Source organism: Apteryx mantelli, chromosome 5 (genome assembly GCF_036417845.1).
Source record: "Apteryx mantelli isolate bAptMan1 chromosome 5, bAptMan1.hap1, whole genome shotgun sequence".
NCBI lineage: Eukaryota > Metazoa > Chordata > Aves > Apterygiformes > Apterygidae > Apteryx > Apteryx mantelli.
The window spans coordinates 36,677,366-36,821,544 of NC_089982.1; the positions used below are offsets into that span (position 1 = coordinate 36,677,366).

General features: G+C 37.5%; 2 protein-coding genes across 7 annotated transcripts in view; one reads left to right on the forward strand and one right to left on the reverse strand.

The window, feature by feature from the left end:
- The first annotated feature begins 15,425 nt into the window (after positions 1-15,425).
- Positions 15,426-105,255, forward strand: DCLK2 (doublecortin like kinase 2). Of its 6 annotated transcripts, XR_010884379.1 has the most exons (19): positions 15,426-16,471; positions 26,254-26,588; positions 56,887-56,958; positions 60,104-60,206; positions 62,321-62,422; positions 63,759-63,809; positions 66,947-67,041; positions 77,154-77,226; positions 78,495-78,603; positions 81,795-81,852; positions 85,591-85,710; positions 87,862-88,008; positions 92,875-93,008; positions 94,200-94,277; positions 95,628-95,724; positions 97,585-97,665; positions 99,026-99,142; positions 100,094-100,176; positions 103,829-103,913. XR_010884379.1 is itself a non-coding variant. In XM_067297805.1 (18 exons), the coding sequence occupies exons 1-18, from the start codon at positions 16,054-16,056 to the stop codon at positions 104,048-104,050; spliced, it is 2,412 nt and encodes an 803-aa protein (XP_067153906.1). In that variant the 5' UTR covers positions 15,426-16,053; the 3' UTR covers positions 104,051-105,255. The 6 variants fall into 6 exon arrangements, 4 of the variants coding, with proteins under 4 accessions (XP_067153906.1, XP_067153907.1, XP_013807015.2 ...); XM_067297805.1 differs by lacking the exon at positions 100,094-100,176 and having other exon boundaries at positions 103,829-105,255; XR_010884380.1 differs by lacking the exons at positions 56,887-56,958; positions 63,759-63,809.
- A 9,064-nt stretch (positions 105,256-114,319) lies between these two features.
- LRBA (LPS responsive beige-like anchor protein) overlaps positions 114,320-144,179 on the reverse strand; it is a 376,211-nt gene continuing 346,351 nt past the window's right edge. Inside the window, exons 50-53 of the mRNA XM_013951635.2 lie at positions 127,557-127,658; positions 126,069-126,265; positions 116,133-116,284; positions 114,320-115,850 (exon numbers count right to left, since the gene is read on the reverse strand). Of these exons, the coding sequence (XP_013807089.2) occupies positions 115,760-115,850; positions 116,133-116,284; positions 126,069-126,265; positions 127,557-127,658 (542 nt within the window). The 3' untranslated portion in view covers positions 114,320-115,759. The remainder of the gene's footprint in view (positions 115,851-116,132; positions 116,285-126,068; positions 126,266-127,556; positions 127,659-144,179) is intronic.

The window sequence follows — 144,179 nt, forward strand, 5'->3', positions numbered from 1 at the left end:
GATACAGCTTATTACTAGGCTCCCCCCAAAGTCAATGGTTAATCAGGAATCTAATAGAACACAGCATTTTAAATGGCAGAATCTGCACCTTAATACTTAAGCATCATAATATCTGTGAAATGGCAACTGAACATCATTATTTTTTTAAAAAATAAATACTAGTATACCACCTTCCTCCACAGCAGAAAACACTTGGCTGTTCTCAATTAGAAGAAAACACTCTGACTTCACTAAATGTAAACAGAGGAATCTTATTTCTAAAGAACAATATTGGTTTAACAAGTTTTAAAATATTAATTTCATGTAAGAAATCTAGACTTCCCCACTAGGACTGAAAGGTGGTGATCCCTGCTGTGATGCAGTTTTGTTTGGATGCCTGTCAGCATTCTGTCATTAAGTGGTTTGTTTTCCGTCCTCTGGGAAAACAATTTGAAAGCATAGAAAATATTAGTTGAGAAGCAGCATGGAATGGATATATTTTAAAGCAAAGACACAGATGACCTTGCACTAGGTAGCTTGACTAAGACAGCTGAATACCTTGTTAGGCAACTGTCTGTGTTATAAAAATTCAAGAATTAAATTACTTTTGATTCAACCAATACTTTGCAAATCCATACACAGGATGGCTGACACTAGTGTCTTTATGATATCATATTGCTACGACTAAGTGGTTTTCACTCCAGCTCCACAAAATTATGACCTTTTTTGTATCAGCTCTGACCAATTACCTTGCAAGTCTTCTGATTTTTGTTGATGTAGCTGTGTTTTCATAATTATCTCATTTGCCTTTTAGCAAGGACAACATGCCTTATGATTTTTCTAATGTCAGGGGTTTTGCTGACCATTTTGTAACATCAGCATTTTTGTTTTGTTGCTGCTTTCTCTGTAACATTCTCAGATCCTTGCAATTATAGCAATTTTTTATTTTAGTTGTTCCACCTCCATCCAAAGGCATTTTTATAAAAGTTAAGGTAAATTGTCATTTCTGGCTGCTAACCACAGCACCATTACCAAATAGACAGGCATTTCTGTAATTGTTTTGGGTCTCTGTTTCTGTACCTTCTATTTCAGTAGTGCTTGTTTCTTCCAGACATATTTTCTATTAGAAGTTCAACAAATTATTTAACTACAAAGCTAAACCATAAAACCCACTTTTGATGAGATGAAAAAGAAATTTGGGATGTGTGGAGCACTTCCCCATTTACAGCTAAAATCAGTTACAGGTTATCATGACTTTTAGTGTATGATCTCTTGAACTTGGCTGCACCTGTTTAAATAGTTACCATCACCTACAATCTTCCCATCTACCAGAAGCTATTGCCCCTGTAACAGCCAAGAGGAGCAAACCTGTAAAGCTGCTCATACCTATGTCACAGCTCAGTGTTTCCTGTTAACTGATTAATCCACCAGTGAAGACAGTACCTCAGCTAATACCTTGGGCCGGGAACAGAGGCAGCTGAAGAGTTGACAGGGGAGGTAACCTTCTGCACAGAGACAGAGAAGACAGATGGAGAGCGGTAGTTTAAAACACCAAAGCTAAAACTGACAGAACCTGTCTGTCAGAGCCTTCATATGTTTTTACAAAACATACGCAAGTTGTGTTTCCTTTGAGAAGAGGAACAAGGTACACAAGATATCTTTCTCAGGCAACATACCTATGGCTTCTTTGCAGAAGCAGCTACCTTGTACCACTGTCTCTAGGGCCTCATTCAGGACAAACTTTTTTTTTGGAATATTTATTTTCCTCTCTGCTTTACATCAGATTAAAATAGCCCAAGGAGCAACAGCCTATGGGGTGAGCCTGCATGTTTGCTAGCTTTAGTTGTCAGAGAAAGTCTTTTTTTTAACTGGACTTCAGAACTGTTCCTTCACCCTTCCAAGGAATAGCTTTCAATTCTTTCATTCTCAGAGGTTATCTGCATGGAGAAATTAACAGGAAAAAAATATTATGAAAACAAGTAGTAACTGTTATGAAATCTCTCTCTCTTTCTGGATACTCACAGACAAATGAAGGTCCCTTTTTCTGAACTAGTTTCTTTCTGGACATAGGATGCACCTAGAACACCAACTAATGTTGTTCAGTACTGGGCTGACTGGACTAAAGTTTTCCCATCAAGAACTGTGACCAAAACTGAATACAGTGATCCATGCTATTCTTTTCAAGAGAGGGTCATGTTCAATCAGAAAAAGCAGAGCTGTCAACCAAAACAAAACTGGTTTTAATTCAATGAAAGATTTACATTCACCTGTTTTACTCACAGGCTTATTTCATCCCAGATACTCCAACTTCTGGGGTTAGGATGTAGTCTACTCCCCATTTCTACCTTATTCTTTCCTGCTCTTCAGGACTGTCCTTTAATTCACCCCAAGTTTTTTGTTCTATTTTCCTAAATAAAACAGTTTGGATTGTAACTAAACAATTTGGTATGTTCAACAGTAACACATCAAGGTATTTGCCACCTACAGTAAAGTATTAGTACTTGAGATATCTAAAGTTTATGGTCCCCATTCTTTACACCGTACCATTCAGTCTTGAGATATTTGTTATTATTATCTAGTTATGCACACAGTACTCACATAATATTGCAAACACATTACACATTCTTCACAATTTGAACCCATGGAGTATCTTTAGTCTAATGACTGTATAACACTTTTCAATCATCTTATGGAGAGCTTCATCTGGAGACATATCCCTTTCCTCAACAGTGCAAATCATTAACATTATTTTTTATAATGATGCTTAACCACCATTTCCATGCAGTTGTTCACTTAACTTACTGTATGAGATATGGTTTCTAAATAAGCACCAGCTCACTTGTTTTATTTTCCTGTTGTTCTGATGCCATTGTAAATAGTTCACAATATGCAAAAACTGGGAAGATGAGAGGGGACTAGGAAACAGGAGTTATGAGTTCTAGCTCCAGGAGTCTTACCATAAGATATTGCTGTACCTTATTCCCATCTCTAGAAGGGAGATGGGATGCCCCTTCTTCCTCCCTTCTTCTGTCTAGCCTGCTTTAGATATAAACTCTTTGGGTACTGCATGTTATTATATGTTTGGAGAGCACCTATTACAGCTCATTACTCTCAGCTAGGGTCATTATACTTGCAAAATGAAACAACTAGTAATAGTAACAAAGCAATAAGAAGTCTCCTGCCATCTTCCAAGCATTATTTTTCCAAGTTGCACAACGAAATAGAACTAGATTTATCAGGTTTAGCAAGTTGTGTTGATGTCTACATCCCCAAAAATCCTTTCCCTATCCTTTTTTTGACCAGAGACATAGACAATACAAAAACATTTACTTTCAGTACAGAAGAGCATGCAGCCTAAGATGTGAATTGCTAGATCCATATAGCTGCTTTGCAGAAATCTGGGGGGTAGAGATTCCTAGAGCAGTGCATAACCTCCTCTTGCAAGACTTCCTAGCTCTCAGTAAAGGAATGTCCAATAAGGCATTATGAACCAGCCTAGTTCTCAACAGGACTGAAGAAGAGCATGACAGCAATAGGTCACACAATATTCCTAAGTGATACAGATATAATAATACAACAGTTGAGCAACCTATTCTAAAAAGAATCTTAAAAGCACTGGTTTGGGGGTTGGGTTTTTTGGTTTTTTGGGTTTTGGGGGTTTTTTTGCTATTAGGCAAAGAACTGTACTCCAGCAAATGAGAGATTTAAGCCCCCCTCCCTTTTTTTTAAACTGTTAAATGCCATAGGTAGTGAATACATTCCTCAACTTAAGAAAAGCAACATAAAAGGACAAAACAATTAAAGCTGTGTAAGAACATGATATGAGCACATGAATAGCTAAAGAATCAAGATGCATTTCATTTTGCATTGCTGGATATTATGTTCTTTTCACATCTGTTCCTTGTCTATAACAATACTAAAACATGCTTCCTGTAAATATTAACATATATAAACATAAAACTTACATTTCTAAAATAAATAAAAATTCTCCACATCCTCTAATTATCCACAAGATGGCAGTGCTTGCATCATACAGCATAATCTGAACTAAATGATTACCAGTACAACCTGTCTTTCCCTGACCACAAATTTGTCTGTCAGAAGATGTTACTTTCCTTATATCCAGACAAATCTCTCATCATTCAGCAACTGGTGGATCAGTATTTAGCAAGTTGTGGCAAAAACAAATAATGAATTTTACAGACTGAGAGTCATCTGACAGCCAGCTTGGAAAAGGCAGTTGGGGGTTGTCTTCTGTCAATGTACTGCACATCTCCATGCCCCCCAAAAGAACAAAAACAAAAGAACAAAAAACACTTCATCTCTGGTGTGAGCTCTGGAGGTCTGCTAAAAGGTCTGCTAAACTCGTCAGTTTATCTCTTCCAGCCAGCTGGCTAGCTATCCCAGACCAGCTCAACAGCTTAGTTCAGACTGGGGATGAACCGTAATAATCAGTAATCATCCTGTGTCTGCCTACACAGTAAAATGAAGGCATGATTGTGCATGTGTTACAATGCCTGTACTAGTTTAATTTAGCTATTGCAGTGAACAATAATAGTGAATACACAACAGCATATGCTGTCAACTAAATAATAGATTTCTCACACACCCTTAGTATCACTCACTTTGCTGTTGTCACTCATGCTAACAAGATTAAACTTAAACATCAGCATGGACTACAGTCGTATCTTCATTTAGTTGTGCAGATTTTCATTGTCCAGATTAAAGCATGTTTCACTTGAAAAGCAAGGAACTATCATTGTTTTAGACAAAGGACCGAAAGAATGGAGAATATTTCTGCTATTGTGAAACTATCATCAGTCTGTTTCTTTTCCATCTGATGCAAGGCTGGCACCACCTTTTTTTTCGCAATTAAAAAAGAAAAAATCTTAAAAAAAAATCAAGTCTCAGTCAAGTAAGAACGAAATTATGACCTTTAACCCACAAAAGTTTTCACAAAAGACATACTTTACAAACTAAATATTAAGCCTCTATTCTCTTTTTTCATCCACAGCATATTCTTGCAATGGATGTTCTAAGGCTGAGCAATATTAACCTACAATTTTAAAGAATTAGTAAGTCTCCAAGAGTTTTCCCACTCTACGGTAAACAAGCAGCAGAGTGGAAAAATTTCTAGCATGTTCACAGCACAATTGCTTTCCTACTATTCAAGAGCAAAACAAAAAGAAATGTCAGTATGCAACACAAGTGGTCACTTTTTTAAAAACTAAGAAAAAAACTCACATGAAGTATTTTCATATGATAACAGCAGAGTCTCTTGCTCTGACAGGAGTCAGACAACAGTGCAGAACAGCTAAAATATCAGTTTAAGCATGCAGGTTTGCACACCATTCAAGTATACACCATTCCAGATGGTATAACCCAGCTCACATTTGTCCTTAAGCCTGTATATAAATGACTACGCAACTGAAACAGGACATTTACTGCATTTGGCTTCAGACTTTGAAAGAACTTGCATATTTATATATTTTTTTCATCTCTGTATGTCATGCTGAATTGAATTCCTCTTATATAAGAACAGAATTACAAACTAGCACTATTTAAAACTACTTTGCCATATGTCCTTGTTAAGCAGATTAATAGCCTAATGCTTTGTTATCAGTTCTGGCTAACTACTAGTTTCCAGGTGTTATGGTTTCTGTTCTACAAACCGGTACACATGCTAAAACTATATCCACAAGAACTGTTTTCCGAACAGTTCTCTACTGGAAAAGAGCAGGAGTTCCAAGCAAGGTTTTTTCTCACACTTAAAATTCATCCATAACTTGTTCAATATAGCCTAGATATAGTGACTTTTAGAGCACTGAGGGAAAGAGGAGTCATGGAACACCTGGGTGAGATGGTGGGGCGAGGAGAAGAGTAGCAGTGAACATTTTCCATTTTTCCTGTACACCAGTCATTTGGCGGTGGGGATGGCAGGAGAGGAATGTAGGAAAGACTGACTAAAGAACTTTCCTCTTCCAGTACTGGAAAAAATCAGACATCTAATGATAAGGAAAAATACCTCTGGAGGACACTTCTGTGTTGCCAGTTGTATTTGGTTCCTGTTCTGCAAATACATGAAGCTGCTTTGGAGTCAATGACTATTTGCATGCACACAGTTTCAAGATAAGAACTTTGGTCTGTAACCTCTCTGATTTTAGGATTAAGTCCGTTTGATGTTCATGTGGCACTTAGCCCATTGTGGTTACTAGAAGAACAAATAACGAAGGGATAAAACTGAATACTTTAAGCAGAGTTTCCTCATCCTTATTTCTACAGAAGCAAAGACAAATACTGCATTCAGAATTTCCCACCTCTGACCTTTGAGGAAATTCATCACCAAAGTAGGATTCAGACTTTGTGAGTTTTGCATTCACTTGGAAGGCTTGACTTGGAATTAAACCCTAGCGTTGTGTGCTTGCTCATCTGTCCTTTTTACAAGAACCAGAATTATTACTTTCTTTCTGAACTCAAGCATCAGTAAATATATTGAAGACTCTGAAACAGCCAGAAGTTACTTCATGCCTACAGTCATACTTCTTCTTCTGATAGCTTCTCGTGATCTCCTAAACCCTTCAGCTAGAGGTACGACTGCAAGTTATTCCAGGTTGATTCACCCTAGCCAAACTTGAAATTATTTAGCTTAACATTTTGGCTTCTCAAGAACAAGAGTTGGGCTGTGCTTGAGAATCTCTATGGAAATGCCTTAATTCCATATTATTTATAGCTCTTTGCAAAGCAGCATGGTAGACCACTACCACTGTTTTTGCAGTGAATTTTTCACCTTCTAGCGCATTCACACTACCAGACCCCAGAAATTCACCAGATTTCCATTTACCTCTCATCATTACTTTATTTATTGATAAATCAGATTCTTTTCCTCCCTTCAGATCTGTCAGGATGAGTGATCCTAAAGGAAACAGTAAAATGAAAAGCCATGAGGTAGCAACAGTCTCAGTCTAAGTCATCTGTAAAGAAGAAATGTGATACAACAATGTTACTGCCAGCAATTAAGCCCCAAAGCAGCACTTTATTATTTTACTAAGGCCAAAAGTTCAATTTGGCAAAACTCCAGCATGAGTTTTGACTATGCCAGCTGCAGTAGTTGAGAGACATCATTCTCCTACTAATGTAAGTGCTTTTGCTGGCAGCAAGCAGTCAAACTATGGATTTCTTGTCAAAGATACAAAGAGTATTCAAACATGCAAGCTAAAATATCACTGATACAGAAGGAGAATGTGAAGATTAAAGGAATATGTCACTGAATGGTATCTGATTTCCTTTTAAAAATTAAAACAAGATTCATATGAAATGAAAGCCAAATGCCTTTCTCTTTTCTCTACAGGAACTTACCCCACTGACTGAAGTTCATTTGCATCATACCTATGAATAGACAAAATAATCTTGCTAATTTAAAGTTAACTAAAACTTTCACTCATACTTAGGAGAAAAATAGCAGCATACTGTTCTCCAGTAAATCTGACACCACGATTACTAGAGAAGTCATACCAACGTAAAAGGTCAGGATTGGGTTTGCTCCCTCAGCTCCAAAATAATACTTCTATTCTGATGTTAGACTTCTCTAACAAAAACAACCAAATCTCTAAGCTGAAATCAGTCTCCATTGAGGTATATATAGTGTATATTACCACAACAAAGGGTAAAATCACTTTCCTAAGGAGATATAACTCAAGTTTCCTTAGTAGCTGACTGAATGACAGGCCTTTAAATGATGCTGTACAATTATCATCAGCCATTTCTGCAACCCCTCTAGACCGTGTCCATCACTGTATTGGCAGAGTACAAACGGAAAGAAGGCTCAGACACTTTACAGTCTGTTACTGGCAATAGCACCACAATCCAGGACTTTCACTACCAAGTAGGGACAATGCTAAGGCCCACACACAGGCTTCCAAACTGGAATATGCACCCATATACAGTGACCACACTCACCCTAAACATAGCAACATACACCAGCAATAAGAGCTTGCTTCCTCTCTGTACAGAATTAAAACATAATTCTTCTTCATAAGAATGGATGTTATTTTCACCCACTGCACATTCAGAAAGAGGATCCCTGAACCCTTTTCTATAATAAAAAATATTTCACCTGATATTCTTCAGATTACATTTACTTTTCTCACAGCTGTATCATGTTGACAGCTCAGAGAAAACTTTCGATCAATAGTTCATTCCACTCTTTCTTCCCTTCTGTTGTTTGTAAGTGGCAAGTCCAGAATTTATAGCAGAAAATAACCCCTAAACACATGACTCTACATTTTTACTCTTACATTGCAACCCACCTCTCCAGTCTTCAAGGTTTTTCTGTAAAGCATCATCACTCTCTATTGTATTACTTATGCCTTTCAAAAACTTCAAGGGAGTTACAAAATTCCTCCAGAAAGTAAACCTGCAATGTAAAATTCCTAATTCTACTAGATATTAAAAATCACAGATTCAATAAAGGCACATTATGTTTGTCCTATACTCAGTTCCTGGTTACACTGCTAGGACCCACAGGCAATAATCAGCCATTTTACTCTGCATCACAGAGCTAAACAAACTTACTGCATTTTCTCTTGCTAATATTCCACTATGATCTCCAGTTTGATTAACATAATTAAGTTTAGAGCAAAATTGTTTCCAAAAGGTACTAACTATATTGCTTCTCTTCTGGATGTGAAAGAGACTTGTGTGCTTAAAAGCTTGTTCTTTTTCTAATAGCTGTATTAATTGGTCTGGTGCACAAAGTTACCTTTCCTTTTCTTGCAGCTTGGTGACATCAAAAGATGTAATATTTTTCCTAACACTAAGGAATGAAAACACCCCTGAAGCCAGTGTAGTCAACTGTGGGACTCAGAGAAAGCCATTGGGAGAAATGATTACTTATTTCATTCTCTGGAATTGTTCTGTTGCCTGTTTATAACAGTCTGAAAAGGTTAATGCTCTTGGCATACAGCTATGTCATAGAATGGCTTTATCCTCAAAGCTAGCTAAAGGTTATGCTGTCCTACTTTACGTTCCTGCCCTATCCCCTTTTTGGAGGTGAGGAATGATCCACCAAGATCATTCTCTGCATCCGTTCTTTAGCAGAACCTCACAGATGGTCGTATCAGCACAAATAAGGGCAGCAAATCCCAGCTGGGTGGGAACACACATCGGGGAACAAGGGTGTACATGAGAGAACTTCACGTAGTTGGCTTTCTTTCACTAACCACTGTATTGTAAAATTACACTTTTCAAAAAATCATTGAGCAGCTCATTTGTTTCAAAATGCATACTGTTTCATTGTTGTTCTCATCTCCAGTTTCCATTCCTTATCAGGTCATCAGTGAGCTATGGTCCTCTTTGCTTAAGTAGCTGTATCAGAAGTCACATTTAATTTTTCATTTTAATGTATATTGTTAATTCACTGTAACAACCAATTGTTGACACTGATCTTTGAAAGACTTATTTGCAGCTTTTTTTATTCTTTATTTATCCCATGAAATAACATCTAATTCTTCAGTTTTGTTTGCAAGATCTTAGATTTTTCCCTATATTTTAAGACTGTGTGAATCATATTTTTAAGTAAGACAACGTATGAAATAACTGTTCATATCTCACCTTCAGATGGTATCTGCAACTGTTTTTGATTTTACTGGCATTACAGAACTCAGAAGACCATAAGGCTTCAAAGGTGAACATCCAGATCACTTCAGAACTATTTTAGCACTAGCCTGGATCATGGATTGTTTAACCGGAGTTTTACCCAGGCAATTAGTAACATTGCTGTTTCTACTGAATATAGAGAATTGTGATGTCTTATATTGAAACAGCAACAGGTGGAATTAAAAATTATTAATAATTATACAAAAATGATGATAGGGTTGAATAGCAAAGCAGTAATAAACTTGTTTTTAAAAATACAACAAGTTCATTCTAGATTGGCTAGAAGAAAAAAAGGCTGGGAAAAGCAGTGTTCCTTCATCTGTAGATCATGCCTTTTTCCTTTGAAACTATCATTTAGTTGATTTTTACAGATAAAATTATGCTGAGATCCTAATCTTAGACATATAATACATAGTTAATTCATGTAAAACATACTGAGCAATCCTGTTGACTCCCATATGCAAAATGTCTTTAACATTTTGTTCAATTATAGAAGTTGAATGCATAAGTGAAATACAGTAATTTGCTGGTAGAAATTAAATTTCTCAGGTGGTACAGAATATACAACCTGATAACAGACAAATGCTCTTTTTATAAGAATAATAATTTATTTCTATTTTCATTCGGTTACAGTGGTATTAGGTAGGCAAGATTCCTCTGATACACTTTGTTGATCTGTCATATGCAAAGCCTGAAAGAGTCATGTGCATTAATACAGCAGTCTAAACAGTTGGCAAAAGAAACTTCACAAATATTTTGCAATCTGTATTCACTGAGTAAGAAGTATGATTTATAGCTCTTCTAATGCCTCCTCCTTTTTAGCATTTCAGCACCATGTCCTTTAAGCTTAGATTTCAAAACTTCCCCTTTTAAAGCAATGATGAATCACACCTGGAGGACTTGATAAGAGAGGGAACCTTTATATAACATTATAGTATTATATAATCCACCAGTAAAGGCACTGGGAGTCAGGCATTTACATCTGTCATAGATACACACACATAATCTATTTAATGTGGCAGTCTCTGTTCTAATTTGAACACCCATTCAACAGAACATGGATAAGAATCATGACCCCATTACATTGAACAAATAATGACAACTGGGAACTGATTTTTACTGGAGTGCAAAAAGATCCCAGGTGACTTAAGTTTGAGCCTGTTAGGAGGATATCCTAGCTCTTTCAAAGATGCTCACCATATCACAAAAATTAGATTTACATAAAGTTTTTACATCTTCTGAGAGCAATTTACAACTTCATTAATATTGCTCTGGAGGTAGTAGCCTATTCTTCATACCTTATCTCATATCAAGGACAGCAAAACGGGGCAAATGCGATTCTGTTGGATAAAAAGCAAGTAACAGAAATTCTACAGGAAGATGCTAATCTGAAAGAAAGATTATAACTGAATATTAAGAGAATCATTCCTTGGAGCAAACTTCTGGCTGCTAAAAAATCTCACACTCGAAGAGGCTTTAAGACCAGGACAGACAAACCCTTGCTAGGAATGACTGAGGTATATCTGAGTCTGCCTTAGTACAGCCAATTGAAATAGAACGTACTGTGAGAACCTTCCCAGCTCTACGTTTCTGTGTTTCAGATTTGATGCTGGTCTAATAAGGCCTTCATTCATATGGTTTGACTACCTTCAGGATTTTTAAATGGATGTTCAGAGATAACACTCTTTTAGATAATTTTAAGGACAAAAGAATCCTATGCGCAATGTGCAAAGTCCTTTAACAAGTAACTGAAGACCTGTGTCACTGCCATTTTATAAACACATGGGCACTACAGCCTTTTCATCTAGTCTATTGAAACGTGAATAATTCTGAGGTCTCTTGAATACACATTTATACTGGTTCATCAAAGTTACTGGATTCAGACATTTCTCTAATTATGATGCACTGAAATGTACTAAGATAATTCAATATTTAATGAGCCTCAGACTCACATTTCCACTAATCAGCAAGTGTCAATGTGACAAGAACATGCAACATAAGGAAATTAGGCCTGACTAAGGTCTAAAGTTTCTTTTCTTATGCCATCTATGCTTACATATTTGTTTATATGTTTTAGTTCTGCAGAGCTCTCTGTGCACCTCAGCCATTTTAAAAGCAGTACTATATTCTGTGTGGGATTCACAGAGAAAACAGTTGAGTGGATGAAAAGAATAGGATTGAAGAGCAAGTTGTTAGTTCTAGTCTGACTTCTGTGTTGCATGGGCAAGTCCATTAAACTTCTGATTTCCCATTTTATAGATCTATGAAGTAAGGCATAGCATCTCACAGGGATGCTGTTAGGTTTATTGTAGGAATATATATTAAAAGCATTTTGACATTCTTGGTTGAAAATAAATCATTACAAGTAATCATTTTGTTGTTTAAACACTCATATTTGACATCCTTGGTGCTACAAGATAACAAGATAACAGTTCAGCTAACAGAATATGAAGAGACATTATGTCTGATGGTAGGGTTTTTTTGTTTTTCATTTAGATTTTTTTCCTTAGGGGGTCAATTGTTACAAACAGGTAGGAGGTCTTTCGGATACAGGAGGAGATTTAAACCAAGAACTGGTTATGGATATCATAACAAAGCAGAAAAAAACAAAGCAAAGATAGGAAGGAGAACTGATTAACTAGATGGACATGAAAACTGGAAGCTCCTTTCATCACAAATAGGAAATGAATATTCATTCTGAGACCCTTAGTACACCCAAGAATAAATGATAATCACCTTTGTATGGTGTCAGGAGATCTAGGTTCACAAACAAAATAACATTTATATATGTAACATTGCTTGCTGTTAATTGAATTGCTAATTTATCAACCCTGTTTGAAAAGATAATGTGGGAAGAAGACAATGGAATTGCATAGTTCAGTAATATACAAAACTGCCTACCATATGCACTAACTTTCTCACATGTAACAGCAAATGTAATTCAGCTGTATCTGGGGTTGCGTTTGGGCTTCTATTGCTCATGTCTGAAAGGCTTTTAAGACATCTCTATTAGACTTGAGATGACTCCTTAGGGGAATAAGAAGGCAAGGAAAAGGCAAAGCATATATATGAATAGAAGTATTGTGAACCATTCCCAATGGGGGTTTATAGAGCTTATAGAAAATAAAAGTAGAATCTGAAGTGAACCAAAAAAGAAGAGCACAGATTGCAGGAAAGATATAATTGAGGTGTCACCAGGAATTTGCTAGGCAATTATGCATCTAAAATGGCAGGTCTAATTGCAACCTCTCAGTAAATAGCCTCTTAATATAGAAGTAGTTTAGTTTTTACAGGCCAGAAGTGAATTTTATGTTTATATACCCTATAAAAACACTGCTTGTGGCTGTACAGACTATAAAAAGCTCTGCAGTGGGGATTCCATCTGGGGAGAAGGAGGAGAGAGAAGCTTCCTGGTGAGACAAGGTTGTAGGTACTTCTTAGTTTTACTTACTGTAGATACTGTATAAAAATCCTTTCTTCCCTGTCCCACATCCACCTACAGAGTTCAAAACAAGTCCTGCCCATGACATACCCTACCACCCAGCAAAACGACTTGAAACCAAGAAAATGTCTCTCCCAAGACCGAATTCTCCAACCTAAATTCAGTCACAGCATATTTGTTAATATATTAAATTCATATCTATGTTTTAGATGGTAGCCTGCATTAATTCTCTATATGCAGTCATTCACTGTACATACCATGGATTTTAGCCAATAGCTAAAAGCCGAGAAGAGGCAAAAGAAAGGGGTGGGGGGAGGATAGTTAAGTATTTGTGAGCTTTTGTGGTGCTCTCCATGGCAAATTGAAAGAGGTTAGTCTGAATTACCTTCAGCTGAGGTTTAAACAAAGTAATTTGACTTGTGCTGAAAACTAGACATACAATGTGGTACCATTAAAAGATGTTTGAAAAAATGTAGCTTCACAGCTGGGACCAATTCATTTTGGAGCAAAGCATCACAGGTGAGTTTGAACTTCAGTGGTATTTCAAACTCACCTGTGTAACTCTGCTTGGAAACAGGACTAGAAACTACACATGAAAATCAGTCTAAAAGTTGTTCCTTACTGCTTTGCAGCTTCTAGGTTCTGGTTCCTAGGGAAGACATACATGTACACTCTTAGTTGGTGTACACATGCACCAACTGTAACAAAACTCCCTTCTTGTGCAGTTCTTTCTGCTGTTTTTACCACCGGGGGGGGGGGGGGGGGGCAATCCAGCTCTATGAATCCAGCTCAATTCCTTTAGTTTGCTGAGCTTTCCAGACATCACAGAATTCAATACTTCAGGAAGGAGTGAAATTCACTGATGTTTTCACATATTGTCTTTGGGATTATTGTAGCTAGATGTTTAATCTTTTCTGTAATACATCCAGCATGGTGAGACAGTGCTTGACTTTATTGGTATTTCAAAATACAAATAGTGAAAAGTAACATATCCATGGAAAGTGTGGCAATTAATATTTTTAAAAACTGCTGAAACGTGAGAACAAACACAGATAAATGTTCTTAACCAAATCGCTTCCATTTCCCACTATATGCAGAGAGATGCAAACATCACCTCCTAAACTTTGCAGAATATGTCTCTCTACTGAACAGAGTTACAGTTGTAAGTGTGAAGAGGACTTTCACAAACCTGTCCTCTCTTGTATGCATCCTTTAGTCACCAGTTTAATTTCCATATAGAAAAGCTCCACCTGCAGAAGTTACACTGGCAATACAGAAAATCAAACTGAGTGCTTCCCTCTCACACCTAGCAAGTAAGTGATGTGGAAAAGGATGGACAAAGGTTTTTATGGACCCAGGAAAAAAACAAAACAAAACAGAAATTGTACCATCTACAGCCATAATAATGTAACAAACCTTGGAATCTCTCAGAACAAGAGACACGAAACAAAGAGAAAGACTATATCTAGTTAAGTGCCTCTTACATTTTTAAAAGACTTACTATGTCAAGACAATACATTCTGTATTAATAATAAAAAGTTGAAATTGCATTGATTTCAATGCACCAGTTGGCCATTTCTATCAAAAGGGAATTTGACTTGAGCAACCTAGGGAGTATTTTAAAACTGTTTAGGCAAATTGTGAACTGTAGGCTAAAGCAAATTTAGAAAGTTAAGGCTGTGAGAATTGGAGCTGGGCCACCATTATTTGGTACCTGTGAGAGGGTGGGAAGCATGGCGGCTAGTTAAACAGCAGTGGTGGTATTCACAAGCAAAAAGAGGGAAATTACAGAGATGTATAGTTCTCTATCCTCGGTGATGTACATTGGGGGAGGCCTAAACCTATAGTCAATGAACTGAGCGTTTCAACCTAGTAAGAGCAAACTAAGACCAGGGAAGGGCTAACAGACAGCTTCACTCCTATAGGGATACTGGGGAAGAGCCTCAACCAGTGATTTAGATGGACTAATCCAGTCAGAACCACCATGTGAGGCACAGAGCTGTCCCCATGAAGCAAGCCGCTCTCTTAAAACCATTTTTATTTTCTACAAGAACCCGTTTCCCCTTTTCGCTTCATCACCTGAGCCTTGTGGAGACGCCAGCCATGCCACCATCGCCGCCACTCGTCCCGCCCAGCTCCTGTCCTCGCCGCTGTTGGGGACAGCCGGGTCACCCGGCCGCCTCGGGCGGAGACGGCGCCAACATCCCCTCCCCCCGCAGCGGCCCGCCCGCAACGGCCGCGCCGCCCGCCCGGCTCTAGGGCCCGGCGGCCGCGCCGCCCGCCTCCCGCTGCATCGCCAGCACCGCGGGCGGGCGGCCGGGCCGCGGCTCGCTCCTCCCGCCGCATCCGCCGCGCCGGGGCCGCCGGCGGGCTGTTTTCTTTCCGAGGCGGGAGCTGGCAGCGTCCTTGCTCTCCTGGCGGCGGAGGAGCCGGGAGGCTGCGCCGCCCCCCCGACCTCGCTGAGGGACTAGCGGCCGTTGGCGCCGCAGGGCCGGCGGTGCCCCCACACCCGCACCGGGGCCGAGCGGCACCGGCTGCCCGCAGCCGGCCGAGAGGGGGCGGCGGGGCCGGGGCCGGGCCGGGCCGGAGCGGAGCAGGCATGCCGTCCCCACCCCCTCTCCCCGGCGGAGTCAGCAGAGAATAGGCTGAGGAGGGACCTGCGCGCACGGCATCCTCCGCATTGTGCGAGCCTGCACGGGCACGGCGCGGCAGCGGGGCTCCCCCGCGCCTCCCCCCGGTATTATTTTAGCTGCTGCATTTAGCCGGGAGGCATGAGGGACGCTTTTGTGTGCCGCCGCGGGCCGAGCAGCGGGTAACGGGCAGGGCTAGCGGCTCCCGGGGCTGCGACTGCGGGGCAGGTTGGGCGCCGCGGTCTCCCGCGATGCCCCACTAGGCGCTCGGCGCCCTCGGGATCGCGGCGGCAGGCGCAGCAGCCCGCAGCGGAGCTGGGAGGAGGGCGGGCGGGCGGGCAGCACCCCATGGCGAGCAACCGGAGCATCGAGCTGGAGCACTTCGAGGAGCGGGACAAGAGGCAGCAGCGCGCCGGGCCGCGCCGCGGCGGCCCGGGCTCCGGCGGCGGCGCCGGGGGGCCGCGGGGCAACGGGCTGATCCCGAGCCCGGCGCACAGCGCCCACTGCAGCCTCTACCGGACGCGCACCCTGCAGGCGCTCAGCTCGGAGAAGAAAGCCCGGAAAGCCCGCTTCTACCGCAACGGCGACAGGTACTTCAAGGGCTTGGTGTACGCCATCTCCACCGACCGCTTCCGCTCCTTCGACGCCCTCCTCGTCGAGCTCACCCGCTCCCTGTCGGACAATGTAAACCTGCCCCAGGGCGTCCGCACCATCTACACCATCGATGGCAGCAAGAAGCTCACCAGCCTGGACGAGCTGGTGGAAGGTGAGGGGGCAGCGGCGGGAGGCTGCGGCGGGGGGCTGCGGGGCCCTCGGCTCTCCCCGGGGTGCGTTTTTCTCCGAGAGAGCTCGTCGTGCTGCAAATGGGCTGCCATGGAGCCCCTGAGGGCAAGCGGGCCGTGGTCACCCACTGGAGCAGGCCTCGTTTCCTCAGCCTTAGTCCCTGGCCGCTTCCCCCAGCACCCTGAATGTGCAGGGGCTGGCTTTGTGGCGAGGGTTAAACAGCAGGTCCTCTTGTCATCCAGCAGAGCAATAGTAAAGTTTTTGGCTGGATTCCAGCTCTTGCCATTGGTTAGAGAGGGAAATGTTTTACCTTAGGTCCCTAACCATTTTCATGCTGTCATTGATGCCTCACAGCCGCTCAAGCTTTCCCAGAGACAGCCCCTGCACTGCGAAAGAAGTTTATATCCTAACACTTATTAAAACTAACTGGTATAAAGTCCCATTTTCACATGTGAGTAGTAGGGTCCAGATTCTTAAAGGAAATTAGGTACCCAGTCTGATTTCCAAAAGCACTTTATAGAGTTAAATACTTTCCAAAATTGTCCGTAAGTTGCTTTTGATAGTGGGACTTAGCTGCCCAGGTTACTCAGGGCTTACGAGTCCAAGCATTACTTGACTGCTTCTCAAAATAGGGTCAAAGTACTTTTTTTCAATGAAACGTACACCTCTTGTTTGTATGGAAATGATAATTGCCTGGACAAGCAGCAGATAAGTCTTTGAGTGCTTTTTGTGGCTTAATTGACTGTGTTTGCAAGCCTGTTCTGTGGCTCCCATTTTCATCCACAATTTCTTTTAAATCTAATTCAGGTATAATATTTTCAGGTATATCATGTTTTGACCTCATATTTTGGAATGGGACAAGGCACATCAGAAAGTAGGCATACAAGTGTGTTTGCTTGTTGAGTGTCTGTATACGTGCTTGCATAGGCTTTGTTTTCAGTAGCTAGATATATATTCTAGTTAAAACTTCCCCCATGTGCTCCAATGATGTCTTAAAACAAAATTTAAACTCACCATTATATAAATCAGTCTTTCCAGCCTTGTGTCTTGCACACTCTGAGGTTCTTATCAGTTTCCACTTGATGCTTCTCCTCAGACGTCCACTGTATCTATTGCTGTAGTCTTCCACCTGGTGAGTTCACAGGCCAGGTGCCAGATTTGCAGTCTTTTAATCTGTTGACCAACCACTGCAGTTCGTGCAAGAGGAAGGGAAATGCTGCGGTATTTGCTGCAGGAAGGGGTCTCACTCATAAAGATATGCAAGAAAATGTACTTCATAATTGTAACATGGTGCCTCAGGAATTTCCCCATCCCCTGATCTAACAAAAGGCTGTCCTACTGTCAAAACAGAGGAAACGTGAGAGGATTGCCTAGTGAAATGTTGACTCTGTGGCAATAAAACAAATGTAAAATCAACCAAAATCTTTTCTGGGATCCAGTTATTCAGAGATAGCTAGGAAAGTGAGATGCTGAGTTAGTGGGGGAAGGAGATTTAGCAAAACTTGAATAAACTAATGATAAAAACTTGAGGTGACTTTTGAAATGTTGCAGAAGAAGTGATTCTCAAAGTTGCTTAAAAAATGCAAAGGCAAAATGACTTGCTGGACAACAGTATAAATGCAGCTTATACTCTCAGAACTCCATTAAAGTTAAATAACTGGAAGCAAAAACTGACTTACTTTCTATTCAAGTACACACTGAAAGGGTGACCTCTGTTATTGCTCTTCATTGGAAGAACAAAGCAAAACGAATGTCACAATTTAAATTCCACTTCCATGCTTTCTCAGTAAAATAAAAGGGAAAAAAAGAGACCTGATTACTTAGTCGTCTATCCATGACCAATACAACTCTCAGGAAATCTTAAGAAAATCCTGTAGCATCATAAATGGATTAGTATGTGCTCCGATTAGCATGCCAAAAACCTTAACAGTGTAAGTCTAATCACCATACAGAGAAAGGAAAGGAGAATAAATGTACAGGGATGGGAGAAAGCAAACAAGTAGTGGATCCATCATTCCTGTAGCCAAGGAAGACCCCTCTTTGCCAGCAGTTTTGTTATCGAAATGCTGGATGAGGATTTGATTTGTTTTGTTTTGTTCTGTTTGTTTTTTTCCACTTGTGCTTAACTTTTTTTAAGCACAGCAGGTTTGAATTTCTTCTCTAGAATGAGTACTTGAAGGTTGATAAATATGCTAAAGCTTGAAAAGCAGTAACACCCGCAGTAGTTTTGAATGGTGTTTTGTTGTGTTGCTTTTTAATTTTCGGAAAGGAAAATGAAAGTATGCTATTCTTATGCATGTTCTTATGCATCTTTAGCTAAAGGCTAAACACCAAACCCAATATAGCTACTTGATGCAATACCTAATTATTTGTCTAGACTGTCTGCACATCCTCAGTGCTCTTGGAACTGGTACATGGAATCACAACAGTTCAGGTTCGCTAGTGGAAGCTCCGTAAAGTGAGCCAAAGGTGAGTCCTCAGCCACCTTCACCAAGCCAAGATCTGCATCGGCCTCCCTCAACTCAGCGCCTGTGTGTGCAGCTCTTTGACATTGACAACCCCAGTGCAGACAGGCTCTCTGAGGCCTGTTTACTGTTTGTCAGGTTAATATATGTCTGGGGTATAAGAGTTGGCAGTATCAAATTCTATATCTTAATAGTCCAAGTTAGCTGACTTGAGTCACTGATGCATGCTTTGGGATTTGGGTGTATTTGGCAGTCTGTTTTACTGTTAACTGTTTTAAAAGGAAAATAGGTAATATGTAGGCATACTACTGTTTCAAATATTATTGTCATAGATTGGGTCACAATAATAAACATGAGCTAATGACAATTTTAACAAAAATCGACAAGCTCCATTTTAAACATATTGCTTTTCTTAATAAGATCTGTCTGCTGGACCAGCCTTAGACAAACAGCATTTATATTCCTATCCCCTGTAGATTACGGAACATTATGGATTGTCCTTTTGACAGCTTTAGTTGCTTTCTTTGAAATTTCTCATTCCTCCCATTCTAAGTCTGCTGCTCTTAAATATATGTTAAGGATCCAAATACAGTTTAGAAATTCAAAGTCAACAGAGTTTTTTGGTATAACCCTGTAGAGTGGTTGGAAATAAGCATGTAGCATTTGAGATATGGTTGTTTTAGGGTTCCCTCTCGCACCTTGGTATGTGATTTCTCCGCTCTTTGATCTTGTTCAAGCAGAGAGATCCAGGCAGGGGGATGGGGATTGGGGATATTGTGACTTTCTTCTTCTGCCTTATGCAACTTTACTATCACACATTACTCTAGTTTCATATCATAGATTCCATGTGCGTTTTTGAATTTCACTTCAATAGCAATAATGGAATAATAGTTTTGTTTCTGTTCTCCACAAAAGGTTTTTTTTATATATATATAATTTAGTATTTGTCTAAATCCTTCAAATTTCTTTAAAAATTTAAGCTCCCTAATACATGATGCGGTGGTAATAATAGGAACTGTGCAGTTTTTTTAGGGCTTATGATTTTGTTTTACATTAGTATCAGTAACGCAGTATTCAGCTATCCTGTGCTTTGATTGTCTTAGTGGTGAAAAACATGGAGGATCCTGGCTGTTAATATCTGCCACAAACTCAGGAGCTTATGTTGGATTTTGGGAGAGGAAACAAACTGATGACTCCATTCCTGGCAAGAAAAATGTTGATTTGGCATGTGATAGGGGCTTTTTCTAGTTCCCTAGGTAGGGAATTACTAAGAATATTTGTGTTTTCAGTTACTATGTTTAATTGCTACAGTTCTTCTAAAGTGTCAGTAGTTTTGTCTGCACAGTTGGAATCAATAAGCATGTGTAGGGAAGTCTTTGGGGAGGAGGTGGAAAGGTTCTGGGCAGAGCACTTGTTATCCTTGGCAAGGACATGTACTGCAGGACACCATCTGTTTTAAGGAAATGGGCTCTGCTATGTTAATAGGGAGAGAAGGAGTGTTTTGAAATCACATACTGAAAAATTGAAATATTTTCCAACATAGATTATTATTGTTCCTGCGTATTACGTTTTAATCCTATTTAAGTACTTACATATTTGCACACTTACCAACTCATAGGTCAAGAACATCTTTTCTCTTGTCAGGACAAGCAGATGGTAACACCAAGTAGGCATTTGTATTTTTGCTTCTTGCAGAAGGTATGATCACCTTCCTGTGCTAAAGCCCAAAAGCTGCAATGCTTCAAATATTATTTAAAAAGAGGCAAAAAGCAATGCAGTGGGTATAACAGAGAAGGGTAGTAAAAAAAAAATCCACACCACTTTTGCTTCCAAATGTATATGCAAATCCCTGGAGTTGCACTGTCCTGGAGCAATGGTGTATGGGTATGAAATACTGATGTAATTGTTTTGTTTGTGTGGAAAGGTAACTAACAAACAAAGAAAAACCCTGCCACTATGCATCTTTTAGTTTCAGGGATAGGAGAGAAGAATCATCTACTTATTGTGGAGGAGGCATATGGAATTAGGCAAGGTGGATACCACATGCCCCTACCTGTCTTCTGACAGCTTGTAGAGAGCAGTGTTCTGAATCTCCTGAGTAAATAAAATCAAAAGAGATCTAGCTAAAATCCTGATTGTTATCCCAGGTTTTGGAAAATATATGGGGAACTTAAAATGCTGCTGGTGAGGAAATGTGGGGACTTATACAGGGTTATTGGAGGTGACATGAAAGTGAAGGAATCCTTAGAAATTGATGTGGAAGGAAGTCCTAAGAAACAGAGAAAGGAAGGAAAGAAAAATCCAAATAAACTCTAATCCTTCATAAAAGGGATAGTTTTATTTTTAGATCAGCCTTTTTATACATGCCATTTACATACTGTTCTGGAAATCTGTTCAGCTTTGTGCTACAGAACACAAAAAGGATATCTTCCACTGATTCCTTAAGTTAGAAGGTTAGTAGCCCTAATAACCATTGTGCTATACTGAATAAGCAACTTTTGGCACTCAGTGGAACTAATGACTTCCATCAGAATAAGCTTGAGGGGGGTAAGATGGATATATGACATGCAGCTAGAAATATCCCTGGCCTATGTGCTTCAAAGTGGAACACTCATTCAAAAAAATACGTAGATGCATGGTTTCCTTTCCATAGGAATGTTTTTACCTGTTTCAGCTGTATCATTCTGTTCTGTGCAGTGTGTCATTGAAAAATGGGGTGCTTTATGTGAATCTCAAGAGATAATAATTAGTGCTAGTTAACACCTTGCAAAAAGGAAACCAGAAAATCTTGTTCAAAGACTTCTGTTTCAGATATCCTGTCTGAGTCAGGATCTGAGTGTTGTATACTTAATTTCTTCCTTATGTTACCCCCTTCATGGAGTGCCCACAGGTTTTTAACCTAATACTAAATAAAACTGAATACCTACAAGTCTTTCTTTGATAGACTTTGTTTTAAGGGCAACATTTCTGAATGCTTCTAGGCTCTTTCTTAAATGCCTAGCAGTTGACGTTAACTTACAAAACTTGGGCCATGAAAGACCCGAAGCGGTAAGGCAACAGTGTTTCTTCAAAACTCTAGTTTCAGCTAATGTACGCTTGCTCTGTCGTAGGCTGCTACTACAGTGATTCAGGACTTAAGATTTTTTCTTCCTCATTTTAAGTAGTCAGAACACCTATATGCCAATAGTTTTCCAATGCTCCTTCCTAAAATTAAAAAAAAAAATAAAAATCAGTATCTCGAACTTTATGGTTAGTTCAGAAAATTGCTTTGAGAACTACATTGATATTGACAAGATACATCCCTCTCTTTCTATCCATACTTAAAATTTCATGGCTGAGTTTTGGAGAGTTCATCTACACCCTAACTCTCTTTATCCCTGCATGCCTGTCTTGAAAGGTGAGTTGGATACATTTCCTGTGAATGTAGTGTCGAAGAAACAGTTGCCAAAAGAAAACTTGCATAGACAAGTTCTTAAGTAAGCAATACAATATTTAGACAACTGATGCTCTTTGGCTATTTATCAGTCAGATTGACCAGCATAGTCATATTTTCTCTTTTGATCCATTCTCTCTGTTCATAGTCTTTTGTTAGGTGGCAGAATGGTGAATACTATATTTAGGCTGTCTGCTCTCCATGGCTGGAATCCTTTTCTTGCAATGTGCTTAAGCTGTATACACATACACAAACACACAGGTCCTACTTCATGACTAGCTCTCCTGGTTATTAAGGCAGTACAGGTAAATTATTTAGCAGTCGGTAATGTTTCCTTGTTGATAGGCAGCATTCCATGTCTTCTTTTTGTTTTTCTAATGTTACTAAGACACAGAGAATCAGAAGTAAACTTACTCCATTTCTATTGATTGTATTGTGACCCAAAATGTCAGCAGATGTTATTCCTTTTGAGTGAGTATATGCCCAATTTGAGGAATTTTTGGTGACAGCAGGATTGCTTTGTTGAGGAGATGACACTTTTAGATTACTCTGGGTACTGTCTCGAAGCATTGGATGGATGGCACATATACCCTTTTGAAATTATAATGCCAGCCTTAGGAGGAGGTTTCATACCTCTGCCAAAACTGCTCTGCAGCCTAGCTGAACTTCCTGCGGTAGAATAGTTTGGCTGGGGTCAGAGCCCCAGCTGTAACCTACGTCTGTAATTCTTGCATTATTTCTGCATTAAAAAAAAAGTATTGCTTAATATATCTTTCTACTTCACTAGTTTGTAGTTCACATTTCTCTCTGCAACTCCTGTATAATATTAGTGACTGACTTCATGATCTGATCTAAAAACTAGAGAGCTGACTGATTCTTATTAATGCCAACATTGTAGGCTAAAGACATGCTATTTGTATCCAGTAATGCAACTGCTGTGAGTACGTGCTTGTTAAGGCTAGTATTCATTAGCTTTAAAATGTTTAAAGTTGTAAATGGAAAGTGGGCCTTCAAACCGTAAAATTGACTGCATCGAAGTCAGTAATATAAATACTTGGAAGTATTGTTTATGCTTATTTGTGGAGCTGTGACAACTTTTGGGGGCTGGTAGATTGCAAATGACTTAGAAAGCTACAGCTCCATCAAAATACCATTAAAGTCTCAGAAAAGATTTTCATACTAATGGAGATGGTGTATATTTAGTTTAAACCTGTGAAAATCTCATGTAAGACAGTGAAGCAGCCAAGCTTAGTTATGCATGTGTTTTGAACCGCAGAGTTACCTGTTACTTTGCCTTAGTAACGTTTGAAATCAATTTGATTGGTTTAAACCCCCCCCCCCCAAAAAAAAAAAGCTGTGTTTTACATTTTACAACCATTGGTTTTCTCAGAGAGGGTGGAGATTATCAGAAGGGTGTCTTTGTTCAGGAGATCAAAATACTTGCATTAATTCCAAGCAGATTTAAAATCGGGTCATATATTAAAGCTGTGGGTAAATATAATATAGAACATTAAATTCTCAGTTTTTCTGTCTGCAAAGTGTAACATAAAGGAGAGGTAACATCCTTACGAGTGACTCTGACACATCTTCCAAACAGAAACATACGACTATATTTTTTACTTAGAAGAGTGGCTAAGATAACAACTTAAACAACAGCACAGTGTTCTAACGTCACTGCCTGCTCATCAAGGGGTGGTGTTTTTTTAGCCTTGCTTTTTGAACACACCATTCTCAAGGAATGTTTCCTGTAGTAAACTTTGCAGTTATGATTTGACTTACCAATGCCATTTTTTCTTCCTGAAATAGATTATCCAACAGAAAAAAGTATATATCAGCTCTACCTGTTAACCCAAACAGATCAATGGTTAACTTTTTCTAGAAACCATTCTTTATGCAGAAAGCAACAAATGATTTCTTTCTATGTTCTGTGTATAGCAGTTTTCTGGCTACTTTGCATGGTTCTCAGTAGAATTTAGAAACTGTGGGTAAAGTCTTTTTTGCAGTGAAATCATTAGAAGTTGTGGTACTGACTTCAACAGAGCAAAGGTTTCATCCCCTTTATTTTAAGTTATGTACCAGGCAGTCACTCAGTGCACGTCTTTCATCTCTGACTTAAACCCCTTTCTCCAGTCTCGCCTTATGTGCCTGCCTTGCAGGTGTAATAGAAAGATCTGTTTCCCATGTAAAACCTGTATTGCCAAGTGTAGTTTATATGACGGATATAAGAAAGCAGGCATGGGATTTAAAACAGTTGCTAGATAATAGGTAATACACTATGGTTCTCAAGTAATTAGTCTAGTCCTCTCTCTATCCATCTGCCAATTATAGGAAGTTTTGCAATCAGTGTTCCCAGATAGTTTTGTCATTTTGATGGAAAAAATCAGAAGTGCTTTTAATTAAAAATAATATAACAAGTTAAAAGAATGATTTTTAAACAACCTGTTTCAACTGCATTTTACCAAACCTTAATGTCAAGCACCAACTGCTTCAGGTTTTCAAAAAGAAAAAAAAACTAATAAGTCAGTAATAAACAGGATTTGCAACCTGTTCAAATGGTCAAGAAATTTGATTTTTTTTTTTTCCTACTTAAGCAAGGGAACCAGTAGGAACCAGAGAGTTTCACGCTACTGTTATAAATAAAGATCCTTTTGGATTAATACTGACTGAAAATCTTAGGAATATTTCTGCTGTTCTGATGAATGTTGCAATAAAACCCTGGCAGATAGTAGGTCATATTGCATGATAGTATAAAGAAGATGGTCTGTTATGATACATGTCTGTAAAGGACAAAGTTATAATACCATTTTGAGACTCTTCTATGGTAAATCCTCTAGCAAAGGGGTCTCTCATTCTCTACCTGTGTTTCTTTATGTGAAGCAATTAATTTATTTTAAGTTGGAGAGCTCGTTTCTGAATAGCCTTCACTTTTTATTCCAACTTTAATTTAAGCTTCAGCTGTGAGGTTTAACCCTGAATTGTCTTGTGTGTGTTTGTACTTTTAGCCTTGAATATGTGCTCATTGTTGAGTTAGGATGAACATGCACAGTGTCATTTTGAATAAGGGTGTTACAGGCAAAGGCTGTTCCTGCTTTCCTATTGTAATGACATCTGTTTGCTTATTTGTTAGGATTTAAGGATCTTAATCTTTCTAAAAATGCTTTTTTTTTCTTTTTTTGAGTGGTCTAGGAAGTAAATTCTTGTTTAGTTTGAAAGGTCTAACATGCTCAGTGATGATGAGTTTTGAGATATCTCATAGTGCTGATAGCTAGAATTTATTTAACTCTTTTTCACACTTCTTGGCAGGCTGTACTTCAGAAGTTACTCTGAAGTAATAGGTGGCTTTATGTATGGAAGCTTATAAACAGTCTTTGAGGGCCTAGGTGCATTCAGTATGTTAAAAGGTGTCCTCATGCACAGGGCATTGACTGGTGTATTTATGCCTAAAATTATCAGGGGAAGGGCTGGTAATCAATTCTTCCTGGATATTTACTATAGGAGAATGCTCTTAATGGTGTCTATTGTGAATTGAATTTTCACTTGCAAAGTGAATCAGCAGTCAGTAGAGAAAAGTTTGGATCCACAAGAGATGGGAAATATCTTCACTCCCCTCCATTACCCCTTTAATCCATCACAAGACTTTACTGTGTTTTATTTCTTTAACCTTCTTGAAGTCTTTTGAATTCTTTTGAAATCGTAACATATGAGAGAATTGTTTGGTTAGAAAGTTCTGATAATTTAGTACTTCATTTAAAAAGGTCTGCAATACAGAAGAATCACTGCTTCTGACAGAGAATCTGTCATTTTTTTAAACTGACAAAAAATCGTAGCAAAACCTCTTAAATTATGGAAATGTCTTCTTCTTTTCAGGTGAAAGCTATGTATGTGCATCCAATGAACCATATCGCAAAGTTGACTATACCAAGAATGTCAATCCAAACTGGTGTGTGAACATAAGGACTGGGTCCACTCGATCCTTAACATCCTTGACATCCACAAAGAGTGAAGTGAAGGAGAGTAAAGATTTCATTAAGCCCAAATTAGTGACCGTTATTAGGAGTGGCGTGAAACCCCGGAAGGCCGTGAGAATTCTGCTGAATAAGAAGACTGCTCATTCCTTTGAGCAGGTCTTGACTGACATCACAGAAGCCATTAAGTTAGATTCCGGTGTAGTCAAGAGACTTTGTACGCTGGATGGAAAGCAGGTAGGAGAATAAATCACTGTCAATAGCTAATAATTATGAGTTGATCCAGTTAAACTTCTTTGTTTTCATAACTTGAGTGCTTATTACTACATATGCTTTAATCTGCTTTTGAATAAGGACAATTAAATATAGAAACTACAAAATTTCTCATTTTATATTTAAATATGAATACCTACAAAAAATTATAAGAAGTTGTATGTAATGCAAAATAAGCTGACCACTCTACATTCTAAGAAGTTTTTAAAGAAATCAAATACTAACTGTATTATATTGTTAAACAAAATACATGTTGGTTGTGTCCAGTAATACAGTTCATTTGAAACATTTGAAAGTCAACAGTTGTTAAAACATATACTTAAGTGTTTTCAGAAGCACAGTCATGTTTTCAGACAGTGAAATGGTGCTGAGTGATGTCTGAAATAATATTGCTGTCCGCTTCCATTTCATTTCCTTAAATTGCTATTTAAGTAGCAAAATTATTGAATTGTCATACTGGAGATAATAATTGACATAGTCAAAGGTCAAGAATTTTATTTGAAGAAAATATCTCAGGTGCTGGGTCCATATCTTTGCAACATGTTTTTAGTTTTACCACTGCAAAAACGTGTTATCAGGATTAATGATGCTGTAGATCTTTGATTCTGAAAATAACCCAAAAATATAGTTGAGTGACCCACAGAATTTTCTGCTGCAGCAGGTCAAGTGTCAGTAACGCGTCTGCTGTGATCACAGGTTAATGACTCAGCCCTTCACAGAACAGGACTTTGTATTGTCTTTGATATTTTTATTTGACAGTGATCTGGAACTTTGACAGCATTGTGGCTCTAGCAGTACAGAGCAAGGTAGGCTGCAAAGTAGACCACATCTGACATCAGATGTATGGACTAGTGTAATGTTGACTAAATGTTAGGATCCACGCTCTTTCAAAAGGTATTTTTTACGTACCTGCATATCTGTATCCTCCTATGCACTATTTGTAAAATTTTCAATTTTGTTCCTGCAGATCTGGAAATTTTTATTGTCAAGCCTCTTACAATGGTTGTGATCATCACTTGAAAAGCACCTTTTTATGTCAAGAGTTAATAGCAAATGTATCACAGAACAAATGCACTTTTTCAGAGTCTCTTGGTATGTGATATATCTCAGTGTTAGGTTTTCTGTGCTGTGGGTACACTTTAATAATTAAATACTTGGAAAGAACTACTCCTGTTCTCTGGTATTAAATATAGTGAAGCAAATGCATCCTTGAGACTCTTGATTTGCAATAATTGGTGGCATTGTAACATGCTTTCTGGTTCTTCTAATAGTTTTGATTTTTTAATTAGCTTTGTTACTGAGATTTGTTAAGAGAGAATCATTTCTAGGAATGTACTTTTTAAAAAAAAAAGTCCTGAAATGTGATTTAGCCATGCTTAATTTAATTCATTATAAAGCAGCTTTGAGGATATTTATTGTACAGTAATTAGTCTCTCCTACCCATGAAGTCTTCTGTTACTGTCTCAGATAAGGGGAATTTAATCTCCTCAAGCAAGTAGATTGAAATAGATTTGAGAGGAGTCAGGAAAGGAAACTGCTACAAAGAGGAGGCTCAGTTCAGATTCCCCTCTGCTATCAGCTTGCTAATACAATAGAAACTCACTGATCTGCATTGGTGTGGAACATGCAGTGGTGCATCAGGGATCAATAAATTTAATTAATTCTCAATTGTACATTAAATCTCACATATGTTGCTTGCATATTAATGTCACCCATGGTGAATGACGGCTGTCTTCAGTCCACAGTGAGGATGACCGATCATTGCGAATGCTCTGAAATAAGTGCAAGACTTGTAGTTGCTGCAGCAGGTCCTCCTGCACTTGCATGGTAATGGGGTTGATCAGACTTGGATTGCAGGTATTGAGGTGGGTGTTCTCAAGCACAGTGGGGAAATTTCTGGAAAGCTTTCAATGCTAACATCCTGCAGAGAGCTGCCCTTTACTGCTTCATCCATGTGTAAATTGTTTCAGCAGTGGCAGTGCCTAAGTATGGAGGCATCCCTTTCGTTTGGAAGAAAGGTCTCCAGCCGTTTGCTTTTCCAGAAGGACTTTGGGAAAGAGCCTTTGCCTGCACTACTGTAATGTCATCTTGATGGTTTTAGTGGTCCTGGAGACGTAGCTACCCAGATAGAAGAGCTCTGACTTTAGATAACCTCATCATAAAAGCCTCCTTCTGCATATCTAGGAGGAAAGAGGCTTCCGTTTTTTCCCAAAGTAAAGGGCTGACCTCAGCTAGAGGCTATGGGGATTTTTTTTGTTTGTTCTTTGCTGGTATATTTAGGGGTTGGCGCCTAACGGCATTGTGGGGTTTGGTAAATGAAGAGTTGCTTTGCTGCCAATTACCAATTGGTGGAAATTTCTGAGCTGTTTTCCCTAATGTGGTAATTGCTTATTCTTCTAAATCTGCTAGTGAGGCAGATCTTTTATGTTTGTCCTATTGTTGGCACAGCTTGAAAGGCAAGCATTTGGGGGGAAAAAAAGGCATTTTGTAAATGGCTGTTTTCTTATAAATGTAGCTCTTGTTTCCCAGGGTTTTTCCCTCTCCCTCATATTTTATTTCAGAGGAAATATGTGTTTTTGCAATTTTTCAGAGGGAACAAGTTGTGTGTTCTTAAAATATAGCATTGATGCTGAAATTCACGTGTTTAAAACATGCATATATAAAATGTTGTGTTCTTTTATTAGGGAGTATGTGGTTCTCTTGCTAACTTATGGGGTAATTTGTTGTTTTTTGTTGAGGTATTTAATGGTGGGTGGTGGGGAATGATCATGAAACCAGTGATCTCTGAAGAAATCTTCTTTTTAATTTTGAGCAGTGCAATGAAGAGGATGTCCTCAGAACAGTTTTCATCTACTCTTCTTACTTCATTAATCTTGACTATAGCAGCATCTTGATAATTGTAACACAGAGAGTAACATCCCTATCGGTTATTTTCCTTGAATATTGTGTATAAAGAAAAAGAATTATCTAGCTTTAGATTGAAGATAAAAGGAAGCCTTGTACATGTGATAAAATCTTACAGTTTTGAATATGGATGGTGCTACTTGAATATTAGGGATGTGTAGCCTCAAGTACAGATTTTTTTTTTGTTAACATTTTCTTTTACATTGATACAAGGCTGACTTTCTTGCTTTTAAGCAGATGAACAAACGGCTTTTTACCTCCCCAAGACTTCTGTGATGGTTTCTGCATGAGGAAAAATATTCCTGTAAAAGTAACCAGGCTTTAATTTTGCAATACAGGCTTCTGCTGTTCCAGGCTCTGTGCTTCTGACATTGACGTTTGCCTAATACATTTGCCTGACCAAAGTGTTTTCCTTACTTGGCTGCATTTGTTCTCTCTCTTCTTTGCTGGAATCTGTCGCTTTCCTACTGTGAAGCAAGGGCGGTCAAACTGGAGCTTCTCCAGCCAGGAAGTTAACCTTTTGTTCTCTTCAAAGAGAATGCAGGGCTTCTCTGTCTTTCTAAACGAACTTCAAGTAACAGTTATTGTACACTGTAGGATAGTAACTTAATGGAAAATTACCTCCACTATTTGTTCAGAAGAGTGAAGTGTATGGTTGAGGGGGAAAAAAAAAAGTGTTTTCTGGGAGAAACTCACAAAAAAACCTATAGAACTCTGAAGTATATATTATTTGTCAATAAGAGAAAATGAAATCTTCACTTCAGGAAGATAGTAGCTTTCAAACATGCATCATGTTGCGATTTCATGGATGGAAATCCATAACAGGATTGAAAAGATGGATGACTCACCCTTTCTATGCTGAATTCCAAAGTAGTGAGAACATACCACAGATAAATCTTATCTCAAAAGTCTTTTATGATGGGCCATAGTATGTTGGTGGCTATCTCTAAACTTAAACCAAAAGCTCCCTTATTTTCTGTTAGCGAGGTTTTTCATAGGGTACTCATTTCCGTTAAAAGTTAAATGAGTTAACTGAGGAAAGCAGATATTCCATTTGGAAGTATCCATCAGACTTATACTCTATCAGTAATTTTTTTTATTTTCCAATGATGGTTTTGAACGTTCTTAGCAGAGAGAGGATAGCTTATAAAAACTGAATCTTTATATTTGTTCTGTACTGGAAATACTAAGGAGACCAACTGCAACTGTTAAATTACCCATCGTAGATGGCAGTTCTTTCTAGCAACCGAAGCTAGGGATGAGCAGAAGATCTTGTTTATCTGTATGATTGATACTCCCCGACTTCTTGTTTCACTTCTTCTGGGTTATAGGTTTCTGTCATTCAGATCTGAAAATCTCCATTAATATGGCATTTCTACTATAATCTTTGTCTCAGTGAGAGATGACTTTTTAGTACTAAGACAAGTTTTTAGAATGTATGATTTTTTTTTTCCAGTTTTGTATCTGAAGTCATACTTGGGATGTAATGCTTTAAATTTTGTTGCAGTCAACTAAATAGTCTTAAATTTGCCTTTAGTTCAGTTTTCTCTTCCACCTAATGTGCAAAGGCAACTTGTTTTTTTTTTTTTTTACCGTGTCTTATTCATCAGCAGTACACTTTCTTTTTTGAGGAACTAGGCAGTAGGAACTAAGTGTTGTGAATATCTCATTCTTTATTTTTAGTGTAATTTAATCGTGCTGTTACATTGCTGTCTGACACTCATTGCAGGTGTTAGAAATGACTCTAATGGGGATTTGCTTCCATATTAGCAGGCATTGCATGTAGTCAAAAGCTATTGAAATCAAAAGGAGGCTTTGTCTTCTGTCTGAGGCTTTAACCTAGTGTAGCCATTCTCACAAATGTATGGGAAATAGCACTTGAATGTCTGCTGGGGCAATTTTATAAATATGTAGATAGGTCTAGTTTTTGTGCAGTTTTAGTTACACTGAAATTTAAAATGGCCCTTTCAACTTAAATGTTGCATTAACCTGCAGGTATGAGGATCAAAACCTTTAGTCCTTGTGTTCCTCACAACTCTTAAGAAAAACATATATACTGTTATGGAGGAGTGTCAGCAGCAGCTGTGAAGGCAGTGATTCTCTACCTTGCAGATCACACGCCAATTTGGCATTTGTAAGCAAAGAGAAGAATCTTTGGTCACTCGGCTTAAGGATTTTGAACGGTAATGGGCAATGAAAGTACCTGCATTCAGCGAAGAAGAGTATCTGTTCTTCTCCTTGTCAACTTCATGTAACAGCCACAGAGAATTGCACTTTCAGTAGCAAAGCCCAACTACAGCAGATTTAGTTGAGCAACAGCCAACAGTTACAACCAGTGCACCAAAATGAAGCAGCCTTCTGTCAGATTTCTTGCCCAGATTTCTGGATGTGGCCCCAAAGACTTAAGCTAACTCAGAAAATAGCTGAAGCAGCAGCAAAGTATGCTTGAATTTCTGGAGAAGAGCTGGAGAAAATGCGTAAAGGACAATAGGTGCTAGGAAAAAGGAACAGGGGAGAGTTAGATAAAGGCTTAATTTCTGATAATAGTTGCTTCTGAAGCATTTAATGTTGTAGATGTCAGTTAACTTGTGTGGAGTTGGTGAATGCTACACAGTGCATAGATGCAAACAAAGATGTTGGAGCATAAAAAGAAACAAAATGCTCAAGGGTGTGTGATAAATTTGAGGCTGAATTTTCTAATCATACACTTTTAGGTAGGCTAATGCAGATCCTGCAAGGAGACTGAACTAGGATTTGGGACCAAAAACTTAAAGGCTAAGTATCCGAAGAGATAGTCAACCTTCATAAAGCAATGAAAATTTTCCAAAAAACCCAGCAGAGTACTCAGTGATTTGACATTATGGTTATGATTGACAATATAATTACTAAAAGAGTAGAAGTCTTGAGTAGAAAGGCTTTTCAGAATTCATGGTTGATGTCCACAGGGAAAAGCATGTTAATCTTCATATTATGTAGCAAATAACACAAATGAGGACTATGTACACCACATCGAAAAGATTTAATTCAGTGCAATCTTTATGTTGGCTGGAGTGATTTAAGTTTAGCTGGTCCTACTGTAAGGTAGATAAGTGAGGTTTTATAAACTTTGAGGTTCCCGAGAGCTTTATTTTTGGTGGGTGTTTTGGGTAACTAGAGACTATGCGCAACTTTGGAAAGGTTGTTGAGCTAGAGACAAAATAACAAATGTCTGAATGCCAGTTGATAAAATGTGCGTGAAAACACATGAGCATCCCACAGAGAAATTCACATAGCAAGGTTTACAGTTAGGGAGTTTGAGCCTGATACTAACAAGCCTGTCCCAATATTTGAACTGGCACATGATTTTGGGAAACTTGGGCCTCAGTTAGGGGCTAGAATCATTTCAGAGAACAGCTGTTGAGAGATGTCTGTCTATTGGGTGTGGGATACAAATCTTGCAGTTTAAGAAAAACAAAAGAATTAAAGTAGCCCTAGTCTTGAGGAAGTATGACAGGAAATAAATTTATCCATGGACCTACTACACAGTATTTTTTGTTCAGCCTTTTAAATCAGTATGCCTAAAACTGGAAACCGTGATTATTTGTTGCTAGAGGGCAGGAGGAAATAGCGTATTCAAACAAAGGAGATAATTTTGGCCTCTGTCCATGGACACAGAAATTTTCTCATCTGTAGTTATGGAAGGTAGTGGTATTTCAAACTAACCCAAAATTAACTGTGCTCTGTCATTGTTGCAAGGATCTGAAAAATATCTAAAAATAAGCACACAGAGATCTTTTTCTGGCTACTAATTGAGGCAGGGAATGCTTTCTAGAGCATTTGATAAAAATACAATGGTACAGCAATGCTGCAGGAAAAGTCCTTTAAAAAAATTTTTTTGAACATCTAATGAGTCATCTAAGGAGAGTGTCTTAAACTGGCAGTGAACAATAATGCTGGGGAAGCTCTTAAGCTCTGTTGCACATGCAAGAAATAAAGGTCATGCAATGTGAAACAGCCACAGTTCTAGCACTGAAAAGACTACTTTCTAGAGCAAAGGTGTTTTGAATTGGAGGGGCAACCCTGTGTGTTGTTCTTGCTTTCTGAAGATCAATAATCCAAAATACAGTACAGATAGACCAGTGAACATGTATCTTTTTTTCTCCCCTTCCTCTCCTCCCCAGAATACATAAACCTAGGTTACCAATTTTGAGAATGTGGTGTAACATTATGGACAATGTAATGGTTGGTATCTACTGGATGTGAATTTAATCTTTTTCAGCGAGGTTGGGTTTAGATACATAATCAGTAATACTCACTGTCATCAGAGTAATGGGTTGATGGAGTGGGATGGTAAAATAAGTGTATTTATTAAAATGGATGCAGAATCAGACCTCGATTTGAAATTAGCACTTTTAAATTAGAGAATGGCAGCTAAAAAAATATGCTGGCATTTTAACTGAAGGCAAGCACGCCTGTCCTGTTAAAACTGGTACCCAACTTGCTGGAGTCTTTGTGGCTCTATGGAGAAGATGAATCCTACTGGATTTTCAGTTTTTGTCTGTGCGTTCCAAGAGCTGACAGCACTTAATAAAAATGACATGCTGTGCAGAGTGGGAAGCAATCACTGGGAAAATAGTGTCACCAGTGGTAACATTGTATCTCTGTTATGTGTGATTATAATAATTTTAGTACTGGGTTACAAAAATGGCATGTGTAGCTCAGAATAAATGAATGGTATGCAGTCATTGTCTGCCATCTGCCATGCTAAGATCAAATCACATGACTTGGAAGCTAAATCTTGGGAATTTGTTGTGTCCCACTGAGCCTGGCCATTAACAGATAATTAGTCTGGTAAAAATCTTTTGAATTCATTCTGCAGCTGTCATATGCCAGATTAGAATTTGTGTTACAGGTTTTCTATTACGTTGAGATCTTGGATTTTGTTCTTGTAATTACATTACCCTATTTTACTTCAGTACACAGTTTTTGCATTATCACATTTAAATACGTAAACTTTTCTTTAAGAAAGCCTGTTATATTTCAGTGCAAAAGCATTTCAAGATTGAATTTGATCCATTCCTGTTCATAATACAGTCTGTAAAGAAACTTGCTACTTTTAAGATGTCTTTCAGATTGTCAGGTTGATTGATCTGTAATACTAGCTGCTTCTTGGTTGACTCTAATCAGGTTGTCAGTGTTTCTTAAATCTATTGAAGCAATAATACTGTAATCTTGAAATATGAACATTTCATGTTGATTTGTCCCAATTATTAAGAAAAATTGCACTTTTCCATAATAAATTCATGTCAGGAAACATAAAACAATTTGTCAGAGATAGAAGAGGGAATATTCATTCTTAATGTTTAAAATATTACTAGTGGATTAATTGCAATGAACCTTTAAACACAGTAGTCTGAAGACTTTAAAGGAAGGTAATGTTGAAGTAATAGTAATGCAAGCCAACTTTTAAAAGCAAAGAGCTTCTCAACACTTAAATGGAATAACGCCCCTGCTTGCTGCTTGACATTTATAAGCTTTGCATAGAAAAGTGTGATATTCAATGTTCTTGTCGTAGGCAATGAAATTCAGTGTTCTTTTATCACTTCTCTCATTTACAAATTCAATAATCATTTTCTTCTGTTGTGCAAGTATGCTATTCATGCTGTGTTCTTAAATATTTGTTTTGTTTATATTTATTACATTCGGTGTTTTATTTATTGAGATATGACACAGGATATCTCTGCAATCATGGGAGACTTTGAAGACATGAAAATATTTCGGAAGAAAACCAAATGGATGGAACATAACTTGTGAACTAGAGGATGAATTAGAATTTTTTGTTTGTTTTGTTTTTGGACTAAGCCTAGGTAAATTTTTCTTGGCTTTTGCCCTTCTTGTCTCTAACCTCCAATTCAGCTAGTATTTAGTAAGGGAATTCCAGTCTGGACAAAATTATTGGAAAATAAGCTAGTTAGCTAAAGGAAACCAAAGCAGGTTAAGTACCAAACAGACAGAATTGTATTTATAAGAGCCTTATGAAGATGCCATTCGCCTGCATGCTAAGAACTTGCACTTTCTCTTTTTAAAAGATCAAGTGTCTGGTTGGCTTTACTGTGAATAAAATTGGAATAAGAGAGATTCAAGCATACATAAATTACTTAGGGAGTAATTGCTTTTTTCTCTATATATTTTGCAAGGGACCCAGTAATACAGACACACAGAATATGCCTACATGCAGGCAGACATTTCATAACACCAGCTGGCTTTGATGTATAAAACTTATGGACCTGGAAGTAGTTCATATCTAGTCAGGTCGAACTGCAGACTGACTGACATTGCATGTAGTTGCTACCAGCTGGGTAAATGTATTTTCACTCAGTCAAGTATAATCCTTTTTGAGGTAGGAGTGTTAATTCTCTATTTTGTGAAGAAGACTGAAGTATAATAAATGTGCTTGGTGATAATTTTGTCACCAGACTTCTGTGAGGGTGGTAGAGAAGCAATTCATGTTCCCATTCTTCATCTCAAATATCTCTTCACATAAGTCTTCCTTCCTATGTGTTGGACAGTATGGAGAAGCCTGTAAAAATTCTTTTTTTTTTTTTTTTTCCTCCGACATGTTTGCTTTATTACCAGGTTACAGATTTTTGCTTCTCCTTTTCCTGCAGAAATGATGAGTGACTTGAATTCATATTTTGACTGACCAGTTGGGGTATAATTCATATTGAAACTGGAATATCATGTCTATACAACTTCTATGTTTCTGAAGAATTAGCTGTACTAATATATTCCTAATATTCTATTTCTCTATATTTCTAACATACATACAACATGTTTCTAATATATACTGTGCTATAGACACAAGTATACTGACTGTTTGGTTACTGGGTAGTCCTAGAATTTGGGGCTGTTTTGAGATGTGTTTAGATCCAAGTTCTTCTAGCTGCAGTCGTGTTACAATTGGGAATAGCAATCCAGCCAAGGTACATTTAAACCTACCTATTAACTGCCATCCTCTGTATAATCAGTTCAGGAATAACAGAGGTAAACAGTTTTATGAGGATATAGGACTGGAAGGCACAGTCTGGCTGAGAATGTCCAATTGTCTGCATTGGAATTGGCAGTCTAGTATACTTTATGTCCATAATAGTCCGCAACAATGTCCAGTCTGACTGGCTAGATCCTGTTTGTCACAAATCCATCACCAACACCTGTAACAAACTGAAGACTGCTAATCTGAGAAACTTTGGAACTTGGTATTTGTGTATTACAGGGAAAGAGTGGAAGAAATGGAAAGTGTTGATTATAACCTCAGCAGCTACACTGGCAAGTAATTTTAGATGGGCTGTTCCAAAGTAATTGTAGAAAGTGGTCAGTGTTTTGGATTTCTGGGCAAAAAAAGTATTGCAGCATATCTGACATTTGACTCCAAAAAACTTCTCTCCAAACAAAATCCAGTAAATTGCAATTGACTTAATATGAGCATAGGAGGAAACATGGCACCTTGAAGGTACCTGAGACGTTCACTTTTCAGTATTATGACCAATTTCAATTGTGGCTGATTTTTGCCTCAAAGATAGAAGGAATCCCTCCACTTCCCTGGACCTGAGGGGGTATGTAAGGAAATTCAGTCCTCTGTAGGTGCCCATGCAAGCTCTGATACAAGCAGATTAATGCATAAGTACGATTAATGCATATAAGTATGCATTAGAGCATATCCGTTTTATCATATTAATTGATACTAACTTATATTTAATAATAATACTTAATACTTTAATTCATAGAGTATAAATATGGTAAAGCCAGTATTATAAGCTTGTGAAGTGTAGGAAGAAGAAGACAAATAAATGACAAAATCTGATTCACAAAGTGTCAAAGCAGCTGTGTAGCTAGTCCTTCTTTGTTTGCACACAGAAACCATAAAATTCCCTGCGGTTTAGCATCAGAATGGCTGTTGGTATAAACAGTGGATTTATTACCACCTGTGGTCTTTGAAGTCTGATGCCTGCTTAAGAATGTTCTTCTAGTTTAGAGATTAATCTCCATTTACAGTGACATGTGTCCTTACTTTGGGACCAAATTCTCTAATTTGAAGAGTGAAAACCTCATCGTTGTCTTCTGTCACACACTGTTGAGAGAAGCTCATGGGAGGTGGTGCAGTCCAAGATGCAAAGGTGGTGCCGAGAAGTTCTTAGGATTTGAGATGGCTTCAAATGCTACTTCAACTAGTTATGACACAGATTGCTTGGTTTTGACACACAAATATGTTTTGATTGCATTCAGCAGGCTTCATCTGTTGTACATTTTTTTCTTCTTTTCGAATATTTCGCATAAAAAACCCTCTATTTTTGATATTTATGTCTAAGCAACCTCCCTTTTCCCATTTATATGTCACTAAATAAACAAAATTTCCTACAGGACTATAGTAAATGGGTTGGTGAGAGTGTTTGATACTGCTTTTTATGATTCTCAGGCACCAGCTAGAATTTCTGAAGTAACTATCATGGCTTGCTCGTGTATTTTGACAGTATCTGTGTGAGGTGAACGTTTCTGTTCCTTGAACTTGTATTTTAGAACTTTGTTGACCATCACTGAGTATGTGATGCTTTGTAAATAGTATCTCAGTAGGTTGATTCCAATGTGTCTACTTCTTTAAAGAAGAGGAAAATGTAGCCTTAATGTATACATGCATATTTATTATATTGAAGATGCAAAATAAATGCTAATATTTGGAATCTTCACTGATCTTAACATTCTGTAACAACTTTCTTGCCAAAAACTGCATTGAGAAGTGCAGATCAGATGGATTATGCAGATGAGCATTTTGATGTCTGGTTTTTTTGCAAGAGAGTTTGACATCCTCATTTAATACCTATGTCACGAAGTATTGGTATGATTGACGCTACACATATATTAATGGAAATAATAAAGACCTATCCAAATATGAGTTTTAGCTTATTCTAATACAAATCAAAAGGCATGAGTAGAAAATTGGCAGAAGCACAGAGAGTAAGACGTTAAGTGCCAGTAAAAATGATAAGGAATTTAGCACCTTCCTCGGTCTTACCTGAGTCTTTCAAGAAGTCTTTCTCCCAATCCTCAGTAAGAAGTAAGATTTATATAGAGATTTTGGAGGTAAACACTAGTGTAAGTTATCAAGTGCGTGTGTGGCAGGAGAGGGGGTGGACCTGCCTGAAAATTGAGCCTAGTTCCAGACAAGCCCTCTTTAGTTTTAAAGCTAGTAAAATATAATTAGCCAAATAGAATCCGTAAGGCCAGATCACAGATATTTAAACCACATGTTCTCTAATGACCTAATTTAAGGAATGTAGTTTTCTAGTGAGAACAAGTAGAACTGTGAAAGATACCTGGTTTATAAGGTTGCCGTTCAGCTGTATCTATGTGTGAGAGGAAAAATTGTTTTGAAATTATTGTGTTGGACACTTGAACTGTTAGGATGAGGAGTTTTTCATTCTTGTTTATCTTTGCTTTGTGCATTGTTAGTTTTCACTCTCCATCTGGTGGATTATAAACTAGGGGCAGGTTACCTGCCTGCGGAAAAATGGAAGCCTAGGTCAAGAAAGACAGGAGTGGGTGAGTAGGCTGGGGAAGCACAAGCTCTATTGTCAGCTGTCCCAGCTTTACAGGAAGCAGCGAGAATCTGCTCTCATTTAATTTTGTGAGCCTGGGGAAAAAGTTCTAGGAATAGCTGTAAGGTACCCAGTATATTAGGTGAATATCTAGGGAAATAACGCAGGTCTCCTCAGTGAGTAGTGTTGTTTAGGAATAGGAAAAAGTTTCTAAAACATGTTGAAGACTTCAGTGATTTCTTTCTTCAAAACCTATTAGAAACAACGTAGATTTCTTACCCAGGTCCTGCTTTTTCACTCCTGTACTCATTACAGGAATAAGGAATGGACTTAAAGATATTTAAACTTTTACTGAGCTACCTATGGTTTGTGGAAAGGCATGAACAGTCAGAACATGCTGCAGTCCAGCCACACTTCTTTCTTTGCTCCCTTTCTCCACATTAGTCTAATGCATTTCCTGTATAAATATTGCTAAGTCGAGCTGTGCAGAACTGCTCCTTTACTTGTATATTAGTGGCAAAAGCCACTGCAGGGAATTTTACCATCTCAGAACCTTGTCCACATCAAGAATGAAGAGAGATGCCAGGCCTACTAACAGTCGGGCCCTGAGGTTTCTAGTGCTTGTCCACACTGAGAGAAAGTCCTTGTGTGGTGTCCCAGGCCTTCTATCTTCACCTGTTGCGAGGTGGATGCAGGCCCAGTAGTGCCTAAATGCTTATCTGAAATTGAAAATACTAGTTTATCCATCTTGCTCAAATAGGATTCGTGACTGAGTAATAAAAGCAGCATTTGTGGAGTTAGTCCTGTTACCAGTAACTTGATTTGATGGTTGGGGGGAGGAGGACATTGTTTGTTTTTTCAAAAGAATACCTTAGAGAGGAAGCAGGAAGTCCATGGTACTGTCACGTGGAGAATTGTGCTCTCCACACAATGATGTACGCATCGTTTCTCCTTGCTCTTCTAGTTACAAAGGATAAGCGAGAATCAAAAATGTCAAGTGGCAAGCTGAGGAAAATGAGATGCATACCAACTGTGGCTGTTCTCAAGTGGTTGGCATTGATTGTGTGTTTTTTGGCCAAAGGAAAAACTGGGAGAATAGAGCTTTGGATATTTCTGTTAAATGTGACTCCCCAGTGTTTGACTGCTGTCAAATATGCAGCATATATTTGAAACTAATTCCAGATCTTTTCAGGTTCCTCCCCCCTCCCCTTCATCTTTAGCAGAGTTTACTGGTGGTGAAATTCTCTTGAAGTCACCTCTGCCTTAGAGGAAAAACATGTTTATATTCTGACTCGTTTGCACAGTGGAGTTAGAAGAGAATCTGTCTTTAGGATGGGATCTTTTCCTTTTCCTGAAACATTTCCAAAACTGTAGTTTCTGTGTTTCCTTCTTCTTTTCAAAGCCAATGGGGGAGTTGATACAGGTCCTGGTAACAGCAGATATTGCTGAATTTCTTGTTGCTTGTTGCTCATAAAACCTTTATTGCTATAAATATTGGGGAAAGGGGAAAGGAAAGCCAGGGTCCAATATTTTCACATGCAGACCCAGCCTTGAATCCTTGTTAGTATAATAGATAAGAAATGCAACATTTCTTCTTTTGTATGCTGGAGAAAAGGGTTATATGAAGTTCAAATTGACTTGGGACAGAAGTAAAAAAGCTTTATCAAGTGTGGTAGGGGAAATAAATATTAATCCGTCCTGTGTAGATTGATTTTGCTAGGGATGAGACTGAAATTAGAGGCTCTTTGTGACCTTATTTTTTTCTCACTGTTTTAAATATCCATATATAATTAATTTCAAAAGGTTTTAGGTGATTCATCCTCCCCCATACTGTGAGTCATTTTTAGTCTAACTAGCATACTTGAAAATGTTTTATGCAAAGGGTTAGATATTGACTGCATGAAACCTGAATATTTTTGAGAGGACCTTATCTGTCATTGTCCTCAGTTGGCAGGGAACAAATTATAATTTTGTCTCATTTTATAAAAGTTTTCTTTTAATTATCATTTGCCATAATGGAAACTGCAGGATTTCTCTGATAATTAAATTTGATCCGAGATGGAATATTAAGAAGAAAAATCTTACTTTAATCATGTATTGCCAAGTTTCAGTAAGAGAGCAGTGGCTTTTACTCTTATCAGCAACATTGTTTGCTTTATATCATTGAGTCTGTGTATTTTGTTAAATACATAAAGTTGTTTTAGCAAATCTGTATCCTCAAAACAACAGCAAATCTAACTGTAACCTTTTTTTTTTTTTGTATAGAAAGTATAGTTTAAATAGATCGGTCAATTTTAATATCCTAGAGTAGATTCTTTGATGGTTAAAGTTGTCTGCCAGTTCTTAGAATTTGATATATTAATTTATACTTAAAATCTGAAAACTTGTGAACACATTTCTGACTATTTAAAAATTTAAGTTCTCAAATCAAAATCTGAGTTTTGAGAAATTCTTTTTTGAAAATATGTGTATGTTTTCCCTTGTACAGAGATGCACTTGAAGTTTTCAGTATTTATCTGAATTTGTCTGCAGCTGGGTTGTTGCAAGGAACAGCCAGAAGGGATATCTAATGTAATTTTGTAATACTTGACAAACTATTCATTTGTAAAATTGTGACTATAAAATCACTGGTTGCAAATGCACTGGTTTTGCTTCACTTCTGTAGTATGAACTCGACATGTATCTTCCTGTAATTCACTGTGTTGTACCTCCTCCATCATCTCTGTGACGTGCTTTGATTCACTTTTGTTTTACTTCTACTACTGTGTTGTATTGAAATAACTTTAGAAATCTCTCAAGCAATTTCTGCCTAAAGGCTTGCCTTTTTTTTTTTTTTTTTAATAGCATGTTAACATGTGCTAGGGAAGATACCACGTGAATGCATCTTTGGGCAAGTTGTTAGCTGTATGAAGTTGAAGGATAAACTTGCATGCTTTACATACTTACATGCTCACTCTCTTTACCATCTGTCTAACTTAAAACCGTTTTAAAGAGAATGTCTACAACTTTTGAGGCTTCTTTGTGTATTTAGTGCAAATGATTTACTTAAGGAATGTTCTTTGTTTGGTTCTCGCTGATAGTACACCGTTTCTAGTGAAAGACAGGTGTAACATTTCAGTATTTCTAAAATTGAATCAACATAAGTGCTGAAACTCAATATGTAGTAAAATTACTTAAGACACTGAACTGAAAGAATATTACTCATGCAACTTGCTGAAAAATATTTCATGTTTTTTAATTAATGAAATAGTCTATTCTCAGAACACTCCAATTAGGTAAATATAATCTCGCTATACAGGAAGGGAGTTATGTCAAATGAAGACTTTGACTTTTGAACTCAGTTCAGTGGAGTAAAGTTTTACTTCCTTTTGACTAAATTTGTCAGAGGCTTAATGTTAGCAAAGAATGACCAATTCTGTTTCCCAGGAATTGTGAACTGCAGATAGCTTGTAAGATGGGAGATTGGGTAGATCATCACAAAGTAAATAAAATACCCATTTTAGGGATATTTGTTTAAAAGGATGTCACTTGACAGTTTTAGACAAAGCTGAGGCAGCATCCACCACTTCATATTGACAGACAATAAATCTGTGTAGTGGATAAAATGATGGAATCATCTTCTCCATTCTCCTTTGTAGAATGTGAGATGATGAATGCTATTATGCAGGCCTATTATTAAGGTAGCAACATTTCTCTTCCCTATTTTTATAGCAGTTCTTTCTGTATTTATCTTACAAGCATTCACTCCTTTATTGAGTTTGTTAAAGTGAGAGTATTTAAATTAGAATAAATCATAGTAATGGTCACAGTTACACACAGTATTGAGCAGGCAGTTTAATATTTCAAGTACTAAATTTGTCATAAAAGTTATTTAAAACCAGCATTTGGAGCATTTGTTCACTTTTGTATATCAGTTATTGTAAAACCTTTGCTAATAATGACAGTCTTTGTTTTCAGTTAATGGTTTCAATAGTTTTTCCTGTGTTTGCAGATACACCCTTGAAAGAAGTCTGTCTGTAGCTTACTTGTCTCTGACCAAAAAGCTTGACAGGACTGCTTTTAGGCAGTTAAAGCAAACTGTGGTTTTATTTTGATTCTCAGTAGGTATCTTGAGAGGGGAAAGAGGATAATCTATAGTTGGCATAGCATGTATTTGCTAGCATTGCTTTTCCTTGTACCTAATAGAGCCTCTAATTTTCTTTCGCTTTTCTGACTTACAGATGTTACTGAGAATGTAGATAAACACAGAGGCCAGCTGTGGTCAATTTTACTACTCTAGATCCAGTTCAGAAAATCATAATATCACCTTGATCACAAAATCTTGTTGCATTGATCTAGTCTTAGGCTGTCTTCTCTTCCTTTTATCTAAGAAAAAGCTGGAGGAGGGAGAATGATATTGTATATGTAACCATAGTTAAACAGAACCTCAGCACCTCTTGCCTCTGAAATTGTGATGTATTCTGCTTGCTCTACACAAACATATTGATATTTATTTTTAAATGAGGCATCTTTTTTATTAGAATTTGTGTTGGAAATTATAGTCATTATCATTTTAAGAAGAAAATTCTGCCTCAGAATCTACTCTCAAGAAACTAAAAGGTGGTGCGTTTTTTCTGTAAGGACATCCATTAGATAATAAAAGGCTTTACAAGTTTCTGGAATCTAAGCTGAGCCCTTCCTTCTTCAAGAAAATGAAACTGATTGTGCTCCTCTTTTTGTATACTGTGCACTGTTGAACGAAGACGGGTGTATTTAGTACCCTTTAATGCCTTGCTCCACCTCCTTCCTGGCTAGTCTTTTTGCTACAAGGCACATGGAACAGGAGGGGAACACTGGATTAACTTTAGAATGAAGGTCTTTCATGGGACAGTCGAGAGCATTTGGTTGCTGGAATCATCCCTAGATGTTTGAAAATTGCATGAGAGAAAAGCTGCAATTGCTGAGGCTGAGCTGAGGCACCCCACTAAACCATTCATCAGTGTTATGAAAGGAGGCTTCAAAGTGTCTGATCAGAGCATGCTGAAGTGAATAGGAAACCTTGATGAGCTTCAGATCAGAATCACAAAGAACACAGGAATACCAGGCTCAACAAAAATATTTTTGTACTGTAAGAATTATGTAGTCTATAAATTGATTTCTGTTTTCATTTCCCTTGGATGTAAGGAACTTACACTAATTAGACACAGTAAGTACTGCTTTTACTTAAGCTAAGTATATACATTTTTTATTTTAGGAACAAAAGTATCTGTAAAATTTGAAAACTTTGACAGAGAAAAATTCAATATTTACACTGAAATTAGTATGATTTGCTTCTGTAACTTCTCTACTTGTTAAAAGAGCTGTAACATACCTCATCTCTATTAAAAATGTTTTAAAATTTTTCTTCTTCCCATCTCAAGATAAGCTTGGAGGGAGATGAAGTATATGTGAGTTTTAAATCATGCGATTTTTGTAATTATTATATTCCTTTCCTTTCCTTTCTGTACTTGCTGAGTCTCTTACTGCATGTTACTTCCCTGCATATACTTCTTGCAGTACTATTTTGCTATGCACAGGACAGCACTTGAAGTTTTTTGGAGTCTGTGTGCAACTGTAAATTTGAGTGAGAGTACTTAATTATAGGTGGAGCATATTAAGAGAAAAGTGCGTGTGTGTCGGCAGGGAATAGTACTTCTGCTGTGGTGGGTTTTTTAAATTTTATTTATTTGTTTAAGCCTACTGGTTTTATAGTAATCCTAAGTATTACAAGTAAATAAACCAAATTAGAGAAAACAGTCTTTCCAGAAGGACTGGGAGCTTGCTTTGCCCTTGGTTTTTGTACTCTGAAGCTTTGTACTGTATCTTCAGATTATTCTCTAGATAGACCTTCAGGAATATCCGTACAGATAGATATTGAGTTGAGGAAGTTCTGCATAGGTCCAGACATCTGATCATTACTCGTTTGTGGGCTCTGAGCTGTAGTATTTTGTTTGATCTGGGTCTTAAATACAGTAACAAAATTATAAAAATTAGTTTTAGACTTAAAAACAACTTTTTGCAGAAAGCTTCTTTCAATTCTTGCATTTAACCAGATTTCAAGGTGACCAGGTTCCTCTGAGTTATTAATAGCTCTTACTCCTTCAAAGGCATCATTACGTAACTGCCATGTATTGAATGTAAATATTGGTATAACAGTCATAAGAGGTTTTTTTTATACTAATAAAGAGTTTTAGAACAAAAAATATTGCTATAGCCCTCTTTCAACTAAAGAAAAGCCTATCTTTACTTAGCAGATGCAGAGCGAACCATTCCTAAAGATTTGCAGAATTCCTAAAGAGTTGCAGTTAACTTTTCCATATAGTATTCTAAGCAACAGTTTCAACATGGGGTTCATAGAAAATGTTTTAGATGTTTTTAGAAGTTAATTAGGAAAAGTAAAGTAACAGCTGATATTTTAAATTGACTGCTCAGGGATCTGTATCTGCACTAGAAGTATTTCTGGGAGACCTCAAAAAAATTTTTTCACTGATCCAGTAAATGCTTTCTATAAAAACTTTTTAGCATTATGCTCTTATTTTGGGAACAAATGAACCACACTGAATATTGTCCCTGGGCTTTCCACTTGCAACTAAAGGGAAAAATATATATTATTAATAATAAATAGTTTGTATCAATACAGATTATATCTCTAGACTTTCAGACCACTTATAGGAGAGCTTCTTGTTTGGGGAAGGCTTTGGGAGTTGAACAGGTACCTGCCAGCCCATTTTAATGCACTGCATACAAGCAGTACAGAAAATGTCACAGTAAAGACAAGCAAATAATTATGTCTGGATATTCTGAATCCAGATGAGACTTGAGACTCTTGTAGTGAATCTGCCAAAAGTAGCTAGGTTTGGATTCTAATTTTTAATTAGATCGATCAGTTCATCATTACAGGGCCCAATGGAGATCTCTTGGCACATGCAGTGAAACTCTACCCAGAGCTAGTAAAAACAACATATATTCCCAGAAGCTGCTTAGGAAGGTCTTTAAGCACTGGGGAATATCTACAAAAGCCTTAGACACTGAGAGTAGAAATAGGGACACTGGTAACCTCCTAATGAAGGAGGGTGCCAGAACTTATACCCCTGCTTTAGCAATAGCTACTAAAAAGATTAAGGCTAATACTGCTGTAAACAAGTGCAGGAGTGGTCGAAATTCTAACCAGGACTTCAGTAAATAGAGAAATTCCCTCATTGGGAGGAACTGTAAGAGGGAAAGGTTTAAATGAATCTGTTAGTATAACTATAACTTGAGCTTTGGTGATGATATCCTGACACATTTTCATATAAAAGCCTGCTTTACCTTTATGATGGTTTGTATTATATCAAGACAGTGGTGATATTTCCATGTCCGAAGAGAATGTCAGAAATCATTACTGAGGGAGCATTTTCTGCAGTTGGAGAGCATCAGGTAGTTGTGGCCTAAGGAAGAAGAAAATGACAAAATTTACAGTGCTTCTGTGTCTGACACAAGGTACCGGCAAAATACCAGTCAAAGCAGAACATTTTTTTATGTTTATTCAGGATCGGATGTAATGGAAGTTAGTAGAAAGAAGAAAAGACAAATCAGGCAATGTGCCCCTTAAATCAGGATGCCACTCAAGACATACCTTTTGGAGGTGGAACAAATAAAACCTTGACCTGACTGCGAAAAACTAGAGTAATGGGGTGAATACCATGTTGTACTTTTAATCAGAAGTGTCCAACAGTGACAACCTGCCACAGTGTTTCCTTCAAAGCTGTGTATTTTCTCTTCTGAGCAGAACCAGTATCTGCTCCTGATCAGCTTTAGGCACTCACTGCTGTTGCTGCAGCTAGTCGCAAGGTAGGTTTGTGATTCAGAGAGGCTGCCCATACTCCCCTTACTCGAATCTTTTGCAAGCTGAACATGTTTGCCAATGACTTCAGCGTACAGTGGGTGTTTCTGTGCAATTGCATACGTATCGTATCGAAATGCAAGCTGTGAAGCTGTCTCTACTACACAGCTCCCACCTCCATGAAGCAGGGATGGGATTATAAGACATTTCAGTTCCAGGAGGATCACCCCACAGTGAAGAGGTGCAATTGCAGCATGGCTTTAAGTTAGTGGGCTTTGACGCAAACAACAGTGAATTGACAGCAGCCCAGGTTTCAGTCACTATATTAATACCCAGAATGCCGGACTGGTTTATGCAGAATTTTATGCCGGAGCATTGCAACTGTCGGTATTGAATATAGCTACATTAAAGCTGGCCTGGGTTTGTCTACACAAAATGGAAACAGTATTAGCAGAAACAAGTTTAGAACTTGCATGCAGATATACATTTCTGGATAGTAAATACTTGTTTCAAGTTAAATATGGGTCAAACAGATCTTTCTGATCATGAAAACAGAGCTTTCTGGAATTGTTTCATTACTTTCTTCACAATAGTAACTGATCCCACTATGGAACATTTCTTTACTATTTCTGCCTTCTTGCTGAGCTGGAGAATACTCTCGTGGGGAGACAGAAGGGAAAAGAAAGCTGTGAGTGACACTGTTCTGAATCTTCACTAGGGCTAACTAATATACAGAGGAATTATGAACACCTTTGTAAGGATAAAATAGTGTGCCTGGGTGTTTAAAAAACTGACTCTTGAGAGTGAGAAAGAGAGTGTGTGTGTGTTGTGTTAGTGGTATCTAGAATGATGCTGTTTAAAGTGAAATCTGAGGAGGAAGAAAGCCAACTGGTCATCATCAGTCTCATTGATGAAGTAAGCGTGACTTTTGTTTTCTAAACTTTCTTTTGGCTTAGATGATTTAATGATATTATTTTTCAGAGGTTTGAATGGTATATTTACATGGATATTATTTGTGTTTTTCAATACCTTTTCAAACATTGTATGAGCATGGTATTTCAGTCTAATATTTTGGATTGGTATGATTCACTGGAATTACAACAGCTTACCATCATCTCCAACCTTGATATTATTTTTAATGTTATTATAGAACAAACTTAAATCCTATAGTAAATATACTTTTCAACTCCTTATGCCATGATCTTATGTCTGCATAGTCTTAAGTAGGACTTTGTTTCGGTTTTTAGAGGAAGGAGGAAGGTGGAGTTAGAAGTTGTTTTCTATCTTGCAAATTAATCCTTTTAGTGGTAACGAAAATAAATTGTGTGATTCAGGGATTCCCAAATCTTGTTTGCATAGGTATTTCCATCAGTTGCAGCAACAGGTATGGCTGGACTGAGCATCTTGATACCTCCCTCTTTAAACCAGAACAGGGAGTGCAGAGCAAAGGCGTCCAGCCCTGCAGCCAGACTGAACTGGAATTTGATTATTTCCATATGTTGGCAGCTGCAATAGGAACCGCAGGAGAGAGGCCAGAGAGGTGTTGTGGTTATAACAGCTCCCAGTTCTGTGCAAATAAAATAGTCTAAATTCACCTGTTGGGGCAGTATTTGCTGTTCTCACCTGGCCCAGACTAGCTTAGAATCAGGAACTGCCACCATAGCAGGGCTCACACGGAGAGGGTCCCCTGCATCTTTTGAGATGTATGTGTATTGCAGCTGGGAACCCTGGTCTGTTCCCAGTTTTGTTTCTGATTACTTTACCTTAATGATTCTCTCTAACACAGTTTACATTCTTACCTATATTTGCAGTTTAACTAATGCTTTAAAACATCTTCTTTCCTCAAAGTTGAAAACAAGAAAGATAGATAAATACAAATGCCAGAAAAAACTAATTAAGTGAAAACAAGCACAAGATAGTGAAGTAATATTATTTATAGTATGCAGTGGCAGCATTAGGCACAGTATCTCATAACTGCTACTGTCTATATGTGACTATATGTGACTATGTGAATATATATTTGCTCTTCAGTGGGTTATAGGAGTCTGGAAGAAAGAGCTGAATCAAGTGTTGTGAAACATAATTGGAAAAAAGTGAAAAATTCTTTTAAAGTGCCATTGTTGCCTTCTGAGGGTAAAACAGCTAATACGTGACTAACACATGGGCATTACTGTGGTTGATATTATTATTTCAAGAGTGGGTTTGCTCCATTTTACGCTTCATAGTTCAGTATCTTGTAGAAAGAGGCCTGAAATGTATTTTGAAACTTTCTTAAAAAAATTACTGGGCGGTTTGGAAATGGATCATCATTAATGATTTGTGATGTATCACTTGTCCCTGCTCTCTTAACATTTATTTTCAGGTACCAGTAATGAATTCTGAACTAATTAATTCAAAACAGGATGACCTTTCTTATACATTTCAAAAGCACCTACCATATAATTGGTACAGAGGTCAACAAAGCAAGATAATGTTGTCAGGTGCTTCTAAAGTTCAGCAGTCTCTGCATCCTGAAATCTGTTTTGCACCAGACTCTTTTCGGTGGTGCCCAGCAACAGGACAAGAGGCAACGGGCACAAACTGAAACACAGACAGTTCCATCTGAACATGAGGAAAAACTTCTTCACTGTGAGGGTGACAGAGCACTGGAACAGGTTGCCCAGAGAGGTTGTGGAGTCTTCTTCTCTGGAGATATTCAAAACCCACCTGGACGCGATCCTGTGCAATGTGCTCTAGGCGACCCTGCTTGATCAAGGGGGTTGGACTAGATGATCTCCAGAGGTCCCTTCCAACCTCAACCATTCTGTGATTCTGTGATTCTGCCTCCTCAGTAAAGCAATTCAGAAGTAGCAGCACCAGGCTTAGAAACAATGTTGGTCAAAGCAGAAGGGGAGCTGGAAGGAGTCTGGTCCCATCCTCTTGACACCCTCCCTTAAGATACTTGTACATGTTAATAAGATCTCCTCTCAGCCTTCTCTTCTCTAGGCTAAACAGGCCCAGCTCTCAGTCTTTCCAGTCCCCTAATCATCTTTGTAGCCCTTCGCTGGACTCTCTCCAGTAGTGCCACATCCCTCTTGTACTGGGGAGCCCAGAACTGGATGCAGTACTCCAGATGTGGCCTCAGCAGGGCTGAGTAGAGGGGGAGAATCACCTCCCTCGACCTGCTGGCAACACTCTTCCTGATGCACCCCAGGATACCATTGGCCTTCTTGGCCACAAGGGCACATTGCTGCCTCATGCTTATCTTGGTGTCCACCAGCACTCCCAGGTCCTTCTCCACAGAGCTGCTTTCCAGCAGGTCAACCCCCAACCTGTACTGGTGCATGGGGTTACTCCTCCCCAGGTGCAGGACCCTGCACTTGCCTTGGTTGAACTTCATGAGGTTCCTCTCCGCCCACCTCTCCAGCCTGTCCAGGTCTCTCTGAATGGCAGCACAACCCTCTGGTGTATCGGCCACTCCTCCCAGTTTTGTATCGTCGGCAAACTTGCTGAGGGTGCACTCTGTCCCTTCATCCAGGTCATTGATGAAGAAGTTGAACAAGACTGGAGCCAGTACTGACCCCTGGGGGACACCGCTAGCTTCAGGCTTCCAACTAGACTCCGCGCCGCTGATCACAATTCTCTGAGCTCTGCCATTCAGCCAGTTCTCAATCCACCTCACTGTCCACTCATCTAGCCCACACTTCCTGAGCTTGCCTATGAGGATGTTATGGGAGACAGTGTCAAAAGCCTTGCTGAAGTCAAGGTAGACAACATCCACTGCTCTCCCCTCATCTACACAGCCAGTCATTCCATCAGAAAAGGCTATCAGATTGGTTAAGCATGATTCTCCTTGGTGAATCCATGCTGACTACTCCTGATCACCTTCTTGTCCTCCACATGCTTGGAGATGACATCCAGGATGAGCTGCTCCATCACCTTTGCAGGGATGGAGGTGAGGCTGACTGGTCTGTAGTTTCTTGGGTCCTCCTTCTTGTCCTTTTTGAAGACTGGGGTGACACTGACTTTCTTCCAGTCTTCAGGCACCTCTCCTGTTCTCCATGACCTTTCAAAGTTGATGGAGAGTGGCTTAGCAATAACATCCGCCAGCTCCCTCAGCAGTCACGGGTGCATCCCACAAAGTAAGCATGGAAGCCAGTTTGCTAAGCTGTAAATACCTTCACAGTATATGACAGTATTTTCGCATTGAATTTCTGTTGTCTGTGAAATATTGTTTGAGACAGTGAATAAAGAGCATATACCAGCTTAATTTCCTTTCTGTATTACGGCTCACAATTATGAGGAGGATATTTAAGTAATCAAATACCTTTGAAAGGTCCGTATGCCATTTGAATGTATGGCTGACCAATAGCATTGCATAACCAATAAGCTAATACTATAAATATAGAACCGCTAGGTTAGTCAAAAGTGCAGTTGTTGCAAAGAAATAAATAGAATGCTGATTAAATGAATTAACCTAATGTTTAAAAATGTTAAAATATGGAGGCTAGTGACCCAAACTTAAAATACATGCAGAAAGCATTCTTTCACTCTCTAAACAGCTCATTGGATTTTAACAAGATCTTTTTTATGTGAAGCGGTATATATGAAGGGGATAGAACTGAGGGGAAGAGACCTGAATTATTAGAGTACCTACATTTTCTCCCCATCCTATTATAGTGCTTTGAGAAACAGCTTTGAATAGTACAAAATTGAAACATTCTATCAGGAACTCAGAAAACAATACTTTTTTTTTTCTACATAACAACATTAAATCACAGTGAGTCATAGACTTCAACTTATATTTTGAATCTTAGGGTTACTTAATTTGTTGGGGGTTTTTTAATAGAATGTGTGTGCAATTCAAACCATAGGAAGACTTTCATTTAAAACTTAAAGATTCATCAAAATTTGTTTGTCTCTATCAAAGGCCTTTGCATTACAAAGTATATTTATCAAAGGACCTTTCCAGATTTCCACCTTTTCTTATATCTTTTCTGCACTGGCCACACTGAGTTTGAAATTTTTATTTGCTTGTGGAAAGATAGTTCTCATTTAAAGAATTGCTGCATCTGGAATCTCTCCAGGAAACAGTGTCTGCTCGCAAGTACTGGAAACCTTAGATTGCAGCAGATTATAGTTGCATTCACCACCAACTCTTCTGATCTAAAGAATCTGTGAAAGAAATGAAATCAGTTCAGTGCTTGGCCATATGTTTTCATTCTTTTAAGTTCTCCATGGTATGCGAATGCCATGTTTTTCAAGTAAGGTGATTCTAGCTAAGGGCACAAATTTCTATAATAGTGCAAAATGGGTAATAGTGCGCAAAAAATGATATAGTTTATATTTTAATTGCATTTGCATTTTGACCGGGTGTCCCAAAAATTATTCCATGCTATTTTACTGAACTGGATGAGCCAGCTGTCTGTCCTTGCATGTATGCTTTTTCTTTTAATGTTCTTTCTTGATACAAGTAGCTTTTATTTTTAGACTAGCTGCCCTGTGGTAAGAGGGAAGGTTAACTGTGTGAAGTTAGGTGCTATTTTTGATTCTGTGTTAGGCTTCCTAGTTATGATACGTAAGGAAAGAATCTGTTATGCTGACTTGTTTGGGCTGCTGTGATTAATGCTGTGGGCAAGGACATAATCCTTGTCTTGTAACTGAAATATACTGTGTTTTTTCTGTTTGGACAAATTGGATTATAGTCATGAGCTGCATTTGTTAATTCTCTGTTTCTAATTTCCACTTATTTCCATGTTTAGTAGGGCTGTTGTTTCCCTATGTAACACTTGAAATCAAGATGTATGATGTTAGCTTTCACTCTTGTGTGGTATGATTAAAAAAAAAATCAAAATTTACTGAATTTTATTCCTTAAGTGTAATTGTTACCATATCTAAACAGCTGAACATAATCAGTTCAACACTTGTGCATATGTTTTTGCAGAGACCAGTTTTGCCCCTTGGAAGATTGGTGGATGGGCTTTGCCAAAAAAATCCTACAATATTGGAAGGCTTTAAGAAATAAATACGTGTAGGAACACACTTAAAATTGTGCATATTTTTAGAGCTTATTTTTCTTACTGTCATTCACGTTACAGTAAGGATGATGTGTCTATTTGAAATGCACCCAAATGCAGTCTTTCGTTTCCACGTGTGTTCGTTTTCTGAAGTAAGCTTCAAGATTCTGAAAAATATATGCATGAAATCATCTGCTTAAAATTTGAAACAAACACTTTAAAAAGTGCTATGTGCTATACTCTGTCATCTGTTCCAAATGGCTGTGTAGCTGCTGTATGGGTAGTGATGACCTGACCTGTCTGTTTATGCAGCATTTCTGCATTGTCATACTGTATTAGGCGTTTCCTGGGCTTACTGCCAGGCTTTTTCTGTTTAGGAGGCAGCAGGCAAAGATTTAGCATTTCTGTTTGCTTTCTTATTTTTTAGATTCCCTGTGGAACAGGAGGGGTTGTTTCCCTCCCTTCCACTACTGTTCCTCATCACGGGTACCAGTGAAAGGAGGTTCATTTTCCAGTGATGGCTGTAATAATGCGACATTGCCATTGATTAACTAGTCATTTGGGAAGCTGGCCTGGGAGCGTTATTCTCATTATGATCTTTGTTTCAATATTATTTTTTCTGTTTTCCTAAATAGGACAACAAGCTGCCCTTATCCAAGGAAAACTCAACGTTTACAAATTGCTGTACATATATTCAAAAAATATATGGGTCTAAACCCTTGAACTGTAAGCCTGACAGTTACAGACAGCTTCAGAAAATGCTGCAAGAATTTTAAGGGAACTGTTCGTATTGCGGTGAAGAAGTGGAAACACTAACTTTATTTGAAAAGAGGAAGCAAAATGATGATTACAAATATGACTTGTCTGGGAAAATAGACAAATAATTGACTTCTGATTACTCAGAAATTAAGGCTGATGCAAAGGGCAAAGGTAACGACCTTTAGGACAACGTAATTGTAGTCTGGCCCAGTCAGAGAGGAGTAACATTTCCCAGAGAGGATTGCTGAGACACCTCAGATTGAAGGCATTAGCAGGGAGGTCATATCTAAATTTGTCATGCTGACACCAAACAAGCTATTGGCATTTTGTTGCAGCAATACATGGAAAAAAAAACTCTTAAAGAGTTTCTGCCTCGACTGCCTGTTGTAACTCCTGCTGAGCTGAAAACACATATACAATTCCAGCACATGCTCTTATGATTTAATTTTTAAAAACTTTACTTTTTTTACTAAAACTTTGAAGTAGATAAAGTCCTCAGATAACATTTAAAAACACAATACAGTTTACTTCTGTATGTAAATTTGTTTTGATTCCATGAAGCCATGTTAGGGGATAAATTGATATTTTAAGGCTGCCTTCTCTTTATGTTGACTGTTCCACTGTTAGCAAATGAGTCTAAAATAAAAATTACATCTTTGTACTCCGTGGCTCAAGAGGTGAGATATTAATACACTTTACACCTCCAATTTTGCTGTATCAAGAGAATTACAGTTTGCTTGGCTTTGTGTTCTGTTTGCTAGTCATTGCTTCCTGCCTGTTATTTCTCCTTCCTCTGAATCACCAGGTGCCATGTGAAAAGCTACACCGGATGGTCTGACTTGTCTTGAAACAGAAAGATTGGTACAACATAGGGATTCACCTATGGAAATAAATGCTGTTTCTTTATGAAATATCTAGTAGAAAAAAGAAATTGGAGACCATCAGATTAATTATAGTTGGTTACAGAACCCTCTTTAATGTTAAAGATTTGAGAGGAATTGAATTCTTTGGTAATTTTCTAATGTGTTTATAAAACTCTGTGGTTTCAGTTTTTCAAAATTCTGTAGGATTTTTTTTGTGGGAGGTTGAAGGATGAGTATCTTGCAGGTAAAGGTTCATTCAACTTTTCTAATTGTAACTTCATCATGAAGAATAGTTATTCAATTCCTGTTGAATTCTGTCTATAAAAGATGGATTGCTGTTATTGTGTCTTCTGATGGAAATGTGTCTTCTGCCTCTCAGATTCAGAGCCAGCATTAGGTGTTGGTGCAAATTACATTTCTAGGCATATGTGATAGTACTGGGAAAGGGCTGTCTGTAGGATCACAGTTTGTATACTCTAGTCCTGTAGCTTGATCTGACTGAAGCAATATTTCTTTGGGTAGAGCAAACTTCTTAGATTGGTTATAAATATTTGTCAGAAATATAAACTTATTTAAGAGGTAAATTTAATTCGTGAATATGTTATCACTTGAGAGGACTGCGTTAGGCGCCTAACAGGGGATCAGGAAATAGATTTTCAAATGGATGTGTTTCTCTTTATTCCCTGTCAACTCCGCAACTACCGTTTTCACATTCTGACTTGATTTTTTTGCCCAATCCTATAAATTTGTGCTTTTTTTTTCCTATTTTTAAACCACATTTGTGCTTTCAGTTGTGAGATTTCAAAGTACTTTTACCATTAATGGTCTTGCAAACTTCTGTGAACCCTTCTACTTCTGTAGCATAGTGCATATTTACTATTATGTTGCTCTGTTAGAAAGGTTTTTGTGTTTTATAAAAAACTTCTTCCATTAATGTCCCAAGAATTTGTCAATTGAAAAAAAAGTTACATGAAAAGTACCTGCTTTTTTTGTAACAAGCAATTCCAGTTTTGGTTCATCAGATCACTCAGTCTCTTACATTTTTGTTTGGTTTTCTTGCAGTTGAAGCCAATTACAGTTTAATTCTCTTGGTGCTGCCACTTGGATCATGTTGCCTCTGATCTTTAGTCTAATGATGAACACAGCCTTTTTGTGGTCATCAAAAAGCAGCGATACCCAGAGTCATTTGTACGTTCTCACAGAAAACTGATGAGAATCCAAGGGAATAGATTCTTTTGAAACAGATGCACAAAATAGAAAATGCAATGGTTCTAAAAAACAAAAAGTAATGTTGACTTCCAGTTGTGTTTATTCTCAGACTTCTCACACAACATTTTTGCTTCTCCCTATTGCTTTGCATTTCTGCTTGTAATGCTAAGCCATTAGAGGTATTTTTAAAGGACTGGGTAGAAGTCCAAACTGTAGTATCCAAATATGCAGTGCTCAGGTAGGTAGAGTGATGTTTTGAGCAGAAGCAGTGCAGCTGGTTGTGTTTTAGGTAGTCAGAGGAGTACCAATAGGTCTAGTTTTATTCTAAATATAGAGAAGACAGTGAAATTACCAGCAGAACATAGGCAATGTTTGACTAGGAAAGGGTATTATACTTAGAAACATAAATAGGATTTAACACATTTAAAACATGTTAATTAAAACATCCATACTTAACAAGCTAAAATTTTTAAAGCCTTTCTAAAGTAGTTTTTCAAAGTATGTTTCACTTTTGTATTTCTAAAGAGAAAAGAGAAATTAAAGGAAGCATGAAAGTCCTTTGGTGTAAGCCTGTCAAGTGTTGGCTATAATGATAAACCCTAAAGAACTTTCTCATGCAACTGTGTATATCTTCATTAAAAAAAAAAAAGTACTTAAAATAGATTTTTTTTCATTGTTTCTCTATACAAACAAATTGGGTTCATCTTGTTCCTATTAAAAAAGATTATCTGTGATAATTACAGCCACAGACAGGAGAAAGACGTTTTGATACAGCTTTTCTGCAAGGCCACAGATGGAAAGCATATGTTCTAAGTGCTTGTATAGAGCTTTTATGCATATTAACTAGGAAATGACCTGATCTGAATCTCAAAAATGACTTCACGACTGTAACTTTAAAGAAGGTCGCAATGCTGATCTGATTGAAAATCAGATCTCTTCTTGATGCTTAACCTCTTTAAGGTGTCTAAAGCTTTTTACATTTTAGACTTCTTGCATAGAAGCTTACAGATTCAGGACTAGCGAGAGAGTTCTTGCTTGGAAAAATGACCACAGGTTTGACTGTTATTGCTATGATATACTTATGTGCAGCTTAACTAACACCATCTTTGTTCCTCTGAAAAGCATTTTAGGACATATTTTGAAGCACTGAGCAGTTTTTTCAGCAGCATGCACAGAGGAACAAGCACAGAATGGGTAAGATGCAATAAATAGGCATTTAGTGAAGAGTCGCACGCTAGTTTCACAAACCAAATTTTGATACCTAAATTACTGGAAAGGCTGGCATGCTTTTCATATCGGACTACCCACAAAATGATTTTGATCATTTTCCTAGCAAAAGCGCATGTTCTACTGCTAAAGAAACACTTTAAAAAAAAACAATAGATTTTAAAAACTTTTTGTTTATAAAACTGTAGATTGACTGAATCTTGCTCAAAGCAATAAACAATTGCTATATAATCTAAATGTAGATGATCTTTGACTGGAATAGAATTGTGTGGTTTGTGAGTCAGACCACAGTAGACCAGCAACATTCAAAACCCAGTACAAACAATTAATTCAGTTCAGCTTTCCTTTGATACTTTTTTTCCACACAAACCAATTGAGCACTGTTATCATTAGCTCCAACTTATATAATAATTTTAATTCTGTGGGAAATAAAAGACATTTATTTTAGCATTTATTTGCACCTTGGGAGCTGCTCTTTTGACTTTGTTATGATAAAGGCCTACAAAGTTAGCTATTAGGTTGTACTTCCAGGAAAAAACAGATTTCCATGAACTTGGTTTTAAAAATACTACCCTTAAGACATGATTTGGTTATTTGGGCTTGGTAATTTCTAGTAGATGTTCATTGCTTGTTAAATGCACTTTGTTTGTTTGTTTGTTTTATTTTTTTTCCTCCTTGTACTTTTTATGAATAGCCAGTCCAGACTATTTGTAGCAAGATGAAGGATTGCCAGTATTCCCTGTTGGAATATAGTGAGCATCTATGTAAATCTTTCTCGTTCTTGCATTTATCTGGCTTCCAGTTATAAATATAACTGGATACCTTTTACAGTAAGCTAAAGTCTTTCATTGGGCTGTCCCACCCGTGACTGGCAGCTGGCAGTCACACAGGTCAGGTATACAGTGGGTGAGCAAACTGAGAAGCTGGCATTCGACTGCCCTCCAAGATGCAGGTACCATTGCTCCACCTCCAGCAGTTTATCTGATTACTGTTAGTCATGTTGCCGTTGTTGCTGATTGCTCCATTTTTGCTGATTACTCCTCTATATACATGAACACGGGGAGAAAGTATCTGCAGACATTAGTACCTTTTTAAAAGTCTTTACTTCCCCTCCTCATTGTCCATTTACAGAAGATTTTAAGTTGAATTTCCAAGAGTACCTGTGTTGTCTTTTGTGCACAGATTTGATCCTTCCTTTGTAGTTTTCTCTACAAAAGGATGATCCTGCATGCAATTATATCCCTATGTATTTCCCAAAATATTGTGTAACTTGTCATTCTCAGCTCTTTTACTCTCATCTTGGATTTTAGGTTAGGTGAGTTAAAGGGGGGCCTTTAACTCAGAACAGAAAGATTCATGTTAGGCTCTGCTAAGCCACAGCAGTTAACTGTAACCTGCTGGAAACTGCACTGCCAGGGTACCACGGAAATGAGTAGAGTAGTGATGGGTGCATAGAGCTCGTGGAAATGGCACCAAGTTTTGATGTTTTGAGTGTGAACTTATGCTTCATAGAACATTTATCCCTGTTTCCAGCAGTGCAGCTGGGATACATATTTGGAAATCTTTCTCACAACTTTTCATATAACTGTGGGTTTGGACAGCTTATTGGATTCTCTCCCCTCCTCCTCTTCATAGGAGAGAATAGTATTTGATTTTTATTTCTAAAGCTAGTTTTTATATTAACAGTAATGCTCTTGAAAAAACAGGCCTGAAATCTGTGGAAATTGTAACAAGTCCTCCTATTACTAGAGGTGATTATTAAGCAGAGAGGAATAAATCCCACGTTAGCAAAACTTGTCTGAATTTGTCGGGGCTTTGGGGACCAGTTGTTATTGCCTCCTCAGTTAAACTAGAAGCAGCTGGTTGAAGTACGTTTGAAAATGTCTCTAGTCAGTGGTGGTAGATTTTCGTTATAATGATGATGAGCTAAAAGTGAAAGGATTTTGGTGAGGGCTGGGACCCTTTGGCTTCGTAATACAGTAAAACAAATGCTCAGAACTGCACTTGCACTGTAGTGAGGACCTTACTGCAAGGGCAGCTGCTGCTGTTCCTGGGTTAGCTGCCATGACTACTGTCCTGCTGTGAATGCCTGGCCTGAGGGCTCTTGCAGAGAGCTGAACCTCGTTGATATGCTGAGCATCTTTCTGCTGTAGGCAGGAGGGGGCCCTTCCTCGATATCTGCCAGTGTTTACTATTATCATTGTGAGAAAAAATATGCAAATGGTGTTGACAGGTATCTGGAAAGGAAGAAAACCTATTTACCTAGAAGCAGTTGTTTCTTTTACTTCTTCAATTATGTGGTCTTACCTAATGATTCTAATTTTCTTAGTTTCTGCATAGGTTTTATTTCCAGATCTTGTTCAGGGTATGAAATTTTAGAAAGGAATCAGGATAGGGAAAGGGAGGACTTTTAAAATACGTTCTGTGGGAAAACTTTAATCAGTTTACATTAAAAAAAAAATCTTACTACTAGCTACTACACAAAAAAGTGCTTGCAAGAAGGAGTTTCTTTGGATTTCTTGTGAAGTTTTTTAATTTTGTTTCTTTTTAAAGCATATATTTGCTCCAGGACAAGCTGACTTTTTTTTTCTTTTTTTTTTTTTAAGCTTTTGAAGTTTTCTTTATTAGGAAATGCCTTTTAGTAAAAGGGGAAGTAGTTTTGGTAACAGTATATTAAAACATTAATATTAAATGCCTTTGAACATAGAAAAACAAACTTGCAGATGCATTATTTTTAAGTGGAAGAAGGATTTTCCCATAAGCAATTAATACAAGAAGCTTTGCCACTTTGGTACTGTTTGTACCTGTTTCTGTCAAAGCCATCAGCATGCACATGAAGTTATAGGTGAAAATACAAGTATTAAATATAAGAGAAGGTGTTTTTGCAGGTAAGCGGCAGTCATTTTTTCCATTTCTGCAACTGAGGTTTCCTGCCATTATTTATATGGGGAATAACTAAAGTACTTGAGAATTGGAATGTTTCTGTCATTATAAAAGAACATATGGTACCCCTGTGAAAGCACAAACTTAATAAGTGTTGCTGACTAACTACAAATTTAGTGTTTGAAAATACTGCATTTATTTATTTTTCTTTGTATATTTTGCTGTCAAGGTGACATGCTTGCAGGACTTTTTTGGAGATGATGATGTCTTCATTGCATGTGGACCTGAGAAGTACCGGTATGCTCAGGATGACTTCGTGTTGGATCACAGCGGTAAGACTGTACATCCTGAACCCACTGAAAGAGTCAACTTCACTGAGATCTCCCTCCACATTCACTCTTCAACAGCTACATGTTTTAGGAAAATATGCATTGGAATATATTTTCCTGTTCATTAAAATGTTTCTCCAAATCATCATCTAACTCCTGTATATCTAAAAGTGTCCTAATAAACCTGATTTATTTTCTTGGAAAACAGACAATGTTCCTAAAGTAATATGGAGAAGAATTGAATTTTAAAAGATTCAGTCATGTATCTAAATCGATCTAAAATCCATTAAAAACATTTTCTTTTGATATCTGTGGACTCTGAGAGGGTCTCCATATTGCTGTCTTCATGAAAAATTTCAAAAATCACAGAGGCAGCTGCTCTTTTCAGGTCTTGAAGAATTGTTCTGCTTATTTCACACATTCCAGTCTTCTCTGCTATAGACCACATATTGAGCCAGTTTATATCAGAAGATTTTGGGGGGAGGTTTGGGGGCAGGAGGGGAGGAGGTAAGACAAAGGACTTTGCCGATACTGTCTTCCATTGACAGATCACGGATTTAACTGGTTTGAGAAAGCTATTGATCCATAAAGAGAAAATTTGTAGCATAAATTCAAGAAAAAGCTCTGAACTCTACCAGGGAGTTTTAGAATTGGCTTGGAATATCAAATCATGTAAATCATTCTTTTTCTCCTTGTTTTTTCTGTCTATATTGGTTCAGCTGTAGAATCACACTGACTTCATTTTATTAAAAATGAATCTGTGGTAATGAAAACTTGCCCTGGCAAGAATTATCAAATTATTTGAGGAGAGCTTCGGGTTGTGAATAAGATTTTTTTGCCTTGCTCTCAGGTAACTGAAAGCAAAAGCACGTGCTGTTTTTCTAATTTTTACAAAAGTGATAATTTCATTACAAAATCTTTTGTTGCATCAAAAAATATAGGTATATATCTAACCACAGTGATCCATGTACTTGGATGGTTGGGGGATTCAACTAGCTGCCATTCTACTGTTACTGGCAACATGCTGTTTTTCCAAAACTGCCTGACCATGTTGATTCAAATAGTATAATTGTGATAAGGATGGTGTCTTTTTAACATAGTTTTAAACTAGCTAAGACATAATTTTATTCTCATGCAGGCGTGGGAGAAAGTGGTTGTATTAGCTCACACTGCAAATCCCAGTCTGGGCAAAATCATAATTTCCTTTGCAGATCTTAAGGCCATAAGCTTGCTTTTCCCTTTACACTCTGCACAGACTAATTGGGTTCATCTTCTCACTGAGAACCCAGTGACTGAGGGTGTTTTTCTTTCTTTCTCTCTTCACATTCTTTGGTCCCTGCTTCCTGTAACATTTCTGGATGTCTTAATGAAGAAAAGAAGTTTAAAGAAAGATGTGGACATGACTTGACTGGCAGGGGAGGCATCTCTGCTTAACCAGTTCTGATTTTGACTTGGATTACTTTGACATCATAGTGATAAATAACAGGGAAAGTTAGAAGGGAAATTGATACGATTTGATTGGGAGAGATTTCCAGTGGATGCTAACTGTAGGAATTAAAATGTTTCTAAAATGTCAATACATATATGACTATTGATTCCTTTCCCATTTAGGTTGTGCTTTATTTAATGATACATAGCTGATGGTAAATGGCATGTTGTCTCACCTTTTGGAAACTGTAGGCATTTTTCATATCTTTAAAAAATTGATCAGAATGTCAGTTTCTTGCAAAAGAAGATGAGTTGACCTTGCTGTGCCCTATGTGAAGCTCTCATTACAGCATGCAAGACTTACTGAGCTCTCAGAGGAACCTTGGCATCAGCTGACTCCTTTACTCTTTCAGCTGTGCCTAGGTACAAATTTGAACTGTAGTCATAATCCGATTTCAAGGGATGAAGAAATACTACATTCAAAATATTGCAGCATTTGACCAGCACAAAAAGTTTTGTATGGTATGTGGGTTCAAGTTCTGAGATTCTTTTATAAATTTGTTTCATTCAGGTAGGCAAGAATGTTTAGAAAATACTGATTCATTTTCTGGACAATAAACAGCAACAGCAGGGTTTGGAGGAAGCCTGTATACAGAATTGTTTTCTAAACGCCATCTGTCTGCTTGTAGAATGCCGTGTTATGAAGTCATCTTATTCCCGATCATCTGGCATAAAGAATTCTGGATCCAAAAGTCCAGGACCTTCACGTCGAAGCAAATCACCTGCCTCAGGTACAACTTATAGGAAAGAGCTGAGCACATAAAATATATGGAACTTAAAATTTGCTGAATGGGGTGAAGAAACTCTTGTCTCTATGTAAAATACAAGTGCCATGCTTTGTTTCTTGAAGGGAAAAATACTTACAACAGTTTCTCATAGATTTAGTAGTTATTAATTTATAATAGAATATATATTTAGTTTTGAATCCTGAGAAGAAACAGGCTTCCTATTTTTTTTAATTAACACAAAAAGTTTCCTTTTGTGAACACTAGAATAATTTGTGCTAGTTGTACACTTGAAATACATTTTAAGCATGGCACTTGATTTTCTTTATTATACTCTTTATTAACTACAGGATGGCTATGTGGTTAAACTCATATTCTTTGAACTAAAGTATACCCTTAAGTGTTTTGAATTTGAAAGGTTTTTGCTATATAAGCCAAATATTATCAAAATACAGGATTTTGATGTTTCAAATACTTTTAGGAGCTGTTCTGGAATGTTATTGCCCATTAAAAGAGAAATTCTTTCCTGTGTTTCCTATACTTTCACAGAAATATTCACATTGTGTATTCACCTGCAGTTTGACTGAATACCCTGTGTTTCAAACATTGAGGTTTTTGTGCAAATAAATAGAAAGAAGAAACTTGTTTTTCCTTTTTTAGCTCTGCATTTATTTTCTAAATATAATAAAACTTAATTGATTTTTTTTCCTTAGACCTGGAGAAGTAGCCCTGAAATCAAACCATTGAATATGTAAATATACAATGCTCTGTTCTGGTTGTAACTATGCATGTAAGCTCCTGTGCGTGTATTCAAAACTGCAACATGTTCCATATTCTCATATCCATATCAATATTTGTTTTGCTTAATTGATGCTGGTTAAAGTCATTTTATGTCTTTGAGTTCTTTAAAAGTTGAATATTTATCATCTGTTTATAAAGTTTGACTATTTAACTAAAAGGCTTCAAAGAAGGTTTGCAATAACAACAAAAAGAAAAATGTAGCGTGAAGGGCAAGTTTCACAAATGATCTACATTTCATGCAATCCTGTTAACTCCAATGAAATTGCATGGGATATCTATCAACAATGAATTTCATCCAGAGTACTTAGAATCAGCGCTGTCATTTCCTTACTTATTTCTACTTGGACACCTCCATTGGTTAGGTTAATTTGAAAATTTTATACAAAGTGTCTGGTATTTATTCTTCTATTTACTTGGCATTTTTTCTCGTGTAGTCTTTAGTTATCTTTATTTACCCTTCTTCCTATCATGCATGTTCAGAGCTGTTTAATAACCTCTCTCCTTAATGTCTTTTTCCTTTGTGTCAAATATATGAGTACAGTAAAGAGGGGTGGCCACTACTCCAGTGCTTATTCTACATCAAAATCCCCAGGTGAGCCATTATTATTATGGCTGTATATCACCAGTGTGTCTCCTTCCTGTCCATTTACCCTTTTCTCTGTATTTGTCAGTGTTTTTAAAGCCTGAAACATACATTTTGTGCTCTGTAAACCAGAGGCATAATGGGTCTAGCTTGCTTGTTAAAACAGATCATCTGGGTGAGATAAGATAAATGATGCTTTATAGTTGTTGGACATTGGCTAATGGTGTCAGTTAGATTTGCAAAGGTACAATTTGACCACAAGTAGAGGAACATCCTGAGGAGCAGTACATCTGTATTCTAAAACCTATGATAGTAGAAAATTTCAACCAAGGCAGAAAGAGAGGGGTAAGACCTGCTGAAAAAAGCAGTGCAAGAATGTGTACCATAGTTTTGCACTTTAGTTGCAGTTTCTTATATTCCTTTCTTTAATTATGTTATTTCAGCCTAAGTTCTAAAACAACAAAAGGCTCATTTAAACCTTCAGGAAAGTTATCTCTGGCATTGCTCTAAAACACTAAGGCTTTTTTAAGAAACATACTTGCTTTCATTAGCAAAGAAGTTGTGACTTTGGACCATATTTGAATTCAACTTTTTATAAGATACTCACAGGTTTCTCAGTTTTCCATATGCTAAAGAGTTTTAGGCTAATATGTCCTACTTAAGGAACTACAGAGAAGAAAATTATTTTCTATATATTCAACCTGCCCCATACATGTAGAAAGAAACAGGGTCCACATCAAAAGAACTGATACTTAGAAAATAAACTAGAAAGGAAAGTTTTGCCTATAGATTTAGTAAAACAAAAATCAATAGCAATGAACAAGCTTAAGTGCCAAAAATAAATACAGATTGCTTGTATGTTTTCTGAGTAAAAAAAATACTGCTGTCTCAAATAGCAGCTGGCTGACTTCCTATACATGCGAGATTTTTACATATTGGAGGTAGGGCTTTTACTGTTGTTAGAGATGTGTGCCAACTCACATGCAGTCAATCATAGGAAACATTGGACAAACCATATCTACAGACAGCTCTTTTAAATAGGCTTCTCAGCAGAATGTGCCACTTGGCATAAAATCATAGAAGGATACAGGCTGGAAGGGAACTGTGGAGGTCATCGAGTCGAACCCCTGGCTTGGAGCACTGCACTTGTACACCAAGCGCATCTAAGAATCTTAGTAAAGAGTTAAAGTACTGTGAGTGTACGCTGGGAGGCTCTTCCTTGCACAATTAGGATTATGTTAAACACCCAGTTTAGTGGGTCTGTCCATGCTTAAAAAGATGGTAGTGACTTAGAGACAGTAACTAAGGATGCGTCATAGTGTAGGCCTTGATGGTCATGTTCAGGAAAGAATGACCTTTCTATGAGCTGTATAAAGTGAATTTGTGAATAATTTGATTTTTGCTCTTGTAGTAATAGTTGGTCATTTGGAGGCAGATTCTTCTATGGAAACATCTGATTTTTGTTCATGAACTAGCCTCTTTACAGCTCAGAACTGTTTCTGATGCCTAAAGTAAATTGTGTATGACCTTCCAAGAAGCAGAAAACAGTAAGTGAGCATTCAGTAACCCTGTTCATCTTCATACCAGCAAAGTCGTTATAAAATAAGGAAGCATTGTTTTGCTGAGTTTAAAGAAAGGTATCTAAAACAAAGTGATGAGATGCAGTGTTTTTATAGGGCTAGCAGAAGGAACTCATGCTCCTAAAGCCTTTCATCTTCTTAAAAAACTTAAACTGAAGTAAGTTGCCTATTGTTTTGAATGGCAACCCTTGTTAAAGTAAAAAAAAAAAAAATTCCAATAACTTCAGTAGAAAAGAGTAAGCTCTTAGTCCAGAAAAAGATCTGGGAATGTAAATCCAAGCCATCAGATTTCATGATAGATTTACTCTGTAGCTAAATGGTAATTAATTGTATCTTAACATCACACATCAGGGGGAGAAAGATTGTTGTGAACAACAGGGATGTGTGGAAGTTGCAATGCAGTCAGCCTGGCCTACTGACAGATTGACTGTTCAAGTAGTAAAAATAGTAGTTAGAAGGAGTGTTTAGCACTCAGAAAATTTTAGGGTTCTAAGTTAACAGACACTTGTAAAATAAGCTCAAAAGCACTAGTTAAGAAGTGAGACATAACCCATGACAGACTTTTGTATGTGTAAAGGAGATGTGGAGGTGTAATCACTGTTTACTTGGAAGCTAAATTTCCATTTGGCAGATTGCTTCCCCCCCCCCTTTCTTAAAAAAAGGGTTCTTCAGTGTGAATCAGCTATGGAACCTTTTTAGCTCTTAAATTTCTGCCTAGTGTTTTCCTCTACTGGGAAAAATGAGGTTTGGCTAGAGAGAAAATACGTTGCTTCATTTAATATGGACTTTTTTTATCCCATTTGCATAATAAAATTTATCAGTTTGGGTTTTTTTAGGAAAATACAAGGACTGACCTAAGTGCTATTCAAGTCATCAGAGATATAGCAGAAGTTGTATCAGGTCTCTGAAAAACTGGAGTTAAAATGAATGAACTCTTGAAATCAAAGGGGAGAGTATTGTATGTTTTTGCAGACACTCTGACTTCTTGGAAGTTCTGAAATGACCTACTAACTTGTAACTGGGGGGGTTTCCCCTACATCAGTTTTTTTTCTGAACTACTTTTCAAGCTCTGTGTCAACCAACCAGCTCATGTTTCTTGTTTGTTTTTTGTATAAAAATACTTGTGTTTTGGGAAACATTCTACCTAAAAAGTAATGTGTTGATCCAAAAAGGGGAGATGGAGAGACAAATGTTTGTATCTGTGAACACCTTCTTTCTTCATGTTTTATTGGGTGATATTCACATTAAATGATGGAATTAAAACAGACTGTGGTCATTCTTTGTCCCAAGCTCTTGCAATGGAGAAGGAGAAAGTAGGCCTTTTTAAGCCCTCAAATGACAATGAGATATATGTGTGTCATCTTGATCATAATATATCCAGCCATTTGAGCAGTTGTGTGGTATGAGAGCATGTAATTTATTCTTAAATGCTTTGAGTCTGTTTTGATCTTCATATGCAGACTTAAGTGATACTTAATCAGAGAGGCACATTAGGTTTAAAAGCAAGTTAGTTTTTCCTTTTGCTCATCATTTCTTTCCTTTGTTTGCTTTCATTGCCTTGGCCAGTTAATGGAACACCAAGCAGTCAGTTATCCACTCCAAAATCTACCAAGTCCTCGAGTTCTTCACCAACCAGTCCAGGAAGCTTTCGTGGACTCAAGGTGAGTACCAGAACCATCAAAAGAACTGAATTTGTTATTCATTGAATGAAGTGTTACAGTGGTGCTCCAGAATTAATAACTAACTAAATAAATGGGGTTCTAATTCTGTAGGGCAGCCTTGCTAGTATGATTGTTGAGTTGAAGTGGAAAAGAGATCTGAAAAAAGGTGTTTGTTTGTTTTTTGTTTTTTTTTTGGTTTGCAGGGTGGAACCCTCAGCTTAGGGAAGGAGAGTGATGGTAGCTTGAATTTGCCAGTTTGTCCTTCAGATTTTTGTTTCTTGGACCGGAAAAATCCCCCAAGTAATTTATGGTCTTTTAGCCTATATAAATGTAGTATCCTCTTCTGTATGCCTTACACTCTGTAGCATTGCCCCAAATTTCCTCTGAAGCGCCCTTCTTCATTTTGTGGCACACCACTTCATGCAATTTACTGCCTGAAAGCAGTAAGCATGTGAGAGGCTCCTTTGTGAGCAACCTGACATCTGGCTGAGATTTTTCTCTGTGGTGCACCAGGGGAATTCTCTTCCTTTCCCGCTTAAGAAATGGTAGCATTTGCAGTTCTTAGAGGCTGTTCTGTGCCTTTTGCTTGGTAAAACAAAAGGAAAGGTTTGGAGCAGAACAGAGTATCTTACTGCTACATTCTTGCAGTTGTCCTTCAAAGGAGAATTTTCTTATGATATCATCAATTGCAGCCTTTCTGGAAGCACGCTGGAGGATTTTCTCTCCAATTATTCTGATGAAGTAATAGCTCCCCTTGGTGAACAAAACAGTTGTGAAGAGGCTGCATAATTTTATGGAAAACTGTTATCTCAATTAAGAGACCAGCAAAAGGACGTGATTAGAATAGTATTTAGATTTGGGTTTTGACATGCTAATTGTTACTGAGTCTTTGTCCGTTTTGCCTGGAGTATTGCATGTGTTTCTGCAGGCTTCTGTGATAATCCTGAGAAAAAGATTTTGATCTTTGATAAATTCTAATATATTTTTAGTTGTTTGGTACATGGTGTCGATCTCTGCCATATGTCACTGAGTTCTACCATTGTAGACCGTAGATTGGTCTTTCCCTGTATCCTCTGCCTTGACAACAGACTTCTGTAATGCACATTCAAGAGCAATAATAACATTGCTGATGTTGAAAGTTAGAGTTACATATTTTAGAATTTGTCTGGACAGCTCTCCAATAAGATTTACAGTAGAGGACACCAAAATCATTGGACTTGAGGCTCTCTTCTTGGCTGGTCTGAAGCTATATTTAACAGATGCTCTTTTTGTCTTTCTTTAATGAAATTACAATTTTAGAAACCAGAAAATTTGGTTCTTTTTTTCTCATGCTTTCCCATCTGCTTTTAGCAGATTAAAGCTCCATTAAGACAGAGATAATTCTTATAGTAACAAGCCATTTTCAGGGAAGTGAACATGTCATCTTTCCCCTTCACTGTCAGTTTCACTGAAGTAGGCTGTTGTGCTTTTTCATTTTGGAATTTAATTGATGCTGGGTACTAATGGGTTTTCATGTCAAATAAGTCATCCCTATATGACCAAAGGGCTGGAAAACAGCAAAAAGAAATGAATCATCTCATATCTAACGTGTGTTACTGAAGTAGTGACTACCTCTGGCTTTATCCCACTGGCATGCATCTGTTTAGTAGGAGGATCCCAGCTGTGCTCCTGAGACTAAAGATAGATAAAGTAATCTGGTGAATGTCAGGACAGGTTCCAAAAGGAATGAGTGCACTTTGCAATGACCGTTTTTTTCTTGGATATGTTCTAGCAGTCATGACTGTTTGGGAACAGTATCCTGCTAAGTATGAGTGAAATTCAAAGAAATCAACATCAAACCAATAACAGGGAGGCATGGTTTTAAGGGAAACCAGAATCTTAAGAAACCTACTTTTGTTTTTGTAGGATTGATCTTGGCCTGTCTGATGAGGAAAACTGAGGGAAGGCAGAGAGCAGTTTTATTATTTTTAGGTTATTGCTTTTCAAAGTTAAGAGTTCCCTGTTGATAAGACCACATCACTGCACAGACAAGTAGTCTGGACTCCTGGTCTTGTATAAAGAAGGTGCCACGACTGCAGCTGAATAAATATCATGGATATAAACACCATGGCAGACAATGAAAAAATAAAGTATATTTCTGATTTTGCTGGCTTTTGAAATGCAATATTTTGGCTGTGCTGTTGTGTAGAAAGCCTATATGTTTATTTTTGTAGGGTATGAAACAGGAACACCTAGGAAAATGTTAAAATAAAAATATGATTGTATATGAACAAGGGGCAGCTTGATAGTGGTGTCTTTTTTTTTGTTTGGAATACTGAAAATAAACTCTCTTATGGTATTTTTTTTGTTCTTAGAAGTTTTAGGAAAGCTAATAACACAAGTATATTTAATCTGTAAGTCAGAAAAAGAGGTTGTGGTCCTACAAGAATGGCAGATTAAAAGGCAGGCCCCTCTTTCTCTAAGTTTGTTCGTGTTCTATGAAGAAAATAAATTTCCTGTTATTTTATTGATAAAATAGTTAACTTGCCTTGTAGGAGAATCTGATCTTGCATAATTACTGTGTGTTCTTTTTGTTGGGAAAAGGGAACAAATCGGGGTTGATTTTTCTGTTCGCTGTAAAGAGCAGACCATCAGAGCAGCTGCACACAAAACTCCTTAAAAACCTGTGTTCTTCTGATTGCCAGAGCAAAATATGTGCAACCATAGGCTAGAAGCTGGCTAATAGAAGTGAAGATGAATGTAGAGCTTGTGATAATCCTTGTCGTCAAAGCAGTAAACTAGCAAAAAATACCAAATGCAACACCAATCTTTTTCTCAGTCTCAGACATTGAGTCTTGCATCATATTCTCTGCATGCCACTTCTTTTAAAGCGAAACCTTTTCAGTCCCCAAGAATTCCTTCTCCTTCACAACACTAGATCAGTAGAAGTGGTACGCTCAGAAACAGAAAACTCCTTGCAGGAAATAACTCCTGATGAACAGCTTATCTTTTAAGAGAAGGGCTTTTCTTCTGCCCTTTTTAGCTCTTTCATCCAGAATCTCTTTGTGCTACTAATTGTTCAGTACTGTAAGCCAGTGCGCCAGGTTAGGCCTGTCCAAGATCCTTGCCTTGCAGAAACATTTAAAAAAATTGTATTGGAGTCTGAGATGACATTGAAGTCATAGGAATTTAACCTCAGCAATGGCTATAGGATCTTTCTGCAACCCCTTTCATTCCAGTAAGGAACAAGTACAGATGACATGATGTCATGTCTTTTGAGTGTAGTTGAGTAAATAAATAAGGATACACCTTAAAGCAGCACACACAGTTGCATGCTACTAGGTATTTTTATTGAAAGTTGTTTATTTTTAACCTCACAGTTTTAGCCCGTTATTAAGCATTTCACTTCACAGAGGGTTTGTTTCAAGGCAAGTATTTAAATATGAAAGGTAACAAGCACGGACATAAATGACTTCTCTGTACAATATGCTTTTCTGGATGAGTGGGCTGTGTTTTTTTATTTTTCTTTTAGCTTTTCCACAGATATTAGAATTTGCTCATAGATTAGTACATTAGGTGACACAGGACAAATGATTGAGAAGAGACTTTTTGCTGTTCTAGGCAAGTGACAGTTGAAAAGTATAGCCCTTTTTTTTTGGCTCTAAGAGAGCGTTTATAGACCTAGATATATAATGCTGTTAGGGGTACTTTGACTCTAACTCTTCTGGTATATCTGTTACTAAGTATCATTTGTACTATAAAAGTCTAATTCCCAATTTGAAACTGTTAATCAAACCATCCAGGGCATTCTAGGAAGAAACGATTAAAATATGAGACCTTGAAAAGTGGTGTTGTAATTTCCTTGTGCCTATTTGGATGTGTTTTGATGTCCCCTCTTGAAATTAAGTACCATGAAAGTCTAGACATCTTTTCCAAAAAAAAAAAAAAAAATACAAATAAAGAAGCTTTACAGTTGAGGCATTTCTTGGAATCCCAATTATGCTAAATAGCGTTGTGCTTGATTTTGCCTCAGTAAGACTTTTTCAATTGATTGGCCAAATGACCAAAGTGAAAGGGTATTAAAAGCTGATCCAACAAATCACTTAAGCACTTGCTTAACTTTAAGCTATTGAGTAGCCCCTTTTACTTCAATGAGACTGTTAATGTACTTGAAGCTAAACATGTGCTTAAGTGATTTGATGGATTAGAGACTTCATCAAGGCTTTAATGTCTTCAATTTTGCACACATGCACTCCCGTTAGCAAGTTGTATATTAAAAATATTTGCATAGAATTATCCAACCTAGTGACACAGAGGAATTCTTTATTTCCCTTGCCCTTGGTAATTTACAGTTCAGCACCTTTATTGCTCATACAATGGATAGAAAGAGACAGCTAATCTGTGCTGGTGTGGAAACTGAGGTATGGCACTTAGTATTAAGTCCACTCATTATCTGGCTAAAAACTTTACATAATATGATGCAACTAAAAATCTCTTCAGAAAAAGGGTAATCTTTATGTGGTTCTTCAGTGTTTCTAGAGCAGTACACCAAAATGCGTGCCATAGTATCTTTGCAATACCATGAATGTTTTTGGCTATTGTATTGTTACAAGTAACTCTACAGTATCATTAGGTTACTAGCAGAGTTTGGGTATCACTTGAAAACTGTAGAGGTGTTGTATATTGTTTCTGTCATACAGATTATGTTAGTATTGAACATTATAAATGACTGACCATATCTCACTGGAAATACTGAATATTTAAATACCATTTCATTTATTTTTTTCAAATGTCCTTTTGCCCTTCCTGATCACAGCTTTTCAAGATTAATTACACTGAAACTGTGAAGGAGGTCCCAAATTTCAGAGAATACTTCTGCAAACAGTTATTTCAAAATTTCAGTAGAATATTTATGGTCTACAGTTAGATTAATCAGCAATTTTAGTGTTTTCATGAAGACAAAGAAAGATATGATTTGAGAATATCAAGGAATTTTTCTGAAGCTGTAAGAGTTCACACTCTCTTCTAAACTCTCAGGTGAAAGATTATCCCAGCAATGCCAAAACAGAACTGGAGGAAAAGTTAACAATATTAGACAGACTTGTTCTCAGTTTGGCTAGGTGCACTTTGAGGGTATTGCAGGACCTCAAAATAATAACAATAATGTTTGCTTGGCGTCCCATATTTCTGCCTGGAATTTCCCAGAAAGGGTTGAGTGTGCACATGCACACAGATACATGTACTTACGTACCATACAGTTCAGAGCCTGTTTAGCACGTTATGAATGCGCTGGAGCACAAGGACAGCAGACTTAGTGTACCTCAGTCATAGTATGCAGGTGCTGTGCAACCATAACAGGTCTGACTGATGTCCAGTAATTGTTTGAACATGACCGTTTGTACAGGACTTTTATATGCCTGGCAATCTGATGACAAAAGTCATCCTTTTCTATCCAAGCATGCAAAAAGGACAGACACAGGGGAACCTTCAGGTGGGAAGCTATAATGGTACAGAAAAGCAAGTGCCGTAGAAAGCACCATCCCATATAACTGCCAAGAGATCAGTTATTCCCTTCAATACGACAACAACCCAAAACATTTAAACCAATATTTGTGTCATGGGCAATTAACCCAATCCTGGACAGAGTTTTGTCGCATAAGATAGCATTCCACTTAGAGAGAATATGGAATTATATCCATAAATCCTTCCTCACACCCTCATGATGCAAAAAATAAAATTCCACCAGATGTGTAGTTATCTGGAATTACCTTCTTATCTCCTTCCACATTTATATTTTAAATACAAGCACTAGGTTTACTTTTTTTCAGCTATATTGTACCATTTTGACTCAAAAGATTTATTAAAAAATTTTTGCTACTGACCAGTTGATATAACTTAATTAAAATGAAGACTGTCAAGATTCTGCTTTTTCATTCCCAAATCAGAGACTTGGACTCTGAACCAGATTTTAAGTGACACTTGGGCCACTCTCTCCGTACTATTTAAACAACACCTTACATTTGTGTGCCCATTTCAGTTCATGCTCTTGGATTCTGTACTGGTTTAAAGGGTTTTATGGTTTTTGTTTGATCTTTCTGTATGTTTTCAGTTTTTATTATTAACTTAAAAGGAGAAAACCCAAGACACACAGTATCTGTCAGGATGCAGCTGTCTGGCATGATATACATTGGATACTTCAGATTTTAAAAAAAGAATCCCACACTGCAGTGTTGGATATTTTTCTCTTATATGTTAGAAATAGAAGCTTTACAGTGAATGAAGTCGTAATAGTTTAGTGGGTCATTAAACACATTTTGTACAGGGGGATTTTCCTGTGGACAGACTTGATATTAGTCATACAGAATTTAGATTTTCTCTGTAGAGCATAGTTTCTTTGCACTATTTTTGTTTCAAACCTTTTAAAATGCAAGTAGTAACTTGTATGATATGGATGATATAGCTTGATATATCAAATGATACAGCTTGAGAGGATTCTAGAAACCTGTTTTACTATAAAAGAATTTAATTCCTTTAAATAGGTTTGAAGATAGTTTTGCACACTTAGGAACCAGAGCTAGTTAGAATGAGAGTTTTTAATAGGCTTGACTTTAAGTAGGGAGGAAGGGAAGAATGCTAAATACTTTTGGCTAAGTTCATATGTCAAGGTGCAGTTAGAACATTGGGTATTAAAGAATGTTTTAAACTTGTGGGTATGGCATATCTAGTGTGAGTGTTTCTCACAAAACCACGTGTCCCGTTGGTGAACCTAGTGTCTCAAGGCACAGTCACTCTTTATAAAATAATGTCATGTACAAAACAGTGTGTTAAATGTTTCTGTGAACCTGGAAAAATGATTACTCTTCCACAGAAAAATCAGTTCAGCACACATCTGTCTGAAGAAGCTGAAATAGTTAGACAGTTGTTTTTCTATGCAGGACTTGAGACATTTTACATTTGTAATTAGGCCGTAAAACAATTCGCAGCTAGCTTAAGAACTGTGTGTTCACTGCGATATTCTCAGGATCTCTAAGAACTGTGTTGCATTGTGCATTTGGCTCTGGATGTGCTGTCAAAACACAGATTGTCTGTGGGAAACAACCTGAGGGAAATAAAGGCAATGATTGCAATATTCTGCAGTGCATATTGTTTAAATGCAACAGGAGTGACGGTTAGTGTAAGATGTTCTTGGCCAGTAGCATCTATGTTCTAAGGTGATTGGTTTATTCAAACTGCTGAAGAGACATTGCTGCTCTAAATTACTCTGAGCTTCTAAAAACCAAGAATCAAATTCTGCCTCAGGCTTGAGTTTTCTGGCAGTTGCGCATAGAGGCAAGAGGGTAGATTTAAGTCTTCTGCACTTCAAATTTGTCATGTGTAAGGGAAGAACTATTGGAAGAGAGCAGTAGAGCTGTGTGGACTTGAATACATGAGGAGGAATTATTGAAAAATCTGATTTGCAGTGTGATTCACTCCATATTTACTAGAGTAGTATCAAAGCAATATGTATTCTTTTCTCCTTAATACCCACAGAATGACTAGTGAAACACTCAGTCTGCTTGAACATCCAAAATTTTTACTTCAGTTTCAAAATACCTACAGCTATTGGGATACCAACAGTGCTAGATATTCTAATTTATTACATGTCACTGAGTAGATAAATGATGATTAGAAAATGACTTTATTAATAATAATCTCTAATTCTGGGTAGTTTTCTCATGACTATTCTCTTGTGTTCATTGGATTTTTTAAAAAAAAAAGGCAAATGCTGATCACTCTGTAAGTGTTTACCTAGACATTGCTGTGTCACTATCCACTTTTACCTCTTTCCCACTGTTTCTGACTAGTCAAGCACTCATAGACATTAGAGAGTTCACTTCTACTGTGATCTGATGAAGTAAAGAAAGACTAGACTGGTTTTGCTGCTGAGGAACTGAGACAAGGACCCACAGCTCCCACACTGCAGGGAACCTCTGTTATGGAGTGGGTTTGGACTTGCGTCTAGAGTTGTGGTAAATTAGCAGCAGAGCTAAGGTTAAACCTGCAGTCTCAGGCTCTGATCTAGTAACGCAGCCACAACAGCAGTATTAGATCTTTTTCTTGTTCCTATTCCTCTTATTTTTTTTCTCCTGTTCCTGTTTGTTCCTCCTTACAAGTATTATGGTAAGAAGGAATTTATCCAGTCATGCTGTGACCTGATTACAAGGATGAAGGAAATTGGAAGTGCGGGCTAGATATTCCCATGTATTGTCACTCACTCAAAACCCAAAACACATGACTAATATTTCTTGTTGATGACTAATGCTTTGCAGTGATTTATTCTGAGGATTCCCACCCAGTGACACAGCAGGTCAGGACTGTTATCCTCATTTTATGCTTGAAGAAAATGTGACTGACAGATTAAAAATGACTCACAAGTTTACTTCAATGTCTTTTAATCCAGATGTCCTCGTTCCTGGTCCTTGTTAAATAAAGAGATTGCTCAGACAGCAGCATTAGCATAGCCTGGTTTTAAGTGATTAGCAGAAAGTCGTAGCTGCCTGGCTGCTGTTTGATGCCACTTCTATGGCAAATGCTGGTAAACAGCATTGGTTTTGTGGCTCTGCAAAATTAAGTTGTATGGCTTCTAGTTACTGTACCTTTAGCTGATTTGACCACTCAGCTGCCACTAGAAACTTAAGCATTCATTAGCATTTCATGAGCCTTTAGATAATATCCCTATCTGTCAGTTCAGTTCTTTCCTTGACAATAGTGTTAATGATTTAAAATATTCTGCAGTGTAACCAGACAATGTCAGCTAAAATGGAAAATGCTGCATTTGCATTCCTCGTGTCATGCAAAGCCATCTCAGCAGATACTGAGCTTAAGGCAGAAAAGCATTTTAATCCTTTATGTGGTGAGTGGTGAGAACTACTGTAATAGCCCATGAAGAAAACAAGATGTGGAACTTCACAGAACAGCCAGAAGTATTATGTAGAGGAGAGGGAATGATCTAAAATATATTTTAATTTAACAGAGCATCCCTATGCTTAAACTGTAATGGGAGAGCTTATAAAACACAGTACACATCCGCTGTGTTTTACTGTTTGTTGCATTCATTCATGTCTCAACCCCTTTTTAAAATAAAAAAAAATGATTGCTGTGTATGTCCCCTGGGCAGTGTGACAAAAGAACTTTAAGCAGAATTGCGAAGATTCAGACTGATTACCAATGAAGGTGTTAGTGCAGCAAAAGTAGCCTTTTTTGGACTTCATCCTCCAAAATTATTTAAATATTATTTAAATTATTTAAATATTTTTATGCAGTGACACAGTTACTAAAATTGGATCTATGTCTGGATGCATATCAGATATCTGAAGTGCTTGTAGATGTCCTAAATCTTCACATCTGTAATAACCTATAGAGTGCTAAATTATAAAGTGAATTTGACTATCATAGATGTGCCAGGTCGCCTATGCCAACATTCTTTTTTTTAAATGTAAACTAGTAGGGCCATGCAGGCATTTCTATGCTACCTTCTTACCATGCTTCAGTGCTAAACTGAAGAGAGCATATATTGACTGGGTTCAGTTAAGGAAACATGAAACAGCACCAACTGTGAAGCAGATGTTTTAGAATAAAGCACGAGACCACCTGTTTGCTGCATTGGCCCCGAATAGGTGTCTGGTGGTGACTGTCTCTGGGTCTGAATCACTGGCTTGGAGGTGAAAATGTGTATTATCCAGTGTGCAAAGAGTAATGATTTTGTTAAATAGAAGGAGGAGGAAATGTTGCCTTCACATGCACTGGCTCTTTAGTTTTCAGATGGGACTTTGTGCAGCTGGAGGGAATTTTCTTTGCTGTAACAGGCTTGCTGAAATCTGTTAAACTACATATGTAAATAGGAATATCAGGGCTGGATCTTCAGTTGGTGCAAATGACAATGATATACTATAATGATGGTGAACTGTGAGAGAACAAGAATAAGATGGGAGGGGAAAAGCAAACTGACTCTCTGTATGGGTTTTTAGTGTTGGGGGTTTGAGGGTTCTTTTTTTTTTTGGTAATGTTCCTGTTATTTTCTCTAAATTTCTCCCTGGTTCGTTCTTGTGGTTACTTTGTCATCAGAAATAACAAGATCTTATGTACTTCCATAGCTCCCTGCACATGGTGGATCTTCTTCCAATGTGAATGGTGCACCTGAATCATTGCATTGCCAGAGTCCTGAAGGTAGGACACTAACAATTGCTACCAGTCCTTGCAAAAGCTTTGTTTATGCGTAAATGAGAGTTGGTTTAGCAATGTTAGATAATTTCTGACAACTCCAAAACAATTTTTGTTCTGAAATGACTGATGCTTTATTGGCAACCATATCTTGGAAAAACTTATTTTGTTTGCTACATCAAGGCATTAAAGCTAGGAAATTATATATTTTTTTCTTTTTTGTCAAGTATTAGCACATGAGTCGACCTGCTCTTCAGTAATCACCATTGCGAATTTGAGTGATTATGAACATGACCTGCAAAATATAACCAGAAATGTGTTGTGACTGGATTGGAAGTGGAGTCTTCCTCCTAGCAGCACGTCAACTGGTCTTACTTAACCGTAACATTTCATTCCTTAGTTTGTTGAAGCAATGTTAATTTTTTATTGATTTATTTACTTTAAGTGTATTTTTATTTTAAAAATACTAAAATAAGTAGGTGTCAAACTTATTTGTATTTGCTGTTTCAGCAGCAGCTAAGGGAACTTGAAGAAATTCAGCAGATAAAACCTTTGATGCTTTTCAGAAACAATTCTTAAAGACTTGGTGCCTCTGAATCACTCTTAAATTCTCCTTATATCAATTTAAGTTTTTTGGTATCATCTTTCATCTTCCTGACTGTTCATGGAATATGTGATGTAGGAACTATGTTTCTTAATCCCTTGGTGAATGTTTTTATTGCTTCATTAGAAGAAATTAAAAAACATCTAGGAGCTGATTGGACATAGCAGTTGTAGAGCCTGGCATAGGCTAAGTAAAGAGGAAAAAACAGTTGGACTGAATTATGTTCTTTATTAGTTAAAGAAAAGTATATTTTACATGACATTTTGGTTCTTTTACATACATTATAGATGAATCTTATTTGATTTTTGCTTTGTTGCATATGGAAAAAGCATCCAGGAGATATTTCAAAAAAGGTATCTTGAGTTTAGGAATATTTGGACTAAGGACTTGATCTATCTGCATTCATTACTTTTAGAATATGTCAACACAAATAATAGTAATATTTGACCTGTATGTTAAAAGGTTGAACAATTCTGATTAGTCGTATCTTGTTCTTTCTTATGTTTGAGGTAACAAGAAGGGAATAAGCTGTGAGGAAAACAACTTGCATTTAAATTCTGTTTTGTATTTAGGACTGTTTGTTTTGTATCTGTGGAGTCTATGGAGGATACATTACATGCTGCTGACACTTCTCTTCAGCTTGCATTATTGACCTTGCTTTTTTTTGCAGGTGTGAATGGAAACAAGTGCTCAGGGTCATCTACCATTCTCGAGAAATACAAAGTGGGAAAGGTGATTGGTGATGGCAATTTTGCTGTAGTAAAGGAATGCATAGAACGGTGAGCAAGGAAGATGTTCAGTGCTGTTAGCTATTTGTTTTACTGGATAAACCCCTGTGCGTTAGCGTAACTGCATAGAAGGTGTGATTAGATGAAAGCAAAGAACAGTTGCAAAGATATTGCTTACATTCTGAGAGAATGAGGCATGGTGAAACACGCAAATCTTCCTATGTGTTATTCCAGCAAAGGAATATGAGAGCAGCAGAGGAATATGGCTTTTTATCCCAAAAAACAAGGAGGTATCACCTTCTAATGGAAGCTCTTGAAGAAACCCCACAGCTCTTCAGGAAACTGCCTTACACCACAAGGGAGATGCGTATGGTTGGCAAGGAATTTTATATGGTGGCTATGTAATCTCTCAGAGAGACCCTGCCTACCCCAGCAGTTCTGCTGCTATGGTACCCCTAAAGGCCTACTGCTTAGGTGATTTTGCACAGCATCCGATATGCAGTGAGCAAAGCATTCTTAAAGGCATGGAGTCTGTGGCAGTTAGCCCGTGTGATACTGACTCGCTTTTCCTGCCTTGCCCTGTGAGGAAACATGCGGTGAGTAGCCAGAGACTTTTCAAATCAGCCCTTCAGTATTCCAGGCTGTGAAATATTCTTGTGCATGACTTCCCGGGGGTGGGCAGGATAGGCCGGTGCTGTATTACTGCTCTTCTTCCACCAGCTTTGTGTCACACCTCACCGCTAGTGCAAACGTAACAGATGAGTTGACTCTCAGTTTGTCAGTGTATTTCTTAGAACCACCTCGTACTATCTTCATCAAACTAAAAGTTATGTCACTGTCCTAAATATTATGAGGAATCTCTGCCTTGTATACAATGACTGGGGCAAATTCAGCAAATGTCTGTAAAAACTGTAGAGGTTACAGGAACAGTTTCTCTGGTTGATTCTTTTCTTCTAGTTTCCTCTAAAAGAAAGGAAGGATAATTATGAATGGAAACATGTCATTACAATCTTACTAGATCATTTGTCTTTCATAAATACTTTTCCAGAGTCATCCAGACAAATGTCCAAAAGGGCTGGAACTGAGACTGAGCCTGCTGGCCTCTATATTGAACCATACGTGTGTGGATCTTATGCTCTATAACTTTCTGCAGCCATTTTTGGGTTTTCTCAAGAGAATTGTTTCTTGATGTACTTTATTTCTATCCAATTGCCAAGAATTATATTGGCAGGAGGTATATAAAACTTGGGATGTTCTCACCTAATATTCCCTTCTGGCTTGTAACAGGTGATGATAATTCTTGTTAATACCTTTTTGAGAATGTGAAGTATAAGAATCTAAGGTTAATGTAGTAAGGAATAAAGACTGAGGGAGCACCTCCTAAAGTTAATAGATGAGCACAGTACCATTACAGAAAAAAGTGGCTAAATATTCTGAGTATGCTACTATTACTTCCCCAAACAAGTTTCTGTTTCACCTGCAGGTTTAAGCTAGTATTTCTCCTCATGGAGGAAATGCCAGCTATAAATGCTTGTCTTTTATTTCCTCTTAATAATTATACTTCATTTCTATTACTATAGTGCTTAGAAGTCCTAGTGGTAGACCCCGGGTCCCATTATATACCAAAAGAAATAGGGCGGTTTCTGTAGCAAAGGGTGGTCTATATGTCTCTCTATAAAGACATGATTCAACAGATGGATACAAACAGCTAAACAAAATACCAGAAACCATAAGACAATACTGGTCAGTATGATAGGCAGTGATATCAGCACACAAATTGCGTGGCTGCTGTCCAGCTTTCTTGGTAGGTGCTATAGTAAAGGAGATTTGCAGGAGGCATTTGAGGGCGGTTAATGAGTTAGCTTTGTGAATGTTAACTCCTCTTTCTGCATGACATAAATGCTGAAGGTTCCCTAAGTGGGGTTTGCTGATTAGTTATTTGCAGGCTTTCAGATAATGCACTTAATGTGGGTATAACACATAAACTGCAATTCTGAATTTTACGCTGTGTTCATAGTAGATTTTACATCAGGTCTAGAATATAAGAAGATATAGCATTTCACAGATATTGTTTAGATAACATGTCAATCTAAAGACAGGGTTGGGTTGTAACTATGACAACGTAGCAGACACAGCTGCACTTCCAGAGCAGAGATTCTCTACTGCAGGTTTTCAATAATGAATAGTTTTTATGTGAGACATTGATTCAGAACCTTTTTTGTGAGATATTAATTTTGATTAGCTGTATCTAATGCAAAAAAGGATAGTGAAAATTAACCTTTAAGCTTAATAACATACCCTGATTTTTGCTTTTGTAACAGCCTCTGGTGTTTTTATTATACATGTAGTAGTGGTGCTCTTACGCACACTGGAGTCTCTAAGTACTAACGCAATACAAAATAATAGTAGTAATAGCACTTAATGGCATTTTCTTGTTTTTCTTAACTCGTCATTAATATAAGAAACAATGCCTTTTTTTTTTAAGGCAATTCATTTGTGTTATCTTTTTCCCCCTCTCATTTTCTTCCCTTCTGGAAAAATGGAGAACATTTGTATTGCTTAAAGGGACAAAAAGCAAATGAGAGCTCTTTCTGGGAGAGTCTTATAGCATTTACTGAAAACAGTCATCCCTTTCTACCTTTTATAACCACCCCTTTAAATGTCATAGTACTTTAGATACTGCTGTAAGTTCCATAGAACAGTTAAAAAAAAAAAAAAAAAAAAGAAGTGAGCAAAATACAAAGGGATCTCAGCACCTAATAAATTCTGTAGGATTTTAGACTAGTCTCTGATGAACCATTGGGTTTTAGCTCTACTGAATCCTGCTGAATTTTTCCACTAGGGTATCAGTCTTCCTTCTGCTGCTCACTTACATATAATGTATATGATTTTATCTTTAGAGCCTACCAGTTGAACAAAGCTGAGTGGAACACTCAAGACAAATTTTGCATCTTGCATTAAAGAAGTGGCAGAGAGCTGGAGCTTGGTCACAGAAGAATGAATTGCAGCTGGAGCTGGGGATTAATACACAAAGTGCTCTAGCTTGTGGTAGTCAGGGCAACAGCAGGCACAAATGTTGCTGAGAAAAGGAAAAGCAAAATCAAGCCAGATCTGTGAGTTTTCTGTCAGCAATCCCCAGGGGTCAAGGCATTCTATTATGATGACATATATTTTTACAGATAGCGCCACAAATTGTTGATCGGTTTTTGATTAACTAATAATTCTCATATTTTTCTTGTTAGATCCACAGGAAAGGAGTTTGCTCTGAAGATCATAGACAAGGCTAAATGCTGTGGAAAGGTAATGTACGACAATATACTACAACCAGAAAAATAGCAGAAACAGCACTAGTAACTGCTGATTAGTCATAAGTGGTGGGTATGTTTGGGTTTTTGGACTGTTTTGAAAAATCTGTTTTAACGGGGTGATTCCACCCAAAAAGCAGATAATAAAAGTAGTAAGTGTTAGTCTGCTAGATAATAGAATAAAAAACAAAAAAAAATTGTCATCTACTTTATTGGACTAACAAAGAAAATGCTAATACTTGTCCAAAATGAAGAAAAAAGAGAAACTGCCAAAGAATAGCATAATGATTTTCATCTGTAAAATTTGAGAAAGGAAATTTGCAGCTATGGGTGTGTTTATATAACATCCATCCCTTTCTACCTCTAATTTTTATCCTTTTATGAGTGGGCATGATCCTTTGGTACACAGAACACAGATTTGGTTGGAAAGAGATTTTCTCAGCTATTTCTTTCTGTTTGTCTAGTTTCACCATCCTTTAGTACAAAGATTCCATAATGAAAGAATTCCTTAAACTGTATTTTTAATATAAGCTCAACAAATAAAAATTGTCCTACTCCTCTGCAACACAAGAACATGTTAAATAACTGAAGCACATGTCCTAGAGCATCACAGAACTCTTCCCTCTCCTCCCAAGTACAGAGTTTTAAAAAACAAAGAAAAAAAACCAGCCTAAGTGTTCAAAAGCATCTGGAATAGCTAGCAACAAATAAAATACTTCTATTTTCACTGCTTTATAATACCTTGAAAACAAAATGCTCTTGAGGGACTTGGGAAACAATGGATCATGGTTGAGGTTAGCTAAAGGAACACTGAGGGCACAGCAGTCAGTAGCAATCGAACTCTGGATTTGAAGACTTTTCTTTGAAAGTAGGAAATACAGGCTATTCGCTCAAGGATGACAGAAAAGATGCACTCTTTTTGATGCAGACACCCCATATTTTATGCAAATGATTGCACTGAAATGATTTTGGAGGCAGCTTTGAGACCAAGTCAGGGTTTTAATTCAAAGATACTCTATTTCACTGACAAAAAGTGTAACTGCTCTGCAGTGTAATTCAGAGGTCAAGATGCTAAATGTGATCTTGTAGGAAGACATGGGAGGACTGAATGACTTTCTTTGTATGGTAAGGAGCTGTGTATTACAGTATGCCAATGCACTACCTGCTATAATGACTTGCTTTAGGTACAGATCCTGAAACAGAAATATTTTATCTGTGTAGATTTTAAGTTGTGCATTAGTGCTAGGAGATGAGTGTCCCCCTCCCCCCCCCCCCCCCGCCGTTATCTCATATTTTATGGGTTTATTTAAGGGAGAATTTAGAAAGGAATTTTAAAAATGCATCTTAAAAAACACAAGAAAAACAGTGCTATAATTGCCTTTTCGAGATTAAAATGTTGCAGTTTCTTTGTCTGCAGGAAGGATTAGCCAGTATGTTTCCCCCAAAAGAAAACTTTTGGGTAGTGTATACTGCTTTCCACTTTAAATGCTTTTCTATTATTTTTCTGAGCAGCTTCCTTAAATATCATAAATTGTAATGGTTCAGAGATAGACAATCCATTTTAAACAGTAGAGTTTAGACATATTTTCTATGTATCATTCTTGATGCTTTAAAACAAACAAAAAAACCATAAAAACCCATAGATGCATACTTGTCTGATTGAAAGGACCTGTGTCTGTATGGCCACATATGGATGCATGTGTGTGTACAAGCAGAGGACTGTTGCTAGGAAGATGTTTACACCTATTAGGGCAGTGGCAGAACAGTCCAGGAAGAATTCCAGCAAAGAAAATAACTAATATATGACTACTATATTTTCAACAAGCAGCATAAGCATTAATTATACATTAATTTCCATGTAAATAAATCTTATGAACGTACACTAAAAGCTATATTGCACTATCCAGGAGGATGTTATAGTAAGTTTGAAAAAATTAATATTTTTAAATGATAAAATATAGCAAGAATGGTGAGATGACTGAAAAGAACTAACTACACACCAGTCAGCAGTTTGAGGTCGGGTGTCAAAACAGCAGCTCAGCATCATTTTGGAACCTATTTTAAACAAACATTATTATTATTATTTTAAATAAGCATTACTTATGCCTGAGTTTAATGTAAAACAATTAACAATTTAGTTATTTGAGTGAAAAGACAAAAGTACCAATATAGCTGTTGTGTCTTGGTCAGAATTAATGGATGTGTTAAATTGAATATGTTATCTCTTTAAGCAGAAAGAGGTATAATAAGATTCTAGTTTTTGCTTGGGCTCTTAACTCTAGTTTGAATTTACAGGCTTTGTGTCATAAGGCTTAGTATGCTGTGGCTGTTCCCTTTTGTCTGTAGATGATATGCAGCATTGTGCTTAACAAAATTGCTTCGTGTTTGTTTTTCTTTTCTCCAGAGCATGTTTGCTTGGAGCAGACATATGTTTGTTCAGAATGACAATTGATGCACTTTCAGATTGAGTTTCAAAGGTGTGGCTATTTAAACGATATATGGCGCACCATACTCTCATAAAATTAAGTGCACACATGGCATGCGATTTCTGAGTTACATACCACATAAAATCAGCTTTGACCAAAAAAAAAAAAAAAAAAAAAAAGGGCATTCCCTAAATAACCCAGGAAATAGAAGGTGAAGTAGCATAAGATCTTTGGTCGCTTGTCTATATACAGAGAATCACACCTACTTCTAGTGCTCTGCTCACAAATGCATGAAGTGCATGCTACTAATTAGTGTGTTAAACATAAACAAGTTCAAACTCCAGTGAGGTGATTTATTATCTGCCAAAATGTAAGGAAATTTTGCTTTATGCAGGGAATGTTGCTTATTTTGCAGTGAACCTAAATGCAGTATCTCTGTTCAAATATTTTATAAAAGAAAATGCAAATCATTCTTCCAGTGCCTGAAAGGGGCATGTAACTTTCTTCACTCTCCAGTGTTAAGCAAGTGGGAAGATATTCTAGAAAACAAAATATTCTGAAATGAATTTGTTCTTGAAACCCATTTGCCCTCTCAAAAGTATGGAGACGGGGATATTAAACTCAGATCCCTGTAATTAAAGCTGTTAGAGCCAGAATGACTTAATTGGGTTGATAAATATGCAGATTGTAAATCTGAAAAAAATATATATGCATACACACACACACACACAGAGATTTATTATATATTTATATATATATAATATATGTATTATATATATTAAAAAAACAAACAAACAATGAAATTCGTCACTAAAACAGTTACCATACTTTTCCTGCATATAATCCACATCCTTTTTTAAAAGTGTCAGTCATTGGAAATAAATCTTATGTAATCTGTGTCCTTGAGTAACCTAAACTAAATGAGAGGTGAAGGCTGGAGAGGATCAAGAACACGTTAACTTTTGATGGGGGTGGTAGGTTACAGTAATCCCCTTATATTACCCACATAAAAATACAACCTGCACTTCCTGAATTGCTGTTTTGTTTGGGGGTTTCTTTGGAGATAGCCCATGGGTTGTATGTGTGAGAATATGGTATTTTAAATTAAATTTGGTCAGTGATGAAGTACAGTTGGGCTAAAATACAAGTTAAAATGTATCATTTCACAATAGCCCTCTACTGTATAAATAACACAGCAAAAAGGGTGCTCACTGAAAAGCTGGTCAAAGGCAAAATGAATTGGGAATTTCATATCTATTCAAATTTCATGTCTACTCAAATAAGCTTCCTCTCTTTTTATGGGACAGGAACACCTGATTGAAAATGAAGTGTCTATTCTGCGTCGAGTGAAGCATCCAAATATCATTATGCTGATAGAGGAAATGGACACCCCAGCAGAACTCTACCTGGTGATGGAGCTGGTCAAGGTAAGATTAAGGAAGTTCTGTCTGTGTTGGTTTGAAATCTGAGAAGAATCTGGGAACATTAAGGTCTTGGGAGACATAATCAGGTAAGATTCAGTGACAGCCTCCGGTTTTAGTCATGCAAATACTCTCGTCAATTAATGACAATGTTAATGGCATTCATGTGTCTCAGTTGTAATTAGACTATTCGCACACAGATTTTAGATAATTTTGTAGAGTATATGTACAGTCTAGAAAGTGGATAGGGTTTTTTTATATCATATTTACATTGTGAGGGGGACTAATAGTTACGTGAATGTATGGAAAGAACACTTGCATTTATTTCACCAATATCTTTGCTTAATCATTTTCATTTAAAGGCAAAAACTCCTTAATGAATGTATCTTAGTAGACTGTAGGTATATGAATAATTTAAACACAAATGATTAGGTTCTATCAAAACTTAAAAATAAAGAAAAGGTCTCCTCTTTTGCTTAATCAGACCTTCACTCCCCTTATTTCATATTGGCCAAAAAGCAGATGACACTATCATGGATATACAGAGAGAAGAAATCTCAATCTCCCATTTACTGTCCATGACACTGACCCTGCCTGAAAATGATTAAACCGATGACATCGTTAAAATCATCTTTGAAAACCTCTGCTGCAAACCCCTTAAATAAACTATGGTGCTTTTACACATATTACAACAGAAAAGCAGCAGAGATTTGACAGTTAATATTGTAAAGGAAAAACCTGGTAAATGTGATACTGAATAAAATGCACCGTTTTTAAATTCAAAATACACCTGCTATCATGGTGTACAAGGAGATGTATAAGAACTCTAAAACATCCAGAAACTTTTGACTGACAAAAGTCTCAATGACATCTTGATTGTCTAATTACTTGAAATGCAAGTTTTCAGCAGAGCAGGTAAAATCACAAAAATGCAGAGGACACCTTGTGAATCAAAAACCCAAGGGGTATCACGTTTTAGTAGCACCCTCTCTCTTGTCTGTGTTTTATATGTACATATACAGCCATACTGTGCATAGACTTGATCAGCATATCAGATACAAATTACTGTATCACTTTAGTAATCATTTAACTTTGTATCTCTGTCTGAAACATTGTTAGATTCAAGAATCCCCTCTAGAATGGTTGCCAGCTTGGTAAAAAAAAAAAAAAAAAAAAAACAACAACAAAAAAAACCTACAGAAAATCTGTAGTTGTTGAATTAATCATTTCTGTAAAACCATCCATTTTTCTTTCTTTCTAGAAGTTGGTTTTATATAGTAGAGACTTTTCTGTTCCTAAGACACCTTTTGGCACGTATTTCCTGAATTGCTGCCTCTCTTCCATGTATACTGAAATGCTTGGAATGCCACCCACAGCCCAGGCAAATCCTTCCTACAGATGTATCCAGGGTAACCATCATAGGGACACCCATGTTTTAAAATTTGCTGCAATGACTGGAAATGCTGTACCAGTAATTAGTTGATATGTTACTATGTATCCCAGGAGCTATAGGGTGTCCCAAACAGATACCGCATTACTGTCACACTCAGAATATGGGTTCTGCACATTGGAATGTGATGCTATTATGTTGGTCCCACTCAGCTGTATGTATTTGGTATTTTTGCAATATTTGCAGTGTTTCTAATTTACAGTTTGTTACAATTACTGAATATTTGTGTTACATTAGGATTTTCATTATTTAAGCTGATTTATGTTACATTAGGCTTTACTTAAATCAGGGGCTGTTTTATGCTATACCAAGGTATTGTACTGATAAGAAGAGGAAAAGGGAAACTATGTGCATGTACCTCTGCATAACACAAATCAGAGGTGGAGAGATGGAATAACTGAGTGTTTCCAATCAGCAGAATGAAATTAAGGCCAGAGTAGAAGATCTGTGATTTGCCCAAACTCAGGCATAAGAAGCCTGGAATACTGTTGAGAATTTAACATAGATGACCCAATTCCCAATCTAGTATCTTGGTGATGAGGTCATCCTTCCCAAATACAGCTATTGTTTTGAAGTGAATGCTCATTTCTTTCCAGGTGTTTAACAGACTTCTGAGCATGCCTGTTGTTTATGTGGCTTTTTCTAAAACATCTTAAGCATCTTAATTATTTTTCCTGTAGTGATCTATTATCTTCCCATTACTTTAGGGAGGAGATCTATTTGATGCTATCACTTCTTCTACAAAATATACAGAGCGAGATGGGAGTGCAATGGTCTACAATCTAGCCAGTGCACTAAAATACCTTCACAGCCTCAACATTGTGCACAGAGACATCAAGCCAGAAAATCTCCTGGTATGTCCCATTTGCTTTCTAATATTTTTTCCTCTTTCTTTATTCCCATTAATGCAAATGCTTGTATATAAATGTCAAGAACCTGAGCAGGGACCAGCAGGAATATTAATTTAGAATAAGTATGTGCAAAATAAATCTTCTTCCATGAGATAGCAATCACCATAAACCACGTGAGCTGTGCTCAAACCTATCCTTAGACCTACCTTTATTAACATTTTGATTGGTTACCATTTGGATAAGCAGGAATATTGTCTCACAAAACAATGAATTTTAAAGCCATCTCAGTTAATTATGCTAGTTTGCATGTGGGAGAGAACGTAGGCTGCATGCCATTTGTTTTCAAGATCATACAGTTATCTTAAGCAGTGTTGTGGGATGTTTTTTTTTCCCCTTTCCCCCTAATAGCAAGACATCTTTCTGATGGCTGACTTACCAGTATCCTAGCCATGAACTCTATACATACATTTATTCCATTCTGAGGGACTATACTGTGTTCTCAGTAGAGACATAAAATAACTGTGTGTCTGCTGACAAGAATTATCATGAAGTCTGATTTGGGAATTGCTTAGGGTACAGTACACAGAATAGGAACAGGGTACTCATCTTGCTTATACACAGAGGTGATACTTAGGTATTACATATTGAGTATTAGATAGTATGTGCAGTGCAGAGAGCACCTGGGACCATAATCTGCCTCACTAGAGCTACTGTCATCAGCAATGCTAGTAGCTTTCATCAACACTTGATGGGCTTTTCTTAAAGCCCTCTGGTGTTTGTCAATCCTGTTAATGGCTTAATGAGGTTGCATCTAGAGTGGGAGTCATGGCGTATCCTAGATTTTGAACTATTACAAAGATAGGGCTATAAGCTGAAAATATTTTCCAAAGAATGGTCAAATTCTTTCACAACTAATTCCGGTGACAGCCTTTAGCAGTTTAAAAAAGCCCTTAAATAAATAAGATTGTTTTTGAGGAAAAAATTGTTTGTATGAATGCATATATTTTCCATTAAGAGTAGTTATAGGAATTGTTCTGGCTTCTTAATGATCGTTTCACACATTTCTCATATGGTGGCTTCTTACATGGTGGCAGTATTCTAGTTTTGTACTTATGTCGCCAATTTTTAAAGTACATAGAATGTCTAAAATATTATAAATTCTAAATCAAGCAATTCATTAGCAAAAGGAGGTGTGGGGTTATTTTTTCTCTTGGAAAATATAGTCAAAACAACATGGCACCTAAAGAAAATGAAGGTGAAATTTGGCTTCTTATCAGTGCATCTTCAAACACAGCCAGTCTGAAGACATTTTAAGCTCTCACTAGTAACTAAATCAAGTATAAATAGGCACAATTGTTCTTTATTCCTAGAAAGCCTAAAGAAATTACTCAACAGATGCAAGTCTCACTCACTGTGATTGATAGTTGCATGCATGTTAAGATAAAATACTAGTATCGCATGGAAATGTAAATAATTCCCATCAATTGCTACCTATACTTGGACGTAATTAATTCTTTCGAACAGGATCATCCAGCTGTTGGACTTGCATTTTCTTTACCAGTCATGTATTCAAAAACATAACTTATGCCAATAATAGCACATATGGAGGAGCTGTATCAGGGAGGACAAATGTTTCCATTAATGGTAGGAATTTATACCCGGGAAGGAGGGAAGGTATTCTTAGTGGTATTCAATTGCTTGAAGAAGCCAAACAACTCCAGCCAATCTAGAGATGCCAGAGTCCTATGTTCTAGAAACTGGATCCTGTCTAAAACATGATAACTATAAAAAAAAATTACTGTGAGAACAAACCAAGATTATTTGGGATGTTTCCTTATGATTTCCTTTGTTGCTGATTTGGTTCGTTTTATTTTTCCTATCATTGTCCTACAACACTTTTCTTTATATTAGAATCTGCATCATATTAGCCTTTCTTCAACAAAGTGACACAAAACAAGATGGTAGTACAGTGCTCTGCAACTTAACCTGTGCTAGATTCATTATGGGGCTTCTGGGTAGGACGCACTGCGGTCCTTACAGAAATCTAGACACTTCTCAGTCAGCTTTCTCGCTGCTGTATTGAAGCTTTTCTAGTATAACTGCAACTGAGAAACTAAGCTTAGGGAAAGCATTTGCCTATGAAATATCCAGCGCACAAACTGACTAGATTTATGCTGAGTTAATGAGATATTTCAAACAAATCTGCTTGTAACAGCCAGTCACATTTTAAATTCTAGGCTCCAATTGATTGAAATATATTGTATTTTTCTTAATATACTCAAAACTGCTCAGTACTCTAGTATTTTTTTTTCCTCTCTCTGGTTGCTTAAGGCTAAATCATGGTCTGACCTACATAGCCAGCAGACAGTTTCATTGAACACTGGCTCCAGCTGCACTTTGGCAAGCAATTGCCATACCATTTTTCTCTTTCCCTAGAGCAAGCAACCAGAAACTTAACCCCAATCCATAATTTAACAGCCAGCATAGCCATGCTCTCACAGAGGGAATAATCTGTTGCCTTCTCATGGAACAAACTGGAGAGGGGAAGAATCATCTCAACTGTGCTCATCTGACAACACTGCATCTTACTCAGAGCGGGTTACATGGCTACATTCAGTTATTTTAAGGGCATCTACAAGCGTCTTTAGCCTGAGACTATATTTATCAGTTTTTCTTTATTTCGGGGGATTTTTTCAGGAGGGTAGCTACTGGTATTTGACTGACTTTCCTCCTTCAGTGGAAGTGTTCTGTTTAGTTTTGAAATCTAGTGTTACTTTCGTCTCTCCCGTTTGTTTTTGGTGAATGAGTATTCATTCACATTCATTTAGTGAATTAGTATTGTAGAAAGTAGGCAGAAGGAGAGAGTCCCACTGTCAGGTAATAAATAACATTGAATCATGTATGTTGCTTATTAGAACAAGTCGTACCAATGCAAGTATTTCACAGTCAGTTCTTTAGTCCTCAAGGTACAGAAAAAAATGACATACAAGTATAATAATATATTATTTTTATATATTAATTATAATATAATACATTGTCAGCTGGGGCAGAGCAGATGAGCTTGTGAATAGGAGTGTGGTTTTTCATTAGTGTTGGTACTCCTCTTGTTAATTCAGTTGGTGTGAATTTCAGGCTTTGTCCAGATAGCTTGCTGTTCTCAATTGAGCGTGGTCCATCTTTTTATTTATTTATATGACATATGAATAGGAGTAAACATATATTGGGTTCAGGAAGCTATCCACAAGGACTGAACGTTTGCCAGTTGTGAAATCTGAGGATCAGAAAAGGTAAGTCAGTCAAGTGCCAGCTTGATTCCAAATATTATTTCTTCAAATGCATCTTTTCTTGTGGTTTTTCAAACAACTGTGTTTGTAAAATGATGCAGATAAGGTATCTGGACTCCTGCTTCTTTGCCAAAATCAATGATCTAACAAGTGTTATTCCCAGTTTCTTCATTGTACTTAACAGTAGCACAGCAGACGTACTTTTCTCAGGTTTTTATGTGCTTGGCATAATTTTTTCCACTAGTGCAAAAAAGCAGGAAAATGTTGTATCTATAGGTATTGTCCAAAACAAATGCAACCATTTTTAGCCTGTTACAAAGCGTTTCTGTTGGTAGCTCTGACCTTATAAATATCCTTATATTTAATTGCATGACTAAAAACAAGCACATTAGGATTCCTTGGTAAATAGTCACAGAATGTGAATGGAACACAGAATTAAACCTAATTGGGGGGAGGGAAGAAAAGTAGGCTTTCTGTAGCAACTTAAGCAACAGCTCATTCCATTCCTACATAAACACTTTTTTTTTTTTTAAATAGACTACTGAATATTTTATGCTCATCTTAACTCATTAAAAAAAGGTAAAAATTAAGAAGAAACTTCCATAAGCTGTCTACATCAAATGGTGTACAACTATTTCAGCCTTCAAAAATTGGCCTGAGTTTTGGGATGGAGAAACAGTCCATTCAGCAGTTGTACAGACTCTGGAAGCTTGTGCTGTATTTCCCTAGCAGGTAATTTTATTTAGATAGATAGCTAGAGATACAGTGATCACAAAGTACTTAAATACATTAGCATTGTAACTTTATCTAGGCCTCTGAAAAATTACATAGAATTGGAAGGTATATTAGATACAGCAGATATCTCCATGCATAGAATTTATTAGCAAGCATAAGTATCGCTAAATGAAAGAATTTGGTCAGAAGCTGAACAGAGTGTAATTTTTAACATAAGTATTTCAGCCAAAATTCAGTGTAATCTGTGAACATAGCATGCCAACCCCTGTTCCCGTCTAGGTGCCTCTATAGAAACCCAGATTCATTCTGTGTAGGCCAGATTAGACACAATGGTTTTACAGTAGTGCAAAGGCATGGCCTAACTTGAGCCTATTCTCATCCTAAGGAGTAATACGTTTTTTTTGGATATTTATGGCAGTCATGTTGAGCAGTTAGTTAGTTACTCTGAGTTTCTCTGGACAGTGACCTAGCATTTCTCATACAACCATCTCTTTATGTAAGTTGTAAAATATGAACTAAAGAATTTTTAAGTTCTTGGCTTTTCAGGAGCTTTCAAGACTACACTGTCCAGAATCAGAGTTGATTATAGTATGAAAATGTTTTCATGTATTTCCCTTCTCAAATTGAGATTACTCATGTCTGAACTTTCCAAGAGAAAACGGTTCTCTGAAAGTCTGTGTGTAGTTTAAAAGACATTCAAGAATCATGGACCAAACCAATTACAATGCAGGGCTGTGGAAGTTACCTCTTTCTCCTACCTTTTCTGTGTGATGAGTATTTTCCAAACAAATGAAAGAAAAAAAAAAATGCAGTCCTCCTGCCCATTCTGTTTTTCTTTTGCTGACTCTAGGTGTGTGAATATCCAGATGGAACCAAGTCTTTGAAGCTTGGAGACTTTGGACTGGCAACTGTGGTTGAAGGACCTTTATATACTGTTTGTGGTACACCCACGTATGTGGCTCCAGAAATCATCGCAGAGACAGGGTGAGGATGAGTAACTAAGACATAGGTCTTGTAACTGGTTATTTTTAGCAGGTACCTTTTTTTTTTTTTTAATAGTGTAAAAACTAGAATGTTCTAACAGGATAGGATGGTCTTAAATCTTTTTGTAACCTAACTGCCTATGAAAAAATAGGCAGCATTCAATTCCTTGCAGGGGCCAGTTTCCCTACTCGCCCTGATCCCCTGCCCTCACCTCTGCCTTCTTACTATCTCCCAGAGGACCAGCACTGGTGCAGTGGGACTTACTGGTGTGTGGTCTTTGCCTCACCTCACTGTTCAGAGCCCATTGTACCAGCAGTGCCATCTGCTTGGGTAGAAACTCTGACCAGCAAAGCACAGTGTGTTAGAAACAGAAAAATTTAGGTTGGAAGAGACTCTGGAGGTCACCTAGTCTAACCCCTTCCTCCAAGGAGGTCTAATTAGATCATGTTCGTTGAAGCTATCTTGTTTGCGTGAGATTAGCTATTTGTGAACCACTGGTTTAATTCAACAAACCCTTTTTTCTGTATTTATCAGGTGATTGCATAAATACAAAATATTTTATAAAATGGTACAACTTCACAAGTCTCCTTTCCATTTAGAGAGTTAGATCTCCATTCTATCCCAGCTGACTCTTGTCTTCGCTGTGACCGTTCCTAACTTGGTCTTCCCAATAGAGGGAGGTTTTTTGCATTGTTTTGACCATTGTTCACTGCGTTTTTCACACAGAGAAGTATTTCAGAGCTGTAGTGAGCTCAAACATCAAAGGGGACTTCAACTGGGCCTTTTTTGATTTGGATAAAATGTTTGAATTTCTGGGATAGAAAAAAATAGGGAAAAAAGACCACTTTCTGCCATGCGGGGTTTTAATTTCTGTGCTTTCAAAGGAAGGTGCAGTTCTTCATCCCTCTGTTACTCGTGCATGTAAGAGACTGGAGAAGTGGTATCTTTCGTGTTGCCTAGCAACACACAATAGTGTTAGAGATAGTTAACTCCAATATGGAGGAAAAGGAAAGCATGTCCTTGTCTTTTATCATCAGTGACTCTGTATTAGGAACCTTGCTGCTGATTTGAATCTGAGCCTATTCACAGGACTCTGGAGAGCAGATTCTCAATACATATTCATGTCAGTCCAATCAGGCATTTGAGTGGATCATTTTCCAGCACAAGTAACACATTGTCTTGTTTCCTCAGATATGGCTTAAAGGTGGATATTTGGGCTGCAGGTGTGATCACATACATACTGCTGTGTGGATTTCCACCTTTTCGCAGGTGAGTGTCCCTATATGTCAAAGGGAAAAATAGTAAAGAGACGAATTCTTACTAGCTAGATCAAAGTCTTACCTATATCCCTGGAAAAGAGTTTTGGAGGGGAAAAAAGATAACACGCGAAGAGACTGATGTGTTTTTACCTCTACCTTTTCCTGTCCTTTTTTAATTCACTTCAGTTGTGCCTCTTACCAGGTTTGGGTTTTGTTTTTTTTTTCCCTTCTAAGGGAGCAGCTGGCTTGCTGCTGTGTGCAGGGATATGGTGGTGTGAGACAGCATACTTCTTTTTCCTTTTTTCTTCTATGGGGAATTTCTCCATTCAACAAACATATATACTTTGCCCTCTAGTGTTTCTGTTTGGACACAGCAGCCCACCTGTTAGTAGTGTTGAGGGGAAAGGTTAATGGTAAACTGAGGTAATTAATAGAATTTGCTTAATGCGTTTTTAATCATCTTCTTAATCTTTTTGATAATTGTCATGTGATTATTGGGTTAGTAAACATGGTTCTTGCTACTCAGTGTCACATATGCTTTGCCCCTCAGTAATTTTTCTGCTTGGGAATCAGAAGCAATTAGCACACTTTTAATAAGGATGTCTCATCTTAATTTCTATGGTATTCATGCATATGCTGTTTGTCCATTTTTATAAGTGATATTGAATGCAGGTATAATTACACCAAAAGAGTTAGTTTTTACTAAAAATCATGAGACTGAATAAAAATATTCTGGGGAAAATACAATATAAATGATTGCTAATGGAAAGTTATCATTTAATTCTGGTATTTGTTTTCTGGATGTGGTTAGTTCATGATTAATACTAAAAATATGTTTCAAGGGATATATTATACCAATTACAATTGCTTTGAATGGGGGGAGAGGTGATGTCCATACTGTACTAATCAGAATCAGGTCTTTAACCAAGGTTAACTATTGTTTGCTGCAAAACTAAGCCAAGAGGTAAATTTTCATTACATTTCACTAGAGAGTATCATCTCCCTACATTTCCTCCCCCTAGCATTTATTCTCTGTGGCAGATCCTTTACAGCTAGGTAGGCAAGTGACTTACTTTTGAATCTCCTTTCCTATTCTTGTTACTGCACCTTGTTAGCTGTGCAGTCTCTATTTCAGTGGGAGTCCTTTCACCTCAGTATTATTTTTCTGTTCTCGTCACTGCTGACAGCATAACTATAGCAAACACATCTCAAAAGGGCTGCCATTATATAAGCTTACAAATTATGCATTTACAATAGTTGATATGATGGCATCATTTCTGCTCCATCTGAAAACTAAATTTAATACTTGTGTGACAAGCTTCTTTCTCATGTTTTTTTTCTCATTACTTCTGTTCTACAGTGAAAACAACCTTCAGGAAGACCTCTTTGATCAAATACTTGTTGGGAAGCTGGAATTTCCTTCTCCATACTGGGATAACATCACTGATTCAGCAAAGGTACAGATGTTGTCTAGTCTGGAAAAGTGTTTCTGACAAGCCACTGAAAAGACTATGCCCTATTGGAGATGCAGAATAGAAGATACAGAATAGACTATTACCCACTCTTCCAATTTGCCTTTTAAATTAGCTCAACAGTACTTGATGAAAGTACAGGTTTTGCAACCCTACCATCATGTTATTGTCTGAATGAGTAAGTGTAGCAGAATGTCGATTGAATCCGGAGAACATCACATGTTATTCAGTTTACTTAATGATGGACTGTTATAGTAAGCAAGTTCAATGCTTTAGCTGTAAAATAAGTGTCTCTCTGAATTTTCCCTTCTATCTATCTCTTTTAAAAGAAACTTTCCAAGAAGCGCAGCCAACTTGATTGCCATTGCTAATAGTTCTTATATTATCATCAACACCCTTTGTGTTTAAAATTATTGAGTCTGTAAGGATAAAGATTCCAAATGTTAAGCCCCACTTCTCAAGTTAACTCAGTAATGTCCTCTGAATGATTTTTCCAAGGACTCTTTCATTAGCAAGTGGAGGTTAGAACAAACGTTTGTTATCCAGGCAATGAGAAGCTGCATTACTCTGAGTTTCCCAGTGGCTGTTACCTGAAAACAGAGCAAATAAATAGTTACATTTGCCAAGCTTTCCCAGGCATCAGTCGCTCTTCCAGACTTGCGTTCTGAACAACAAGACCAGTGTGTCTCATTCTTGGTACGAGAGGTAACCTTTCCCTTCAGACTTTGCACAGACTATAATTTTGCTGTTCTAGAAATCTCTGTTACCAATGCAATTATCCATTTGAAAAAGCTGTTTTCCGGAACTGAAGAGATGAACAATTGCCATGAAATACCTTTGATAAGAATACGAAAATTGACAATTTGGGGGTGATAAAAGGATTTTCAACTGGAGGAATTCAGCTCTAGTAACAGGAACTTGTTCATTTGGTAGAGGGAAATGTTTGTCTCTATAGGCTTGTAGAACCAGGAGGTACATCAATAAATTAGTTGCCAGTTGCAGGCAGGTTTGCTGCCATAAGGGCAAGAAACTTGAATGAATAAACATGTAAAGAAAGTATAATCCAAACTTTACTGACTGCTTTGCATCAATGACCTTTTAAGGTTTACTGTATCTCTAGGCAACCTAGTCACACCATTTAGAGAAGGGCCAAGGAAGTATTCGGTGAAGCTGAGAACGTCTGCTCCAGTGCTTCCAAAATGTGACAAAAGCCACAATCCAGTAAAACATCTGTTGGGATTTAAACATTTACTTGAAATTAAGCACTTTTTCCTATCTGCTTATTCCTATACCAGTCAATCCTTAGCTAGTGAAATGAGTCTCTCTATTCTTCTAGAGCAACACATAAAGGAAGATAGATAGCTTTCAAATAATTTAAGCAGTTTCTTGAATTTCTAAAACTGCAAGAGCTCCTTTGCCTCTTGTTTTGCGCCCTTAATGCGCTGTGATCATCTGCGTGTACGCTGCCTGGAGAGGATCTTGTCTGTCCCAGGTTTGTTTTAGTCCTGGTCACCTGCATGATTACACAGAGAACAACCTGTGACGTTATAGCGGGTGTTTGGAACGCTTTCGTTTCATAGGGTTTCAGAAGACTTAGTGAAACATGAATACAGTAAGGAACTTGATATGGCATATACTGTCTACCATACCGTAAAACCCAAAGGGCAAATATTTGGTCCTACTGAAGTCGCACTGGAGTTCTGGTATCAGTGCATGTTGATTTTCCACCCAGGTTGTAGGAAAATTCCACAGTGGCTGCTAGAAGAGCTCAGTGAAGGGGAAAAAAAAAATCTCTTTTTCATTTGAATGTCCTTCCCCACTCTCCTCAAACTCTTCTTTTTTTAGGAGTTAATTAGCCTGATGCTACATGTGAATGCTGAAGCCCGATATACAGCAGCACAGATCCTAAGCCATCCTTGGGTGTCAGTGAGTAAATTATGTTTTACTTTTCTCTAATTTGATATTAAATCTGTAAACATTACCATTACAATATAGTTCTCAGAAGCAGTGATACAATTCTGTTACACCCATTTCTGTTTATTGACCCACTAGTTCTATTTCCACAGAAAAGAGAATAGCAGTGGTCTGAAATTCAAGCTTCAGCTGATCCTTTATGGGTATTGAAAGCATTCCTTGAAGCAGTTGAAGCTGAAATGTCAAAACTTTACTTAAATAAGGGAATGGAGAAAATCTATAGCAAAAATATTATCAGGAAAAACACAGCCTAGCATGGCATACTTCTCATCCCATGTACTGCAGGAAGAGATGGTCAGCTGTTCTGTGCTCTGAAATAAGAGTGAAAGGTATTACTGCTGACCAAGATTAGAAGGTGCTGGGAGTGGCTGGAAGCCTGCTTTTTAAACATGACGTGACAGGCAGATATGTAAGTTGGGCACCATTTTTATTATTTCAAATTCAGCCCAGAAAACAGTCATCTCAGAATATGTATGCAGAAGCTATTGTACATGTTGGCATCTTATTTGCTGCAATGCTACTTAAAAGAAATTACAATGCCCTGGTTTTTTGAAGCACTCCAAGCTTCACAAGAACAAAATAACCAAATAAAGTATGTAACTTAACACGGTGGTTTTGCCATGAACATTAAGCTGATGCCTGCCAGGTGCTTCATCTTTTCTGACAGTAGCAATGGGGAAAGCTGAAGTGCATGACTGCTTATCAATTTAAAATCAGTTTATTGTTAATTAATATTAGGTTTACATGTAAATAGTCAATATTTATTTCCATGCTCATTTTAAAAGAGGGAATGAATAAGATCTGTGGAGTTCCCTTCAAATAAGAGAAGACAACTGTACCGAGTGTGTTTCTATGCTCCTCTCAAACATGTTTATGGTGCTGTATATTGTCTCCACACTTCTGGGACATGGTGGGCCATTTAAAATGCTGATGTAAGTAAAGCCAAATAACAATTACGCTTTTTGTTTGCAACATGATAGGTATGCCTGGATCAAACTTGTGGCATTACATTTAATGGGTCAGATTAATGGACTGGAAGTATGCACTGTCGCATGGCATTTTAAGAAATAGAAGGTCATGCAGGAAACAATGGTTGCTATGCTCCTTTCCTCTGTAATTTGTCTTAACCCATCTGAACTGTATCTCACCTAGCAGAGGGCATTCATTTTTGGGCTGCTTATCTGAACATTTAATTCACACTAAAAAGCAGGAAGTACCACAGGATAATTGAAAACTTTTCCTTTGTTTGGTTATTTTCAAGCATAGAGTTTCTTTTTCTCCTAACCTGAATATCATATATATTCTTAAACAGGATGATGCATCCCAGGAGAATAATATGCAAGCTGAAGTAACAGGTAAACTGAAACAGCACTTCAACAATACCCTGCCCAAGCAAAACAACACATCTGCTGGAGTTTCTGTCATCATGGTAAGAGAAATCAGCATTTTTATATATTGATATTATACTTTGCATATTTTTCTAACAGTGCTGTATGAGCGTGTGTGGTGCAAGAATAGCATAAGCAAAGCTAGAATAGTCTCTAATTCTAGTCTTTATCTGTGTATAGTGCTCATTGTGCCATCATTGCTCAAGAGGAACCAAGTCTATCATGGTGTGCTAGCTAAGCTATAAAAACAACCTTTCAGCTACCTATAAACACTAAGTAGTTGTATGTTGAAATGAAGCTTATTAACCATTTGAAATATTTCATTATAAAAACTGTAATTTGAATGGTAATGACCATCTACTTGTAGGATCTTCCCCTCTCCCCCACATTATTTGATCTGGATTATTTGATCTGTTGTCTAACACTATGCTTGTGGGTAAACAGACTTATATTCTGAATTTTTTTTTCATAGTATTGCTTACCATGTTAGTTTTGTCCCAGTCTAACCTCTGCTATGTTTTGTTTCCTGATGGGAAACTTCCTTCAAAATATGTGAAGGAATCCTGATGAACTATAGTTGAACTTACATAAACAATAATTCCAAAAGGCAGATATGTTAACCACAGTACAAGAAATGAATTTGAGTTCACTATTATCAATACTTAGCAATGCACTTTGAATTGATCAGTCACTTCTGCACAGAATATGCAGCAGCTATAGAGATTGAACTACCATGCTCGTCTCATACAGCATTAGGTGCTCTCCAAGTCCAGCCCACTAATGTTAACAAAGAATTGTTGTCGTCATCTAAAAGTAGGTAAATGTAAATAATGTTTCTGCATATGTATATATGCTTTTGCAAATACATTTAGATGAACAGTGCATGTGAATTAAATAGGCACAAGATTTAAAAGTAGAAGGAGAGATAATAAAAAAAGAGAGAAGTCAGAAAATTGATTTCAGGTTGATGCTGTTTACATTTCATTTGACAGTTTGACTTGACAGTTTGAGAGGGACTTCAGAGCTTCATTCTTTATACTGTTGAGGCTATGGATAAGCCTGAAGCTGAAACCTGGTATAAAATACAGTATATGTAATAAGAGCAATTTTAATTCTAACTCTCAGCCCCTCTCCAACTTGCATGCCACTTAAGCTTATCTATCTCAAATCTCTGACATGGTATAGCTTCTGGCTTCCTACTGGTGTGGGTTTTTTTCCTGTTAGCTACTACCATCCCTTCAGCCAGTAAAGTACATCTCATTAAAACTAAGTAAGTTTTATTTTAATTTTTCCTTTTCCTGCCTTACTTCCTTCTAAGAAGTATGGAAGGTTGGAAAATGTATAGTTACTTGGTTCTAAATTTAGCTTCCAGTTATTGCTGAAGAAAAAATTAACTCCTTGTTCAAAACGGTGTAAATTAATGAGAGTTAAGCCCCCAGATTGTTATTCTTGCCCTGGTTTATCTAGGGCATTGAAATTTAGTTATCTTTATGTTAACAAATTCCTCACTTGTAGTAGAACTCATTGCTTTAAAAAAAATCAGATTCAGACAAGCACAGTATTGTAATTCCCATGTATTGGAGAGCATTGCTACATCATTTCACCCGCATTTTTACTCAAGGAGGAATATTTTTAATGTAAATTACTTTTAGCATTAATTCATTCAAATGCTGTGATCTGGCTAATGCAGATAGATAATACCATCATGTGGCAGATAGATAACTAAAACTGCACATACCTCCTTCAGTGTTTTTGCACAGGAAACTACTTCTGCTCCTAAAAGCATGTTGCCGTAAAGTCATTACTGATTTTTTTTTGTGTGTGTGTGAATTTCAAAATGTTCTGTAAATCTAAATTTGTTGCAATGGTGTTGGTTCTGCTTAAAGTAAGTCTAGTTTCTGTCCCTTGCTTCCTTCCTTTTCCTCCTTTCCCAATGCCTGCATTGCTTTCCTCTGAGTAGGTCCAAGGCAATGGTACGTACTAACTGCAATGCTTTGTTCTGCTGCACAAACAAAGAAAAGAGTTCTGTGTGTCACAAGGAGAAAGGAGAAATAGCTCAACCAGTCTGAAATGGAAAGAGCTTTACAGCCACATGAAAACAGAAAACACTTGCAAAAGTTCCCTGTATTAGTGATGCATATTTGAAACTTTCTAAGGTAATGTTAACATACTAGTTATTTTTTGCTTCCCCAAACATATTTCAATCTATTTCCACAAGAATAATTCTGTGTATGTGTGTATCTTACAATCTCTGAAAGGAATTAGAAAAAGTATACATCTGCTACTGTTCATTCCGCAAAGCTAAAACAATAGATACCTTTGTATGTTCAGAGAGCAGTCTGACAACCAGTACACATTCCTCGTGAATGCCACAGAGATAGATAATAGCCCAAACTAACAAAATGTAGAATTGCATGATGAGTGAAAAGAAACCAAAGAGCTTGAACATTGAAACAATAATTGTTTCCATTTAAAATAAAAATTTTAATTGTGGCTTCAGCCTATATGTGTATCACAGAGCTAGTCAAAAGGTAATCAATCCTAAATTAATAAAAAACATTCCTCCTTAGGAACAGTTAAACAGTTGTTTAAACCTCCTAACTGATTCTTTTTAAAAAAAAAAAGGAAAGGAAAGGAAAGAAAAAAATCCTAAATTGCATTACATAGGTTGTCTTGCTGCGTGCAAGGAATGAATATCAGCAGAGGCTGCTGTGAGAGATAGCACAGGAGAAACATCATGTTCAGTGTGAGCTGTGAAAGCATTTTCTTTTCCTTGTGCAGTAACTTAGCCTGCCACAGAAATAGCAGGAATCTGTTTATTCACAATTCTTTCTCCAGCAAGTGAAAGAGGAAACACAAGCCTGACAACATAGCTGCTTCAATAACCCTGAAAATACTGCACACCATAGGTAATCTCAAGAGCCTAGATACAGTTTATTTGCAAAGTATATCCTTAGTAGCACAGAGAATTCAACTGTAAACCATTGAATTTTCTCCTGTACTTGTATGCATGTAGCATACAATTTTTTGTCCTAACTAACTAACTGGATAAAAAATATCCTAAATTCAGAATACTTACCTTAGCTTTTTTGGCCTCTAACCCTCAGTGCTGTGGTCTTAAAAGGCCAGGCAGTAAGGCCCGGGGGGCGGAGGGGCAGGGAATTACCTTGTTGCTTGCTACTTCCCCTCCGCCAGCATACAGCCACATCTGTACTTAACACTAGAGTCCCACGTAGTGGAATCGGTGACCTCCATACAAAACACAAAAACAGAGTTAACAAAGCACAACAGAGTTAAATCTGAAAAACAGAGGGAGGTCATCTTGGCAGTGTTATTTTGATAGGTAGGAAGCAGGTGTAGGAGCCCTGTTGTCCTTGATCCAAGACAGCACTTGCAATCACTGGTCTTTAGGGAAATCTAGAGGGATCAGTGTCTTCCACTGCCTATGTTCAACTTTGTAGCAATTGCTCCATTCCAAAGGGAATTGTCCGTGGGAAAGGGCGTGTTCATCAACAGGGGAGAATGGAGTAACTGGCTCTGTTTCTGCTTAAGTTTAAATCTTATACAAGGTAGAACAGCTTCAACAGGAAAGTTCAAGATTGATTCCAGAACAACCTACCCTTCTTATACCTGTATACTATAGAAGTCTTCTACTTGAGACATTGGAGATACTGAACTCTCTCTCTTTGCCAAGTCAGGTAAAAGAGGAAAGTGAATTTAGGTATCCCAAAATAAAGCAAGTCTTTCTTTACTACCAAGCTGTATGATCAGTTTGGAGAAAAGGGTAGCTATCCTACTTCTGCCTTCTTCTTGCTGACTTCAGTGCTAAAAACTTCGTCTGACAAAAATACATGCTGATTTTAACTTGAATCAGCAAATTGTTTCTGAGACTTTGTACTTTAGTGAATGATGTAGTAGCCAAACTCTCCACTAAGAATACACAGAAATTTTCACATTAGAAAAGTAAGCAAGTCCTTCCGAGCAATCAAAAGATTGAAAGCTGTCTGCTTTGGCAGATAGATAGATACACCATATGCTCTGGAAGAGAAGTTCAGGTAGCGAGCACCTCGGGACTGTACTATGAAGTGAAGTTCTCAATTTCCCTTCTAACCCACTATTCTGTTCTGTTAAACACTTACTTACTTACTTATGTTTTTAGTATAGTATTCAAAAATATGCATTTTTGCCACTGTATTGTCAACTTCAAGAGAGTTCATTTGCCCTCTCTCAACAATAAGCAAAAAAGGACTCTAATTTAAAATAGAAAAATTCCCTAGGCTTTCATCAGTTCTCTTCAAAAGCAGACACACTTCTGCTCCTTGGGTTGTGCATGTTTTGTTTTTTTTAAAACAGAAACATGTACTATTTTTATATAAAAAGGAATCACGACTGTGTTTACGAACACAGAGGTAATAATTAATATGAACAGTTCAGACCACATCATTGTAACTGTGTCATCTCTTTTCCACATCAGACTTGCAAGGCAAAATTTTAAATTTATAACAGCATGGCTAAAGTATATCTGGAAGATAAGTTTTCCTTAGATTTTCCAAAATCAGCACCACAAAAATCTAGTTGTATAAGATTTCTAATGTTATTTCTCCTTTTTTCTGGCTCTAATGCATGCACTCAATGTCTTGTAGATTGTTTTATGCCTGAAGTACCCAGGGCTTTGATTTAACTGTTCTTTTTATGTTTTGCCTTCTTTTTTGTTTGTTTGTTTTTAGAACACAGCTCTAGATAAAGAGAGTCAGATTTTCTGCAGCAAGCACTGTCAGGACTCTGGTAGAGCTGGACTGGAGCAAACTTCTGCAATTGCTGCTGCAGCTGATGATCCCTGTGTGGCTGGGTCCAAGGCCCTCTCCCCTGCCGCTGCTGAGCCAGTCAGCTCCCCCACACTCCCTGCCTCAGCATGTCCCAAGTTTGCTGGGGCTCAGCCTGGCGTGTAGGACTGACAACCAAATCCAACTGAAGCTCCCTGCACTCTCCCCACAGTTTCTCTTATTTCACAACAGTTAGTTTGTTTTCGGTTTGCTTGCACCCTCTTGTGGCGAGGCCAAGGCAGGCTGTCATGAACTTGTAATAGTGGGAGAGTGAACCTGTGTTTTAAGTGCTCTTTGCCCTTGTCTTGAGAACAGCAATAGGGGAAAGATTCTGGTGTTTTTAGATGACTTTTTTTTTTTCCAAAGTTATCTGTGTTAGTTTAATTTCCTGCATTTCACACAGCCTTGGGCTCTAAATAGACTTACTGTGTAGCTAACCATATTTTTATAGAAGTACTTGAGAATGGGGAGCAGTTACCAGGCCTCACTTCTGCAAACAGACCCTAGATTCTCAGAAAAGCGGGAGAGGAAGACAAGGGAAGACAGCTTGCATTCACCTGCTGTTCCAATGCCTCTATTTTTAGTTAAGTAAGTTTCTACTGAACCCAAAGAGGCAAGTTTTCATGAAGAATCTTCTTAGTGGACTAACTGTAAAATATCATGGGACAAGCACTGGAGATGATAGAGGGAGAGATAGTCCTTTTTGTATCAAGTTTGTTATCATCAGGATTGTAGGCTGCAGGGTAGCATAGATAATATGAATTTAAATAAATTGACTTGGGATGTAAACATGAACACTGGAAACTTATTTGTAAAGAGGACTGCAGTCAGGGAAGCCTTTTTTGTTCTAGCCATTTTCTGTCCTTCCCACAAATGTCCCATCCACAGCTTTCTCCAGAGCCAGACTACCTATTAGATAAACTACTCTGGACCTGTGAATGGAAAGCCTGCTGCGTATTATCTAACCTAGGATGGATGGAGCAGTTCCTTAGTTCTAGGGCGAGCTGACAGAGGAGCTACCACAACTAGCCACCATCAACAGCTATCCAAGGTCTGTCAGTGCTATCCCCTATTCACCTGGTGCAGGCACTGGAGACAAGGATTGGGGAACAGTTATCCTTAATCTGTAGTCAAGGATAGGTGAGGATTTTATCTTTATCATATTGCTTAGTTCAATATTGTATGTATTCAGCTTACTCATTTCCTTTACTCATTCTTATGAATTTGTCATAGTTCATTCATTGTCTTTCTTAGCTATACTTTCTACTAGAATTGTAAAAGAAAGACCTGCAATAAACTTTCTTCATTAAAAGAATGTCATTTATTTCTATGAGGACTCAGTTATTTTGTCAGTGAAAGTGTCTCATTATTTTCTCTTGAAAGACTGAACAGATAAGTAGCTAGCAAAAACATTCCATGAAAGAACAATCTGAGGTCCCTGTAACCTTTTAGAGGTCATCATTGACTTCTATAGGAGACATAGATAATACATGACTGAACATAGTAAGTGCTTTACTTTTGAAGATGGGATTAAAGAGCAAGAAGTGTTGATTAATAACCTGAGGTCATGATACAAACAAAAGAGTTACAGGCACATTGACCAAAAAAATAGTAGTAAAGGTATAAAAAGGTATTAGAGGTCTTAAAAAATATATCAGCAAGAGGTGTAGCTAGGTCAGGAACAAAGATCCATGTTACAACTACTCATTGTGAATTAATGTTGATACAGGTTCACTGGACTGAGTTCAAGATGCTTAGAGCATATGGGGATGACCTTTGTATAAGAGATTATGTACATTTATATTTTTGCGCAGTGCAAAAATATGAAGGTAACACTCTAACCTTACTCAAAACAGAAGCTAGTGAGCCTGCACTAGCTAGAAATGTGTCTGCAGTTGGTAAATTCCATAATTTGGGAATTTGGGACCAAGCTAAAGAGAGGGTGCATAATTTAGAGGGGATGGGCTGAGCCACTACCTACAGCATGGAAAGGGAGCCCCTGACAGAGAGGGCTGTGGCAGAAAACTGAATGGGGAGATCAGTAAGGAGGAAGCAGCAGCAAAGCAATGAACACTGGGTTATTTTGGATTCTGTTTGTTTGAAAAGTCTAGATATTCAGCTGTGGAAGGCCTAGATATTTATTTTACAAGCAATTTCCATTGATAAACTGACATGGATTAGCAGAAATGCCTATTAGGTTGTGCGTATATATGTATATTTATATATACACACACAGAGACATACAAATATATATAAATATATAAAAGAAAGGATGAGAATTTGATTGATAAACAGCAGCCTGTAGTTCTAAACTATTATTTTGTTCGTGGAAGAACAGGGTGCAGATGCATATTTATTCTAAAATCATGTTGGTATGTTTATGACTGATCTCATAGAAAAGTATTTTCACTCACGGAGCAGAAGTGGGTGGTAGACAATGCCAAAATGCCTACTTGAAAATATTGACAACAGCTGGCAATATGATCATAGGGACAATACACAAGATAAAAACCTGGGATATCTAGGCAAGCTTTTAACTCTGTTTGTGGCATTAGAAAAGTTGTATCACTTCTCTATGCCTTAATTTAATTCTATAGACATTAATTCTGTAGGTGCACAGGTGCTATGTTTGTTGAGGAACACCTGACAAACTTGTGTTTCTATTAATCTGACCTGAGCCTGGGATGCCATATTTAATCCTTTCCATTCTTAAAAACTAGATTATTATTCTAGGCCCTTCATGTCTCTTGTAGCCAGAAAAAAAAGTGAGAGATGCCTTAAGTTTCGCTCCAATTATTATTAAACAAGGTGCTTTCTGTGGTGTTGCATAGAGAAAGAAGTACCTTACCTTTGTGCTGCTCAGAAATTATTACAGTTTAACAAAAAAAAAGATGTGTTGGTTGAAAATAAAACACTTACTTACTTACTTAATGAAGGCTCATACAGATTGTTTGGTTTGTTGATCTGTTGCACTTTCCTGTAATCCTTCTCTCTTTGTAGAGCCATCATCATTTGGTAGAAGAAGGTGAAAGTATAAAAGTTGCAAAACAAAGATATCTGATATAAAGGGAAAGACAAACAACTATAGAAACTAAACTCCAGTTATACTTTTGTCTGGAAAGGACTGTCACCTTTTACATTATGTAAAAATAACTCAAAAACATTTACTATTTTGATAAGTATTTATGAAATGCTAGTTTTTCAAACACTCAACAGTGACAGCACAACTGCTACCATGCCTAGTTTAAAAAATTTTTTTTTTTTTGAAAAGGAAGCCCCCTGCCTTTTTTAGCTCCTTTGAACTTGACTAGTTGTTAATATATTCAAATAGGTCCAGTTCATGCATTTCTAGATATGAAATCTCTGCTTAGCAGTCAGAGCTGAATCTTCCCCTGCTGTAAATCAGCATAATGCTAAGTTCACTGAGATTCCCAACAAGAATTTTTTCCCCATTCTTGGGCTTACAGAATTAATTATAACAACTGTCAATCTACATTAATATAGGAGATATTTAATGATGTTACTATCATTCAGCATTGGCTCACGCTTACAGCTGGTCAGTAAGAATATTTTAGCAGGTCAGTAAATCCAACTTTGGACTACTTCATTCAGCAGAGCTCTTTTGTTTTTAGATGCAGACATACTTCCCTCCCCATTCTCACTGAATATTTGAGGAACAGAAGCTAGGACAAAGCTTTAGGACTTTAGGACTCTAGAAATTTAGGACTAAAATTAACAGATTCTAAGGTATTTTTTCTTATTGCATAATTATGAGAGAGGGAGGAAAAGTATTTTTCATCTACTTCTCACTCACGATTTTCCCTTTCTTCCCTTCCTGCTTTTCTATAGGCTTTTCTAGCGCACTACAGCATCCCAGGCACCCAGTATCTTGCTCGACTGGATCTTTTCCACGGCTACAGAAGCAAACCTTACCCCTTGCAGAGCACTTCTGTTACCATTCAGATTCTAAGAATTTCATTTTACAGCCAGAGTTTTCTATCACCTCGTGACTACATTTTCCTTGTAAGGATCTCAGAATTATCTCTGTATTGGTTATAAAAGTTCTCCAATTATTCTTACAGTTAACAGTTGAGCATACAAGAGAAACACTTACCCCAGCAATAATAGTATCAAAGAGAAGCTGTGGTTGCAGAGTGAAGAGACTAACATTTACTGCAAAAATAGAAAAAAAACTAACAACGCCAGGACTGTAGAAAACAAGAAAACATATAAAACAGGTATAGTGCCTTTATAATACCAGAAAAGGCAGTATTTCCAGAACAGGAAAGCTGAAGAAACATTGTTATAGATACCATCTAAACTTGCTGAGATTCCTGCAGTAGATAAGTAGATCTTAAATAAATTCATGTATTTAGAACAGGGAAATAATGATAATGGAAGAAAAGATTCTACCTTTCAAGTGGAAACCCCTACTTTAGGCTCCCTTGCAAAGAAAAATAAAGTCTACCTTTTCCAGTATGCCTGCCTTGCAATAGTATCAAAGTGACTTTGCACAGAAATAAAAAGTACTTATGATCCAATATTCTAAAATAATATACCATCAGGTAGCAAAAGAGGAAGAGACACAAGGTGCAAAGCAAACATAAAGAACGGATGACGAACTAAAAGGCAGGTTTGTGCGTGGTTCTGCTGTACTGAGGAGTGAGAGCACACGGAGAAAGATGACACAGTCTGAGAGCTGTAACTCTGGGTGCTACTCCAGAGCTTAACTTGGAAACGAGAAGCATGAGGCGGGGTTTGAGCTGGGGAAGATCACCTCCTTAATTCAAGAAAGCAGGTATACTAGGACATTATTAATTTGTCAAAAAACAGAGGTTTTGGGATTCAGGTATGCAGTGAGAGGACTACAGTAACAACAGTACCTTCCAAAAGTAATGTCCGCAGCCATTTTTCTTGCTTTACGTTTAAAGATCATACCGACTGTATATGAAAGAGACAATCTAGCAAGAAATGCAGGAAAAGTGATCAGGCATCTTTCAACTGGTACAAGACACATCCTACCACCGCTTGGATGGCACAGGTGACAAAGAAGAAACTCCAGCACTCAGGCATATCTCAAGAAGATGAGAACCAGTTGTACTTTTTGATCTCAAGCAGAGATCACAACCTTGGTCTCCATGAGAAGACCTATTTTCCTAACCTATTTGAAATCAAAAAACTATGCCAGCTAGAAAGCATCAACTTGATATTCTGATGTCTGTACACTCAGCAAAAAGGGGTTCAAAGGTCCCATGTGCTGAAAACTTCCTGTTCACAGAAATAGTTTTGATGGTTTCAGTTAGGACGAACCAGTCAGTTTATCAGGTAAGCAGGAGATTTTGATTTAAGAAACCTCATTTAATATTGATTTTCATACCTTTCCTCCCAGTAGTCACTGGTCTAATTATTAGTGCACTGACACCAAGTTTGGTACTTTAGTAACCCAGAGGATACATTATAACTATGTAAATTTACTGAAGTAAATAATTTACTTTTATGTAAACATACATATTTACTGATCATCATCATTTTTAATGGTTTGAAAAGGGGAAATTATATTTCTTGTTTACTCATGCTTTCTTTCAAGCTACATTCAAATGGCAATTGCACAGCAACAGAAATGCATAAAACTAATAATCTAACAAGAATAATTACACATTGCTACTGAAATCACTTTCAAGATCTAATTCCAGTATTAACTCATCAGTAAATTGACAGATTACTTCTATTCATTATGGGAGTGATTTTCAAACGCTGGTTAACATGCATACAAATAGGGCTCTGTTGGGCTTTTTGTTTTGTTTTAAAGCAGAACAATTCAGCTAGAAGGAACCCTTGTCATCAGGAGCTGAACTAACAAAGAGTGAAACCTAGTGCAGACAGCAGAGAAGGTAACAGTGCCCTCTATGAAGCTCTGCAGGCACTAACTCAGTCGGGACTTACAAACCAAACCAAACTTGTTTCTACAATTTTTTTTTTTTTTTTTTGGGGGGGGGAATGCAGGGGGTTTTGGTGTCTTTTGGGGGCTTTTTTTAGCAGGGGGAGGGGCACCCTTTGTGGGACTTACTGTGTGTTTTGTTTTGTTTTGTTTTAAAAAAGAACTAAATCAGCATTGTAAAAATTACCTGGGCAATGACTGAAGAACCAAGCTGCCATGCAAACATCCACTGAGAAGGAAAGCGTTTTTCCAAACTGCTGCTTCTGTTCTTGATTTTTTTCAAAACAGCCTTTCAACCTTGGAGTGCCTGTCTCCCATTTGGAAACAGAGGCCACAGAGCGAGACTGATGCAAAACGCAGCTTTCAGAGAAGCAGAACTTCATCGGGAAGTACCTGCAACTATTCCCTTCTCCTCAGAATATTTCCCAATTAATTTAAAATACTAAAGTTCACAATTTAGTAAACAAACAATTTACTTAAAAGAGACTAGTTCTATTGCTCTACATGCTCTTTGGAAAGTTCAGATTTTGCTTTTGCAGCTACCAGGGCTTGTGTGAAGAAGGATCAACAGCGCACAGGGTACACTAGATAAAAGGCAAAAAACCAGAGCAATCTGCAAACACAGCTATACGTATACTTATTTATATTATTGCTAAACTGTCACATTAGAACCATCATCCCTCCTTGGCTTCGAATGCTCTCCAGGAGATGTTGGCATTCTCCTGAATGTGGCCTTCTCTCATACAGGCCCAAAAATCTCTTCAGCATCACAAGCCTCAAAGTTATGTTTTAGCCTATTTGTGATGTGAAGACTTAAAAAAACAAAAAACCAAAACCCAACTTTCCAACTTTGAATGCACTTGTCCTCACAAGTCTCCATCCTGCAGTAAGGCCGAACTGCCTGGCCTGACTCCACAGAGTATTCCTGTATACAGCACAGTATAAACGCACAGGTAAGACTGGGCTGTACGTCGGTATTTTGCAGTTCAGAGCTTACGAAACAGTGAACAAAGCAACAGCAGGAAGAAGAATTTAGAAGTGGAAGAAAATAGTAAATGGTCATATCTCGAACTTCATCCATTTAGTAAATGGCAAGCACCACATACCAAAAGCCTCCTTGTTTTCCTGCTCCCATGCAATACAGTATTATTTCCAAGACACAGCTAAAAGCCTTTATTATTTGACTATTGATGCAGTTCGAGGTATGGATTTGCATATAATTTCATATTTTACTAAATACACAGCTCTCTTTGCATTTCTGATACTGTGTCTCACATCATTTAACAAGAATCACAAAATACAATGGAACAGCATATAATACTGCATGGAACAGCATAGAATACAGTTGAATTTCCCATAATTTCATTTTATAAAAAGTCATGAAAGGTCTTTGCATAAAAAGTCATAGAGTGTTTTTATAAATGGTCATAAAATGTTTACATTCTCATGTCTTTATAATAACAAAACTCCACTAAAAATAAACTGTTTACAAATACAGGTTAAAATTTGTTCTTTCACATTTTGTTGCATGTTTTCTAATCCTCCCCCTGCCATAAGACTGTCTGCCTTAAAATTGCAGGGCCGTAGGTTACATGCAGTTAGATTTCAGTAAACCTAAACAAAATCAGAAACAATTTCCTACAGTTTTTCATTCAGAGCTTTTACAGAGCAGCCTTAAATTATGATGCATAAACACTGATGTGCATCATTAAATGTATCAGCTTACCAAAGACCTTAGGTTGGTTCTACAAAAATATAAACTATTTTGGATTTTGGATAACTTTGTGTCATGCAGGAAATCTGAGGGGGTGACTCATCTCCGGATTTACACCAGTGTCTTAACCCCATGTTGGAAAGGTCGCACTGGTTTCAATCAGCACCCACAGAATGGCCTGACTCTGGTTTTATTTAGCTAGCATGCAGCCAATTTCTTAGTTATCTTATATTCCTTTTGACCTACTTTAAAGTGAAAGATAAACAAAGAGAAAGCAAAACAGACATACCATATTAGACGCACACTCAACTCAAACCTTTATGATGGTAAAACTTAGCACTCTAAATGGAAAAGCTACAATCTAGGCACCATTGCTGGGTCACTCGCATTCAATCTATCTAACAACAATTACGTCTTAACTAAAGGTATATTAAAATTCATTTCACACAAAAGTCCCCATTTTGAATAACTCAATTTCCTGTCGCTACTAAGAGAAATGAAAGTTGGTTACTGTTCCAAGATACCAGCTCTGTAATGAAAAAAACTGGGGTGTTTTTTGTTGTTCAGGTATGTGGAGCAGCTGAAGAAAGTCCACCATTCCTTCCCAGTCCTCAGCCTGATCCCACACACCACAAACACTGCAGCAGAGCATAATCCCCACAGTGTTTCTAAACAGAAATTCAACCAGCCCATTTTTAGAATCACAGTGAGTACCCCCAAAATCATGCCACCTTTGGACAGTAGTTGCTAGAAGTCCCTTTCATGGTACATAACACGCACAGCAAACAACAGCCTCCTTCAGCAGAGCATATGGAGTTAACCGTTGATGTTACCCTTGTGACATATGAGCCCTTAGGACATTTACTCTGCCAAGCACTACGCAAGTGAAGCTAGAAACTTCAGCAGACACAAAGCACTCCCGAAAGGCGATGCAAGCACATCAGGGGAGCACCAGCAGCAAGCCCCGACCAGAAACAGTGTGATACGTACACTTTGCATCTGGCCAGCTGCCCGCACGCTGCCCCAGGGAGAAGCTTTTTGATCGCCCACTGCGCAGCCGGGCTGAGTGCGCAGGGAGAACCACACTGCATTCATTCGCCTCTGCTTGCTGCGGTGCAACTTCCCACCATGAACTTCCTCTGGAGAAAACAGCACTTTGCACACACTGTAACACCTCTCCAGACCCAACAGTATTTACACCAGATGCTTCTCCAGACCCAACAGTGTTTACAGCCGCAGTTTGCACAAACGTGGAACGGCTTTCAAGCCAACCATGCTAAGCATTGCACCACAACCCTGACTTTGAACGCCACCGCTGGCCGCCCTTGCTCTCAGCAGCAGCAGCACACGCAAATGTTGCTTTCCAGAGCACCTGCCACAAACCCCAGCTAACAAAACGTCAGTTTGAACTTACTAAGGCAGAAGCAAGCCCAAGCAGTCACATGAAAAAATACCATTCATAAACTCTCCCTCTGAGCTGTGAGGAAATGGGGTCCTGGAAAAGAAAGCAGCTGGTGCCCAGGCTGCAGCTGCCACAGCTGCCGCTACTCAAGCCATTCTGCTCCCAGTGCAGGTTAGGCCTTAACAGCTGGCACTCGCGACTAATCCCACCTGGGGACACCCGCCTCAGGGCTGCACTGCCCAGACTAGCAGGTGCCAGCACAGTTGGAAAACTAACCCTTTTTTGCCACTTTATCACAAGCAGCAGGAAGCAGACCGCCAGTTCAACCACAGTTGAGATGCCAAGTGGAAACGGGCCGCCGTCTCCGTGCCCAAGGGTGCTCCGGTAACCACCGGAGGGGGGAGCGTGCTACTCATCCCCCACCAGCCAGGCAGTCCAGTGTCGGGGTGTCTTCACAGATGGGCTCGTGGCAGCAGGCGAAAATTTCATTTTCCACAGGAGGGCTGCTGTGCTCCTAACGTGCAAAACCCCCAGCTGCAAGAGAGGAAATCCTCAGCTCCGTCAGAGCCCCTCTCACCACGGGGCTGCTCGCCAGCAGCCAGCCCCAGCCAGGCGCAGCTTGGACCAGCACCGGAACACACGGAGGCAGTCCTGCTCCGAGTTTGGGCAGCACCCAGTAGATCAACAGGGCCCTTTCTGAAACAGGCAAACCCATTAGCATGCTCCCTACCCTAACTACAAAAGCAAGTCCCCAGGGCATACTTTGACTCTAAAATCACAGATTATTAGTTCCATCAATAATAAAGTGTTTCCCAAGTCTGCAGCAGATCATAAAGAGAAAACTTTCAGGATTTCCATTTGGCAAAATACACCTGGTCTCAGCAGCATTTCCTTTTTTCTTTTCTTTTTTTCTCCCCCCACATAGCAATACCAAACCCACATCTGGCTTGAGAAAAAATGCAAACTGCACTTCAAGAGCATACCAATTTTCCCCCAAAAATCTTCTGATAAAAGCATATGGATGTGGTTGAACTTACGGATGTATGACATACCAGTTTCGCATAACAAACGTTATTGCTCAATATTCTGGGCACTTTATCACAGACATAACTATAGCCCTCACTTAACTGCATCATCCTTCTGCTACAAAATTTGGACGTACAAATGTAACTACTAATGCCACCATAACCACATCAGCACAGAGATGGTGTACAGAGCACAGAAAACTTGGCCACCATTGCATAAACACCAATACTTTTAAATGCATCAGAGAGAACAGCTATTTTCTCCATGCTGAACATGCATTGAAGCACAAGAACCCAGTACACTCCACTGAAGCTCTCAATTACAAATGCCATTTTATTTAATTTCTTCACTTAAACTGAATTTTCTCACTCCAAATCTTTACTTAAAGAGATAGTAGTTAAATGCTTAGAAAACCGGGAACTGCTCTAGGAGGCAGCTCGAGAAATGTATGTATCGATACAGATATGGAATGTAAATTTCAACTCAGAGAGATCACAACATACAAAGAAGATTTTTATGCAATACAGACTTACAAAACAATAACAGTTCTTTTCACAAATATTTTCACAGAATTCTGCACAGCAATCTGGTAGAAAAGTAGATTTGTGCAACACCAAAATAACTTATTGTTCCTTAGTATAAATTATTTTTCATTTGTTAAGAGAAGGATAATTTAACATGATTGGACAGGATCTGACAGGATTTGGTGATAGCAAAATATAAAAGATTTTGTTGCCATACACAGAAAAGATGTATGTATGTGCTACAGTATTGTGGGGGTGAGTCTGGGGAAAAAATGGAAAAGTAGCCTGCAAGTCTGGTGCTTCTGCTGTGGTGTAGAGGCTGTGCGCCTGCAACAGCTGCCTCTTTAGTGCTTTCACAGTCAAACAGCAGAAGTGTGCTTTGGTACTTGCATCTATTAAAAAATATGTGCCTGTATGGGTTGCTGATTCAACTTCAAACTCTTCAAACAGCCTTTCTGATTTTGAGGAACAATCCACATTTTGGTGTGCTCTGAAGGAGATATCAGGTAAAAACTAGAAGGATTCACACTTGATGTAACACAAACTCCATTGCTGATTCCTCTCTCTTAACTGCACAAAACATTCAACTAAAAAAGAACTAATTGTCTAGGTCTAGAAACATGCTTGAATAGTAACATTGATGGAAACAACTCTTTGTAATGTTTAAAATTACATTAACCATAATTTAAATATTACTATTGATTCCCAGAAACTTCAGTGCTGAAGTAGTACAATCATTTGGAAAAGTACGAGACAAAGTGTAATACAGATAGTACAGATTAAAATCCCCCAAACATCATAATTCATTTCCATAATGTTAAAATCATATATTCCTCAAGGTCATACATAAAGCTTCAGATGGAAAATCTGTTTCTTCATAATATAGCTAGAATGTGAGTTTTAACCATCTTTATTTTAGGTTTCTTTTCATATGTGGATCAAAATAGACTTCTCATTATGACTAAAAATATAGATTTTTAACTACAGAACCCAGCAGCCATTTTTCTGCTTCTTCGCCCTTCCCCCCAAAAAGTCAAGCAAGGTCTACAAAAATAGCGATTAACTTTAAAAAATAGGTTGCTTCTCCCAGCAAATTTAAGTTACATTCAGATGTAATATAGCTATGTATAAGGAACAACGCTGTGGCAAGATACCAAGGGAGGCTTGCTATCTTCAGTTGCATTCTGACAGCAGCTGCCCACACCAGTGCTAATCTTGGTCTGTCTCAAGATCAATATCTGGTTTGATATTCATGATGCCAGCGATTGAAATCATTGTAGAAAACCACTATGCTCCCAGATGCCATGCCAGTCATTATACACCTAAGAAAAGTACAACACCAGATTAGTTAGTGACCCACCGCATGTTCAGATGTACAAATTATCACACCAAAGAGTTGTATCAATGTAGCCACGAGAATCTGAGGCAACGACCAACTTCCTGTCTAAATATAATGTTAGAAAGAAAATTATTTAAGCACAGAATTCTTAATATAATCACTGGACTCTTATGATCCATGAAAAATCAAAATCAGAAGTAAAACAAAAAAAAATTTAATTGTAATAATACAGTCTATGAAATTCTTGTGAAGACTTTGCTCTAACCTTTGGTCATACGACAGGGCCATGGATCGGATTCCAGCATCACACCCTGGGTAAGCAAAAAGCTGCTTGAGGTCCCACAGCTGCCAGACCATGACGACTCCATTGTCCCCTCCTGTAAGCAGATACTGTCCGTCTTGACTCAGCTGGATCGCCTAAGGCGAAATCACATGGACATTTATATCAGATAAACATGAGTTCCTTTGGTTCGCCCTCTTTTGCTGCCATAAAATGTTTCATATTGACAGTCGCATGTCTAAGGAGACTTGATATTAATACAAGCTTTTGAAAAAAAATGTTATGTTGGTCTATATAGCAATAGAATTAATGTTGTTATGCTCAATTAGATGGCACTAGTTAAGTTTTACCTCACCTATGATCTATTCCAAAGATCTAATATGAGGTCAACTAAAGAAATTCACTCTTCTGATTAGCTAGATTTACAAGAGCCAGCAGCACTAGCATTAAAATACAGCACATCACATTCTCCTAAACATTTTTAATACCAGTGCAGCTAAGCTGTCCTCCTGTTTCTCTCTGGCATGAGGTTGAATGATGGAGGGAATTGAAATGTTATAAAAATTACCAGGGTGAATTTAGACCAGCATTATTAGATTCCTGCTCTAGTTTAATTAGATCGTGGTCCACCCCTTTTAATAGGGACTGTCTTTCTTCTCATCATCTATCCTAAAACTCCCTGTGACAAGTTCCATGATTTATACCCTGGTGTTGCTTGGGTCATGGGGACGGATAGCAGAACTACATTTGTAATCTTAGTTTCCCCATCTAGTTATATATGAACTTTATATATATATATCTGTTGCGGAAGTGGATCTGGGACTGATTTCCTACTGGTATACTAAAGCCTTTCCCCAAACCACCTGCTTCAGAGGTCAAAACTGATCTTTTGTTTGGGATACAGATCTTGGAGAAAGATCAGAAATTAAACGTTTTCACAGTGAAGACTTCTTAAAACAGAAGTCTTCAATCTATTTTGATATCTCTTATATGCTCTTGGAAAAATCATGACATATGCTGAATAGCTGGAAGGACAGCAGTCTTCCCTGCTTGGCTGATGACTATGCCACACGATACTATCAGACATTAAAAAGATGGTTAAGAAGAGAAGTATTTCTTAAAGAGGGATCTTATCGGTTTGAATAACCTGAAGGAGAGACGTGATCTTGAAATTTTATTAAAATAACCAGTGTCCTATGGGGTCAGACCATGTTCCTGTCACCAACAGCACCAGCAGCAGATGTGGTGAGCCTTGCCACTCTTACAGTCCCTTCCCCTGGTGCTCCCCAGCACCTGCAGTCACTGGGTCGAGGATATTAGAGTACATTTCTGTCCATTCTCTTTAGTATCTATTTATGGACCTGAGCCCATGAATTCATTTAATCTCTTTTTGAACCTGCTGATACCTCCTGTGGCAAAAAAAGCTGTAAGTTCATCCTGCAAAAAAGTTTCATCTGTTTTGAAGTAATGTTGTACTAGTTCCAGTGAGTCCCCCATAGGTCTCATGTTGTAGGGTTTCATGAGTAACAGTTCTGTATTCACCTTGCCCACTGCCTTCGTCAGTGTGTAAACCTTCATCGTCCCCTCAGACTTCCCCTCTCCACATTGAAGAGTCTCTGACTATTTGGTTGCTCCTCACAATGCAGCTGCTCCATCCTTTTAATTATTTTAATTACTCTGAACTTTAGCTTTTCTAACTCCACTCTGTCTTTCTTGAAATGTGGAAGCCAGGACTGCACACACCACTCAGGACATACACACACTAGAGTGTGGTACAGGGGCAAAGTGGTGCCGTTGTGCTCTCAGTGACCTTCCTGATGATGCTCAACATTATGTTTGTTTGTTTTTAGCTGCCGCTGTGCACTGAGACAGTGATTTCCACAAACTAACGGTGACTCCAAGATGTGTCTCCTACGTTGTATAACTACCAATTCCAAGTTCAGCACCATGTAGATACAGTCTAGATGATTTTTCCCTCTTCAAATTATCTTACATTTATCTAATAAATAACATGTTTTCTATTTATCTATTTTTATATAAACATAAGGTTTTAGAAGCTCTATAACTATAAGCTGAGTTCTGAATCTCACCTGACATTTTTTATCCAGTCACTTAGATTCATCAGATCTTTCTGGGGTTCCTCCACATCAGTTCAGAATTTAACTACACCAAAACACCTACAAACCAGAGATTTCATTGCATGCTCTTTTTCCTAGGTAACCAATGAAAATGTTAAATAAAATTAATTCCCAGTACCACTCCCTGGAGGACCCCAATACTGATTTTTCTCCCGCCAATACTGAGGAGTTACAAATCTTTTCAGTAATGGCCTTGGCAAATACTGTTATAGTAACTCTAAAAAGTACAAAACTTGTTTTGAAAGGAAGACCCTGCCTACTGCTGTGCATAGAAGTAGCTTAGGCAGCAGAGGACATGAGGCCCTGATTTCATAGCCTCATCCTTCAACTATTTGGGAAAACTGAAGGCACATAAAATCCCTTAGAATATTGTTTTGAAAAAGAGTCCATTTTCTAGATAACAGTAGTGAATATAACCAACACATAGTCATACTTAGGGCCATTTGAAGAGACTTAAAGTTCTGAACCTTTCGAAGTATTTAAGACATAAATACACAGGATAGTACAATATGAAAGCTGATAGCTGAGATGATCTATGAAACCAGCTTCTCTGTCTGTGGGAAATGAGTCATTTAAATTCATATTTATACTAAAATAGGTCATATATATATATCAGACATGCATTTCCCGGGGGGGGGGGGGGGGAGAGGGGAGGAGGCTTTAGTCTTCTTATTAGACCTCACTATACAGCGTATGTTTCTGTGTCATTAGCACATACATCCTGATCATGCATCTTAATTTGATGTTTCATGCCTGTGAGTCTTACCTTGGCAACTTTAACATTATAATATGAGACAAATGCTCATTTTGTTCTTTATACTCTTGTTGTTTATTTTAATGGGTCATTCTAAGTTTCTGGCTTTTCTAAATCGAGAAAGTTAAACAAATTCCACCATGTGGAATGATATCAGCATGAGCCATCAGCAGGACTGAGACCTTTAAAACTACCGTACAGACCTTTATTACTAGTTCCTCTAAGCCCAAACCCATTCCTATACTCTCTCCTTCTGGTTACAGATGCCTCTTTTCAGTTCTTTCCCTGACTCTTGCTCCCCAGCTTAACTTCTGTTTTTCCCTTCTCTGCCCTCTACTTTGCCTTACTTTCATTTTTGCATGCAATACTCTGCACAGCCATAGGCTGTCATCATCTTCAATTGAGCACATAAGAAGGTTAGAAATACTTTGCTAGTTGTTTACAGATGATTTGCTGTTCACAGAATCACAGAATCACAGAATCGCTGAGGTTGGAAGGGACCTCTGGAGATCATCTAGTCCAACCCCCCTGCTCAAGCAGGGTCACCTAGAGCACATTGCACAGGATTGCATCCAGGCGCGTTTTGAATATCTCCAGAGAAGGAGACTCCACCACCTCTCTGGGCAACCTCTTCCAGTGCTCTGTCACCCTCACAGTGAAAAAGTATTTCCTCATGTTCAGATGGAATTGTCTGTGTTTCAGTTTGTGCCCGTTGCCTCGCGTCCTGTCGCTGGGCACCACTGAAAAGAGTCTGGTCCCATCCTCTTGACACCCTCCCTTCAGATACTTGTACACGTTGATAAGATCTCCTCTCAGCCTTCTCTTCTCCAAGCTAAACAGGCCCAGCTCTCTCAGCCTTTCCTCATAAGAGAGATGCTCCAGTCCCCTAATCATCTTTGTAGCCCTTCGCTGGACTTGCTCCAGTAGTGCCACATCCCTCTTGTACTGGGGAGCCCAGAACTGGACGCAGTACTCCAGATGCGGCCTCACCAGGGCTGAGGAGAGGGGGAGAATCACCTCCCTCGACCTGCTGGCAACACTCTTCCTGATGCACCCCAGGATACCACTGGCCTTCTTGGCCACAAGGGCACATTGCTGCCTCATGCTTAACTTGGTGTCCACCAGCACTCCCAGGTCCTTCTCTGCAGAGCTGCTTTCCAGCAGGTCAACCCCCAACCTGTACTGGTGCATGGGGTTATTCCTCCCCAGGTGCAGGACCCTGCACTTGCCTTTCTTCAACTTCAGGAGGTTCCTCTCCGCCCACCTCTCCAGCCTGTCCAGGTCTCTCTGAACGGCAGCACAGCCCTCTGGTGTATCGGCCACTCCTCCCAGTTTTGTATCATCAGCAAACTTGCTGAGGGTGCACTCTGTCCCTTCATCCAGGTCATTGATGAAGAAGTTGAACAAGACTGGAGCCAGTACTGACCCCTGGGGGACACCGCTAGCTACAGGCCTCCAACTAGACTCTGCACCACTGATCACAACCCTCTGAGCTCTGCCATTCTGCCAGTTCTCAATCCACCTCACTGTCCACTCATCCAGCCCACACTTCCTGAGCTTGTCTATGAGGATGTTATGGGAGACAGTGTCGAAAGCCTTGCTGAAGTCAAAGTAGACAACATCCACTGCTCTCCCCTCATCTACCCAGCCAGTCATTCCATCATAGAAGGCTATCAGATTGGTTAGGCATGATTTCCCCTTGGTGAAGCCATGCTGACTACTCCTGATCACTCCTGTTATCTAAAGGAAAGTTAGAAACTCTGCTACCATTAAGCAGTATTATCTAGTACTTCAACTCAGCCCTGCTACTCCTGATCCTACCTCATCCGCCACTCCATCCCTCCTAACTCCAGTTCTTGTTTTCCTTCGCTGTTTTCTGCCTTGTCTTGTCTTCTCTCAGTCTTCGACAAGTTTCAACATCTCCCTCTCTACTTTTCTGTTTCCACTGCTCTTGAGACAAAACACCTTTTTCTTTCTGTCCTTGGTTCTAGCCTCCTTTCTCCTCTGCTTTCCCGTCAGGCTCGTGCCTGTCCTCCTCCAGGATCATGCCGTCGCATTGCTCGTTATGACACTTTTATGCACCTCACTGTTGAGGGTGCTCGGTTGTGGCGAAAACCTTGCAACTCCTGCGTGCCAGGGCTACAGAGGTTCAGCACAGAACACAACTAAGAAACGCTAAGCATTATCTACTGAATACAGCTAACCTAAGACTTTTCAAAGATTTGTGAATCAGCTAAATTTGGGCAGCTTTTCATCAAAATACACATCCTTCACACCAGCACTAATTCATGATAAACTTAACTTCCCAAGCCAAGGCAGGGAGTCACAAAAGCTTTCCAGGAGCGCGCTGTAAGGACGTAGGATGTTCAGAGCAATGGCTTGTACCTTTCAAACTCATACTACAAACTGATTTATCCCCTTTAACTGAAACATTGGCAAGGCAAGGCAAGGCAAGGCAATTGCCTCAAGATTGTATTCTGCAAGCAGAATACCAACTCAAAGATTTAAATTTAGGAAACAGTAGAAATAACTGAAGACTGGTCTTGCATACATAGCTCTCTGTGCTGAGGTCTGCAAATGTTGTGGCACTTAAATCTCTGCTTCTACAGTTTTTTAATATGCAGAACTTGTAACATGCCGTGCTTTTAAATTCCTCAGGAAGAAGTTGTTGTTTTTTTAATATACAGAATTTATAGAGCATGCATCACAAAAATGGGGGAAATTAAAATACAAAATGTTACATTTGTGCAACATTAAAGTATTTATACAGACTGTTGACAAGTTTAGAAACCAAAATACACAGTCTGTGTAAGATATTGCCTCATGAACAGCCATAATTAAGTCAGCCGCACTGCACATCTGTATTTTTTGTATTGCTGTACCCTACTACTACAATGCTAAATATATACTTTAAGAATTATATGATATACAACACATACATTAAGATAGATTTTCTATAGGTGACTTTTATATTATCAGTTTTGAGTGTTTACTGCAACAACTCCCAAGTTATCAGAATGAATCACATTGCTAAAATTTTATTTCATACAATAACTTTGAGTATAATTGAAATACAAAAATTACTATAAACAAAATATTGTGATAACACTGAAAAAAAATCATGATAAACCTATTTTAACTGTGTTTTGAATGAAGACAACAGATACACACAACTTTAGAAACAATAATGCAGAATATGGGTTTTTTTCAACCACATGTGACTGTGAAAAACTGAACACTAACCAAGGTTAGAGTTGAGTATTCTGGGTTGAAGCTTCTCCACAACAAGAAAATCTTCCAACCATAAACTGTTTCTATCATCCCACAAAAATATGCTAAGCACCTCCCAAATCACAACCCCAAGGAGCTTGAAAACTAATTTAGAGACACTCTAACAAGAGCCAATAAGTAAGCGGTAGAAAACAGACTAAGACAGTAAAAATTATCTAAAACTACATATGCACTGAGTAGATGATCATGAGATAAAACATACCACATACAACTACTAAAAAGATTATTCATTAGAAGCAATATCAATATAATTTTTTTTCTCTATAGAAATGGCAGTGTCCTAAGGGTATTTTCAAATTGCAATGAAGACCATGACAAATAATTATTTGCTACACTTATAAAATTCAGCTGATGAAAATCCATTAACCTTACGGTCATGGTTCACTTGAGTTTTATACTTGAGGCTTTTACTGGAGAAATGCTATATTAAAAGGCAAATTAAAGCCATTAATCTTTAACTCTTCCACTACCTGCAAAATTCAATGATTTTTGTGATCTCTTGATTAAATAAAGAATAGGTTTTGAACCTTTGCTAATACCTATGCAATTTTACCAAGCCATTGGCTTGTCAAAAAGACAAGATGTTGATATATTTATTTATTTTATTGCTTATAAATAAATATCTCACCATTTGCCTTCCTATATATATGAAAGAATGAATGAATCAAAGAAAAAGGTCACCCTGTCAAAATTTCAGTTTCATGACATGCCCTTCAAGATTTAACAAACTAAAGGATGCTTGTACTCCAACTGCTACAGAAGAAGACATGAATAAATTTTACTGTTCTGCTCTTCCCCAGTGTAGTTTATCTAGGATTCTGCTAGGTATGAAGCTGAACAACTCCTCGGCTAATCTTTCTCACAACATAAGGTTCAGACTCTCAAACAATCCCCAAAGCGCAGAAATTCAGCAAGGTTCTAAACGCTGCATCTCTGACTTGTATTTCCTTGGAAAGTCTCAAAAAGGATTTGCACAAATCCTTTAACATCTCAGATCTTTGAAAGGCAGTGCTTCGTAAAAAGGCAGAGCTGACATTGTGACAGCACCGGCTTACAGCAACAAGAGTCTTGTGGGCACTTCCACATTTCAAAGCAGACTCAGGAAAGGAAAATAAATTGGTTCCTCTGGGTGAAACAGCATACAGTCTTTGTTTAGGGTAAAATAACTTTACTTCGCAGAACAAGCAGACCATTTAGATTTAAGTTATTCATTAAGATATCTAAACATTACATGGTAGATGTACTGTGATATGACTAAACTCCACTGGGCAATACAGTATTTAAAACAAAAACAGGTGGAAGGCATTGATTAGACTTTGGATTTGCCCAGATATTCTGAGATTTTTTTAGCAGCTTTCTTGCACAAGACTACAAGAAAGAAAATGAGAATGTTTTTCCAAACTTTATTACTGTAAACTGCTAGTTTTATCAATAACATTCTGAAATACCAGTACATAACAACACATGAAAATATAAACTAGAATTTTACTTTACAGACCCAACACTTGCAACCTATTCCTTCCTTTTTTTATCCTCTGTGAACAAAACCCAGTGGAAAGTGTTTGTCAGCACAGCCTCTGGGTAGGTACTATTCTTTTTAAATGCCCCTACTTTAATCATGCAGTTTCCACTTGCCTTCTAGCATGATATAGTACAGAAGCACTGGGAAAAAAGTTGTAGATTGTTTAAGCCTAAAGCCCAACTGGGACCACTGGGAGAGAGAGAAAATAAAACAAAACAAAACAAAAACAAAAACAACCCCCTGTACATACGTTAATTCAGGCCTACAGAGAGCGGGACTTCCATTGCCTCAGGCAACATTCCCAGAGCGTGGGTACTGACTGAAACACTACAGAAATTGTTTTAGCCAGCGAGGGATTTCTAGATATTTTACAGATTTGCTGGCCTAGCTGACAACATAATCACAACCGAAAGTGACAGATTATCAACGTTATTATTGTAAAAAGAGAAGAAAGAGAAAAAACTGTGATGTGTACTTGCTTTATAGAAAGAGCTGGGATGAAGCGTAGGCTGAAAATCTCAGAAGCGTTAGTACAAGGGTAGCCAAAGGTGCAGTTTCAGAGTATTGAAGAAAGATTAAAAATTGAAGCAAGAATCTACATTAATTTGGAAAAATGGCTTGAGACAGAAATATGCACATTCCCCAGCCTCAAATCTGCATTTGCAGCTGCCACAACATTCAAAGATTTTTTGTCCTCTCATCTACTGCAGAACAGCAGTCACTATGGAAGAGAGACCTACATATAGAATTATTTCTGCATATTCCACAACAATGTACCGACATTTTGAAAACATAAGGATGTCGGATTAACAGAATATAGTACGCACCAGAGTTTTAAGCAGAATACACAGAACTACACTGGAGTCTTCAGTGGTAAAGGAGCATTTACTGTTCAGTATAAGTTATACAATGCTAGCTCCCATTATGGAAATAATGAAGCTGACATTCTTTAATATTGACACATTTTTACTTCTTTGGGGACAAAAATCCATCTTAAAAAATAATAGGTATAGAGTCAAGAGGAGAGTGGGTGCAAATTTAAAAATGCTCACAATTCTGTGAAATATGAAAGAATTCCAATAAATTTCAATAATTCTGTTAAATGTGCATGAGAAGGAGGAGGCATTTTTTCTCAAGAAACAAGTAATTCAAATAAAGGAGAAACCTTTGTGAGTTTTCAACTCAAGACATGACTGGAAATCCCAGCTGAGTTAATGGGTTCTTCCATCAGACTGTGAAAGTGAGCTTGAAGGTTTGGTAATGTAATATGGCAATCTGCTAACAGAAACAAACAAACAGTTTCCTCTGGCTGATGTTAAAAAGTACTCCTCAGACCAAGAGTACTGGCGAGACAGACTGCAACTTCAGGTAGCCAAATGCTAACCCCATAGTGGGATCTTGCTTCATGTCTTTGCTGCATTCTCTAAGTTTCTACTAAATTTGGTCCTGCTTGTTCATCCCTTTTCCTCTTTCCCTTCCCTTCCCTTCCATCTCACTCAAGGAAAAAGTGGGAATATTTTTAATTCAAGGAAATTATTCTTTTAACATTTCTGCTTCACTGTGGCATAGCTGCCAGGTTCTGTTCTGCTTCAAAGGTACCTCTTCCTAGGAACTATCAAAAGAACTGCATTTTGTATTACCAAATAATTTCCACAAAACCATAAGCTTAAAATGCCTCCTGGGTGGTTTTGAATTTGTCCCATGTCTCTTGCAGCAAAAGACATGGAACCTAGCTTACTGAGCAGCGAATACCAGACAGACTTATAAGGGTGAAAGAGCAGAACTATAGAAATATGCCTATACACTTCCTCAGCACAACACATGCTGTCTCAAGCTAAGATGAAGGAATGTAGACACAGATGCCAAAACAGGAAAACCAAGATCCAAAATAGCATGTCCAACCACTTTCTGCCTTCAGATTCTAAAGCAAAGAAGCAGCCTGAATCCTCCTGAACAACATTTAACAATATTTGTATCCTTCAGTTCAAGGAAATGCTTACACGATATTCCCTCCTATACAGAGTCATTCTAAAACTAAAAATAATCTTAAGTTCCTGCCCCCTTAATGAAATTTTTTTCAAAATATCGTTGTTGTGGTCTAGTACCATGTATTTCTATGGCCTGGCTACAGAAAGAAGCTTGACACAACCCCAAAATTGATGGCTTTTCCTAATATTGAAGCTTACAGTCCTTAGCACACATTTGCATGCACTCACCTTTATGTTGTCACCTGTTTCCATAGTGGCTTGAAGTTTCCCATTCACGCTGAATACACAGAAGAGGCCATTTTCATAATATATGACACAGTGGCCTTCTCTTGAAGCCTGAATAAGTTTTGGTCTCAGGCAATTTTCAGGACCTTCTAATGTCCTCAGTAGATCTCCATTCATAGAATGTATGAGACATGGTCCTTCTAATGAGACAGAATAAAAGTTACTAAGTCTAGTTAGTAAGTCTAATTATTGACTTAGAAGTTCATTTAAAGACATCCTATATCAAATAAGAAGTAATGGTTTCTTCTTAAGTAATTACTATTATAATACATTATATTCACTTTTACCGTATTTAAGTGGAAAGCTTATGAGCTTAAGGGTGCCAGAGAATAATGTGAACAGCTTATCCCTTAAAAGCTTTGTATTAAGGTATTTTAGAGCACCTAACAAAGTTAGTTAGAGACCTAATAAATATCTTCTTTTGTGGATTTCCTTTTAAAATTGGTAGTAGTTAATTTTGAGTGCAGAAAAATAAATGTATTTATTGTTTTGAATCCTAAAATAAAATTTTCAGAATATGAAGACACACAGATGTAAGTGTAATGAATTTACATATGCATGTACTCTGAAAGTGTTTATTCTCATACATATTCTTAATAAAGATTTTAACCCATATATGATCAACTAAATACTTGCTTCTTAATAAATTTGGACAAATAACTGATTTGCATGTAAGCCATAAGTGTTCACATGCATAAAACAGAAACACACATAGGTGGATACAGTGAGCACACCCAACTTTGAAAAGGTGCCTGAAGTAGGTACCTTGGAAACACTGAAGCAGAAAGAACCTAATTCTAAGAAATTTCCAATTTAAAAATAACTGAAGACCAGCAAAAGAGGAAAAAAATAAATAATATCTATGGAATCAATGCCATTCTTTATAAGTTGCCTGGCAAAAGCAGGTCTTTGAGGAGAACACAAATGTGGTATAGCTCTGTAGCTAAACTCAAAAAGCCTGAACAGAATTACTACCAATTTTAGTGGGGAGCATATACGTGCCCTTCATCAAACAAACAAAACAGCACATTCTCTTTCTCTTTAAACTAATTCTTGCTTTTCTTTCTGAGAAGTTATCCATAACAAAAACAAACCCAACTGAAGTAATACATTCCTGACCATCCTGGCAGTCAAGAGCTGGATCCAACTGTATGCTACATGCAATTAGGCTGCATAAACAAACAAAAGCTAAAACAGGGAAACTGATGTGGTTGCCTAATGATCTGCTCTTTCTCCTGGATGTCTGAATAACCCCCAGTTTTAACATGTTTAAAAAGAGGTTTCAAATTCACTCAAATCCTGCAGCAACTAAAACAAGCTTAAAAATACAACCAATGCAAAGCAAATAAATTCTATCACCTGAGACTAGATTCATTTTTGCATTAGCTCTATAGCTTTATGAGTGAAAATAAAAAACAACAGCTTCCTTACCTTTTGAACCACTTATTACCAAGCCAAGTTCAGCACAAACAGTAGCACAGATGATTTCATAGTCATGTCCTGTCAAAATAGCTCGAGGAGTTGCAAAATCACCTTCAATGAAAAAACAATCAAAGCAATTATTGGTTACAAGTCATTTCAAAATCCATGCTTTCCATCACTGAAGCATCTTCAGTTTCCTTGCTCTTTGAGCTTATGTTCTCTGTAAATCATTTCTATGCTACTATTTGCATACAGTCAGTCTGCACTCTGATCTGCACAGTACAGCAGCAGTATACCATAGGAATTCAGCCTGTGTATTTACTAACAGACATTCATATAAAAGCTGGGTGTGTAGTAAAAACAGGGACAACTCGGAGCATACAGATTTTGGTTTTCCCCTCCTTCCATCTTCACCTCCACTCTTTTTTTTTTTTTTTTGGTGCAAGAAGAGATCTCAGTCAGTTACTACCTTTTACTATAATAGGCATAACTAAACACAAATGTCTCTAGGACAAGTACTGAGAGGAAACACCTACAAGGCACCAAGACGAAATAACGTATCCACTGACTAATTTCATTTGAATCTAGTGACAGTGTTGAAACTTCACTATGATGGCCGAGTCCTTTGTAAGAAGTGGAGCTTGGAACATAATCAATATGAATTTCGGATGAGTTTGCAAAATCAAAGACCCCAAACCCAACATTAATTACTGCTGTTCCTATTAGCCAGTTCCCTGCAACAAGAACAAACAAACAAAACAGTATTTTCCAGAGTTTCTTTTTGCCACCAAAGATATATGGATACCATAATGAAAGAGAAATTATATGACTGGCACATCCGAATGAACAAAATTTTTTATTCTCCAACACAATGACATAGAAAGAGTAAGCATATGCTATAAATCTTTTAAAATAGTTTTATACCTTCACTCACAGATCATTCCCTGGATCACCCACCTTGAGAGTGCTAGCATTTCATGGAAAGCACAATGTTATTTTTGTATACCATATAATTATTTTATTCATAGCATTTTATGAAGTATTAAAACTTTGAAGAATGCATCTTCGGCAATGTTATGTAGCTGCAAAAAGGATTAAGCAAGTTTGTAAGCAGCAGGAAACACTTTCACTTAAAAATAAATGATGCTATGACTTCTGTGAAATGTCAATAAGGCAGTAAAGTAGTGGTAGAATCACACATTATTTTACTTCAAAAACAGGAGACGGTTTTCAATGAGACGTAGTAATAATAGGGCCAACTGACTCCATTTGTTACTAAAGTAGCATTATTCAAATTACATCTGAAGTTGTAACTTTTTAAAAGCTAAAATCAGCACAATCTGATTAATTTGTCCGTGTAGAGCCATAACAGTACTAGCAATACTAGTACTGTGTCTTATTAGAAATTATGTAAAATATTAAAACAGTTAACTACCCAGATCCTGCATAGATGCAGTGAGAAACTTCTAGGGAGAAGAAATGTGGATTTGGGCTTGCATAAATCAAGGCTTAGCTTACTCTCAATGGTTTACATTTTTTACTCAGACCATTTGCAACAATTCCCAGAATGTCCATGTAGCTGTCATGTTCAAATGGCCTTTAAGAAAAGGTCATAATCTACGATACAGTATCAAATAAGGGATTTTGACTTTTGAAATTTGATTTATTTTTGCAATAACAGCTACAATTTATAATTTATATCTACAATACAAAATTTTGAAGAGTAAATAAATCTATTTCTTCTTAGCTATATATATACATATATATATGTAGTTGTATATGTATTTATGTATGTGTATGTATGTATGTATGTATGTAGCAGCATTTTAAATCTGAAAATGTTTTGAGGCAACTCAGTGAACGGTCCCTAATCTCTTAATAAATAATCATTAAAAGCTTTTGCTTTTGTTTCATATAATGTTTGGCAAAACACACTCAAACCCAGGAAGTATGGCAGACGGTTCAGAAGGAAAGAAAACTCCCCAACAAATTGGAAGCATAAGGGTAGACGTATGACTGTTAGGTACTTCTCAGCTGACCAATTCCACTAAACGCTCATGTTAGAGACAGTTTGCTCTATTGAACTTTCCTCACCTAAACACGGGACGGGCACTTTTGAAGATACTTAAAAACATTGCGTAGACAATCCACAAATTTGCACAGTTTTAGGGAAAAAATCTAACAGTAACCATAACAGTCTTCTTATCCTGTAAAAATTTATTTTTTGACCCAATTCTTTCCCCCCATTGTCCCCAAACCATAAAACAAGAGGTAGCTTTATGCATTTAAAGCTTTTGTTAGTTTGTTTTCTTTTAATTGAGATGCCTATGTTAGCAAGATTCTGCAGTTCTGGTTTTATTACTTTGTTTTGCTTTCAGAAACTGCATTTAGCGCACAGTCTGTGCTGCTCAGATCAGCAAGGAATTAATCTAATTGTATTCTACACATGTTAATGAAAAATTACAGTTTAAAAACTTTAGAAATCGGAGTAGTTTTAAATATACAACATTGTATTGAAAGTAAATAATGTAAGATGTTTGAGTGTGAAGGACCTGTAAGAATCCATTTGCCATGCAAATGAATTACTAGGAGGCGCAGATAAACAAAATTCTTATAGTATACTTACTGTTTTACAGCAACTAAATTCCTATAGGCTTTTCCTACTTTAGGCCGTAAGTAACTATAATACACACAATGCGTACACACACAATGTGTTACTCGTAAAACAAAAACCAGAAATTGAGCATATATATTGATCACAGTCCACAGAAAATTAAATTTCTGTAAATAGTGTTGTTGTATTTTTTAATTTGGACTTGATTTCAAATATAATGGAATAAGTCTATAGGTGGTCAGGTCAGCATTTCATAAATTTATATAAATATAAATTTATATAAATAATATCAGTTGTTTACTGAATTATTTTTATTCTAAAGAAATACTTCAATGTAAAAAAGGAATAAAAGAAATCTGAATAGTATCTTTAAAGAAATGAGGAATTAGGAAATTAGTATTGAATAAATACTGTAAAACATAAGTCCTGTGAAAAGTCAGACTGACTCCTTTGATAAGAATGTCAAGCATTTAGGGGTTTCCAAGCCTCTGATTTGCCAAATAATGGCGTCAACTTAAAAGCTGGTCATAGAGCAGAACAGATTTCTTTAAAAGCTTTTAAACTGTTATTGCTTCAGAAGATTGTCATGGTTTTCAATAATGCAAAGAGAATATTTTATTTTGTTGCTGGTTTAAGGGGCACCACTTCAAACTTTTCTAAATTGTTTTAGGGGAACGGGCTTGCAGACCTTTTGAAAAGCTGGGGAAGTGACTTCAAAGGGAAGCGAGTCTTTGTCCATTAAGCAGGTTTACGACCACTGATGCAAACCCTAACTAAGGACTGAAAAGAATACTCAGTGCATCTTTATGGAGATCCTTAAGGAAGATGAACAAATCAAATGAGATTAAAGATAGTTCAAATCCTAGCTCTAATAACCAGGACACAACAGTTTTACAGATGTGCTTTTCTCAGCACATATACATGTGCACGTATACAATAATATCCTTAATCTATACCATTGCTGGATTGCTACTTGAAGTTGAATGCTGTAAGAACCTTAATGCCACATTCACATTGCAACATAAGTAGCCAATGATTTATGCAAGTCATAGGAAGTATATGCAAAGTTATTTCCCAGTAATGGACAGAATACTTTACCTTTACAGTAACCATTCAAATTATTTCAAAAGAGCTCTCCTACATCACAATAAATAATTCCTGCAAAGCTGTTTTCCCATAGAAAATAGCATAAAATATCACTCTTCTCTAAGTGACTAAAGTACATTTTAAATCATAAAACTCAAGCTTCAGAAGATAAAAGAAGAGCACATGATATCATGTCAGCTTGTGGCGATATTTCAGTGAAAAAACATTAGGCATTTGGAAACTACATTTAAAAAGGAACAGTGGGATTACAGGAAAGTCAAAACTTTCTTCTAGTTTAATGACATCCAGAAGATGATCCACCTTACTGGATAACAAGAAATTCTTTAGTATTGTTGGGTTTATCTCCTCTGTTTTTTTGGCTTTGGCGATGTTAAAAAATAAAACAGAATCAAAAAATTTTAAATCCATCAGTAAATTCCTAAAAAGACCATTTTCTTTATTAATTACTACTAATAATACACTCATTACTTTATCAATTACTAAGCCATAATTACTTTATTAATTACTAATCAGCTCTAAGAGCTGAGCCAAATACAGGAACTCTTCTAAAGAAAGTGTCCCTGTAATAAGAAATCAAGCTAGAGACAGAGTGAAAAACTTATTTCAGAATGAAATATGGGATACTCTTCCTACTATTTCTTCATGAGATAATATTATGCAACACATAAAAAGGAGCATAGTCAAATTTTTTATGTTTTAATGTTTTATGCTGAGAAGACAGTTAATTATGATAAGTCACAGACAGCCAAATAGTAATTTTTAAATTATTATTCTGTGATTGTCGAGGCTGTAGGGCACTTTTAAATGGCAAATTAATTATGTGATTTTATGTCAATATGAAATTCTAATTAAATGAAGCATCAGTTAACCCAACTATCTTTTTACCTACTTCTTGCTAAAATAAATGATTGAGTACTTTCTCAAAGGATATATAAACCAAACAAAATGATGTGTGTAAGAAAAGTCTTCTAAAAATCATTTTACAAATTTCTCAGGTTTTGAAGTTTCTTTGGTATGATAAAAATTGAGGAAAATAATAATAGATTTTAAATAGATTTGAGAAGCAGAAATGTACTTACAGAATATATGACATATGGACACAGGTACTCTTTCAGCAAAACACAAGTAAATCAAGAAAACTATCTAATTTACTGCTAGGCTTCCCTGTTGATTATATAGCAAGTTTCACAGTTTAATTACTTCAAAGTCGTTACTGTCAAATATTATATAAACTCTCTATATTAACATTATTTATATATTACACAGAGTAGACATTTAATAAACAGCAGCACTGGTTGAAACCCATTTCACTGCTACAGAAAGGGTTGCTCTTTGATGGATGTGAAATCTTACTGAAGTGATACTATACAATACTACTGAAGGATTCCTAAAACTTTAGTTTGAATAATCTTTCCTTTGCAGCGTGCATTTTTATATAATTAAGTGAACATTTCATATTACGTAGGAACTTTTTTGTTGTCCTAATCGTCATGTGACACCCCATCAGCATTTCCTCTAATCCCGTCAATCTTTTCGCAAACTACTTCCCATCTGTTCAAACTTTTAAAAACAAAAAGTGCAATCTTACGCTTAGATGCGCACTTTGTTTATGCAAAGAAACCCTTTACATTGCTATACATTTTCTGCAAAGGGAACAACATCTTTGAATAAAATATCATTCTATCCCCAAACAAAATCTAAAAACATAACTACAGAAGGTGCTACAGTGCTATCAGATTTGTTTAGCAAAGAGACAAATATTAAATTTATCTTGTAGAATTCATTCTAGGGAATATAACACGGGAAAGGTTTGCTGTACTCCTCCCCACAGACGCACTGTGCAAAAAGTGACTCACATTTATTCAGTACTAATATGAGAACGGACTATTTTTCGTACATATTTTCTCAAGAGGACAGGTTGACTGTGTTTCCAAAACAAGCGCAATAAGAAAAGCCAGAGATTTAGCAGGCCTGCGTGAGTGGAATATTACCATTCAGATTTCAAACAGTCAGTAATCCCCCGGCTCTGAATTCCCACACCACGTTCAATGTGGAGGTCTCCGGGCCCAGCTCACCCTGACTCAGGCTTCATCTGCCGCGAGCCCTGGAAGTCATTCTGAGGGCCCCTCCCACGAATACCGATCTTTTTGAAGCCCCTTGAAAGTATCTGCAGGTGAATATTCAGGGTCAATGTACACTAGTATTTTAATATTTGCACCATCCAGACTTCATAAACTGCGATCAGCTTTGAAGTTTTAAAACACAGTCATTTTTGTTTGAGAATCTTCTAAAAAAAGTTTATGGAGGGGCTTTTGTTTTATTTGTGTTTTAAAAAAATATCAGTCTTTCTTCATATCTATCCCTTGTGGTTTATAGTTATAACTACTCCATTCCTGGCAAATCCAAGAAAAACAACTAAAAGCCCAACAGAAAAAAAAAAAAAGGCAATTATTTCAGTCAGAAATAGCACCTACTGCAGAACTGCAGTAAGATATAACACATCTCTATAACAATTTGCTGAACCTGACTTTAATTTGGAACTGATATACTATCTTATACCTTGAGCAAAGAGGAATCTGACATGAGAAGTTTCATATGAGAATTTAGCTCAATTTAGCAGTTTCTGATTTTTTCCCCATTAAAATAATTTATGTCTGTTGAAAATAACAAAAATGAATTGCTTCAGAATAATACTGTCCTATAACAGCATGTAGTGAGAATCTGTGCTTTAGCTATTTGTTTGCTTTTGTAAAATTAATTTCAAATCAATGCATCCTTTGTGTAGTTTATTAGATAGATGTTTTCCACCTTTTTTAACAGTGTACCTAAGAGTACACTAGGAATACTTCTGATTACATAACATATTCTTGCACTCAGTGGAGTAGTGCTTACCTCTGTCATGTTAGCCTTAATAGAGATTAATTCCAAAAACTCTTACAAGTTAATTTCCTACCTGAGTCAGAACTATCGTCCTGACCAAACAATTTTTACAACATTAAAGTTGGTCATGAAGATCCTCAGATTATCAATTCTAGACTATAAATTATTAGTTTTATATATATATATATATATATATAAGAATATAAATTATATTCTTCTGCATTATTCTACTCTGTCCTATGTGGTATAGCCTTAGAATTGAAAGGTAGAGTCATTTTTCCCAGGAACCAAACAAGGTAAATAAATGTGATATATTAGTACATCATTCCACCACTATGCATATGGTGCACATTAAGGTTGTATTCATTTACCATATGAATATAATTCCTTTTACCACGTCAACTATTAGTTACAAGCTGTAAATATAGCATTGTTTTTCCTGGAACTTGAAGGTCTGCATTACATCATGAAGCACTAAATATCCTTATCCTTCTGGAGAATTTCACGTATATAGTTTTTAGTGACACCTGAAGTTGCATACTGCCAACAAACCAGCATCAAAACTCTTTCTCTGTGTTTCCAGGCTCAAAATACACACTGCCTTCATTTGTGTCTGTATAGTGCCTCAAAACTTGCTACTACAATAAAATTGCAATTACTTCCTCTGATTCACAATTCTTGAAACACACTCTCCCTCAGCCAGTTGAAAATAAGGATACTACAGATGCTGTGCATAACCCTGGAGGACATACTTTTAGCACAAAAAAACCAATATTTGTATTACACAAAACTTACAAGCTCATCAACAGCAAATCACCATGACTATTAAAATGTTTTCCGAACCATCAGCCACTGCAATTCCAGGTTCTTCTGAATGAAGTCTGTGTCCTCGTATCTATCTATAAGATGACTTTCTTGGCATTATATAAATATGGAATTATATTGCTTTTACAGCATCACTGGAGATTTCCAGATATACCAGAATTCATCAACCTGTTAGATCTCATCTTTTTTCAGTTCAAATATTTGGAAGCTTGGACCATCATTCATATGAGATTTACTGAGTACTTGGAGGAATGAGGCCTCAATCTCTTTGAGGTATCAATGTGTTACAGTTTAAAAAAAGGAACAAGAGTGGCTTTTATAGTGCCCGACTGAAGGCTCTTTTCCAGATTTGTGCAGACATTTGCAGCGCTTGCTGCCTCAGCACCACACCAGGAACGCCAGGCTCAGCTGTGGGGGCGGCAGGGCCTGTGTCTGCTAAGCTTTCAGGAGGCTCCAGTGGCCAGCACAGCAGAATGGACCCAATGGTTGGCAGAAGAATATTTAGTGGTTGTTACCCTTTCAAAACATGTTACAGCCATTTTTGTATGCCTTGTGGGTCTTCTCTATGAAATAAATTTTACTAAATTTGATTTACAGGAATAGAAGAATGTCATATTGAACTTTGTAAAGTTCTAGGGAAGAAAAGTATTCCATTTCTTTTCACAATCACACTTAACAAAACACTCCTGACATATTTGTTTCAGTTCGTATATCAATCTTAAATTCATTTTGTATTTTCTCATTACAATGTTAATAAAAAGGAGAAAAATTATACTACAAATGAAATCCAAATGTTTTTTGCACCAACTATGTCAAAATACATATATTTTAAATATTTTACTAAGCTGTGTTTTGGAGAGGATGTCTCAACACCGGCTTTCAACTCAATGCCAGCAGATGGTGCTACAGGATTCTTGTTTTGCATACGCTGCTGTGCTACTCCCTCCAGCCATTTTTGAGAAACAAAGAATATTTGTTATGTCTGCAGTTAAGCAGTGTTAATATTGAATTATTTACTAGCTTTTTTGGAAAAAGGACATGCACAATAACATCATGCACGGGGATCAAAAAATAAATGTGCTGTTGAACACAGAAAATGAGCACATGCAGACTGGTTTTGAACTCTCAGCTCAGTACTATCGTAGAGCAACTCTCTTAACAGACTGACTACAGTGAATGGCATCTATAGACTTTTTAGCTGCTGTGATTTCAAACATTTTAATATTTGGAGGCTCTGAAAATTTTTAGTTATTATGGGAAACCACCATGCGATAGAAATTAACAGTAATAGCAGAATTGCCATTAATAATTAATATGATTACTGATTTATGGGCAACCTGATACTATACTACCTGGCATGATAAACACAAAGGCAAATATTGACAGATATAATTTTTAGAACTATTTCCCAACTAAACTTTTTTAAGAAGAAAAGCTTCTGTGTACACCACCTCCTAAAATATATTTGTTTTTAGGAAATAACAGTTAAAATCCTAAATAATTATTTATGCTATAAACATTCTTTGAAAATGTGGAATGCTATCTTCTGTATAACATGGGTTTTGACACTGGAAACAAAGGTCCAGATCATGCAGAAAGTTGGGAATCAATATGTAGGTAATTCAAGATGAGGATAAAGACGGGAGAAGCAGGTAAGGAGATTTTTTTGCTACCGATTTAACATCAGAAATATTACCTGCCTGAAATCAGTGAGATTATTCACTGTGTACAAAGGCAAGCACGTTCGTAAATCTTCACGGAATTCAGGTTTACAGGATTAATGTGTCTGAGTACAAAGAAATTATTACCCAAGATATTTCTTTTTAATCAACCAAAGCAAAGATGCTCATCAGGTCATATTTTCAGAGTTTAAACTACCTGCACTATCCACTTAAAAGAACTAATTATCAACCAATCATTTATAAACAGTTTAAATTTTCAAACTGAAAAATGTATGTAGCAGCTGATGAGATATGGGATTTTTTGTTTGTTTTGCTCTAACTAATATAATTTAAATTAAGGAATTCTCTAGTCTCAAGACCATAGCTTTACTTTTATAATCATATTAATTGAAAAATAGACTTTCAGATAGTTAAGTACTTATTGGGGAATTGTAGCCATAAAAAAACAAAATACGGCTTCTTTTTAAAGTAGCTCAGATAGTAGCTAGGCTGTTCTTTGGCAAGACAGGAAACTCTGGAGATTAAGCATGCAATCCTTTCAGAGATATTATATTTTATAATTTTAAAAGATTATGTATTTTATAAGCTTAAATCTGAAGACGATATTGTACATGGTAGCAATGGTAAAACTGTTCACCGAATCTTCTCAGTTACATCAAGTCATTCATTTTAGGTATTAAATCACTTGCTTACATTCAAACATGTACCCTGTTACACAACTACACTAGTAAAAACTGCCTTTAATTTCTCTACACACTTCAGAAAACCTGAATACAGCACCCTCAAAAAATACAAAGCTATGCAATGAAGTCACCATGATCCTCATGATGTGACTATGATACATACTGAGAGTAACATTTTCTCGGTTTATGTGCTAACATAAAAAAGGTAATATAATTTGTTTTATTCACATATGTGTGGAAGATCAATGCAATAAATCAGAAGAGACCATATTAGCATTAGTGGTAGTAATAAGGTAATGCACAGACTCTATATATTTCATTAGTACTGGATACTTTTATTGGCTAAGCCTTAATTTCATTGAGGAAAACATATTTCTAAGTTAGATTTCTTGATTTTTCAAAATATGAAAACTGAAAAAAAATTGTGAGCAAATCTGTAGGACTTCTGAAAGCAACAGAACAGTCTCTTCATATTCGTTGAATATAGGGCAAAAATAATATAACAGTACTTCGTCTTGTCCTCAACTTACGGAAATGCCTGCCATCTTATAAGCACAAGCAATACTAAAATGATTGAATTCACCACTGTACTCCTGTCCTCCAAGAAAATACATGCCAGACAAGATAACTGTAATGAAAAAACAACAACTTTGTAGCCACAGACTGAAATTCATTAAGCGAATTGGCCCCTACATGGTAGGCAGAGGGGAGAAATCCTGAAGAGGAAGGATTGGATGAAAAGGGAAATTGCATCTACAAAGACATTTGTTGGTAAAGGAATCCAACAGGAAAGTTTGTCTAGCAAGTCCTTGGTGGCAATTTTTAACATATAAGAAGCTACTAGAGATGACCTTCTAGATATGATCATAACCAACATAGCAAAACAGAACGAGAACATGATGGTGAAAGGGAATTTACATGAAAGTGGAGAAGATACGAGACAGATGCTTTGTAAGGGAAGGAACAAGAACAACAGTCTGTTTTTTTGTTTTGTTTTGTTTTTTAGGTATTTTGGGAAGATAGGTTTCAATAGATACAGAATATTTTTCTGTAAAATCTCATAGGAAACAAGTCCATAGAAAAACAAAGAAAAAAGTAATAAGGATAGAAGCACAAACTGCCCTAATGCCGAGGAAGGGTAAGAAACCAGCTGGCATGACAACGCTCTCCAGTGACTGTAAACACAGGACAAAAATCAGACAGAAAGCTCAAAATAGGTGAGATTTTTCTGGGCCAGTGTAAGAGACAGGGCATGAGCAAGCAGGCACAAAAACAGGACAGCCAAGCATAGACGAGACATAACTAGCAATGACATCAAGCCATTCGACAACACACACACTCATACGTAAGAGGATGATCAGGAGTTGGTCCGTTATTCAAGTAAGCAGCAAGCAAAGCAACAGATGATGCCAGACATTTCAAAGTATTTCAATAAAATTCTTCAATAAAAAGGCCAGCTGCAGTCAGGCAACAAACATAAGTAAGAGCAGCAATAGATGAATGTCGTCCTAGACAAAACTAGAGAGACAAGAAATTAGAGAACACCTAAATGAGCTACATATTTGGAACTCAGCCAGCCTGATAATACTGATCTGATGGTACTTTGAAAATGAAACTAAATAATCCCAGAGCTGTAACTGTTATTTTATAGAGACTGGGTGAGGTTCTACAAGACTAAAAAAAGCATTGTACTGTTTATCTTCAAGAAGTAGGAGAAGGAAGAACTGAAATTAGAGCATAATCAGCTTAATTCCAACAAACAGAAACATACTGGCAGAACAACAGTTTCATGTGCATACAACTTGCTAGAAGAAAACAAGAAGATGAGTAACAGCTGATTTGGATTTGACATGCATAAATCATGTCAAAGCAATCTTATTTCCTGCAAGGCAGAGTAACAGGACTTGTGTTCAGGGAGACATCATATATTTTGACTTTAGTAAGGACTCTGGCACTGTTTCACATGGGCAAATGCACAAAGAAAACATGGAAACACATGTTTAGAAGATGCTACTATAGGTCAGAAGAAAAAAACAGCTGGAAAGCTATATTCAGTAGGCTGTTTTCAGCTATTCATTGTCAAAATGGATAAATGCATGAATGGGCCTTCCTGGGACATGTGCTGTCTCATATTTTTTTAATGATCAATTTGATAGAATAAGACTGCAAATTACATTTGTGGATATGAGTTGCTATTGGAGGACAGGATGACAATTCAAAATGAGTTTGACAAACTGGAGAAGCAATCTAAAAGGATGCGATCCAGTAAGTTTAAAGACAAGGTTCCTTAGACAACACAGAGGATGAGAAACAACTGACTAGACAGTAATTCTTCAAAAAAGACTGAAAAGACTGAAACTTATAATGGCTTATACACTTAAAGAATTAACACTGTCACGCTGCTTTTAAATAAGCAGGTATCCCATGTGAGAACAGAAGTATGGCTCTGTAAACGAGGTTCTTTTCTGCCTATTACTGGAACGGCCTGAACTGCGATGCTGCGTCCACTTTGAGGAAGACAGACAATCAGAGAGGAGAGCAACAATAAAATTGGAGGTCCAGAAAAACAAGATTTATGGCAAAAGACTGAAATAATTGTATTATTAAGTCTGGGGGAAAAAAAGATTTGCCAGTCATGATAGTCTGAATAGGTGGAAGTTCTCGCAAAAAGTAAAGACAAAATCTGTTCTCTATATGAAGAAGAATAAATATGTAAGAAGTGATAGAATTAAACTGCAGCAAAAAAGAAATAAGTTAGACACTAGGAAAAGATTTCTAATGATAAGGCTTATGAGTCCCAATAGCATATTTGCCTAAGTTTTTAAGGATAGGCTGGACAAACATCAGTCAAAAATGGTTTTGGTGTGGTTAAGTCTTTTGGGGAAAAAGAGAATAGATTAGGTGATCTGCCAATGTTCCCGCCAGCCCTATTTTCTATGTTTCTGTCATTACAAAGTAAAATGCAATCCCTCAGCCTAGGAAATGTCCAAACACTAAAGAGTTGCCACTTCAGGTTCAAAGTGAGAGCAGGAACTGAAAGGTATGCACACCATTTGTATGCAAATACAGCCTCTCATCCCTTTTTTCAGGCCCCCATGTGCATCCCTCTCCCCCCCCTTGCCTCCCCGCTGCCCCCATTGCCTTGCGCTGGACAAGGGCAAAAGGCTGCACATTTCTGCAAGCACATGGCCTTCTCCAAATAACCTCGACACAGCACCACTCCATCCGCACCCGGTGCACCTCTGGAAGCACTGTATCATGGCCCCAAGCAGTACTTTGCTATTAGATTGGAGTCTTTAAATATGCAAAAGCCAACCTTGTGATACAGGTCACACGTGGCACTTCAAGCGGTACGAAGGGGAGCCACATCCACTGCCTCCCACCTCCCCCACTGCCAGAACAAGCTGCTTGCCAAGGAGAGGAAAATAAAAACCCTCAACACTATCCAAAGCGACTTTTCATGCCATACACCTCCACAGTAAATTACGCTAATTAATGTGAACTCACCATGGCTCAGGGCTTTTCTTTGCCGCTATTTCAGACCCTTGGCTCTGTTCTTAATTATTTCTAGGCTTGGTCAGAAATTTTCCACAGAAACATTTCTGCATCACAAAATGTCTGTTCACCAAAGTAAAGCACTGCTATGTTCTATATTTTCAAAAACAATTAATTTAGGAAGAAAAAAACCCTACATTTGATCAAAGAGCATGGTGAAATATTTTTTGAATTTCAGGTTTTAATTTGAGAAGAAAGAAAAAAGGACTTAACGTAAATTTAATCAAGCTGTTTTGTAAAGAATAAAAATAGTTTCCAGCAGATGTGTCTCATGTAGGAATTTCATATCTTTGAGATTTAAAATCATCAAATTTGGTTTAAATTGACCAATGTATTCAAGAGTTATTAGAGACAAAGTAAACAGACTGCAAAAGTATCATTTCTTTAAGAAATCAGCTTAAAAGTTAAAAATTAGAAAGTTTAAATAATGACTATTTTAGTAACATATTTCTTCTGTTAAACAAAAAATGTAAAGAATTTTTCCTCCAGTTGGCCAGAGAATTGTCCCTGATAAAAAATATCAAACAAAACACTTATTTATCAAGTATGCCATAGCCCACCTGGCTTGTCAACGTGAGTTAAGTACCATTATAAAACATGAATACATGCAGCCAGAGATCAAGAGCTCAGTGCTTCCTAAAGTAATGAAACCAGATTATGGAACTTAAATAAAATGTAACTGGTGGGGTAGTGGGGGCCCAATGGGATAATATTTAGGGTAGCTTGGTCACAGTGGTCTGCTGACTGGTATACGTCACAGGCATCAGGTACTATGAAAGAAGGAAAGAAATGCTCCTGTTTTAGATTACTTCTGTTGAAACTTCTCTAGTATTATGATTTTTCTACAGTGCCATAGGATGTCTGTTGCTATGAAATCATATTTAAGATGGAAATTAGAGGAAATTAATTAAAGAAAAAACTTAGGAAATTAATATCAACCCTAGAGTATCTAAAATTCCAATGAATAATGTTTATTAAAAGCATGTATAAACTGTACTTTGAGGTTACAAACCATAACCTTTAAACACAAAGGGATAAAATTATACAAGTTAAATATCTAACATCCCACAAATTGATGGAAGTTACAGTTGCAGCAACAGGGCTCAAAACCCCCAAACATATTGCAATAACAGGGCTCAAAATCCAACAAACCTGCTGGTGCTTTCCATTTCTGACAAAATCAGAACTAAGCAGAAACAGCTCTTTTTATTTGCCTTTTCAAAAAAAAAAAAAAAAGTGATTGAACAGAGATGCCTACAGAAAGCTATTTCTGGGAAAAATTAAAATCCCAGATTACCATCTCTTTGAAGCAGAAACTGTCTTTTTACTATACACATGTATAGGCCTATGTACAGTACCATGAGATTCCAATTCATCACAAAGGCTTCCAAGGATGGCTAGATCACGAAAAAAAATCTAAATAATGACAAATAGTAAAAAAAAAAAAGAGCCATAGTGCTTCCCTATAAGCACAAATTCTATTAGCATTGCAAACAAAGAGAACAGTAGTTAAAATAAGCCAGTATTAACTTTGAAAAATGCAAAGTTTTAATATGTTAGGAATTTGCTTTCAAGAAGATGGACACTGGTTTATAACAAAATCCATAGACTTATTCTAGCCATTACAGGTACAAAATCTCAGCATGGGATGGGCTGCAGTCATAAAGGAGCCCACAGCCTCAAGGTCTTGCTCATCATGCAGGCAAGGCTGGCAAATATTCATCAGGAAGAACTTCTCAGGACAGACCTAGAGATCTGCAAAGATGGGCTGCACTTGCAGGCCATGAAACCAATGTAAGGAGGCACCTATGAATGTTGGCTGCTTCGTAGCAGTAAAATATGTAGTTTTTTTTCCTCAGAAGGGCAGTTTTGCTCTTCAGAATTTACAAGCTGGGCCTGACTGATCTGTCTTGCTCCTCTCACAGGCTTTTTGGAGTTTCTACGTTTACAAGCTCTGCAGAAACAGCAGAGTTTGCATTTTCTTTAAACTGATAGAGTGCAAAATATGTATAAAGTATCCGCAAAGATTTTGTCCCTCAAACAAAGCCATCTCTTTTAAAGATGCTCATAAAACTACGCGAGCCATCCCTTTCCTTGAATCAGACTGTTCAGATGCTGATATTTTGCTCACATCACCTGCCTGAAGATTCTGCAGCCCTGTGAGTTGAACCTAAGTATCGTTGAACAGTTTTGCAACGCACAGCCAACATCAATGAATTTTTAAGTTCAATTCAGATATTCATTCTAATATGCACTCTGTTATGCTTCTTTAAGAGTCCTAGAGAAGCAATTTTAGTTGATTCACCTTTTTTTCAAATCACTACAACTGAGTAACATGCTGAGAATGAAATACACACTTTTACCAAACTGATTAATTTGAAAGCTGTTAGATATTGTTTAAATTATATGAAATTGTAAGCCTGTTCTAATGGCAGCGTATGCCAAATGGAACAACACTTCCTATTTTCCAAACGTCCATTTTGTCTTTTGCAGGCGGCAGGTAAGTTTTTAGAAGTATTTTATACATGGTCAGAGAAGACCTTGAGTGAATGGCAGAAAACCTAACACCCTTCTGAAGACAGACAGAATATACTGCTTCTCACTCCTCTTCAGGGCATTTTCATTTTGGCGGATGCAGGAGAAGAGGACCACTATCTGGCTATGATGCGCCCTTCTATTCACCTGTTTAAGCTCTCACCAGCTTTATCAAAAGCTTCTTAATCTTGTGAGCTGTCTCACCCTGGTTTTTGGTGAAGCTGCATGTCTGCCCTCTTCCTTGTTTTGGGGATCAGGAATTAATTTTTTTGTGTGGAGTGAAACTGGAATGATTTCAAGAGCACTTTCTGCTTTTCCTATTATATAATACAGACTTAGCTGGGTTGAACAGACATAGCGCTTCACTGTTTTTCTCAGGGAGTCATGATTTAAAGGGAGAATTTCCATGAGTAAAAGATTTGGGATTCACTGGAGAACGATGTAAGATAAGAGAGATGAGGACTGTGATGTAAATTTGGGTGTGGAGGGGTTAAAATTGAATTAGGCTGAAGCAGGGCTACTCTGAGTTATTAGTCTGGTTATACAGTTTGAGCCCTGTTGCTTGCACTGGAATCAATTAAAATGCCTAGTACGTGAGAGCAAGGATTAGGCACGTAGCACCCTACCAAAGTGTTAAATTAATAAAGTTGTAGCTTGCTTCTTTAATCCATCCCATGTGTCTGTCCTTCTTTCACCTAAATGTCCTGCTCAAGTCATTACACATCTCATTACGATGACCTTAGTCTACATT

Excerpts from the sequence above, each read along its gene's own strand:
- DCLK2 (XM_067297805.1), top strand. The coding sequence starts at position 16,054 with ATGGCGAGCAACCGGAGCATCGAGCTGGAGCACTTCGAGGAGCGGGAC. Across the intron at positions 62,423-63,758 it reads AAGCAAATCACCTGCCTCAG|TAAAGAGGGGTGGCCACTAC; the intron begins GTACAACTTATA and ends ATATGAGTACAG. Across the intron at positions 99,143-103,828 it reads CTGGAGTTTCTGTCATCATG|AACACAGCTCTAGATAAAGA; the intron begins GTAAGAGAAATC and ends GTTTGTTTTTAG.